The sequence below is a fragment of the Hydractinia symbiolongicarpus genome, chromosome 9 (genome assembly GCF_029227915.1).
Source record: "Hydractinia symbiolongicarpus strain clone_291-10 chromosome 9, HSymV2.1, whole genome shotgun sequence".
Lineage (NCBI taxonomy): Eukaryota > Metazoa > Cnidaria > Hydrozoa > Anthoathecata > Hydractiniidae > Hydractinia > Hydractinia symbiolongicarpus.
Window position 1 is genome coordinate 19,362,124 of NC_079883.1, and position 140,305 is coordinate 19,502,428.

The window sequence follows — 140,305 nt, forward strand, 5'->3', positions numbered from 1 at the left end:
ACTTACACTCCTCGAGCATAACCTCCAGATAGTTCTTATTCCCTTGCCGATAGATACTTGATAGCTTTAAAATGTAGATGCAGTCGCAGGGCTGCTTCAGTGGTACTGGTTGATCATGAAAATCAGCACTTATCTCCCTATTCCATTCCTTTACTTTGGTACTAACATAGCCTTTTTTAACTGGTGGGGTAGTGAATTCACTACCATATATTTTCTCAATCCATGTCAATATGCTTTGGTATTTCTGAAGCCATTCTGGATGCTTCCGTAAGTTAAATGACATTGTAAGTGAGGAACTATCATCATAACGAGATGCTCCATTGCTATATAGCCCCCCTGGTGTTCTGATTAGTAGGGCGGTAATTTTATTATCATTTTTGTAACCTATCACAAATCTAGCATCCTTGCCTTTATTGTTTTGTATTGGATCGCTAAGTACAATGTTTTCGATCTTTATATCAAAGATGTTAAATGCAGCTAGGTTGCTATAAAAAGCCGTTGTTTCAATATCATTTCCATAAAATTTAAACATCCCGTTTATTTATGAAAATTAGACTCTATCTAGGGTTTTTACAAGGACAGCACCCACCATTGTACGTGATAAACACCATGTAATGCTGCCAACACAGCATTTTCCCGCATATAATTAACCTCCGTCCACACCGTTCACATCTATCATATTTATCGAGATCAATTCCCCATTCATCACAATACTCAGTCATACTATTGCGCATGCGTTGATGACGTCATATATTTCTAGTATATATCATTTAATATTATTTTGTGTTGGTTATTGGCATTTAATATTATTTTTGTTGATGACGTCATATGATTTCGTATTTTACTTGTTTTTGGAACGAGGTGGTGGTGTAAGCGGGGTTTTTTAGGGGTAAAGGTGTGAAAGGAGCGAAAACCTGATTATAATCACTCCCTACTACTACTTCAAACAAGTCTGCTGAATTACGTTTTTGACGTGCTCACGTGCTTTACGTGTTTTGCGTGCTCACGTGTTTACGTGCTCTACGTGTTCTACGTTCTTACGCACTTTACGTGCTTACGTGTTTGAGGTACTCCACCACCTGAATCCCAGGGCTATATGGGTCTTGCTGTGAATTAAAAAAACGTGAAACGCGATGAGGACAAATGTAAATCAGAATCTACAGTGTGAAACAAAATCTACATCTCCATTTCATGTACGGAATTGTAGTGGACACAAGTTCATTGTATGTTCGTCTAGACAATCTCTTAATAAAGCGCACTACGCAAAATTTTAGTCGAAAGTTAATTATACGTAGCGTATAGACGTGTTTGAGGAAAATAAATTTTAAGGTTGAGCTATCTATAATATAACATAATAGTACATAAACTGGCTAAATTTATACTTTTTACCTTTATTTAATTATTCAAACATCATATTGTTGATTTTCTTGTTTATTTCAAAGATTTTGTTGGTAAGTGCAATCTTTTTGAGATCATGTATTCTGAGAAGAGTCTATTCATCCTCAGTTTAGATATCGTTTTTTACTTTGCTGAATAAAGTGGTTATGGATAAGAACTCTCACATAACTTACTCTTTTGTTCTATGCTTAGTTCACGATACATACCTGATGATGATATGAAAGCGTTGTTTAACAGCCATCCAAGCAATACTATCGATGCAACATACTTGCAAAAAGTTGCTAAAAAATCATCTCGTAAAAAGAATGATCTTCAAAGCATTTTATCCATACATCCTCCCTTCCACCAACCACAAAATGTGCGACTAATGGAAAAGTCACACAGAAGTGCAAAATGCCATGGTCGATCATGCAAAGCCGTAATAACAATCGGTACAGTATGTTTAAAGGTGGAAAGTTCTTTGACATTTAACAGAAATGGGGCTGTGGAGGAGGACTTCAATTTTTACCCACGGAAGTGCTGCATATCGTCTCTGACAATTTGGTCGAATGTCATCTTTCCAAAAAGCGTTATTGTAGATGTAGGCATTGCGGACAATGACAAAGATGGTGTTGCTAACGATCTTGGTGTTTCAGTCGCTTGACGTTTAAGAAGCCATAACATTTGTTTTTATGAAAATTTTAAATTTTACATTGTATTTATGTCAATTTTGGGTTTGGACGTATTGCTTATCTTTGCATTGTTTGTTTTTGCATGAATAGTGAGAGTAGAGTCAAATTTTGAAAATGTTTCTTCCGACAAAACATGTAGTGACTTTATTTTTAATTATATTCTTACGCATATAAAACTATGCTATGAACTATATTATAAAAAATAGTATTTTCATTATCTACGTCAGTTTCATTGGTTTTGAAAAGCACGTAAAGCACGTGAACACGTAAAGCACGTCGAGCACGTAATTTAGCAGACTCATATCAAACAGACCGGCTACCGCAAGCAATGACAATAGGAAGAGTAAATTATTCCCATACACCCATCCCCTAATATCACTCTTTCTTCTTCCGCAAAATTCGACGACCTCGGATTCGTCTTGACGTCACAAATTCTTTTTTTTTATAAATAACAGGGTCCAAGAGTCCGCACATAGTCGAAGTTGACTGAGTTAACAGCGAATGTACCTCGAGTGGATAAATCTTGATATTCAACGAACGGTCCTGCAATATCTGCTTAGTGGTCGACTATCGTAAATACCATAGTACTTTGGTATAGCACGTCGAAGGAGAGTTAAGCCTCAACGAACACTCCAGAGTGGAGATTAAATTAATAACCCGGGAACTCGGCGCGAAGGAACCTCATTAAACGGTTATAATAAAATTATGCGTTGCTTTAAACCAATTACTAGTTTTAGATACACAGAATTTTGGCATTGGTAAATTCTCCTTAACGCAAACAAAGAAGTGGTCGAAGTCTAAATCCGCCCCTGTCTCGTCCCGATATTTTTGCCTTTTAACGTCCGACGTTACGCTCTTTGTGTCCTTATTATAACTACTCTGGAGAAACCCACAATGCATTGCTTATTTATTAGTCTAAACATAATATGTAGCCTTTCTGTGCGAAAGTTATTTTCCACTTTGATGTTCATTTTACACATTCAATATTTGATTTATGTTAATGATGAATTTTAACGTCACCGTCCCCTTAATGTTCACTTGCATATTACGTGGCGGTGAAGAGATAAACCATCCGGCTTAAAATCGTAAAATCGCTGGTACGAGTCCTTCCTCCAGTTAGCCTGAAATGTGTTCTTGTTATTTTCTAATTCGTACCTCAAACGAAATAACTTTATTTATTATTATCTCTATTTCTTTATCACTTATAGTAGAGTCAGTCTAGAAAGGATTGGAGCGATTGTAACAGAAGCAGCAGCAACAAGGTATAACGCTAAAATGCTAGTAAAATATTTACAGGCCTAGCCCTAATGACAGAGATAGAAATTTCTCAATGCTGTCGTCAACATAACCGTTTTTCGCATTTACAGATTTCCATCTCCCATAATTTTGAAAGAGGTGATCATTTACATTTCTATTGGCTGCTACAGTAGCATCACCTCGTCGGAAGCTATGCATCCCAAACCGTTTCTCTTCAACCGATGTTTTAATGTATTTCAGGATTGCAGATCTAGCTGTTGAATATGAAATTGGTGTATTTTTTCTTTCTGATGCAATATGTTGCAGACGTTTTGGAAAAGTTCATTAGCCGGAATAGAAACTCTTCATCGTCGCTGATGCAGGCCATGTTGATGTACTTTCTTAGAACTTTCACAGGACATAAGTCAGATGATGTTTTGGAAATAAACACCCAGCATCCGTCACGGTTTTCGATTTTTCAATAAAAAGCTTGACATAGGATTCTTTGAAATTAACGTCTGACAGTTAACGTCTGACAGTTTTATAACCTCGTTATATCTAAGAAAGCCAGTAATATTGTCACCTTTCGTTTTATAAATTTCGTGGATCTGATCTACAGTGATAGCTTGTTTCCTCTTTTTCGGATAGGGGCAGATTTGTTTAGCTGCAATATCGTATTCGTAGGATCTGCGTAACTAGAAATATTGTGAAAATATTTTATTGCGTAATAGCTACTTTCGATAGCATTAAAAGATTCACCTGACTGTATTAGGCTGACAAGGAACAAGACGACATGTTCGGATTTCGATGGCATTGGAAGGACTTCCGAAAACGCACCATTTTCTCCATTTATTGAAATAAGATTGGTATTTCTTTATTGCGTTCTCCGCACGAGCATGTAGGAGAACGTCGATTGACTTGAAAAGCAACAATGCCTTCTTTATATCTAAAGAGCGCAACAAAGAGTCTTTAAAATGTCCTTGTTTCAAGATCCGAGAAGTATTGCTCTCAAATCAATAGTCATGGATAAATTCCTTGTAACCATTTCCATTGTGCAGGAGAGGCCAAAATTGTGCGGAAGGCCAATGCGTAAAATAAGCACCCCTCGGATTTCGTTCGAAGATTTAATACTTTGATAAGAAGAGATGCAGGGGGGACGAACAAATTATTTTCGAAACGCCAATCTTGAGAAAAAGCATCTACAGCCTCTGTACCAGGTACGAGATATTTTGAGTTAAAACGGTCAACCTTTTGTTATCAAAGTTAGCGAACCTGTCGATGGTAAACGGTCCCCATTTAGTGTTCAGAAATACGAAAAAATTTGGAGTTATTTCCCAATCATCAGGATCAACGTCCAACGAAATATTGGACTATAAATCAATAAAACTAGTTTTTGTAAATCAGGTTTGCTACTTCCATTTTTACTTACATACATTGCTGCTTTGTTATCTGTTCTCCAAGAAATACAAGTGTTTCTCCTGGAAGATGAATTGATGTGTTGGTCCCTACGTCTTATTGTTGATGATGGAACAATTTTTCTCCGTTTTTGTTGTTTTGACAACGCTCTCTTCTCAGCTGCTCTGATTTTTTTTCTCATCTGCAGAATCACTTGCTATACTATCTGATTCGTATTCCGCTACTGTGCCCCACCCACCTGGTGACTTGTCAGCGATGCGTATGAGTTTGTTTCTTGCTTTGATCTCATCTACAGCGGTTCGAATTTTCTTTGTAGATCTTTTTCTAAAACTATTTTGAACTAACTCCATAATTTCTTCGAGGTTTTCTCAATTCTTGGTTGAATTCAAACTGCTTCTTATTCGCCTTATATTTAAATTCATGCTCTCTCTTTCTCTTCTTTGAGGTTTCTTCAGATACAATGTCTCTTTAAATTGTCTTTTCAAAGTAGAAAGTTTTGCATCAAAGTAAGCCTTCATCCTAGCTGTACCAATTCTATCGACTTGTGATGAGTCGTAAGACGATACACTCGTAAAAAGACTAGGACACGTGATAAAGGCGCGCCAAAGAAACAAAAATCATTTATCCTTTTCGCAACCATTACGCAATCATATCGCACTTGCTTATGAGTCAAGAAAATGCCTAACTCTATTTAACCACGTGACATTGTGCACTGCTGATGGATGTTTGCTACAATTAGAGAAAGAATTACTACTATTTGAAGTTGGCCCATGAAATAGTTGTTGTTTATGTTCGCTGCTGGTTTCTACTAGTTAAATCTTGTACTTTATTGGTAATACTTCTAATTCTAACAACTAAATATTCATGGTTAACACTCACCCCCAAGTGGACAGTAAGAGAAATGTTTTATATCGAGCAAAATCGACATAAGCTCCGGCACCAAGTGGGAAAACAGTATTTATTTAATTAGAGAAAAACGAAGTCGACCCTTGCTTTTCTTATTGTATTTATTTCTTTTAAATAAATAGGTCAACAGAAAACAGGTTAAAATTGCTTTACATATTTTAGAAAACTTTCTTTCGTATCACAGCTTGCCTTCCGACTGAATGTCGAAACGTCGTTTGTTACTTATTTGCATAAGTGTAACTACCGTCATCGCTATTATCTGGTATAATATCCGACACAGCGTCACGATCACTGTCGTCATAATCCTCATTTTTGTTGTCGTCATTAATACTGTGACCGTCATTACTGTCGGCGTTGTTACTCCTGTCCTCATATTTATCGCCCTTGTCAGCTTCCACGGACTCGCCGCCTGATTGAACGTCACTGGTAACATGGTTATAAGAATCTGCCACATAACTACCTCCATCGCTTTCATTTTGGTCAAAACTGTTAGCAAGCACATCCACTGAACTGTCGGCGTTAAGCACACTTTGTAGTATATCACCCTCGACACCAGCTTGTTGTAAGATTTCTTCGTATCGACGTTGTGCTCGGAGTTTTGCGTTTGTTTGTGACTCTCGCTCAAAAAGAAGGGGCCTTTCATCCAATTTGGAGTGAATTTCTTTTAAATATTCTTCATATTCCTTCCTGCGATCGTTGTCGGCTTCTCTGTAAATAACAAAAAAATAAAGAATATCAGCGGGTCGCTATAAATTATCAAGCGTAAAGCGGCCTAAGAGTATTTGGACACATATATTTACAAAAGTCGTCATTATAAACTGACAAGTTATCTCAAAGTTACTTAAGAGTACACACTTAAAACTTTTTAATTTAGCTTCCGTTTCTTTCCTTCGATTTCGACCAGGGTCTTGCGCAAGAGCTTTTCTTGCCACTTTTTTTCTTAACCCACTTTCCTTTTTCTTTTTCTTCTTCTCTTCGATGCTCTGTCGAAGAGATTGCCGGTGCGTCTTTTCTAAAGTTTGTCGTATGCGTTCTTGACGCAACCTCGCTGTTTCTGTCAAACTAAAATTAAAATAAAAAAGAAAAAGAAATAAGAGATGATAAAAGGTTTTTTATCACACGCTATTTTTCTTAATGACTCAGCTGGTCATTACTTCTCTACCGCTCTAAACAATTTTGAACACGCAACTACGAATGTTTGACTGTCATGAGGATCTGATTGTTGGGTGATCATTTTGAGTAGGAACCTTCTAACTGCATACCTGATTCTGATTGCGGGAGACTCGTTTTTTCTAGTTGCACTAGGTGATCTTTCTGATCTCAGATAAAAACAGTCAAATTCGCGTGTTAGATTTTGACTTCTGTTAGGCGTACAGCTTCTATTTCCGCTACCAGAACGTTCCGGTCCTTGTTCAGATGATATGGACGCACGAAATTTTGACCGACGTGTTGGAACCTTTGCAGTGTGTAGATTAAAAGGATCGCAAATCGTCGGCGTGTTGACAGTTTTTCTTTCTTCAAGTTCAGCTTTAAACTTATTTTGCAGAACTTTAAAGTTCGGAATATCATGATGGATGTGAGGTTGGAAACTTTTTTGTTTACGTTTTTGCAGTTCTTTTTTCACACGTTTGGTTTTAGCACTCTCTGGATATAATCGCATATCACCACGGGTTTTCATATTTAGTGGTAAAGAGGAACTTGCTAACATTTCTTCTGCTCTTAGTTTGATTTTTATTTTCCGATATTCCTCTTGTTCTGCTAATCTATCAGCCAAGGTTAAATCAAACAGACCATCCGGAAACGGATTGGCTTTGAACTGTTTGTCCACCTTGTTTTGGTTCTGTTTTTTATACAGATTATTTAATGACTGGCTTTGTTTTATATCTTTTTTAGCTTCCTCTCTTTTGATAAAAGAGAAAGGCTTTTCAGTTGATTTTAAAATCTCCTTACTAAGACCTTGAATATAGCACCTTCTTTCTTTTTGGTGTTCGTTAATTTCTTGGTACAACGGAAGAAATGTTGTAGGAGGTACAGGCGTTGGAACGACCCTCTTCTTCATTTCTTTTTCTTCTGATAACCTTTTTTGTAATAACTCTTCCTCGATTTTCTCGATTCGCTTAGATTTCTTCTTTGCTTTAGCTTCCTCGCGAATTGTCATTTGAAACGGTTCAGGTATAGTAATTGACGGCGACCAGTTCTTTTCTTTTCGCTTAGGTCTCGTATAAGGAATATACTCATCAACAGAAAAGTTTTCCCACATGTTTGCAATAACGTCGTAGGATGAGGACCTTCCACGAAATGATTTCTCCTCATCAGGCACTATATTCACATGACTTTCAGGAACTTTAACTTTAAGCTGTTCATCAAGCTCATCCTCACTGGAAACTGAAGAATTCTCGTTTACTGAAACAGAAATTCGTAAAAAAATAGGACTTTTTATAAGCAACCAGTTTATACGCAACTGCACTAGAATCTGAAGGTTTTTAAGCAATTTAAAACGCGCAAAACATTACATCATAAGAAATCAAAATACGACTTCAACGACCAGCGTCGAAACAAATTTGGTGCATGTTGTCAAATTTCTCTCATGCTAAAGTACCAAAAATGTCATAATGTGTGCTAAATAAATGGCCCTGTTATATCTTTTTCTCATAATAAAGCACTAGTTTGCCTAATTATCTGTTACATGAATGTTTTTGGTATTATAGGAAATGAATAGATGAGGTCTTAAGATTCGAAATATTACGTAACAAGGGAAATAATTGGGTTTCTAGATTTCGGGGTGAGGGGGTGGTGAAAATTGGCGAATTTGTGTGTTACGTATTTATGACCCCTTTGAACAAAAGTACAAATCAACATTCGCTAAGCAGCAGTTAACGAATAACTGTTCTGTCAATATTGGCACTTGTTTGCAACTCAAGTACCTGGATGAGAGTCAAGAGCATATATTCCTTTGCTGAAAAAAAATTAAACACAGTGGTTTGAGTTCGACCTATTCCCAAATGCTTTTTACACATTACTGTAGAAATAGAAAAGTCTGTGAAAAATCCACTGAAACTCCCCATCCCTACTCGAAGTTGCATACCGCGAAGCCACTTCCATTCTCCTATTTATCTTTCAACTTCCCAGGTTAGGTATCCCCACAAAGTTTTAAGACAAATTTACCGCACCGTGAATTTAATATTCTTACTATTATTATTATTATTAAAGCATTATTAATTATTCATGAACATGTTGTCTAGACGTCTATCTGGTTCTAAAGCGTGTATTATTTCTTGCACATTGACCTTTTGAGTAGTCCGTTTTTTTACACGCCATTCTTCAGAGTGTGCAGGGATTGAGCTAATTAAATCGTTTTGTAGCCCCTTTAATAAGTGAACCTTAGCAACGTATATCTTTTGAATCCATTGCTATAATGACATACATATCCGTCATACTATACACTGGATGTTGGAATATGTTATAATATGTCAAACAAAAAACGTTTTTAGTTTTTTGCTTTTCTTCATCTTCGCAGAGCAAGATGGGTAAGGGGAACAACATTGTACTATTATTAAGAATTTGGAGATTACCACAAGCACAGGAGATGTTCGAAAAAGACGTCATTCTTCTGTGCCGGAAAATGAACACGAACCAGTTAGAAAAAGATTCACCATCTGTTTAAGTAAAAGAAGTTACGAGTGGGATCTTTCAGGCGATATGTCGGAATATTTAAAGAAAGTCTTCCTGGAATACATTCAAGAAAAGAATATATGAGAAAACATTTTATATTATAACTCAGTACCAAACATAGCTCTAGGGAGAAAAAATACTGAAAAAAGTTCACGAGATAGTAGTGCATATCATGGGACCTATTTCTCGCTTGTGGTATGCCATGAAAAACTTCACCAAGGAGAGCATCAGTGACCATATCAATTACGAATTTAAGAAGGCGATAGAAAATGTGGTTAACTCAACTGTACAAGCCAGTATTTCAATTACATACCAACGTCGGTTAAGTACTCTGCAACCGCTCATAAAGACGCCAAAACCAAGCAGTTTCTTAAGGATAAAGCTGTTTTCTTTAAAGGAGAGGCAAACTGCGCACGGCACGTCTGCGAAATAAAAGTTCATGATGACAGTGTTGATTTTGAAGACCAGACCGACTGGCTTGGTCTGCTCCATAATAAATGAATCAACATGTTACAGCCATCACAACAAAAAAGTCCTGAAACAAAGACTAAGACTATTTCGATATTGAAAATAGAGTTATAAAAGTAATGTTTTACACACAAAAAAGGTATTATCACATAAAACTTTGCAGAACGACAACACACTAGACTCAACATATAAAGCAGTCTGTTAAAAATATCAGTTTTGTTCAGAGCTTTATAAGTGCTGAATTATTTATAATTTAGTATTTTACACACTTGCTAAGTGGGTGGCTAAATTAAATAACAATGAGGTATATTTTCTCGTTAATGCGATGATCACGGGTCAATACCTACAGAATAATTAAACAAGAAAAAGTTGAACATCAAAATAAAAATCTTAAACAACATGTGACGAACATATTTTTATTATTTTATATTACTGAACTTAATGAACAAATTTGTGAGTAAAAAAATAAAGAAAATAAAGATTCATAAATAATGTTGAAGATTTATTATTAAATTTGGCGCTATCTCATCTTAAAAACTCAACTCAAAACATGAAAAAAATATTGTTGTCAGGCATGACAGATATTCCTTAATTGCAAAGAAGTTTTTCATTCAGTGTAGGAGTGCATGTTGTTTTATACACATGATGACTTCTTATGGCGCACTTGAACTCTGTTTTATTCTGATTTTCCTTTAATCATTTACAAGTACGTCCTTTATTTTTCCAGTTAGGATCTTCATCAAATTTGTCCTTTTTTGACTCAAAAATTATATAATTGATCAAATAAGCAATCCAAAAATGAAGTTATAGCTCAAGAATTAATCAGTCACATGCGGGTAAAACAGACAAAAATCATTTGTCAACAACTACTATAGGGTCATTCCATGCCAACTTAACCAATGCTTTTATGTCGACCCTCACAGATTTTCTTGAAAATTTTACCACAAGTTTATATCAATAAGATATGGAAATTCTGAAATTTTTAACTTCCTACCTCGAGTGGTTCCCAGGATATGACCTTTAGAAATTTTCCCCATTCTGGCCATTTCTTAATATTAACAAAATCCTCTGTTTTCAGCATGCCATAATTTCATGTATGGACACCCAATGTCTTTGAAAGTCTGTAATATCATAGTATTCCATCCATATTTTTTAAAGAAACCAAAACTGATATTAGAAAATTTTTAGAATTCCGCCATTATGGATCAGAAAATGCTTGAAAATGCTTTTAGATGTTTTTTTTAGTATTTTGATGCTCCAGTAACTCAAATATCAAGATGAGATAAGGTCCACACTTGTTTTTTCTTTTAGAACAAACACTTTTCCATCATTTAATCTAAATTGAATCATTTTATTTTGATGGGGTTTCAAAATATGACCTTCCGAAGTACCACCCACACAGAATTTCCTAAATTTTCACAAAATTCCAGGTGAAAAAAAGCAGCGCGGGAAAAATTTTCTGGCTTTGAAAATTTCGGCAGATAATCTTCAAAGTATCCATCAGCACTTAAAAGAAAAGAAATCTTGGGATTCTGAGTGCTTGTATACATAACCTTACATTTAAATATGGTTGATTTTCGAAAAAAATGCATGCAAGTAATTTTTTGAGGATTTTGATGCCTCGTTTACCCAAATATCAAAGTGTGAAAAGGTCTATACTATTTTTTTCTTTTAAAACTAATAATTTTCCATCATTTAATTTAAACTTAATCATTTTATTTTTATGGGGTTTTAAAATATGACCTTCCAAAGTATTGCCTGGACAGAATTTCCAAAATTTTCACAAAATTTGGGAGGAAAAAAAGTACTGCAAGAAATAATTTTCAGTTTGGAAAATTTAATAAGATAATCTTCACAATATTATTATGGACTGGAAAGAAAAAAATCTTGGGACTTTGTATATTTTTATACATATCTGTGTTTTCAAATGTAGTGAATTCTTTTTTTAAAAAAAAATGATTGTGTGCAATAATTTTTTTGTGATTTTTATGCCTCTGCAACCGAAATTGTTATGATGAATAATGTTCATGTTTAATTTTTATCTTTAAACCTATGGTTTACTAGCACTAAATTAAACCACAGCCATTATATATCAATGATGTTTCAAATTATGACCATCCAAAGTAGCAACCACATAAAATCTCTAAAACATGTACATCTGGGTAATAAAATTAAAAATAGCACAACTTTTTAGATTTTGATGGCTATTATTTCAATGAAAATGTTGATAAGCTCTCCACTTACTGAATTTTTGTTAAGTAAACCAAATAGTTTGTTCATTGTAATCATAAAATTTTAAGCATCTTATAATTGATGAGATTTCAAATTATGACCTTTTTAAAATATAGATTAAACAATGAAAGTTTCCTTTGGTAAATCTCTATAAATATTATGATAAAGTTCTAATTGAGTAACTACTTGGCACAATACCTGTCTGAGGATTAAATTGTTCCACTTTCTCTTTCTAATGGACCCTACTGGGAATATAAACTATTTTTGGAAAATTGAAAATCTATTGAAAATCCCCTTAAAATCCCCTCATGAAGTCTATAAATATCATAAAATCCATATATATCATGAGATAGTTCTTATTAAGTAACTAGTTGACACAATACCTGTCTGAGGATTAAATTATTCCATCTTGTGATTCCAATGGACCATCCTGGGAAGACAGGTATTGTGCCAAGTAGTTACTCAATTAGAACTTTATCATAATATTTATTGCGAAAAAATTGAGCTTGGCGAGCGAAGCGAAATTGTGGAGCACGTTTCCTACACGCGAGGTATACCAAGAGAATTATTGAGATTCTCAAAATTTCGATAGAAAAAAAATCATCAGCGTAAAGAAATAGGACTGATATTTTTGCACATAAAGCTAGGGTATTTTTTTTTCTAATAAAACAAATAAGTTTTGACCGAGGGGTTAAAGTATAAGTCTAGTGAAAAATGCAATAAGTACGGCTCGTACCCCCCACCCCCGGATTCTGACCCCCCCCCCCCGTCTTTTGGTCCGGATTATACGTCCGCCGAACTTGAACACACAAAGAGGAATATGCCGTGAACAAGAAACGGTAGTCGGCATTTTAGACACGTATATTTTACAGACCTAAAATATGCCTTATTTCTTTGTATTATAGCTAATTATTGTATAAATAATTACTTAATTATTTTGCAGTTTTGTTTCTAATACTATTATAGTTGTATTTTAATGAAATAGTATTAAAACAGTTTTCTTCTTTGAAAAAATTTATTGCTAGTCCTGTTTCCAATTGACTTTACTTGTGTATTTTAAGCTTTTTTGTTGCTGTGCTTTTTCTGGAGATTTGAGTTGGATTGGAAAGCTCCTGTGTAAGGTACCATTTGCTAAAGAAATATTGAATTAATTTGTACAATTATAAGGCGCCGAGCTGTGTTTTATTTTATTGTTTCTAAGAAGATGCAAGAATACAATATTATCAATTTTAATTCGTTTTATCCAAATCAAGGTAAGGCTTAATCACACGAAAGGTAGCTAGCTAGAGCTCAGTTTTGTATAAAAGAATTGAAAGTAATTTGTAGAATACATATGGAGAAGCTGTATTACTACCTAACTGATAGCCAGATATAGGAAAACCTGTAGCTAGGGCGCAGACAAAACAAATAGCTCTGGGTGCTAGAGTGACCCAACCAACCGTTTTTTATCACAGTTTTTTATTTATTATATAAGTAACCTGTTACAGTAATTAAAAAGAATATCCACTTTTGCTATCAGACCAACAGCAATGTAATTGTCAATAGGAATTAGTTGTCCGTACACCCTCCCTGAGAACAAGGTTTAAAACGACATTAAAACTGTCATTAAACAGAACTCCAAGGATGCCCAAGCCGCACACGTCCTCTAAACGGCGTGGGCATCTTCGAAACTGCTTGTAATTTTAGAACAAGGGTGCTGATAAGCTGCATACGCCGTGTAACGTGCAGGCGTTTTTGGGCAAGTTTAGCGTTTAAAAAAAAAATTGAAGTATTCACCCGAAAAAACCCACATAGACCATAAAATAAAGTATGTGGTAGCAAAGTTCTTAAAAGAACTGTTTTTGATGGTTTTTGATAAAATTTACTTTATAAATAACTTTTAAACTTTATTAACTCCTTTCTCTTAAAGCATATTTTTCCAACTATCGTCCACAAGGTATGTTACAAGGAATTGAATTTTGGAAATGCTCCAGGCAAGTTCAGGAAAGTGCTGGCGGTTTTGGAAGACAACCACTAATTTAATTGGAAAAGTTGCCCGAACTCGCCCTTATATATGTGGCCGTTTGCAGCTTATTGACACCCTCTTTTTTTAGAATATTCTCAGGAATAATAGACCAAGAGAAATTACATCACAGTTTCTTGTCCACCGCCCACATGTGTTTGAGAACAACCCACATAAAAAAGTTTATTATTTTTTAAATTATTTGTGTAAAAATTACCATTTCATTCACGATAAACCATTTGTCAGTCATTTTATTCATCCAACAAAGAATCCTATCCAAGGTGCTTTTCTATTAGTGCCGAATTTAATAATTGACATGATTCAGCATAGTTTTTAAAAGGGTCTGATTGCAAAATATGATTGCCAAAGTTCAGCACTTGTAATATTTGTGTATTTGTGTACTCAGCTTTTAAAACACAGACAAGAGACATTATAATTTCCTCTGGGTGATTACATTAATGTTGGTTGAAAAAAACCTCAATGATGAGAAGCATATGTTTTTGAATGGGACAATAAACTTATTTAATTTCCCTTGGCCTTGCATCAATCAAATCCTGAAAAAATAAACACTTTTAAAATGATTTTGTTAGAATTGGAAACTGAACTTTGCATATAAAATTAGTAAAGTTGCCAAATTGTTTAGTGTTTTCTTTTATACTTTTCCGAATTAGCCTTAATTATTTATGAGATGAAAAACAGTGCTTTCAATTCCATTGACTTAGCCATCCCTTAAAGGCACTGGAAGCTTCACTATATGAAAATGTTTTCTTTTTCTTTTAGATTGTGTACAATGGGAGTGAGTGATATAATCTTCCAATGTGGGTGGTGAAAAGAAGGCAAAACCGTTATTGTTTTTCTGCCCAAATTTGAAGCTATTTAATAAATCTTGATAAAGTTAAAAAACTGTTTTGATTTGTTTGTTTTTGTTTTATTGTCTCCCGTGAGTTTTCGAAATTCGTTCCAGCAGATTCTGTGGCTTCTAGTGCCGGTACTTTTACGTGAAAAAAATACTGTTTTGTTGTAAGGTCATTTACGAAATCGTTAACGTTAGGACCAACTTCTGCGGGTTGTACAACTCGATGTATTACATATCTTTCGGAATACTGCTAAAAGTGTAGTTTTGTATTGCGCTCTTTACTTTTATCATTCTGTGAGAAAAGGCGGTACAAAATTTTAACACGCGTTATTCGTTTTTGTTAGTTTCGCGTAATCTAATTTTCTCGCACATTTTGAAAAGAATATCCCACGCACATCAAATACTCGCGCAGTCTATTCGCAAAAAAAAACTGTTTTTGCGCAACGAATTGTTCTGCAGAGCGTTCATTTTCCTACCTCGTCCCCAGGGTTCTTCTATATGATATTCAATTTTGATGTATTTCGGAAGATGTTAGCGCCAAAGAAACAAGAAGCGCTAGGGACAAAGTATTGGATAGTTTAATTTTGCTTGCAACTTGCGAAATGTTTCGCAACCTTTTTTTTAATTTCTAGTAGAGATTTACCAAAGGAAACTTTCATTGTTTAATCTATATTTTAAAAAGGTCATAATTTGAAATCTCATCAATTATAAGATGCTTAAAATGTTATGATTACAATGAACAAACTATTTGGTTTACTTAACAAAAATTCAGTAAGTGGAGAGCTTATCAACATTTTTCATTGAAATAATAGCCATCAAAATCTAAAATGTTGTGCTATTTTTAATTTTATTACCCAGATGTACATGTTTTAGAGATTTTATGTGGTTGCTACTTTGGATGGTCATAATTTGAAACATCATTGATATACAATGGCTGTGGTTTAATTTAGTGATAGTAAACCATAGGTTTAAAGATAAAAATTAAACATGAACATTATTCATCATAACAATTTCGGTTGCAGAGGCATAAAAATGACAAAAAAATTATTGCACACAATCATTTTTTCATTCACTACATTTAAAAACACAGATATGTATAAAAATATACAAAGTCCCAAGATTTTTTTCTTTCCAGTCCATAATAATATTGTGAAGATTATCTTATTAAATTTTCCAAACTGAAAATTATTTCTTGCAGTACTTTTTTTCCTCCCAAATTTTGTGAAAATTTTGGAAATTCTGTCCAGGCAATACTTTGGAAGGTCATATTTTGAAACCCCATCAAAATAAAATGATTCAATTTAGATTAAATGATGGAAAAGTGCTTGTTCTAAAAGAAAAAACAAGTATGGACCTTATCTCACCTTGATATTTGAGTTACTGGAGCATCAAAATACTAAAAAAAACATCTAAAAGCATTTTCAAGCATTTTCTGATCCATAATGGCGGAATTCTAAAAATTTTCTAATATCAGTTTTGGTTTCTTTAAAAAATATGGATGGAATACTATGATATTACAGACTTTCAGAGATATTGGGTGTCCATACATGAAATTATGGCATGCTGAAAACAGAGGATTTTGTTAATATTAAGAAATGGCCAGAATGGGGAAAATTTCTAAAGGTCAAATCCTGGGAACCACTCGAGGTAGGAAGTTAAAAATTTCAGAATTTCCATATCTTATTGATATAAACTTGTGGTAAAAGTTTCAAGAAAATCTGTGAGGGTCGACATGGAAAGTCCCTTGATTTTCGTTCATTTGGCATGGAATGACCCTATAATGGGTCTATTCAAAAATGCATACGTACTATAAATCGTCAATCTTATACTCCATTTTATGCTTTGCTTTTGACTTACCCCTTTCCCGAACGTACAGATCACCTCTCCCCAAAAATCAACTTAATGAATATTAATTATAACACATTACTTGAATAAAGTTGAAATAACCACGCATTTTTTGCAGAAAAGATACATAAAAAAACTGCAATAATATTTTAAAGCGTAGATATGTAAACCCTTGAACGCAGATAGTCACTTAAAAAAAAAAAAATCTCCAAACATCATATAAAAGCTGCAAACGCAAATACGCACTTCTACTAAACACAAAGAATGAGAATGTCCAAGTGGTCTCGGTGAGTAAGTGCGTTACACCTTGTTGCAGTTTCTATTTTATTAAATTTTTTTGTGTACATTTTCTGAAGTTTAGCCGAACGTTAATACACCTTTACGATAATTCGGGAAAACTAACACTCCATCGCAGCCTATTTTGCGATCGGAGGAGGTAAACATCACACATAAGAGTTTATTAGGAGAAAACACGTTTTTTCGTGATAACTTTTCTTGCCGCGTTTTGTTTTTAATGAAAAGTACACATAAGTTGTATCTTATTATTATTAACGTTTCCTGAAAATTTGAAAGAAATTGATACGACGGAAGTTAAAAAACTGGAGAAAACACGCTTTCGTCTTTAACAAACTCTCATAAAAACACGATTTTTACCTCCTTTTTTCCGATATTGTAAAACGATGGAGAGCCGTAGGAACGCATGTACAATTGAATTATCGTAAAGGTGTATTGCGTGTTTGGAAAAATGCGAGTGCTCCCTCTTTCCCAAATCCAAACTTACACATTCTTTTTGCAGAGCTGAAATTCAGGTGACTACTTTAAAGGACTTTACAGAACTTCACTTAAAGAAAAACAATTAAAATACTGCAGCTACTTACATTACATAGACATATAGCTAGAAGCTACCTCCAGGGTGTAGGCTTTTTCTAGCAGTGTTCAAATGATGAGTCCAGCATGGAAATTGATCTATAGCTGGCTATCAACATTATCAACAAGTGTTTTTCACAGCTATGTAATGCAAGAATGTATAAAGTTCTCATCATTAAAAGATTCTTCATCGCATCAGTGTCAGTTACACCAGTGATACTCACTCACACCTTTCTATGGTCGCCGCCATAACAGTTTGATGTCACAAACCTGGCTTTTAGGTACAGCTTCACAATTAACTTTTCTTAGGTTCTATTCGTTTATTTTGAAGTTTGTTCTACTTCGAAGCTGTACTACTTAAGTAGTTTGTTTACACGAAATCAAGTAGCACAGCACGAAACGCAAGATTTCGCTCAGCAAAAAATCTTTTTTATTCACGCCTGAGAGCCGCCCCTTATGGGGAAGCAATTAACACACGCTTGGGTAAATAAAGTTCTTGGAACATTTTCATTTCGTCGTCGTTACCTTATATGAGACTCGTACGAGTGCCATATTAAAAATAGTGTGAAATCCTCCCTCAATGCTAAGAAGATTGAAATTGCTATTGTTCCTGTTGGCTGTACAGTATATATACAGGCAACAGACGTGAGCTGGAACAAGCCGATCAAGGTTTATGCAGCGGAAAAGTACGAGCAGTGGTTGGCTGACGAAGGAATCCACCTGCTTACTCCTGCAGGGAATCCGAAGCCGCCTCCCCGTTGCACGATTGTAAACTGGATCCTCGAGGCATGGTAAAAAATCAGTCCAAAAACAATAAAAAAATCTTTCATGCGCGTTATTACTGTAGGGTGAGAAGATGAATTAATCCATTGGTTTAAAGAAAATCAACCTTGCAAGGCAGAAAGGGAAATTTTAAAAAGTCACCAATCAATTTTGACTGAAACAGACATCAATCCGTTTAAAATTGATGAAAGTGATGTTGTAAATGCTGCTCCTGAATGAGTAGCGGAGACAACGACGATGAAAATGAAGATGAAAATGTTAAAATTTCATAAAAAATACATTATTATTATTGATATTGTATTTTATCTTTTTTGTTTGTATTTCTATTTTTTATTCATAGAAAATGAGAATGAAGTTTAAAAAATACGCTTTTTAAAAAAAAATTAATAAAAACCACAGAGCTTTCTGAATTTGACACAAAGCTATTTCAAGTTTGCCAAAAGTGAAACTATAAACAGTTTTACGTTCAACTTGCTAGCACAGCAGTACAAAGCAACTCTTGTATCTTACTCTAAGATCAATAGATGTACCTGAAAGTGTAGTCATTGAGTTGATGCTATGATTTTTGTCAAGCCAAAGCCTGCTTTTCTGCCAAACTGCTTTTCTTCTGCAATCAAAAGCATCACAGAGAAAAAAAGTTATTCAGTAATGTTTCTTCTTAGCAACATTGCTCAATCTTCATTCTGCAATCATATATTCTAAACTTCCATTTACTTCTGCAAGTTAGTACAAAACGATTCCTCAGCCTTTTTTCAGTAGACATGTTGAATTGGAAGGAAACTTCGGAATTGCAGCTTGCCAAAGTTAGTCGAACCTATCAACGGATCGGCTACCGTAAAGCAATAACAATCGAAAGAGTAAATTATTTCCACACACCCATCCCCTAATATCAATATTTCTGTTACCGTAAATTTCGACGACTTCGGCGAGATTTGACTTGACGCACAAATACTTTTGTTTTAAGAGAGTTCAAAAATCTACAAGTTGGCAAGATTCTCCTTGACATCACAATTTTTTTGTTTTAAGAGGGTCCAATAGTCCACACTTCGACTGATTTTAGGGTAGAAAACAAAGGAATCGAGAGTAACAAAATCAGCGAAATACGGCAATATGCATTATGACTACTGCGAAAACCATAGTATTTCAGCAAAACACATTGAAGGTGAGTCAAGCCTCAGCGGACACTCTTGAGTGGATATAAAATTATTAACTCGGATCCTGGGCGCAAAGACACCTTATCAAACGCTTATAATAAAATTATGCGTTGCCTTTAGACCAATTACTAATTTTAGATACACAGGATTGACGCAACAGCAAATTCTACTTAGGCAAGTGCTGAAGTGGCCGCCGTTAAAATCAGCCCCTGTCATATCAACATTTAAAAATATTGGGACTTTACCTTTTCAACATCTATTAAGAAAAGATATAATTTATGTAAGATGGTCTCAAAGATGCCCATTTCAGCGTTTCAATAAGGAAGAGGTCTCGAAAGTCTCTGCCATTTGTGTGGCAAGGAAATCTGTACGAGTTCCTGAGTATGTGTTTGGGTCTAAGTCCAGCACCGTTGAATTTTACAAATTAAGAAAATTATAAGTAGGATAAACATAAGGGTCACTGTTTATTTGGATGAAATGGTATTGATGTCGCAGAAAGTAGAATTTCTGAACATGGCACGAGACACTTTCATCTTCCTGTAGCAACACCTAACCTTCGTTATGAACCAGACGAAGTCCCAGATGCAACCGGGGGAACGTAGAGTTTCTCAAATTGTTGTTACATCAAAACAAGGTGGACAACTTGGTTTAAAAATGTCAAACGTTTTTAAATCATCCAAACATAACACTTTCAGAATTGACAAATCTAATAGGGAAATTGTCATTTGCCGCTCAAGCAGTACCTGTAAGACTACAACATCGTTACAGCAGATACGTAAAATCAAGTTAGGCAAAACACACAATTCTGTAATAACTCTGAACAGGGAATCATTACAGGAAATAATCTGGTGCTAGGACAATCTTGCCTTAATTAATGGGACGCATTTGAATGAGCAAACGCCAGATATTTACCTTCGCAAACAATAGACAGGTGAAGTCAACTCATTTTTAGATAAACAATATGGTTGCTTTGACATATTTGCTAAAAATGGTGGGCATATACAATCAGGAAATAGTAAGGTTGGTCAAAGAAATTGGGCAGTTTCTTCCGCTACTGTACATTGACAGATCACAATCACTGCAGAATACATCCCCTAGTTATCTCAATGTAATAGCGGACTTGAGTCAAGGCACCATTCAGACTCAAGCGTGTCGGCAAACCGATCTGACAGGTCGGTAAGGTCGGCACAAGCAAGCCTATTCATAGCCAGCCTGACCATTCTAGCTAATTCACCGACTCCTGACTTAGTTAAAAGAACTATGTAGACATGAATCTCTATTGCCTGGCCCCTTCGTCGTTGGTAACCAGGTCTTACACAAGAAATCCAGCCATGCGGTTCTTAACTAATGCGGAGGTGATTGCCGACGGAGCACGGATGGAGCAAGTCTGCAAAACTGCACTTACAGGCGGAACAGACAGTTTCTTCATTTGACAAAATAATTGGAGACCATAGCATGTCTTAATAAGACAAAACCTGTTTAGTCTAACCCCACCCAATTTAGGGTTCCATCATTAATTGCCAAAATTTCCAAAGGGCTATATTTTAAATGATCCAACCCTGCAGTTAGTATGTCGGATGGGAATTAATTTTTGCGAATCTTCCAATAATTCTTGTGGGAACTAATTTTTGCGAAATTGACAGAAATACACGCAAATTAGTTCCTGCAAAATTACTTTCCTTAAAGAAATCCTGAGGTTACAAGTTGGACTCCCTCAAAAGATTGGTATAAAAATTCTAAATATTATATTCACTTTATGTGACTTCAGATATATTTATTTTTCTTTTCGCTCAACCGCAATTTTAGGTTCAAAATTTTCATACTAGTTTCAGTCTTTTTTACGTGATCCTATTACGTATTTTGTAAGCAATGCTTTAATTATTTCTACTGTTATAGCCAGTACAGAAGCCTTCTTGCAGCAAGGTAAAACAAAATTTTTTTACAATCTTTTTTCCTGATCATAGTTAAAGCCTTTGAAAGCTCTTATCATGGAAGTGCAGAGCAGTTATGAACCGAAAGGTCTGGGGAGAAGGTTAGCATAGTCTAAATTTGAAATTGCGAAAGAACCACAGCGTTGATGTTTGCGCTACATATTGGAAGAATATCATAAGAAAAGCAACTTTAATTAGACAGTAATTTCTGTCTCGTGGAATGCATTGATGCAATCCTTTTCTTTTTTAATTCATATAATCATCCGAACAATTGTTAGATTTTTCTTTTTATGTATAACTGGGAACAAGGTTGGTAATACTCATTTGTGCATCATACCCACCCAAGTCGACATGTTATAGATCGATAAATTTTATAACCTGTTTCTTAAAATAAAATCTTTCTAACATGAAATAAAAAAAATCACGCACACACCTGCTGAATACAAATAACGAAAGAAAAACGATATCTGGGGTTGCATGAACTTTTAACAAATAGTGAATATGTCATTGGGAATTTCTCATGAAAATCTTTCAGGTAAGTCTAACTTGTAAAAGTACCTTGGGATTCATTTGGTATTAAATAAAACAAACTAAAAATAAAACACCTACTATTATATCCAACAGTGTAATCGTTTAGTGTGGGGTTATTTCCTCTTTGAGTTTGAAAATCATATTCATCTTTGAAGCGATTGGAGCTATTTCCCACCTTTAAGTAGGACTGATTGTATAGTCGTTCTAATGTTTTTAAAGTCTTTTTATTTTCTGCTTTAAGCGACTGAAGATGTTGGAGAAACTGATCGTCGTCATTGATTAAATCTTTCAGTGTCTCTGAATTTCGAGAGTCAAAGAGTAGAAAGTTCTCACCAGACTTGTTTTTTACACTTGTGGTAGAAAAAAGTCTGTTTCTCTTTTCTTTGACATGTTGAAATGTAACTGAACGACAGGCTTCATAGGTCTGAATTACTCTCTCTGATTTGATTTTATTATAATTTCTACAAGTTTGGCTCGATTTCTCGTCAATATTTTTATCTGGTAGACTTGCAGCATGGTCATTAAAACCTAATGAATTTCTTTCCACTACTGTTGTTGGTAATTTTGTTTTAGGGTGCCTTGGTGCAATTAGGCAGGAGTTTATAAAACTTGCAGAGAAATGTGCTGACATTATGTATGGTCATCTAAAAAATAGTTGTATATACATATGCAAAAACATTAAATATATATAATATACTTTACAATGCTAACCCAAAATATCTGGATAAACATTCAAAAAATGCAAAGAGAAAAAGTGACAATGTTGATAGTGACACCAGTTTGGCAAAGCCAAACATGGTATGCAAGTCTACTGAAATTGTATCATTAGCAAACTGTATTCTGCTACCAAAGATCACAAATCTACTGAAAGATCCATGAAGGTTAGCAGCATTGGTGGTTTTAGGATAGAACTGGAGGAGAGTGGCCTATCAGAGGCACCTTTACACCTTGTCACAAATAGGAGGTGAGAAAAGTACGATTTCTCGTGAGTGAGTGAGAACCAGCTTGATCCCATTTGATGAATATAAATGTTATGAATTACCTAGCAATGTTTTTTTAAACAAATGGACAATATATATAACACAATAAATGATCATGTTCTGCCCAATCTTAGGACACTGCCCATAATAAATGGCCGGTTTTAAGACTGGCCAGCCAATTTAAGACTGGGCAGGTCGTCAAAAGATTAGATAGATTAGATAGATAGGTTAATAAAACGATAATGAAGTATTTAAGGTAAAATTTATATTTCTATCATATAAATAAATAAAAGTTTTAATAATATGACATACAACACTTTTTTGTAAGCAGAGCAGCAGTTTGGCTCAGTGCAGCTTAGGTTTTTCTGTTTTAAGGGCTCAATTGTAGCTTATCGGTTGCGCATTGATCATCCACTGAGGGAAGTCCATCTTTTAGAACAAGGAAAGTTTCTAAACTAAAACTAATATTCTTGTTTTCCCTGTTGTTGCTTATAAAATAGCATACATAACACAAAATATACAGTGTAGCTAATACTACAAAATTAAAATTGTTGAACATGTACAATAACAGTTAGTATCTTTGAAGGTTGTCTTGAACAACAGTGTCATTTTATTTTTGTCACCATTAACACTTTGGTCTGAGCCTGCTTAAAGATAATGTCTGTCATATTGTGCACGTTGGATAATGCGCTTTCTTTGAAGATATATTCCAAACAACCCTTTAATAAAATTTTAACCAATAAACCAATATATAAAGTAGCTACTGTTTTATTTATAAAAATAAACTTTACAGGTCTGGAACTTTAGAACATGTGTAATGTACACTTAAAGGGAAAGGGACAGTGAAGTTAAAACTAAGCATTCAAAGTATTCAGGCCCTACTTGATTTAAAACTGGCTAAAAATAAGCAAGCATAATCTGCGAAAAAAACCAAAAATCGCAAATGTTTCTACACAAGAAAGTACAACAAAAATCTAAGATACTCACTTTTAATCATCAAATTATTGTCTATTTATATCTCGGGTAAAAACAGCCTTTTGCTTTGCTATTTACTTGTTGTTTTATTGCACACAATGTTTTTTTACTTCTTAAAGGGACTGTCCGGTGAAAAATTATTTTAAAATATTATTTGTAATTTAAAATTATGACATAGAAAATACCTTTCTTTTTTGATATTATTCACTTAATCACATATATAAACAAACCTTTTTATCGTAGATGTTGTTAAAGCATGGCTTCGTCTTGTTGCTGCAAATGCGCGCAAAACGGCCTGGGTTAAAAATTTAATATGCGTAATTATGCATGTGACGTAGAACAGTGGTGAAAAACAGACTATGTAGCGAAAGTGTGTAGCGTTTTCAGTACAAATATGAACCCCCCTAGAAGTTAACTGTTTAAAAACTTATTTAAAAAAACTTTTTTTTCTTGGATAGCGGAGATAGAAGACGAATAGTTATTATATACACTACTTGTACATATTTACAAAAGTCATACACATTTTTTTCGTATAAGAATCTGTTTTTTAAGAAACGTAGTAATAGATTTTTTTGTGCAAATTTAAGAAACGTTAGAAGAAGTATTCATCGGATTGCTTAAAAATTAAAAACGTGTATTAGAAATTTTATATTTACAATTTTATACGTTTATATTTGGTCGATTTTTCAATAATTTCTTCGCGAGGTGGCCTGTCATCGGGAGTAATCTTTAACGACAGTTGGCGTTTCATCCGATTTCTTTCTGAAACTTTTTTTTTACATTCGGCGCGTTTCATTATTTTTTGCAGGATATAGTGTAAGTAGCCATAATCCTTATCAACTTTCACAATTTTGGATACAAATCTTTTGTTCGGTTTGGAATACGCGACTTTGAAAAGTGGTTTCCGAATTCCTTCTTCGTTAACTGAGTGTTTCTAAAGATTATCAGAGCACACAAAATATTGCATATTTAATATCAAAAACATAAAATTTGCAATGTTTTATATACCTGTTCTCTGTTGATGTTGTGGTTGTGATCTAAAATAGCGAGTTGGGTACCAGCGAGCATCTTTTCCATTTTAAAAAAGGTTGACTTTGGCAAGTACCTAATTTTCAGTGAATGAAAAACTTCCAAGAGGGTAGTGTTGATTTGCTCCGTAAGCTTTTCAAGATCTTTTACAAGGCAAGGCTGTGTCACAATTTTAACCAATTTGTTGTGAGCTTCAGAACCCATCACAAGCCACTTTTTTCTTTCTGTCTCTTCCTCATTTAATCTTGGATGGTCGCAAGCTTTGTATGTCTTGTTGTGGGTAAAGGTATGTCTGTTGACAGAGTGGTGAATTATCGACGTAAATCTTTCAACTAACTCTAATTAAATGAGGAATCAGTACAATTTGAATCTGAAAACATATACATTCTTAAAAATTACAAAATAATTTGCCACTTCGGTTAAGCATGAAAATGAAATAAAGTCGAAAGCCATACCGTTATCTGTGTCCGTTTCATTTTCAGTTTGACAAGAAGCATGTACAACAGCTACTTGGGTTTGCGTTTGCGCATCTGCTACAGAACACAACGTTTGTGTACATGTACTTCGTACTGACGTATCTTTATATTGGGTTGCACTCGTTTGTGTTTTTGGTATGGCCTGTATTCCAATTGATAATTTGGATTCAACTTCAAATTCAACTTCATTATCGATTAAACATAATTGCTCAGAATCTTCAACCAAGGCTGACTTCACCAACTAATAACGATCGAACGAAGTAATAAAAAGGAATGGGAACGAAGATGATATACTCGAGAAATGTTAAGAACATTCAAGGCTTTGTCAATACCAATAGCAAAATACGAGGAAATTAATTTTCAAGATTAACATTCTGATAAAAAAAAACGGATTTGCTTACGTCTTTAGATTGACTTCGTTTGGCTCGCGATGTGGAGGATGTACGTTCCTTAGGGGCAGTCTTATGACAACAAATTGTCGGCACAGAATTTTGAATCAACCGGCGTTTGCAAGGACGATCTTTATAAAATAATTCATTCTGAAGTTTCCAGCTTGGGTCAAAGCAGGTTTCTTCAAAATGGTCAGAGCATAGAAATACTTTAGCTGGCAGCTTTGTTCTGTTAATTGCGGCAATCCAGGCTTTGCTAACTTCAGGATTCTTAGGCATTAGAAAGAAGCTTTTATCTTTGTTTGACTTAATGTTGTTTTTACAACCGTACGCCGAACAGTAGGCCATACTAACAGCAAGTTTTTCGACCTTTCTCCGTTCAGAGTTGTTTCACAAAAAGAAACAAAAATGTTATTTAGTTTGCTTTCTAGGGGAAATTGCGTAATGAAGCGGCCTCTTTTACATTTTGATCTTTAAATTTTATCTTCAGCGAAGCGCCTTTAGCGAATAATAACAGAACCTGTGAAATCTGATAAATTATTTATAACACATTTCCGAATATATGCTACACGGCGGTATTAACTGACTTAAAAAATAATAAACGAAAATAAAATAAGTCAATAAGATTTTTTGTTCCGGTCTATCCTTTAACGGGCTAGCGCGTTTTGTTTTGATTTTCTCACCATTGTGCTACGTCAGGGGAAACATGTGTGTTTAGCCTCTCATTCATGCTGAATTATTCAAACAAAATGGCGATCCAAAGGTGATGCTTCACGAGGGAATTGAAAAAAAGAAAACAACTTACATAAGCGTATTAATATATTATGTTTTAAAAGATGCAGATATTCTTTAGTAATAAGTACATATTAGTTGATATAATAAAACTTATTTTTTTACCGGACAGTCCCTTTAATTTTGCACATTTTTTTCTGTTCAAAAGTAAATGTCAAATGCAACATTTGTTGAAATAGAACGATGTTCTTCACAAGTTCATTCTATGCAGTCTTTTAAACGCTGTTTTCATTGTAAAATGTATCCTTTTTTAGACAGTTGTAATTCGAATCTTTGGCTACCTCTGTATGAGAAGCTCTGAAATATCAAAAGCATTTATTTGGACGCCAATTTTTGCGAATGGGCATAGAAATAACGTTATTTGCATCGTCATGAGTTATTTTCAAAACAAAAAGAAATTACAGACAGTTAACAAGTGCAGTAATAACACAACTTCCCCAAGGGCTTAATAGGTTTTATTGAATTAGGAAAGTTGGTTAAACTTTCTCATAAGAGCCAAGAGATCCAAACTTGTCAATGTTCTTATTGTTTTTTTAATTTCCAGCAAATCTTACCCATGTTTTTTTTTTCTATAAAATGTTTCTCATAAAAATCAAGTGTATACCAATTACTCAATGCGTAGAAAATATCACACTTGGTAATTTTCACAAAATCTGAGGCTGGCGGTTGTATTTTTCGAACTGTTATATTTTCAAACTCTTGAAAAATGAGGCATAAAAAGTGTTTTCGACAGACTTCTAGCGGTTTTTAAAAAGACAAGAAAAGACGTCTTTGAGTCATTCTATTCCGAGTTTGTGGCAGTTTTGTGATAAAACCTTCTATTCTACTGGTCTTACAGAGGTCAAATTAAGACGTCTTTAAGACGTTTATTTCAAAAAGATTTTACTGGTCTTACGGAGACGAAATAAACACGTCTTTAAAACGTTTATTTTGAACGAGATTTTACTTGTCTCACAGAGACCAAAAAAAGACGTTTTTGAAACGTCTTTTTTTAGTCGAAAGATGTCTGGACGAGTTAGAGGCGAGAAAATTCGTCTTTAAGACGTCTTTGTGTTCACTGGGTGGCTTAGATGATGGAGAGTCCTAGAGTGTTTAATGCTCATTTTGAGCTATGCAGATCCAATTAGGGCCTGCGCTCCACTAGACAACTCCTGGCAACATCAAACGGCCCACGCAGTGTGCCATCTCCCCAATTTTCCTCACATGGCTTGGGTTAACCCGGGGCTATGGTAACATTCACTCAGCCATGTTGAATTGCCGTCAAGAGGAATCGAACCCCGGCCTCCCAAGTACCAGAGCTATAACCACTAATCTACGGCACCACTATAATAGATTAAACAGGAGACCATGTTAGGAATCAGATAAATCATATTCAACCACATTATTAGTTAGCTAGCTAGCTGGTGACTTCATTGGATGAGAAGTTTAGCCAGCTAACTAATATGGTTGCATAGTTTACATACTATAATTTAATTTTTCAAACTCGTCTCCAGCGCCTTTTGTCTCCTTTTTTTACTGAACGGCGTTCATAAAAAAGAAAAGAGACAAAAAGCGCTGGGGACGAGTTTGGAGGTAGTATACCAAGAGAATTATTGAGATTCTCAAAATTTCGGTAGAAAAAAAAGATAGATAGATAGATAGATGTGCATATTTTACATAGCTAGCCTCACAAGTATCGAGGGATATACCCTGTCTATTATTTCCAGGAGGGGCCATGGCGTAGATGGAGAGTCCTAGAGTATTTAATGCTCATTTTGAGCTACGCAGACCCAATTAGAGCCCGCGCTCTACTAAACAACTCCCGGCAACATCCAACGGCCCACACAGTGTGCCATCCTCCCAATTTCCCTCACATGGCTTGGGTTAACCCGGGGCTATGGTAACATTCACTCGCCCATGTTGAATCGCCGTCAAGAGGAATCGAACCCCGGTCTCCCGCACAGAGTACGAGAGCTATAACCAATCTACGGCGCCATGAAAAAACATATAAAATCAGCGGAAAGAAATAGGACTAATATTTTTGCACATAAAGCTAGGGTATTTTTTTCTAATAAAACAAATAAGTTTGGACCGAGAGATTAAAGTATAAGTCCAGTAAAAAATGCAATAAGTACGGTTCGTACACCCCCCACTCCCGGATTTTGACCCCCCGTCTTTTGATCCAGATTATACGTCCGCCGAACTTGAACACACAGAGAGGAATATGCTATGAACAAGAAACGGTAGTCGGCATATTAGACACGTATATTTTACAAACCTAAAATATGCCTTATTTCTTTGTATTATAGCTAATTATTGTATAAATAATAAATTAATTATTTTGCAATTTCGCTTTTAATACTATTATAGTTGCATTTTAATGAAAAATGATAGTATTGAAACGGCTTTCTTCTTTTGAAATAGCTTATTGTTAGTCCTGTTTCTAATTGACTTTACTTGTGTATTTTAAGCTTTTTTGTTGCTGTGCATTTTCTGGAGATTTGAGTTGCATTGGAAAGCTCCTGTGTAAGCTACCCTTTTCTAAAGAAATGTTGAAGTAATTTGTACAATTATAACGCAACGAGCTGTGTTTTATTTTATTGTTTCTAAGAAGATATAAGAATACAGTATTATGTGGCGCCTTAGATTAGTGGTTATAGCTCTCGTACTCTGTGCTGGAGACCGGGGTTCGATTCCTCTTGACGGCGATTCACCATGGGCGATTGAATGTTACCATAGCCCCGGGTTAACCCAAGCCATGTGAGGGAAATTGGGGAGATGGCACACTGTGTGGGTCGTTGGATGTTGCTGGGAGTTGTCTAGTAGAGCGCGGGTCCTAATTGGGTCTGCGTAGCTCAAAATGAGCATTAAATACTCGAGGACTCTCCATTGAAGCCATGGCACCTCCTGGAAGTAATAGACAGGGTATATTCCTTGATATTTGTGAAGCTAGCCATGTAAAATATGCGCATCTATCAATTTTAATTGGTTTTATCCAAATCAAGGCTTTTAAACACACAAAAGGTAGCTGGCTAGCGCTCTGTTTGTGTAAAAGAATTACTACCTGACTGATAGCCAGACATAGGAAAACGTGACAAAAAAATAGCTCTGGGTGTTAGAGTGAGCCGACCAACCGTTTTTCATCACAGTTTTTTATTTATTATATAATTAACCTGTTACAGTAATTAAAAAATTATTCACTTTTGCTATCAAACCAACAGCAATGTAATTGTCAATGGAAATTAGTTGTCTGTACACCCTCCCTGAGAACAAGGTTCACAACGACATTAAAACTGTCATTTAAACAGAACTCCAAGGATGCCCAAGCCGCACATGTCCTCTAAAAGGCGTGGGCATCTTCGAAACTGCTTGTAATTTTAGAACAAGGGTGCTGATAAGCTGCATCAACGTAAAAAGTTTGGGTGTTTTTGGGCAAGTTTGGCGTAGAAGACAACCGCTAATTAAATTCAAAAAGTTGATCGAACTCGCCCTTATATATGTGGGCGTTTGTGGCTTATTGACACCCTTTTATTTTAGAATATTCTCAGGAATAATAGACCAAGAGAAATTACATCACAGTTTCTTGTCCACCGCCCACGTGTGTTTGAGAACAACCCATATAAAAAAGTTCATTATTTTTTAAATTATTTGTGTAAAAATTACCATTTTATTTACGATAAACCATTTTTCAGTCATTTTATTCATCCAACAAAGAATCCTATCCAAGGTGCTATTCTATAGTGATGAATTTAATAATAAAAATGATTCAGCTAGTTTTTAAAAGGGTCTGATTGCAAAATATGATTGCCAAAGTTCAGCACTTGTATTATTTTTGTATTTGTGTACTCAGCTTATAAAACACAGGCAAGAGACATAATTCCCTCGGGGTGATTACATTGATGTTGGTTGAAAAAAACCTCAATGATGAGAAGCATGTCGTTTTGAATGTGTCTAGGACAATAAACTTATTTAATTTCCCTTGGCCTTGCATCAATCAAATCCTGAAAAAATAAACACTTTCAAAATGATTTTGTTAGAATTTGAAACTGAACTTTGCATATAAAATTAGTAAAGTTGCCAAATTGTTTAATTTTTTCTATTATACTTTTCTGAATTAGCCTTGATTATTTATGAGATGAAAAACAGCGCTTTCAATTCCATTGACTTGGCCATCCCTTAAAGGCACTGGAAACTTCACTATATGAAAATGTTTTCTTTTTCTTTTAGATTGTGTACAATGGGAGTGAGTGATAAAATCTTCCAATGCGTGTGGTGAAACGAAAGCGAAACCGTTATTGTTTTTTTTGCCCAAAATTGAAGCTATTTAATAAATCTTAATAAAGTTAAAAAAACTGTTTTGATTTGTTTGTTTTTCTTTTAAGTGTTTCCCGTGAGTTTTCGAAATTCGTTCCAGCAGATTCTGTGGCTTCCAGTGCCGGTATTTTTACGTGAAAAAATACTGTTTTGTTGTAAGGTCATCTACGAAATGTTTAACGTTACGACCAACTTCTGCGGGTTGTACAACTCGATGTATTACATATCTTTCGGAATACTGCTAAAAGTGTAATTTTGTATTGCGCTCTTTACTTTTATCATTCTGTGGGAAAAGTTTACAATTTATATAGATCCACATAAAGTTGTGCTTCAATTAAAACCAAAAATAGGGACAAGAAACGCTTGTGTCAAGAAGATAATAGTGTTACTGTAGCAGTATGTCATATTATTTTACAAGACACTATTCCGATTTCAAGAAAAAACATGAAAAAGTGAAGAACACAAAGAACACAAAGAAGCCTGTAAGAACAATTATACTGTCGGTAGCGTATAATTATACTGCAACGACTAACTATCATGTTATTGGCTAATTATCAGTTCACCTTGACTGTTCGGTGCAAGCAACAATAATTTTTGTCAGGCTTCGACAACTTTTCCGCAAAGATATAAAAAAAACCAGTGACAAATATCTTTTTACCTGATAGCAGTAGCCTCACAAAGGTTCCTTTGGAAGTTATTTTATCCCCTTTTTTATCAAAAGAACAGGAGTCAGGTATCCAGCCCCTCATGATAAAAAGAAGGTGCCGATAAGCTGCAAACGCCCGCATATAAAAGCGTGAGTTTGGTGGCTTTTTGAATTAAATTATCGGTTGTCCTCTGAAACAGCACGCACTTTCCGAACTCTCCCAACTCACCTGGAGCATTTCTGAAATGCAATTCCTTTCAGGCATCTTTTGGGTTACGCAAGTTTTTTCGAGCCAATACGAATTTTTTTTCTCGGACTCGCCCTAACTTTTTACGGCGTATGCGGCTTATCAGCACTCTTGTTGATAAAATTATGCAAAGTTTAGGATGCCAAGTTGTTCACCTTAGTTATTAATAAATGTTGGTGTTATAACAATTTTCAACTGCCATATTAAAAGAATTATAGTGGATAAAAGTATATAGAGGGTATTAGTAGTGGTACTGTGACGAAAATTTTAAATATTTATTAATATTAAGTGCGTATTTATGGCAACTTTAATGTTAACTAAGCTAATAGTCAGCAAACTTAATTGTTTCTTACTCCTCCAAAAACTTTACATTCCATATATACTGTGAGGTCTGATATGTTCAGCTAAGTTTATTGAAACTTCATTCTCCTAAAAAAGTTACCCAGCTTTTCATTCTAGCCAGCTAGCACACAGGGAAGATGTCTACCCGTTTCGTTATTATTACCACACTTCCCTAATATACTTATTTGCTAATATACTTTTGCCTTTCCATTTAGTATATGTTTATAATAAACTTATTTTGTCTCAACCCAGTGCACTCAGTATATAATCACAAATTGTTTATTGTTTTAGTTTGTCTGTTCAGATTCATATTAGTATTGTAGGTTTGTCATTTCTTAAAACATGTTCAAGAAAAAAAACACGATATATCGGTTCTGGCATAATCAAATTTTTTCAGAAGGTGAAGACAACACTGAATATGCTACTGTTCTTACAAAAATGTTTTATCACACCTCACACATTTACATAAACAAAAATATTTAGTAGGTGTAGTATAGCTCTTTTCTTACGCTATTAAAATGATTCACTTTGACAGAGCGAGATTAGACCTCTATCTACTATTTTGATAATGACAGTGTTAAACTTATAGGGTTATGTTGTCTGGGTTATCCTCAGAAAAATAAAACAAAATCATTTATTAGTTGTAAGGCCATCTATATATAACTATACTGAAAACTAGGCACCAGATAAAGTTATTGTGGTAAATCGATCAAGTATTAAACATATGTTAGGAAGTGCTGCGCAGCTTAACTGGGCAACTAACTGAAGTTAATGCAATAAAGCAACATGTGGCTTAATTGTTCTGGTAACTCAGTAAAAACACACACATTAATATAGAACATTGTATTATGACACAATTTTTTGCATACAACATCCTTTGCATTGCATGGAACACAATTTGTAAATTTGGGGAATGGATTGGGATGCCGGGTAATAAAATAATTGAAGTATGCAGGACAGATCCCATAATAACGACGTAATCACACCAAAATGCTTGCCCAAGTCAAAGAGGGTAATTACCCTAGAGTATGCACGTTATGGTTGCCCTACACAATATTATGTTCTCATGGTCATATATTGTGAATGGTTTCCAAGGCATGACCCAAATCTCTTCATGCATAAATTATATACCGTAATGGGCGTTTATTATTTTTTTTGAGATTTGAGAAGGGGGGGGGGCGTTTAAAAGAGGGGGTGTTTATTCAATTTTTTACACTTCGTCTCCTTTGCAGTTTTTAAGGATACCTATAATATATATCTTCACCACAGAAAATAAAAGATATTTACATGTTTTAGAAACTTCAAAAGCAAAAAGCTAAATGTTCAGCTTTAAACATAAGATTTAGGATAAAAGTAAGTAAGTAAAGTATACTTTTACTATCGCCTCGCATAAACATCTCTTATGAGGGAGAAGTGTCTATTCGAGGGAGCGTCTATTCGAGGGGGGTGTTTATTTAAAAAATGACTGAAAGGAAGGGGCGTCTATTCGAGGGGGGGGGGGCGTTTAATTGTGAGAGTTGGGGGGGGGGGGGGACGGTCGAAGTGTAATACACTCAATCATAGTGCCGTGTTTTTCCTGCGCACGCGGAAATGGAGGTAACTTTTGTGCTTAGTTTGTTTACATTTCTACCCCTATTTCTGCGCGCGCATCAGGCATTACGTAATCACTTAGATGCGTGCGCAAGTAAATATCGGGACTGTGATTCCATGTATTCTTAGGGGAAACAAATGAAGCAGAAATATAAAGGATAAGCAAAGATATGATAAAACTTTGAAAAATCTAAAATTTTCAAGCTCTTAGCTTATATTTTTAACCAATTTCCCTTTTTCAACCTTATTACATTAAGAAAGATATGATCAATAATAAAGAGGTTACTCATTCCGCCGCCATTTTTACTTTCACATCGACTGCACAAACTTTTAAATTTCCCCTCTCTAAAGGACATAATCATTTAATGTTTTTTTTAACGTTTCAGGGCCTTGTTTTTACCACGGTTAACTGTTGATTTAATTTGCATAACCACAGGGGCGGTTTTCCCAGTCTGAGAAAAGCAGCCACGGGGAAAACTACGGAAACCCATTAGTGCCATTTAATTTGCTTCGGAAATATGACCCTAAGGCTTGGTTCTCACCTGGGACTAAGGAGCACTAAAGAGCGATAGAAATTGAGCGCTAAAGAGCACCGAAAAGTGAGCGTCTGTTTTAAAGTGATTCACACTATAAGAGGAAAATCTTAATGTAAGAACTCTTTTGAGCATGAACGTAGAAGAGGAAGGTTTTTTTTGCTGCTGCTTTTGCTACGATTACAAAAATTGAAACACAATTTGAAGAAAAAGATTTTGGATACGTCCAATAATCAGGCTACAAAATGAAAAATGGGAATAAAGCGCAGGAAAATTTCTCACACATTCTAGCCGTTCATCCTCTGCTATGCTTGAAGGTTGGTTACGTTTCGATTTCTCCAACGACATTTTCCTCTGTCTTGAAACACACACAGAAACACACACAGAATATATTCACAATTCACACTCTATTTCATCATTTGGAAATCATGTTCTGTACAAAATACTTCTGCACGAATGTCGGCACCTTTGATCTAAAAAAAAACAATAAAACGATCACTAAAATCTTAGTGCTGTTATCAAAAAATTTTAATAACAGCACTAAGCCTTAGTGCTCGTTAGTGCTCGAAAATCAGCACTAATGAGCGACAATGGGCACTAAGGAGCGTTGAAACTGATTCTGACTTATAAGAAAAACACGAGATATCGCTCGTTAGTGCTCTTTAGTGCTCTTTAGTGCTCCTTATTGCCAGGTGAGAACCAAGCTTAGGTGGAGCAAAGAAATATTTAAAATTTGATATGCCCCACTTATGAAGACATAACACAAGCCACGAAAATTTTAAATTGCTGCCTCAGTTATGAAGTCATAACACAGTCAGCAAGTACACCAACAGGGATAGAGAAATGTATGTTCTGGCGCGGTCGCGCGTACGCGCTCGCGCACGCCACAGTCAACCATAACAAATCCCTGCTCATCCAGTACCATCCAGTACCATGCAGTGCTTATCCATGTAAAATCCCTAGTATTCAGTGCTTAGCCATGCTGACGTCATCAAATCATACAAAAAGGAGTCAAAAAATTTCTAGCGCAATTCCCTAATAGTCTACCGCACATCAAATCATACAAAAATGGGTATGGGGGAATTCCATCTGCAGCATGCTAATAATCAACGCATGCGCAGTAAATCTCAGCAATCCTCGGACCTTGTTGAAATGATATATGAAATGCTGGTGCTCTGTAGAGCTATGCGATAAAGTCAGGTGCCCCATGAGATACAACCCTCCACAGGTGAGTACAAAACATACGATGAAATCTGGCTTTCTTCATGTCAAGGATGGCTGTCCATATGAGCGATGGTGGTGAGTACGTGTACGAGAGCTACTTTTGTGGAGATTCGTGCTGCTTGGATTAGGTGGAAGAGCGAAAGGTGTATGATAGTGAGTATGAAATATCGCTGTGGCTGTTGAAAAGGCGCTACAAAGGAAGGCCTGCCCCGGACTGGAGACGCCTCGGAAGATTTGGGGGTGACTTTACGCAAAAGGAATTTTTGGGGTTGGTTTGAGGTCAAGATTATCCTACAATCTTGTTGTAAGATACTACTATAATAAATGTACGTCAACTGTCAGACAAAATTCGATATCTTTGGAACCGCAGCATTTATGACCTTTATGGCTGGCATTGCTATCTCCCTCCCGCTTAAGGCCTTAGCGATATCGAAAGAATCAGAGAAGGAGAAGGAGAATGGGCGAAGGATTAAGGACCTAGTGGCCCGTCTTTATACTTTAGAATCGGAATCATAAGATAAATGGACCAATGTAAAGACTGTGAACGTATGTTGGATGCGTACGACAGGTGCACCTGTGGTCGGAGTTTCGAAGTAAATGGTAAAATATTGTGTTGGTACTGCTACCATGAATATATCACATATAACGGGGGTGGCTGCGTATGCACAATGAAATGCAATTCTCGAAGTCGTTTGAAATACTATAAAACAAGATGGTACAATTTGAGAATGAGCTTGTCAACCCTAAATTATTCTACTCATTTGCTACTACATTTACAGACATCAACGATATCAACGTGGACTACCTGACAGTGTCGGATGCTATCCCTGCTAACGGGGGCAACGATCAGAGGTTCATAGTAGGCTACCATACACAGGACCTTGTGGTAGCCCTGAGGGTTAACACACCTAAAATCTGGTCCCGGCATGGGGTCACCCGGTACAACGCCAATGCTGTACCGGCGATGAGTCTTGATTTTGAAGAGTACCACGATTGGGTTGCGAAGTATCGTCTAATCTGGTCCAAGATTGAGGAGCTGATTTCTGAGCTTGTGAAAAAGGACCGTTATGTGAACGCTAAACTCAAATACTGTTAGGATGCAATCACGACTAAATTCCATGGTATGCCAGTACCCTACGATGAGCCATGCCAAGCCAGTGCCATCCTGGCTATTTTATCGGTGTATGTGCAAGGTAAAAACTACTACCCCCGGGTACATATCACGTAATGATGGTATAAGAACTTCAGGAAAGAATGGCTGCTAAGTGAGGATTAAAAAACCATATATTTTATAGGCCATACGAGACCTATAAAATATATAAAATTAAGGCTTATACTCAGGTGGGGACTATAGGTACCGCTTACTGAACAGATTAAAGTTTTTTTAAAACGTCTTGCCTCCCTTCTTCCCGGCCCTTGGCAACCAACTGGGCACGCTCCTGTTCGTTGATGGCGTTAACGTAACACGTTGACGTATCTGTTCCTTTAGCAGCATGTACTTGTTATATTCCTGTGTGATCAGGGTGAACTCATAGTCGCTGATGACTCTGTTCTCAATGGCTTTTGAGATAAGATCAATGATAGAATTCAGCTTTGTCTCCGCGAGTAGCCTTATAGTCTCATGCTTTTTGGATTCCGCACCCAGCTTCTTCCTGGCGTTCCGCAGACCGGCCTAACCGATTCCAACGGCGATGGTGATCTCGCCCATGGCAATAGCCAGGGGTACTCCTAGGCCAGAAGCTATGGCTCCTATACCAAGCCCTGACGTGATAACGCTTATACCTAACAGACCATAGTCCGTATACCTCACCCAGGTCTCATGCACTTTAAACCTCTTTGCGAGTCTGTTCCGCTCTTTAATGTCATTCCGCAGGTACTTTTCAATATCCTCAATCTCTTTGAGTCTGTAGACCTGACTTTCGTGGGTAGTATCGTCCTCCGCAGGCGCACTCGGTAAATTTGGGTACAGCTTAGCTATATCGCTTATTTATTCTATCAGCAAATGCACTTTGAGGCCGGTGAACGAAACTTAATTTTCGTGATGATACTTATCCGTAAGCATAAACTCAAGACGATCCGTAGAGCCTTTCAGAGGAAGGTATATCGGGGTATCAAAGCTCCAGGACAGCATATCCCCCCAAGCGTTCAATTCTTTGGTGGGAAGCAAGGCCAGAATTTTAGAATTTTTACCCTCAAGTAGGCAGTTGTCTTCATCCAATTGGAGGCAAACGAGTCACAATCTTTGGTCAGTCCTATGGTATGCCTCGTAGTCACCTTTCATATAGTACTTTTTCGTGGGCTTTTACGTGTAGTAAACTCGTTGTCACTATACAGATTAGGCCATACAGGCCTGATACTGATGGATTTCAGGGCGATTCTACTATCCTGCCCTAGGTAGTTCTTAAATATAGTAGGCTTTTCGATATCAATAATATAGAGTTGCTTTATCCTTTCTTTTAAGAAAGAATGAACATATACTCATATAACCCCAAGGCAAAGTACAAATCCAACAGGGGAGAATGGCCACTTGGTAACAAGAATCTGGAACATCAGGGCCTGTACGTGTCTACAGACTCACACATTGAGGTGGCGTTCCCTGAGTTTACCAAGTATGCCATCAAAATCCCTACCGACCTGCTGAATGACCCTGTTAGGGTGGGTTGGACAGGGCAGGCGTTGGACTACTGGAATATCCAGGTGAATTTTGCCACCCATTGCGCAACTACGGCATTAGACATCTCTGCTAAGCACATGACAGGGTCAGTACCCCTTATCGACTCGATCTTTAAATTCCATGTCTATTACCATATGTGACGTGTCCTGGCAAGAATGAAGGTACCCATGCCGTATGATGATGGGTTCTCGCAGTACAAAAACCCCTATTCCACGCACACGTGTATCGCGAATGCGGTGCGGATGCCGGCGCCTTGTACAAGTTTAAAGCCGTCATGTCATCATTGACAAATGGTTGATGGTGACCGCAAGTTGATGGTAATTGGGCCAAGTTCATTACCCCCACAAGTCAGGGCTTGACGCCGGAGAGCCTAACCAAGCTAAGCGAGAGTATCCAGGTTTACGTGGTCTTGTTACTGGGATCACAGGCTGGGGCTAAGGCATCCCTAATCGGATATGGTGCTGACAACTACACGGCAAGGCAGGTCCTATTGCAGAAATTTGAGGCCATGGTACAACGTCAGGAGAATGTAGGGCATGACATCACCGAATTCCAAAAGGTTTTACAGTATTCCAGTACGTGTATATGCTTCGTGTATATGCCCAGCGTGTGTATGCTCCCTGAATAGGATTTTAAGCTTCTCCAGCAGAGACATATCATCCCCGGCGATTTTCATCAACTCAGCCTTGATATTTTTCAGATGCTTTAAAATCTCACAGGAAAGTAGACCATGTCTACTCAGTGCAACCTTCCTATCCTTTTTCAATTTTTGTTTTGATATCGCTATCATATGAAATAATTTTACCCTTCAATTCTTTAATGTTATTCTGTAAGGTTTCAATTTCGAGTTTTATTCCTTCTATATCAATGTCCTCGACGTCGTCGATGCCAGCAAACGAAGTATCTAAAAAACCCTCTACATCGTATGCAAAATTTTGTATACCCTCTATTGTTTCCATCTAGATCATCTCACCCCCATCCTCTTTACCCTTCTCTTCACCCCTATTCAATACAAGAACATCAACCTCATTTGCGAGGTTCTGGGCCGTTGCCCTACAACCCCTGTTAGGTATTTTATAGTCGGTAAAACCTAGGGCCTTGATACGCGTAGGACCTAAATCCTTTTCTATAGCTGTAATAGCTCTTAGCTCACCGGTCTTAGTTGTAAGTATTATCTCTTTGTAGACCTACTTCCCCTTCTTCATCTGCCTAAAAATAAGCTTTTTGCCCTCGCCTACCCTAAAATAATCATAGATTTCTCATTTGGCGTCCTATTTAAATGCTTGAAAAGCTCGTCATAAAGGACGTCTACATCATCCTCTAAATTCTGTTCCCCCAGCCCCAATACCAATCGCCTACGCGTACCCGACTGCTGTCCTGGCGTCAAAGTCCCGTTGTTCCGGGGAGTTGCTGCGTCGATGGCGTATCTTCCTTATCACCCCTCTCACCCCCATCAAGATCCTCTTCATGCGTAAATATCGGATTATCAGCCATTTTATTAGAACATTTCCTATAAAATAAACATGAGTACATTCGGAACGACCCTAGACGCCTACGCAGAGACGAAGCAGCCTTTTGGTATCAAGGCCCGAAAACAGAGGGTTCAGATAAGCCTTATACCCTCTACAATCAACCAGAACGAAGACCTCTACGTGGATATCTCAAACATGCCCCAAAATGATGTCATATTTCCTGGCAGTCTCAAGCTCTTATTCGACCTGACGTTGACAGGGACCAACACGAAGCGTACCATTGTCAGCAATATTGGCAAAAGTCTGGTGCGGAACCTGCGCATTACCCTGAACGGCAACGAAGTACAGAATATTGGCGACTACAACACCCTGGCGGTGTACCGTGATTTGTGGCTACCCAAGTTCGATTGGGACAACAACCTTATCCTATACGGTATAAACCCCAATGACGCAACGATCAGGACCCTGCAAGTCAAGGCTAGTGATCACGTTGGGATGGATGAAGAGAAGGCCATCGCTGCAGCCTATGGTAACACCTTCTGTATACCCTTGGGTAAAATGTTTAAGTTGGCAAGAGATTTGCCGTTTTATCCGGCAGGCCTCCACGACAGGTTACAATTCTTCCTACATTGTGCGCCGCATTGCGACGTGATCAAGGATGCAGGGACGCCAGTGTCGGAAAGCACGGCAGCCAAGGCAGCCCATATTGTGTACAATATTACCAATATCAAGCTAGGAGTTTCACAAGATCAACCATGAAGGTCTCGCGAGTGCCATGATGTCCCGTTATAGCCGTCTGGCTATGAACGCATACTCCGTAGCAAGGTCGTCACCATGAAGAAGGCAGATACCTTATACAACTTCCATATTGATACCCCCGCGAAAAGCCTCAAAGGTGTGTTGCTATTGTTCATGGACCCCTCGAAAGTGAAAGTCTATGCTGGTGTCAATGAAGTGTTCTATAACCCCAGGATCGACAGGATCAGCGTGACGATGGAGGGGGAGCCCAATGAGCTCTACTCACACGCTATGCTTCCCAAGGGCCACTTTGAGCAGATCGTCAACATTTTTGGTGCCCACGATTCTAACGTAACCATCTGGCATTTCTTCAACGAAAGGTACGCGCTCTTCATCGATCTCAGAGCAAGCCCGGACGGATCCCTCCACGGTAGCGGAAGACCCCTACAACGCCCTAGTGATGGGATAACGTTGCATATGACCAAGAAGGCTGACGGAACCGGGTATTTTGAGTGCTATGTGTACCTTCTGCATGACGCCCAACTGAATATCTTAGATGGCAGGTTTTATAGCGTGGAGTATTGAAAATAAAGAGACATGGCCACTATCGCTGTAATAGTAGTTGGCGCGGCGATAAATGCATTGGCCTTTAGTGGGAACAACTTTCTATTTAGCAAACTGTCAGGGCACGGTCGAGCGGAAAAGACACAACGAAGCCAATGAGAGGTTCAATGCAGCCCAAGCAAAGTGGATACGTGATAGGCAAGATAAGCTCGATTGGTTCGCCAAGCAAAGGGAACTGCAAATGAAAGCTGACAAAAGTCTAAAGGAGCTCGATGATGATATGTATCCGTATTATATAGCTTCAGACAAAAAGGCCCCAAATTGAAAGATTTTGACGTACCCTCCAAAAAACAACAGGATGGGGAATTGACACTCATTTTTGTCTCCTTATCCCTGCTAGGCTTCGTTGCCTCTAAGTATCTGTAAGAACGCGTTTTTAACATGAGAGATAGAGAAATGTTCCTTCTGGCACAGTCGACGTCGACCAAAGGGGAACTTCCCTAAGTCATCTGCCAATCACCAACACAAAATAATATGAAATAATATTAAATGCCAATAACCAACGCATAATAATATATAAATGTAAGATACATGACATCATCTACCAACACATAATGATATGAAATCATATATAAATTAAATACTAACATATAATAATATAAACGAAATCATATGACGTCATGCGCAAAAGCGACTAACGGGAATAACGGGAATGCTGACATCAACAAAAAATAGAATTGAGTAAGGAAAGTCCATTACTCAAGGATCCCTTGCCGAGGTCAGAATAATAAAGATGAATTGGAGGCAAGAAAGATAGAAAAAATTTGTTGAAGAGGATCCCCCAGTGGTAAGGTATATTCCCTACAGGTTCAAAACACGGGAAATGTGCAACGGGATTGTTCAAAATAACCACTGGTTATTCAAGTATATTCCCGACAGGTTCAAAACACGGGAAATGTGCAACGGGATTGTTCAAAATAACCACTGGTTATTCAAGTATATTCCCTACAGGTTCAAAACACGGGAAATGTGCAACGGGATTGTTCAAAATAACCACTGGTTATTCAAGTATATTCCCGACAGGTTCAAAACACGGGAAATGTGCAACGGGATTGTTCAAAGGAACCACTGGTTATTCAAGTATATTCCCGACAGGTTCAAGACGCGGGACATGTGCACTATGGTGGTTGAGGAATATTCCGGGATGCTCAGACATGTTCCTGACAGGTTCAAGACGCAAGACATGTGTAATATGGCGGTTCGAGATAAACCTCATCTACTCGAGTTTGTTCCGGACTGGTTCGTTACCCGGGACATGTGTAGTAGCACTGATCCTCGATTGCTAGATGCTTATCGATCGAGGAAGGAGAAAAAGGCAAGGATTAACTGGCTAGGATACAGCAATTGTATGGTAGTGAGTTCACGACCTCATCAGTGAAGAATGGTAGATACCTGAACACAAAAATTAAAGAATGGGATGGTAAAATAAACACGTATTTCTACAATCTTCAAGTACCTATACGACAACCATGTTCCTGTATCTGTATACTAAAAATATCCAGCATTTATAAGCAAAGCTCCAAGCACTATCCGTAGATCTTGCTTGAGGAGTGCAAATACAAGCCGGTACCTGTAACTCCAAGGACACATCTTTTTGATTCAGATGACGACGAGGAACCAATCGTTGTGGTATAGTTAAACTCGATAGATTTTTGTATACTAATATTGTATACAAAAAAAATATGAATGATTTAAAAAGAGAAGCGAGAGCTAGGCATTCGCGGTTACTCAACTCTCAAGAAGGGTGAAATTATAGCCGCAATTAACAAGATAAAATATAGAGATATTGCAACGCAAACCGATGGTCTATACTGCTAGAAATGTGTCGATATAGCATCAATGAAGATCCTAGAAAAGTACATCAGAGGCCTCGAGGCAAAACAGAAACAAACAATAATTTATGACGGTGATTTTATGATCGATAAAGATACCGGTGAAGTGCTTGGTGTAATTTAATGTTTTATACAAAACATTAAAATTATGAATATTTAGGTGGTGCCTCTAGGTATTTCTTACATATTGTGCAGACTGTAAGTTTTTTAACAACTCAGCCCTCGCCTCGTCGCGACCTTGTGCGAAAAGCTGCTGCCTTTCTTGATTGTTAATCGTCTCCACAATTTTTTTCGTGCGTTGACGAATCTGCTCCTTTAACAGTATATAGCGTTGTTTCTCTTGGTTTATTAGTGAAAATTCATAATTACTTATTACTCCATTCTCAATCGCCCTTGATATAAGATCAACTATTGAATTTAGCTTAGTCTCTGCAAGGAGTCTTATTGAGTCGTGTTTCTTACGTTTATAGTTTAATTTCTTCCCACCCTGTTTTAGGGCTGTCTGTCCTAATCAAACGGCAATGCTGATCCCACCCATCGCGACGGCCAGAGGTACTCCGATCCCGGACAACATACTCTCAATTCCAACACCCGAGGTGATAACACTTATTGCCAATAGCCCGTGATCCATATAATGGATCCAGGTACCATGCATTCCAAACTTTTTAGCGAGTTTTTCATGCTGTTTAATTTCATTTCTTAGATATATTTCTATCTCTTCAATCTTTTTAAGCCTGTATACCTGACTTTCATCAGACTCCTGATTAGGAGCATTCGGCGGCAAACTAGGATATAATTTTGTAATACCTGACATATTTATTCTATGATAATAACCATCGTTAGTCCCACGAACGAAACGTTCTTATCGTGGTGATACTCATCCGTTAACATGAACTCCAGTCTGTCTGTTGAACCTTTCAAAGGAAGGTAAACAGGGTTATTGAAACTCCACGTCAACATGTCTCCCCATGCGTTCTCTTTTGTTGGAAATACGGCTAAAATTTTTGATTTTTTACCATCCAGCAAGCAATCATCTTCATCTAACTGAGGGCAAACAAGCCTCAATCTTTGGTACACGTCAGTTTTGTAGAAAAAATCATAGTCACCTTTCATATAATATTTTTTACTGGGATCGTAGGGTAGACCCAATAGGTCTTGTAGTTGTCTATGAATCACCAATGCATACCCTTCATTAACCCGGAGCCTGCATAGTCCATTTTTCAGGACAAAAAGCTTAATCCTATCCTGTGCCTGACTATTCACAATGGCCGCGATATCTTCAATTTTGTACAAACCGTTCATGATTTCATTCCTTATCTCCCTCCGATCGGGCCCTACCTTACGAATAGTAAAATCATTATTAGAATAGAGATTCAGCCATATAGGCCTGATACTAATGGATTTTAAAGCGATCCTCGTATCCTGCCCTAGGTAGTCCTCAAATATCGTAGGCTTGTCAATATTTGTTATATACAACTGCTTCATCTTTCTTTAAAGAAATATGAATATCTATTCGTATAATCCTACAGCAAAATACAAATCCAACAGAGGAGAGTGGCCTCTCGGTATAACAAACTTGGAGCATCAGGACGTCTACGTGTCTATGACTCAACACATTTCCATGGCCTTCCCACAGTTTACAAAGTACCCCATCAAAGTTCCGACGACCTATCTTAATGATCCTGTAAGTGTAAATTGGGAAGGTCAAGCCTTGAACTATTGGAATATCCAGGTCAATTTTGCTTGCCATTGCGCGACAACGGCATTAGGCATTTTTGCTCAGCACATGAGTGGCTCCGTACCCCTTGTCAATTCAATTTTTAATTCCACGTGTACTATCACATGCGTCGTATTCTCGCGAGGATGAAAGTGCCAATACCATTCAAAGGAGGCATTTCAAGGTATGAGAACCCATACTCGAGCTCAGGCTATGCCCAGGTATGCCGCGAATACGGAGCAAATCCTAATAGCTTCTACAAATTCAAAGCCTTGACTTCATCGTTGACGAGTGGTAGACGGTGGCCTCAGGTTAACGGTGACTGGGCTAAATTCATCATACCAACCTCCCAGGGTTTGACATCGGAGGGCCTGACGAAGCTAAGTGAAAGTATACGCGTTTATGTTGTTCTATTGCTAGGGTCTCAAGCATCCCTTCTAGGATCTGGTGCGGACAACTACACAGCTAGACAGATCCTCCTGCAGAATTTTGAGGCCATGGTCTTACGTGAAGAAAACGTAGGTCAAGACATTACGGAATTTCAAAAGGTATTACAGTACGCACGGACTCCAGTAAATTTCGCCGTAATTCCAAGCGTGTACATGCTTCCTTCAAATATGGACCTCCGCATTGGAAAAATTGTGGGATATAACAATAACATTTTAATCGCGCCTTCTAACATAGGTGTAGGGGTGGAGTAAGACCTGAATACCAAAGCTGTCAACACATCCTTCACTACACCTCCTAGGCAATATATAAAGAAAACCACGCCTAATACCAAGGAAGCCCACAGGCAGCACGAGGAAACTAAAGCTACCATTATCACTGTGGGGATATTGCTAATTATCACCTATATATGGATGAAACATTAAGATTGTCATCTGGTAAGTTAGATGGTTTACCAGAATAATCTACGATCTCTTCCCACTCCTTCTGTTACCTACATAGGCAACGACTATACCCACAGCACCCGCGATGGCTAGGTACAAGTGCCTTGCTACATACTCCACGAGTTTGGCGGCTACTCGGAAGAAAAATGATACGATCGTACCGATGATCCCCGGCAGAGTAGCTCCCGCTTTGCCTGCTAAATACTTTAAAAATTTTCCGAGCCTTTCCAGTTGCTTTTGAACGAATCCTTTGCTACCACCACCTCCTCCCGCACCTCCCGCTGCCCCACCACCTGTGAGCGCTAGGACCAGGGTTGATATCAGTAAGCCCACGGCTGAGACAATGCTGGTAATAGTAATACCCTGTTCTTTGAATAGAATGCTGAGCTTTTCTTTTAATGAGGTATCATCTCCAGCTATTTTCATGAGAGTGTCTTTGATATTTTTCAACTGATTTTGAATTGTGGATGATAGTAAACCATGTTCTTCTATTGCCATCTTTCGATCATTCTTTAACTTTTCACGATCCTTCTTAGCCTTATCGAGATCCTCACCCCAAATATTTTGCTGTTCCTCGGATACGTCGGACCCAGCCTTCTTCGCCTCAAGGCTCTTGATCTTGTCATTTGCATTGAAAAGCTTGCCATCGTAGTAAGTCATCTTACTTTTCACATTATTCAACTCGTCCTTGAGCGTTCTAACATAGAAACGAAGCCCCCTTCTTTCGCGTTCGTCGAAGGCTTCGGTAAAGGAAGTATCCTCTATGAGGCTCTTCGTTTCATCTATTATATTATCGAGCAGCGGCAACATCTCGATGTCTCCGGGGTTGTCCTCGATGGTATCAATATTATTCAAGAGGCTTTAATCCGCTGCTTTACGACCCTTGTGTGGTGTAGTATAGTCGGCAAAACCTAAGGCACGCAATCGTCCCACGCCTAGATCTCTCACTATCGCGGAAGATTTTCTAATTTCACCATTTTGTTTCGTGAGCTCTACACCATCGTAGGTAAGCTTATTACCTTATGTTGTAAAGTTATCATAATGCCTGGCATTCGGTTGCCCTAGCTCCTCATCAAGGGCTTCATAGAGGATATCAACCTTCGATATCAGTAGTTCCCGCCTTACTGTGGTGTCAGTGAGGCCGCCTCTTGAAGGTGTTGCGGTTGTAGTGGGAATATTCTCAGGCCGAAGGATCTCGCTCTCACTACTAAATTCTTCGGATTCATCTTTTATATCTTCCTCTGGCGTAAAATCTGGTTCATATGCTGGGTTTATAGGCATTTTATTTCAATCCCAGAAACATATAATAAATATGTTTGGAAAGATACTTAATCCCAATAAGGAGATCAAAACGATGATGGCGATGAAAGGCAAGAAACAGCGTGGATGGAACCGGTGATATCATTGTTACGTGTACTTGCTAATGGATGCTCAATTATACATCCTAGACGGCAGGTTCCACAGTGTAGAATATTAAGAGATCAAATTTGTTTTTGTAGATCCAAGACCTACAAAATAAACATGGCAAGCATAGCAGTACTCGCAGATGGAGCAATTATAAACGCATTGGCATTTTCAGGCTCAAATTATCTATTCAGCAAACTTAGTGGGCACGGCGAGGCAGAACGTAAGAGGCATGATCTAGCCCTCGAAAAATTACAAGCTGCTCAAGCACAATGGATCCGTGAAAGACAAGCAAAAATAGATTGGTATAATCAGCAACGGGAGCTTAAGCGTCAAGCTGGCGATAGTTTGAAAGAGTTAGACGAAGACATGCGAGATTACTATATCGCGACGATTGAAGAGGCCCCGAAATTGTCAAACTACTATATACCAAGAAAACAGCAACAAGACGGGGAGCTGACGTTCATCGTAGGGTCCTTGGCTCTGCTGGGTTTTGCTGTGTACAAGTATATGTAAGGAATATTTTTGACATGTATAATAAACATGTCAAGATCAAAACATATTGTTACTCCTGAGGAAGCAGGAAAATTAAGCCAGATCTACTACTCTTCAGAACATCTTTGGACCGGGAACAAAGCTATTAAACTACTCTTGGAGCAGAGTGGTCTTTCCAAAAAAAAATTATTCATTGGCTATCTCGTCAACTCCTGTGGCTCCGACATATCAAAGGCCCGAAAAAGATCAACTACCCACATTTCACCATCACGAAACCAAATCAAATGCACCAATTCGACTTGCTTTACATGCCTCATGACAAGCTGTATGGTAATACGTATAAATATATTCTAACAGGTATTGATGTAGCCTTGAGATACAAAGTCGCAAGACCCCTGGGAACCAAGAAAGCCAGTGAGGTCGCTGATATGCTCAAGAATATCTATAAAGCGGGACCTCTCCGATACCCCAAGACCTTCCAATGCGACCAAGGTAGTGAATTCAAATCAGATGTGACGAAGCTGTTAAAATCCAAAGGTGTGGAAATCAAGCGGACAATCACCAAGTATCACCATACTTTCACGGCGTTTGTGGAGTCCTACAACAAGGTGCTCGCGGAGAAACTATTCGAACTCCAAGATGCGCAGGAATTGGCTTCTGAGGAAACTAGTACCACATGGGTGAAGCATCTATATAATATTGTAAAAATTATGAATGATACCAAGACGGCTATGATTGGCATGAAACCTTCGAAGGCCATTAAACTCGATGATGTACCGCTTGCGAAAAGCGAGGAAAATCCCGAGGAAAAGCCTCTACCCGATGATGGCTTATATCTGTATCTGCTAGGCTGGTGAGGAACATGGTGATGCCAAAATACGCGCGACTGATGCCTATTGGAGCAAAAATACGTACAGAATCGACCGTATCGTAACTGGTACGAGGTTGTTATACTATTTGGCAGATGGACCTGATCGAAGTTTTGTGGCGGAAGAATTAATGTTGATTCCAGAGGATTTTTAAATACCTCCGGAGCATGTGAAAGAATGGTAAACTTCTCGATTTTGTGGTTCATAAGAGCTACAAAAAACATATACACATTATGACATATCTATATCGTACATCCCCTCGAATAACTCGCGTGTGGCATCATCGGGTAAACTAAAATGATTTCGCCATGAATTAGCTATACCAAGATTATCATCCTTGAACCTGTTCCATGTATGTACGGCGTTGGGATCGTCACATATTGGATTCCTTTCTACCATACCTAGATATATCTCCTGTAGGGTACGAAGCTGATCGTTTAGAGATCGACGTTGACAGCGAATAATGTAATAAGGGGGTTGGCCCTTTTTTCCACATTCATTAGGATAGTTCTTGTCGATAACACAGAGTACATTATCATAGGGATAACCACTAGAAACATACCGATCACGAAGCTCCGCATTTTCCAAGGTTCGTAGATCTAGATGTTTCTCTCGCTCTTGAAGGTCATCGTTGAGTATTGCCAGGGCTTGACGATGTTCTTCAATTTCATTTTGTAATTTTTCCACACCTCTTTTAGTTAGCCATTTCATGACCTCAATAGCCCTTGGTTTTCGAGATCTATGTACAATCTCTAATGCACCATCCAATGTCACGAAAGCCTCGTCTCCGGTTACTTCCTTGGACAGTGCGTCTAACGCACCATCTGTTATTTCATGACGAGGCGTGGTTTTTACATCTCTGTATGTCGCCTTTATATCAAAAATACCCAGAAATCTTCCCAGATCAGCACGTTTAAACATTGGTTGGCCCTGATTGTTTACCAATATCTCAATGGTAGGCAATGTGTTAAATAAGGTAAGTGACATTTTATTATTTACATTACTCCAACCAGGGTTACAATGAGTAGGACGGTTATGAAAAAATACTTGGTATTCCTTTCCCTTTCTAATACATCCCTTAGCTCTTCATCAAGAGCTTCCAGTTGAGATTCCAGATAGGGTATCCTATCCATCTCCTCATAGCAAGCCCTCAGTTGTTGTTTTATCAATTCATATAACATATTTATTCTAATATACTCCAAGCCCTTGGGTGCTCAAGCCTAATATACAAGCAGGCATGCTTAGACTTTTTGAGTTGAGCCTTGATTTCTTCCCACTCAGTGGATTCGATCATATTCGTTTCCTCATCAATTAATTTAAGGTCCGATCTTTCCGAGGGATACCAGGTAAATAACTGTTTCTTTTGCCTCCTCAGATTTTTGGGAATCGCGGTATGACTCTGAGTCAACAGCCATAACGAATGCTTCCTGTGCCTCCCGCTAATGGCTAATTCCAATAGGGACTGCCGCTTTTTATCCATGGATTCATCCGCGATCATGTCATCAACTATAAATAATGTTTCTTCGCCTGCCAGGAGGTTTGAAAATTTGCTTATCCAATCGAATAAATTATCACCCGGATCAATAAGGAACACATAATCATCCTTCCAAAGCGATGGTCTATCGAGATAAGTGGCATTCCATCGGAGAGTAGGGCAGAGGATAATGATATTTTGAAAATGTTCCTTGTAAGAACCTTCCAAAAGATCGAGAACACGCTGCGTTTTCCCGCATCCTGTAGAGCCTGTAAATATTATTGTGCACGGGTCTTTAACAATGTCTAGAGTCATTTATTTTTCATGTATACCACGTGGTATTTTACCATGTTTTCATCCGCCCACAAGGGTTGCATATTAGTGTAGTGGAGCCTCGCTAATTGTATTTCATCGCTAGAATATTCTCCATTCTCCCTATACTTTAGTGGCACCTTGTGGTCAAACTGCCACTGCCTCCGGTTTCCCCAATTCATTCCACCACTGAATTGAGCCTGGATGTGCTTCATGAAGGTAACGATATCGCAACCGAGATACTCGGTGGAGGCTATCTCTGTATCATGGTTTAAAGCATAGTGAATCCTATTTAGAATGAGGTGATATATATACCCAGGGAAATCACATATGGGACAATTGTTCCCCGTTTTTGATGCAGACATTTGGTTCTACCTCCTCGTCCACAGTCCTTACATGTTGATCTTATCCTACCATGCTCGATGCATATAGATCCACCTCCACAGCCCTTGCAGCGGGATAACCGCCTACCATGTTCGATGCATCTACTGCGTTCTTGCGCTTCCTTCTTTTTATCCAGGCATTTGATACAATATTTCGTCCGTTGCCCATTCCACTTCATCCTGAAATTGTTTAAAGATAAAGAGTGATTACATCTCGAGCATTTGGCCTCTTCCATGTTGTTTTTTTGTGTATACCACCAGGTACACAAAATTTTTCGCTGGACTATTATTCTATTTTGGAGGCATCATGGAACGCTTATACCAGCCTTGTTTTATTGCATAATCGTCAAATAAGATCGCACCAGTCATATATCCAGCGAGCTTAAGCCCATCCTCCAGATCCATTTTTGCGCCTGGTCGAGAAACACCCAATGCTTTATTAGTACCCAGCGCTAGTAGGATAGTATATGATACTAATCTCACGGACTCCCATAAAGAATCTATAACCTCTTTCTGATATTCTTTGCTGCTCATGCTTTATTATAGGGCTCATCGCATGTGAAAAATATCAATATCTGGCTTAGGCTCCTGGTTAACGCTTGGTTGCTGAGACACTGCAGGAAGCTGCTGTGTACTCGCGGGTCTCTTACGGATAAAATATATGACACCTCCAATACATACGATTATTGCAATAAGGCCTCCACCAATATATACACCACTTCCTGACTGTATAGAACTCACTCCAGAAGAGGTTTTGACTGGAGGTTGTACAACACCCTGTTGCTTCAGATCTTCCTTTCTCTTCTTCATCAGTGCGGCCAACTTGTGTTCCTGTGCTACTCTCCCCGGATGCTTTACTGGTTTAGTAATGACCCTTTCTTCTTTCGATTGTTCAGTGCTCATTTCTTTATAAGTCATGAGACTTTTAAAATCACTTCCCTAACCACGAGGGACCTGTGGCAACACATACAAATCTGATGGAAGACAGCAGCTGGTTGTTCCAACCATGATCCACGTACTGGCATAGTGTAATCTCATATTTATCATCGTCACCATTAAACCGGATTGCTATTTTATAGTCTGAATTATCAAAGGAGATAACCTCCGGATTTCACCAAAATTTTGGCACGGTCATGATTTTGAATAATTAGGGAATTTCCCTTACTCATATTCTGTATATTATGAGTATATGCTATTGCGCATGACGTCATATGATTTCATTAATATGATTTTGTGCCAATATTTAATATATCTTACATTTAATATTATTTTGTGTTGGTAGATGACGTCATGTATCTTACCTTTATATATTATTATGCGTTGGTTATTGGCATTTAATATTATTTCATATTATTTTGTGTTGGTGATTGGCAGATGACTTAGGAAAGTTCCCCTTTGGTCGACGTCGACTGTGCCAGAAGGAACATTTCTCTATCTCTCATGTTAAAAACGCGTTCTTACAGATACTTAGAGGCAACGAAGCCTAGCAGGGATAAGGAGACAACAATGAGTGTCAATTCCCCATCCTGTTGTTTTTTGGAGGGTACGTCAAAATCTTTCAATTCAACGGGGCCCTTTTGTCTGAAGCTCTATAATACTGATACATATCATCATCGAGCGCCTTCAGACTTTTGTCAGCTTTCATTTGCAGATCCCTTTTCTTGGCGAACCAATCGAGCTTATCTTGCCTATCACGTATCCACTTTGCTTGGGCTGCATTGAGCCTCTCCTTGGCTTCGTTGTGTCTTTTCCGCTCGGCTTCGCCGTGTCCTGATAGTTTGCTAAATAGAAAGTTGTTCCCACTAAAGGCCAATGCATTTATCGCCGCGCCAACTACTATTACAGCGGTAGTGGCCATGTCTCTTTATTTTCAATACTCCACGCTATAAAACCTGACATCTAAGATATTCGTCTTGCAGAAGGTACACATAGCACTCAAAATCCCCGGTTCCGTCAGCCTTCTTGGTCATATGCAACGTTATCCCATCACTAGGGCGTTGTAGGGGTCTTCCGCTACCGTGGAGGGATCCGTCCGGGCTTGCTCTGAGATCGATGAAGAGCGCGTACCTTTCGTTGAAGAAATGCCAGATGGTTACGTTAGAATCGTGGGCACCAAAAATGTTGACGATCTGCTCAAAGTGGTCCTTGGGAAGCATAGCGTGTGAGTAGAGCTCATTGGGCTCCCCCTCCACCGTCACGCTGATCCTGTCGATCTTGGGGTTATAGAACACTTCATTGACACCAGCATAGGCTTTCACTTTCCCGGGGTCCATGAACAATAGCTACACACCTTTGAGGCTTTTCGCGGGGGTATCAATATGGAAGTTATATGAGGTGTCTCGCGAGACCTTCATGGTTGATCTTGTCAAACTCCTAGCTTGATATTGGTAATATTGTACACAGTATAGGCTGCCTTGGCTGCCGTGCTTTCCGACACTGCCGCCCCTGCATCCTTGATCACGTCGCTTTGCGGCGCACAATGTAGGACGAATTGTAACCTGTCGTGGAGGCCTGCCGGATAAAACGGCAAATCTCTTGCCAACTCAAACATTTTACCCAAGGGTATACAGAAGGTGTTACCATAGGCTACGGCGATGGCTTTTTCTTCATCCATCCCAACGTGATCACTAGCCTTGACTTGCAGGGTCCTGATCGTTGCGTCATTGGGGTTTATACCGTATAGGATAAGGTTGTTGTCCCGATCGAACTTGGGTAGCCACAAATCACGGTACACCGCCAAGGTGTTGTAGTCGCCAATATTCTGTACTTCGTTGCCGTTCAGGGTAGTGCGCAGGTTCCGCACCAGACTTTTGCCAATATTGCTGACAATGGTACGCTTCGTGTTGGTCCCCGTCAACGTCAGGTCGAATAAGAGCTTGAGACTGCCAGGAAATATGACATCATTTTGGGGCATGTTTGAGATATCCACGTAGAGGTCTTCGTTCTGGTTGATTGTAGAGGATATATGGCTTATCTGAACCCTCTGTTTTCGGACCTTGATACCAAAAAGCTGCTTTGTCTCTGCGTAGGCGTCTAGGGTCGTTCCGAATGTACTCATGTTTATTTTATAGGAAATGTTCTAATAAAATGGCTGATAATCCGATATTTACGCATGAAGAGGATCTTGATGGGGGTGAGAGGGGTGATAAGAAAGATACGCCATCGACGCAGCAACTCCCCGGAACATCGGGACTTTGACGCCAGGACAGCAGTCGGGTACGCGTAGACGATTGGTATTGGGGCTGGGGGAACAGAATTTAGAGGATGATGTAGTCCTTTATGACGAGCTTGGCAAGCATTCAAATAGGACGCCAAATGAGAAAACTATGATTATTTTAGGGTAGGCGAGGGCAAAAAGCTTATTTTTAGGCAGATGAAGAAGGGGAAGTAGGTCTACAAAGAGATAATACTTACAACTAAGACCGGTGAGCTAAGAGCTATTACAGCTATAGAAAAGGATTTAGGTCCTACGCGTATCAAGGCCCTAGGTTTTACCGACTATGAAATACCTAACAGGGGTTGTAGGGCAACGGCCCAGAACCTCGCAAATGAGGTTGATGTTCTTGTATTGAATAGGGGTGAAGAGAAGGGTAAAGAGGATGGGGGTGAGATGATCTAGATGGAAACAATAGAGGGTATACAAAATTTTGCATACGATGTAGAGGGTTTTTTAGATACTTCGTTTGCTGGCATCGACGACGTCGAGGACATTGATATAGGAGGAATAAAACTCGAAATTGAAACCTTACAGAATAACATTAAAGAATTGAAGGGTAAAATTATTTCATATGATAGCGATATCAAAACAAAAATTGAAGAAGGATAGGAAGGTTGCACTGAGTAGACATGGTCTACTTTCCTGTGAGATTTTAAAGCATCTGAAAAATATCAAGGCTGAGTTGATGAAAATCGCCGGGGATGATATGTCTCTGCTGGAGAAGCTTAAAATCCTATTCAGGGAGCATACACACGCTGGGCATATACACGAAGCATATACACGTACTGGAATACTGTAAAACCTTTTGGAATTCGGTGATGTCATGCCCTACATTCTCCTGACGTTGTACCATGGCCTCAAATTTCTGCAATAGGACCTGCCTTGCCGTGTAGTTGTCAGCACCATATCCGATTAGGGATGCCTTAGCCCCAGCCTGTGATCCCAGTAACAAGACCACGTAAACCTGGATACTCTCGCTTAGCTTGGTTAGGCTCTCAGGCGTCAAGCCCTGACTTGTGGGGGTAATGAACTTGGCCCAATCACCATCAATTTGCGGTCACCATCAACCATTTGTCAATGATGACATGACGGCTTTAAACTTGTACAAGGCGCCGGCATCCGCACCGTATTCGCGATACACGTGTGCGTGGAATAGGGGTTTTTGTACTGCGAGAACCCATCATCATACGGCATGGGTACCTTCATTCTTGCCAGGACACGTCACATATGGTAATAGACATGGAATTTAAAGATCGAGTCGATAAGGGGTACTGACCCTGTCATGTGCTTAGCAGAGATGTCTAATGCCGTAGTTGCGCAATGGGTGGCAAAATTCACCTGGATATTCCAGTAGTCCAACGCCTGCCCTGTCCAACCCACCCTAACAGGGTCATTCAGCAGGTCGGTAGGGATTTTGATGGCATACTTGGTAAACTCAGGGAACGCCACCTCAATGTGTGAGTCTGTAGACACGTACAGGCCCTGATGTTCCAGATTCTTGTTACCAAGTGGCCATTCTCCCCTGTTGGATTTGTACTTTGCCTTGGGGTTATATGAGTATATGTTCATTCTTTCTTAAAAGAAAGGATAAAGCAACTCCATATTATTGATATCGAAAATTTAAGGACTACCTAGGGCAGGATAGTAGAATTGCCCTGAAATCCATCAGTATCAGGCCTGTATGGCCTAATCTGTATAGTGACAACGAGTTTACTATACGTAAAAGCCCACGAAAAAGTACTATATGAAAGGTGACTACGAGGCATACCATAGGACTGATGTTTACCAAAGATTGGACTCGTTTGCCCCCAATTGGATGAAGACGACTGCCTACTTGAGGGTAAAAATTCTAAAATTCTGGCCTTGCTTCCCACCAAAGAATTGAACGCTTGGGGGGATATGCTGACCTGGAGCTTTGATACCCCGATATACCTTCCTCTGAAAGGCTCTACGGATCGTCTTGAGTTTATGCTTACGGATGAGTATCATCACGAAAATTAAGTTTCGTTCACCGGCCTCAAAGTGCATTTGCTGATAGAATAAATGAGCGATATAGCTAAGCTGTACCCAAATTTACCGAGTGCGCCTGCGGAGGACGATACTACCCACGAAAGTCAGGTCTACAGACTCAAAAAGATTGAGGATATTGAAAAGTACCTGCGGAATGACATTAAAGAGCGGAACAGACTCGCAAAGAGGTTTAAAGTGCATGAGACCTGGGTGAGGTATACGGACTATGGTCTGTTAGGTATAAGCGTTATCACGTCAGGGCTTGGTATAGGAGCCATAGCTTCTGGCCTAGGAGTACCCCTGGCTATTGCCATGGGCGGGATCACCATCGCCGTTGGAATCGGTCAGGCTGGTCTGCGCAACGACAGGAAGAAGCTGGGTGTAGAATCCAAAAAGCATGAGACTATAAGGCTACTTGCGGAGACAAAGCTGAATTCTATCATTGATCTTATCTCAAAAGCCATTGAGAACACAGTCATCAGCGACTATGAGTTCACCCTGATCACACAGGAATATAACAAGTACATGCTGCTAAAGGAACAGATACGTCAACGTGTTACGTTAACGCCATCAACGAACAGGAGCGTGCCCAGTTGGTTGCCAAGGGCCGGGAAGAAGGGAGGCAAGACGTTTTAAAAAAACTTCAATCTGTTCAGTAAGCGGTACCTATAGTCCCCACCTGAGTATAAGCCTTAATTTTATATATTTTATAGGTCTCGTATGGCCTATAAAATATATGGTTTTTTAATCTTCACTTAACAGCCATTCTTTCCTGAAGTCCTTATACCAACATTCCGTGATATGTACCCGGGGGTAGTAGTTTTTACCTTGCACATACACCGATGAAATAGCCAGGATGGCACTGGCTTGGCATGGCTCATCGTAGGGTACTGGCATACCATGGAATTTAGTCGTGATGCATCCTAACAGTATTTGAGTTTAGCGTTCACATAACGGTCCTTTTTCACGGGCTCAGAAATCAGCTCCTCAATCTTGGACCAGATTAGACGATACTTCGCAACCCAATCGTGGTACTCTTCAAAATCAAGACTCATCGCAGGTACAGCATTGGCGTTGTACTGGGTGACCCCATGCCGGGACCAGATTTAGGTGTTTTTACCCTCAGGGCTACCACAAGGTCCTGTGTATGGTAGCCTACTATGAACCTCTGATCGCCCCCGTTAGCAGGGATAGCATCCGACACTGTCAGGTAGTCCACGTTGATATCGTTGATGTCTGTAAATGTAGTAGCAAATGAGTAGAATAATTTAGGGTTGACAAGCTTATTCTCAAATTGTAGCATCCATGATGAGGACATAATATTGTGAAGGGCAACCATAACGTGCATACTCTGGGGTAATTACACTCTTTGCCTTGGGCAAGCATTTTGGTGTGATTACGTTGTTATTATGGGCAGCATGCGTTATCTGTCCTGCATACTTCAATTATTTTATTACCCGGCATCCCAATCCATTCCCCAAATTTACAAATTGTGTTCCATGCAATGCAAATGATGTTGTATGCAAAAAATTGTGTCATAATACAATGTTCTGTATTAATGTGTGTGTTTTTACTGAGTTACCAGGACAATTAAGCCACATGTTGCTTTATTGCATTAACTTCAGTTAGTTGCCCAGTTAAGCTGCGCAGCACTTCCTAATATATGTTTAATACTTGATCGATTTACCACAATAACTTTATCTGGTGCCTAGTTTTCAGTATATATAGCTATATATAGATGGCCTTACAACTAATAAATGATTTTGTTTTATTTTTCTGAGGATAACCCAGACAACATAACCCTATAAGTTTAACACTGTCATTATCAAAATAGTAGATAGAGGTCTAATCTCGCTCTGTCAAAGTGAATCATTTTAATAGCGTAAGAAAAGAGCTATACTACACCTACTAAATATTTTTGTTTATGTAAATGTGTGAGGTGTGATAAAACATTTTTGTAAGAACAGTAGCATATTCAGTGTTGTCTTCACCTTCTGAAAAAATTTGATTATGCCAGAACCGATATATCGTTTTTTTTTTTTTTTCTTGAACATGTTTTAAGAAATGACAAACCTACAATACTAATATGAATCTGAACAGACAAACTAAAACAATAAACAATTTTGATTATATACTGAGTGCACTGGGTTGAGACAAAATAAGTTTATTATAAACATATACTAAATGGAAAGGCAAAAGTATATTAGCATATAAGTATATTAGGGAAGTGTGGTAATAATAACGAAACGGGTAGACATCTTCCCTGTGTGCTAGCTGGCTAGAATGAAAAGCTGGGTAACTTTTTTAGGAGAATGAAGTTTCAATAAACTAGCTGAACATATCAGACCTCACAGTATATATGGAATGTAAAGTTTTTGGAGGAGTAAGAAACAATTAAGTTTGTTGGCTATTAGCTTAGTTAACATTAAAGTTGCCATAAATACGCACTTAATATCAATAAATATTTAAAATTTTCGTCACAGTACCACTACTAATACCCTCTATATACTTTTATCCACTATGATTCTTTTAATATGGCAGTTGAAAATTGTTATAACACCAACATTTATTAATAACTAAGGTGAACAACTTGGCATCCTAAACTTTATCAAAACTAACCTTGTTTTTATGCAATGTTTTGATTTATTGCCACAACGACTGATCAAAAAAGGCGATATTGAAAAAGGCTTATTTGTAATATGCAAACTTAAATGCTATATTTGCGAATCATTCTGTGAAGAAGTGTTAAAATTGAGAACACCATGTTTTCATATTGCTTATATCACTTATCTTTATAATGATTGCCACAACAAAATTATCAATAATCAATGATATTTTCACAAATAACTTATTGTTTCCAATCTAAAGCCATAAGAAGGTTTTGTCACTACAGTCAGCAACTTTTGTTAACTGACTTCATTTTTCTAAGTCAAACCCTGTTGTACATGTGCAACTTCACACAAAATATATTTTAATGCATGACAGTTTTATTACGTCAGAATTTGAAGACAAAGTGTGAAAAAAATAATTTTTGTTGTTGTTCTGTATAATTTAGATTTTCTAAATATGACTGCCCTAACAGCGGAGGATGTCAATGCATGTATTGCTGAGAAAGATCCTGCTACAAAAGATTTTATTTTTCAGCAAACAATGTTGAGAGTAAAGGATCCTAAAAAATCTCTCAAGTTTTATAGTGATGTGCTAGGGATGAGGTAACAGTCTTCCCACAGAAACAACCAAGCTGTGAATATGCACTTATTTCACGTTATTATGCAATAATGTGAAACAAGTGTATGCTGCAAGTGTATAATGCAAGCATACGTATGCTATGCGTGGGAGATGCAGAGATAAATGATATAAGTAAAAATTCTGGTTAGGTTGTCAAGAATGTTGGAAACTTTTAAAGAACTGAAATGCAATGTTGCAAAAGCTCTTCAGACACTATCAAATTGAATATTTTCCCTTTCAGTAAAAAAAATTAAGAAGTAATTTAACTCTAGTTTTGCAACAGGTATTTTTTATACAGCATGAAATTGTGATTTTTCAGGTCATACAGGCAACCAACAGATTTATACCAGAGTATATTTTGCTGATTCTTGTTAACAATATTTATAGTTCTATTTAATAATGACAGGTTTCAAAGAATTGCGCTTTGGAAAGTGGTTTGTAAAAAAATCAATTAAGATATATAAAAATTGTTCATACTTTGACACTTACAATTCACAGCGTGTATTTGCATACCAGAGATGTCGAACATGTGTCATGTGTATTTTGACTTTTTAGGTTGCTTCATAGACTAGACTTTCCTTCGATGAAATTTTCTTTGTATTTTATGGGATATGAAAGCGAGGAGGATGTTCCAAAAACAGACGAAGAAAGGCTAGTCTGGTGCTTTTCAAGAAAAGCCACTTTAGAGATGACACAGTAAGTCTGCACAGATGTTTTTGAGGATTCCATAACCCCTCAAAATTTTCCAATATTTAAAATATGCTGAGTGTGTGCTAAAAAGGGCTTGCCACATCCTTGTTTTTAATTTTAAGGATAAGAAAGGACATAATTGTTTTGTAGTAATTGGGGTTCAGAAGATGATGACACTCAGTATCACAATGGCAACTCTCAACCAAAAGGATTTGGTAAGTGAAGCAATTCTATCCAATATTTAAATGGTTTAAAACGTTTCCATTTGTTTTGATCTTTCCCAAAGAGTAACAAAAATTATAATATGGCTTATGCACTTGTAAATTGATAGATTTGAAAAATCGCCAGACAAAATTACTACAAAATTTTACTTGGAAATCTGACAATATTGTTCTGTCTAATACTTCGGCCAAATTCAGCAAATTAATTACCCGCCAAACTTTTGATAACTGACTTTTTGCGAAATAAATACTTGCCAAATTTAACATAATTTACCGTTCGTCAAATTAAATCCCCGCCAAATTTAAAAAAAATGTTTTTTCCCAAAACAACGAACTTTTTTTATATTCACAAGTTTTAATATAAATACAAATTTAAAGAGGATTGTTTATATATGTTTATATATACGTTTATTCTCATTTTTTAAAACATTTCAAGACATAAAAATTCATTTCTTTGTGTCATTCGCCAAAATAAATCCCAGTCAAAATAAACATTTTTTTGTTTTTGCCAAATTAAATACTCGCCAAATATTCCATTTTGGTCATTCGCCCAAATTAAATACTCGCATAAATTTATCCAATTTATCCAAGGTACTTATGCACCAAAATAACTCCTTTCTTAGAATTTATTCTCTAAATTACAATTTTCTTGTTATATCTTTAATTTATTTAAAGGTCATATTGGTATCGCTGTACCAGATTTAGATGCTGCATGCGAACGATTTGTAAAGATGGGTGTAAAGTTTCAAAAAAAACCTACAGACGGTTAGTAACGAATTTCTGTTTGAAATGTCGTTTAGCTATGTGCGCTGTTTATTTTTTAATATCTGAAATTTAAATCTGTTTGGTCTAACAGCTTAACGAAACAATGGTACACTTTAAGCATAACCTCCAGAATTTGTTTCATGGAATTTGGATTTCCATTTGTGCATGCTCTATATTTTAAAATCGACGGGGAGGCAAGTACTGCCTTCCTTTTTGTCAAGCAATTGGAATTATAGTTTTTATAATACGTCCAGTTCTTTACATTTTATTTTTCAAATAAGTTGACCTAAAGCAAAGGAAATACTTCTATTGAAATTCATACGACAGATAGCTAGGGTCACTAAAGGCTCATTGGACTGCATTTCCCGCTATAGCACTTTTTTCGCACCTTGAGAAAATTGGAAAGGAACGTTTCTTTAAAAATCTAGAAATACGCATGCACATTTAGCGCTGCAAATAGCCTAAAATCTTCTTACATTTTGTTTTTTACTGCGTCTTTTATCACAAAATCGTATAAGATTTGTTTTTTTTAACATTTTCGAAGGATTACTTCTCAATTTAGGGTCAATATTATGGTTCGACGAGGATTAGATTGTTGTTGTGTTTCAATGTAGGTTAATTATTGTTTTGTTCTGTTTCGATGCAGGTTCCATGAGAGGAATTGCGTTTATACTGGACCCTGATAATTACTGGATCGAAATTTTCAATCCAAACAAAGTTTTGGACAAGAAAGAATAAAGGACATTTTGCATGAGTTATATTACCGAGTCTTGAATTCTAAATTTAAACACTTTTTTATACATAAATGAAGTTAAATAAGAATAGTGAAATATCAACAGCCATTCTTGTACCTTGCGTCTTATTTGTCATAATGACCTCAACCAGATACCTTGGTAATTTCAATAAAAAGCATTGTTAAGCAATGACAGTAGAAGAAAAGATATATGCTTAGCTACATGGAAATATTACTAGCTAATTACTAGCAGTTGTAATAAAAAAACAACGCAATTTCTCTTCAAGTAGATCCATTTGCTGTGTAGTAACAACAACACGTGTCGACAAAATTGGTCCAGTGACAGTTGGTCATATTTCACGCGAGATTTCTCGGAGGAGGCGTATTTTCCGGAACATTTGCAGAAACTGAGCCCAGTGTCTCTCTAATTCCTGACGGCGGGTTAGAGATCAAACTACTGTTACATTTTAACCATCCAGTCAAGCGTATCTTAAAGAGGATGAGAGAACTTGTTGGAAAGCAATTATCTCGGCTGGAGGATAATTTTGAGTTAAACTCTAGTGATGATGATGAAAAAAGGGCGAAAACATTCTGGAAAATATCGTAGCCGAAACACAAGATAGTAGATGAAGACCGTTAAAAAGTTAGCGTCAAACAAAAAAAAATGCTATCAGTTGAATAACACGACCAAAATAATTTTATTTTTATTACTGAATAAATTCATGAGTATTAAGAAAAAAAAGATTTGCAAACAGAGCTGAAACCGTTGCACGTTCGATTTGTTGTTGAAAGCTTCCGGTCTGTGTATTTCTCGAATTTAGCGCCATCTTATCACAACAAACTTCATTAAATGTATTAATTCGGGCATATAACTTCACAATAAAAATAAGTACGAGAAGTTTGATTGATGACATTATTTTATTTTCACAGGTATTCCCTTTTGTTACTACAAGATATTATCAACGTAAATTGTTACAATTATCTCACAAGTTTTTTAAATATAATTTTCAACAACTACGCAATGCACAGAGGACGTATAAAACAATACTTAACAAAACATATAGCACATAACGGCAAACCCAAGGGTATATAAAGTATATACCGTTGGTAAGGGTAACGTCCACCGCGCGGAGCACAAATGCACTCCTCCCCTTGTTGACTAAAAATAATATTTATCTTAAAACAATTTTAATGGAACAGATAATTCCTGTACATTAAGCGTGGGACTGTTATCACGAATATACATGACCTCAGCTATTTTTCTCTTTTTAAAGTGGTGAACATTATCTAATAAATACTAAAGTCCTTTTGTTAGCAAGTGAGTGATTCTCAGTGACTGAATGTCTTAGGATGTGAGAGTTCTTATCGCGCTTTTGGTGATCTATCATTCTTTCATTTAGCCTCCTCGCTGTTTCACCAATTCCACCGGACAAGTATATTTGTACACAATACCATGTTTATGTTCATCCTTGGTTCTATTTTTCACAGAAAATAGCGAAGATAACTTTCGACATTGATAAGCAATGCGTGGCTTGACATTGGCAGGTAGAAACTGTTTGAAAGTGTTATTTAGACGCTTTACTAAGCAATTACCATCATCTCCTTTGTATGGTAGAACCATGAAAGGTGTTCTTGGAGGTTCATTGGTGTCTTTATTAAAAACAGTGTCGGCATTTTGAATGTCAAAATTTCGCCGTGTGTTATTAATTACATTAGATACAACTGCTTCTGGGTAACTATTGTTTTTTATAATCACATTTTTTAATTGATTTAGTTCGTATTTCAGATCTTGTGATGAAGAGCATTTATTAAACGCTCTTTAAACCAACTTTCCATAGGCGTGGTGAAAATGAATTCCAGTGCATGTATATGTCAGTGTTTGTGTCTTTTCGATAAATGGATGTTTTAAATGAACCATCATATATATATATATATATATATATATGATATATATATATATATATATATATATATATATATATATATATATATATATATATGATATATATATATATATATATATATATATATATATATATATATATATATATATATATATATATATATATATATATATATATATATATATATATATATATATATATATATATATATATATATATATATATATGTATATATATATATATATGTATAGTATGTGAAGGTGAATCGCGCTTCTAGAGTGCTCGACGGGTAGAGCTATATATTATGTGTGTCGGATTCAATAAAATACACGGTACTTTTGTACGACTTTAAGTTTCATGTTAAACAATCATCAGGTACAAGTTACCAAATATTTTGTTAAATCTATAAGATAAAACAAAACAAGCATTAATACAAAATCATAAACATATCTTAAAATCTTGAACTCTTATATTTATCATTATTATTTATATTTTATATTATTATTTATATTTATCAATTTCGATATTAAGCATTGATTTTGCATAGGACATTCTCCTTTTTTCCTGCAGTTGCATCCGAAAGTTTTATCCGGTGGAAACAAAGTTTGCTTATTATGTTTGCTTATTATTTGATTTACCAGGCAGAGGTCGGTAATAACAAAGATGAAGAGAAAAGGATATACGTAGGCGCCGCGGAAACTACGTTTAAGGAAAGATATCGAAATCACAAACGAGATATAAAATCATCGGGGTACAGAAAAAGTACCGCATTGTCAAGCTACGTTTGGAACTTGAAAGATCAAAACAAAGAGCCAATTATCAGTTGGAAAATTATCAAAACCACGAACGCTAAAGCCAGATTGAATTATTGCAAATTATGTCTAACAGAGAAAATTGTGATTTTGAACTCCCTTGACGACCCGAAATTACTTAACTCAAAAAACGAATTTATCAGTAAATGTCGTCATGACAACAAATACTTGTTAAAGAACGTTAAGAGAATCGGTGTGGGTTAAATATAAGAGTTCAAGATTTTAAGATATGTTTATGATTTTGTATTAATGCTTGTTTTGTTTTATCTTATAGATTTAACAAAATATTTGGTAACTTGTACCTGATGATTGTTTAACATGAAACTTAAAGTCGTACAAAAGTACCGTGTATTTTATTGAATCCGACACACATAATATATATATATATATATATATATATATATATATATATATATATATATATATATATATATATATATATATATATATATATATATATATATATATATATATATATATATATATATATATATATATATATATATATATATATTCCAATGTGGAGAGCAATTGTGAGGGCATATCATATTAACAGGATACCATTACAAAGTTGCAGGATAATCGCGAAATCCCTTTGCCTCGGCAGCCCAGGGACTCGAACCCGGGATCGTCGCATCAGATGCACCGCGGGCTCTTATCCACTGAGCTACGTCGTCGGCAAAAAGGATTCGTGAGAATCCAGACAACTTTGGTATTTCGGCTAACAAGCCTTCGTCAGCGGATACCAGAGCCAGTATTGAGCACTGCAGGAACTCTGGGGCAGCTCGAGCTATATATATTCCAATGTGGAGAGCAATTGTGAGGGCATATCATATTAACAGGATACCATTACAAAGTTGCAGGATAATCGCAAAATCCCTTTGCCTCGGCAGCCCAGGGACTCGAACCCGGGATCGTCGCATCAGATGCACCTCGGGCTCTTATCCAGAACATGTGTAAATGGGCTGTTATGTGGGATAAAGAGATGTTCGAGTATATACTGGACTGGTTTGTCACCCGGGATATATTGAAAAATATAACCCAGGCCGAGTGGCGAAAAGCCTACTATCAAAGGAAGGCTGAAAAGGCCGGAATTAAGGAGGATCTTCTTCCATTAGCCTGGCATCCTGATAGGGTTATCGATTGGTGCTTTTCAGAGGATGAAAAGGTAGGTCTCAAAAAGTTGTAGGGGCAAGCCTGAAAACTACTAATAAAGATGAGTTGGTTTCACAGTATTCCGGATCGGTTCAGACGCAAGACATGTGTGACAGGGCTGTTGAAAAGTATCCCTACCTATTCAAGTATGTCCCCAAAAGATTCAGGACGCGAGACATGCGCGACAATATATGTCCAACATGTAGCTTTGGACCTTGCTAAAAAAACTGTATAAAATGGTACTCTGTTACTGGTGCTCCGTAGAACAGTGCGACATCGTCAGGTGCCTCTTGTAGTAATGCATGTTGCCTGGTTTATGTGGAAGAGCGGAAGTTACATGACAGCGCACATGAAATATCCTTGTGGTTGTTGAGAAGGCGTTATAAAGGAAGGCCTGCACCGGATTGGAGACGCCTCAAAAGATTTGGAGGCGATTTGACACAAAAGGAATTCCTGGCATTAGTTGACAGTTAAATAAAAATGTGTATTAACTGTCAATATATTCTGAAAAGTATGATTTTCATTACCGCCATCGGCCTATCCCTACCACTTGTAACCCTGGCATGTGTACAAGAGGAGAAGGAGGGGTCTAATGAACGGAGAATGAAGGACTTGGAGGATCGTCTTGACTTGGTAATAAATGAATGAGCATTGTGACGATTGTGAAAGGGTACTCGATGCATACAACAAATGTACCTGTGGTCGGAGGTTCGTGGTAGGTGGTAAAATGCTATGCTGGTACTGCTATCACGAATATATTACATATAATGGGGGCGGATATGCATGTACAATGACATGTAATTCTCTGCAGTCATTCAAAATATACAATAAACAAGATGCTGAAATTTGAGAACAAGTTTGTTAAATCCAATATATTATACAATTTTGCTGCTACCTTTACAAACATTGAAGATATTAATGTAGAATACCTAACGGTATCGGATGCCATGCTTGCCAATGGAGGTAAGGACAAACGATACGTGGTGGGATATCATACACAGGACCTTGTGGTGGCCTTGAGGGTAAAGACGCCTAAACTCTGGTCCCCGGATGGATTGAATAAGTATAACGCCAATACGTCACCGGCAATATGCCTGGATTTTGATTGGATTGCTAAATATCGTCAAATATGGTCAAAAGTCGAGGAGTTGATATCCGAGCAATTAACGACAGAGCCTGTAAAAAAGGATAGTTATGTGAATGCTAAGCTTCAATATTACAAGGACGTAATTACCACCAAATTCTATGGTATTCCGGTACCCTATGATGAGCCCTGCCAAGCCAGCGCTATTCTAGCCTTTTCGTCTGTATACGTACAAGGTAAAAACCACTACCCCCAGACACACATCACAGAATGTCGGTTTGAAGACTTTAAAAAGGAATGGTTGCAGCATGACCTAAAAAAATAATATATTTAGGGCTCATACTCAGGCGGGGATTTTAAGTACCGCTTACATTCTGTGCAGGTCGAACGTTTTTTAAAACTTCATCCTGCATCTCTTTTCTCCCCTCATCCCTGCCCCTGGCAACCAACTGGGACGCTCTTGCTCGTTGATGGCATTCACAATCCGATTAAACCGTTGCCCCATCTGTTTTTTTAGCAGCATATACCTTTCCTTTTCACGGCTAATCAAGCTATACTCGTAGTCGCTGATCACGTCGTTTTCCATTGCCTTTCTGATCAGGTCAACGATATTGTTCAACTTGCTTTCCGCAAGCAACCTTATCCCTTCATGGTTGTTACTCTTAACCCCAAGCCTTTTTGAGGCATTTCTAAGGCCTGCCTGGCCTATTCCGGCCGCAATAGTGATCCCCCCCATGGCAATAGCCAATGGTACTCTTAGGCCCGAGGCTATAGCGCCACCCCGGACGTAATCACACTCACGCTAAGCAGACCATGGGCACAGAATCGTACCCAGATCCCATGCATTTTAAGTTTCTTTGCAAGCTTGTCCCGCTCCTTTTTTTTTATTTCGCAGGTATTTTTCAATATCATCGGTTTTTTTGAGTCTGTAGACTTGGCTCTCCTCCTGCATATCAGAGCCTTGCGCGGGTGCACTCGGTAAACTCGGATAGAGTTTACTTATATCAGTCATTTATTCTATGAGAATGCACATTGTGAAGCCGGTGAACGTCACGTTTTTCTCATGGTGTTATACGTCTGTTAACATGAACTCCAGACGATCGGTTGAACCCTTCAGTGGGAGGTATACAGGGGTATCAAAGGTCCAGGTCAGCATATCTCCCCAAGCGTTCAATTCCTTGGTGGAAAGCAAGGCTAAAATTTTAGACTTTTTGCCATCTAACAGACAATAATCCTCATCCAACTGGGGGCAAACGCCCTTCATATAATACTTCTTACTAGGATCATAGGGTAGGCCTAGGAGCTCCTGTAATTGTCGATTCATCACCACTGAGTACCCATCGCCGACACAGAACCTGCAGTAGCCACTTTTTAATACGAAAAGCTTGATCTTGTCCTCTGCCTGACTATTCACAACAGTCGCAATATCTTCTATCCTGTATAAACCGTTGATGATCTCAATCCGAGTCACCCTCTGGTCAGGTCCCACCTTCCGTATGGTAAACTCTGTATTGCTATATAAGTTCAACCATCCAGGCCTAATGGATATAGATTTCAGGGCTATACGTGTGTCCTGCCCCAGGTAGTCTTCGAATATAGTGGGCTTATAGATATCTGTAATGTACAGTTGTTTCATTCCCTTTTGTTTTAAGAAATGAACATATACCAATACAACCATTCTGCAAAGTATAAAAGTAACAGGTGAGAATGGCTACTTGGTGTTACAAATTTGGAGCACCAGGACCTCTACTCTCATATTTCTGTGGTCTTTCCCGAATTCACGAAGTATGCCATCAGGGTCCCGACGACCTACCCTGATGACCATATTAATGTGAATTGGAAGGGTCAGGCATTGGAATACTGGAATATCCAGGTGAATTTCGCCACCCATTGTGCGACGACGGCCCTAGGCATCTGCAGCAAGCACATGACAGGCTCCGTACCCCTTATAAACGCAATTTTTATGTTTTATGTCTACTATCATATGCGTCGTATTCTGGCAAGGATGAAGGTACCCATGCCGTATGACATGGGTTCTCTCAATATAAAAACCCATACTCGAGCTCTGGATACGCCCAGGTATGCCGCAAATACGGTGCAGATCCTAATGGACTCTACAAAAACAAGGCTGTCATGTCATCATTGACAGATGTTAGATGGTGGCCCCAGGTTGACGGCGACTGGGCCAAGTTTATTATGCCCACAAGTCAGGGGCTTACATCAGAGGGTCGGACCAAGCTGAGCGACACTATCATGGCTTATGTGGTCTTGTTACTGGGGTCCCAGGCAAGGGCCAAAGCATCCCTGATTGGATCCAAAGCCGACAATTATACGGCAAGGAAAATTCTACTACAGAAATTTGAGGCTATGGTCCAAAGGCAAGAGAATGTAAGCCATGACATTGCGGAGTTCCAAAAGGTGTTGCAATATGCCAGGACTCCGGTGAACTTCGCTGTAATGCATCACGTGTCTCTGATATGAACCTGCGTATGGGGAGGATTGTGGGATATAACAACAACATCCTCCTAGGCCCTGCAAGTGCAATGATTAGTATCAGACTTGACTTGAATAACAAGCCCATTGAGCGGCATGTCATACCCACAGGCATACCCTGCCCCCAAAGCATACCACACCACCCATGCATACCATACCTCGAAGGCATACAGCACCTATTACGCATCCTATACATACTCCCGATCATACCATTCAGGCATCCATACCTCCCAGGCCTACAACAAGGCAGTAAATTGTGGGACAGAAGGGTGGGGGTGGCACCCCCATACGTTTTAGGGGGTCAAATCAGCATGAGGATACCAAGACCACCGTACTTATAACAGGAGTCAGGATCATCCTGGCATATATTTGGTTGAAAAAATAAGGCTTATTTAACGTATAGCACCACAAATCCAACGGTGGCAGCGGCTGCCATGTACAGATGCTTAGCAGCATATGTAACGATAGTTGACACCACTCTCAGAAGGAACGAGACTACCGTACCGATGACTCCAGGCAATGTGGCACCTGCTTTACCCGCCAAATGTTTGAGAAAAGCCTTTCAAGTTGTTTTTGTACGAACCCTTTTTCACCACCTGCTGCGGCACTTCCTCCTACAGCACCACTGGTGCTTCCCCCTGTAACAGAGAGTACGATGGTGGAAATTAGTAGACCTACAGCAGAGACCACACTTGCAATGGTAAGGCCTTGCTCCTTGAAGAGTATCTTCAATTTTTCAAGGAGAGTTGTATCATCCCCAGAGATCTTCAACAGCGTGTCCTTAATATGTCTCAGTTGGCTGTAAATATCACGGTTAAGCTCCTTCACTTTCTCCTGCAAAACACCACTTTCATCCTTCATCCTCTTAATACTCCTCTCAAGCTTTTCAATGGCTTCATTCGAGCCTTCATGGATCTGACCATCGGCACCTGATTACTTATCCTTTTGATACTGTCCTACGAACTTCTAATACTTACATTATATGAGGTTATTTTGTTTTCTATACTTTTAATATTCCCCTGGTAGGTTTGGAGTTCAAGATCAAGTCCTGTTTATTCGCGTTCAGTGAATTTGCCCGAGAATGAAGTATCCTCCGTAAGGGTTTCCGCATAGATGAATGGCGTTTCCTCCGTAAGGGTCTCAACATCATGCATAATTCTCCTGATATTATTGATAGTTTTCATCTGAATTATCTCACTAGGGTCCTCCTCAAACTCATTAACAATATTATTAACATCCATTGCAAGCTTCCGGACTATCTCCATCTTGTTGGGCGTGGTGACAAACGTTCTAAAACCAAAGTCACGTATGGGGTCTGCTTCCAAATTACTTATAATAGACCCGGGACTTCGTAGGCCACCACACCTAATATTATATATTTTTTCGGTACATGCTGCAGGACACCCAGATTAATATTTTGGATGGTAGGCTGGATCGTGTCGAATATTAAATAAATGGCCACAATAGCTGTGATCGTGGCTGGGGCGGCCTTAAACGCCCTTGCATTCAGCGGGACTAACTTCCTGTTTTCTAAACTTCCTGGGCATGGGGAGGCCGAGAGGAAAAGACATGACCTTGCGGTTGAAAAGCTCAATACGGCCCAGGCCCAACCTCGTCCCCAGGACCTCTTTTCGCTTTTTTGATATCGGGGATATCAAAAAAGCGAAAAGAGGTCCTGGGGACGAGGTTGGCCCAGGCCCAATGGATACGAGACAGACAGAAAAAATTAGACTGGTTTGCGACAGAAAGAGAGAAGCAACTTAGGCGGGAAAAAGTTTGAGGGAGCTGGACAATGATATATACCAATACTATATTACCTCTGATAGAAAGGCCCCGCAATTGAAGGACTTCTACACCCCTTCAAAAACCCAACAAGATGGGAAACTCACGTTCATCCTTGGCTCCCTATCCCTGCTAGGCTTTATAGCCTACGAGAATATATAACAACGTGCGTTTTTTCTGACATATAATAAACATGTCAGAAAAATCACCACATGTCATTACCGAGAAGGAAGCAGAAAAGCTTGGCAATATATACTATACCCCGGAACATTTGTGGGTCGGTCGGAAAGCCGTCAAATTACTTGCGAAGGAGAGTGGCCTCTCCAAAAAGCAAATCCTGAAAAATTTCAATTTATGATTTTAAGCAAAAAAGTGAGGCAGCCGATAACATTACAGATAGATCAAATTTCCATCAAAGAGACAAATAGTGTGGTGTTTTTAGGAATTACTATTGACAATAAGTTACTATTTAATGACCATATTCAAAAAATATGTTCTACGGCTAACTATAAACTCCATGATCTCCGTAGATTAAGACAATATTTAACACTGAATGAGGCTAAAGTCTTAGCCTCTGCATTCATCAAAAGTCAATTCAGTTATGCTCCGATAATCTGGATGTTTTGTAGAAAAACATCTTATAAAAAAATTGATAAAATTCATCGTAGGACACTAAAAGTCGTTTACAACATTGACTTATCATATGGTGATTTACTTGCAACATTTAATAAAATATCTATCCACTAGCTACATTTACGAACACTAGCGATTGAAATTTTTAAGTCAATAATGCACCTGAACCCTGAGTTTATGTGGTCATACTTTAATCTAGACTCGAAACCCTTAAACTATGAACTTAGAACAGGACGAACGTTAGCTCTCCCTCCTCCCAAAACGACCTATTTTGGTACAAACTCTGTTTTATATAGAGGTTGTTGGCTATGGAATAAACTGCCGCAAAATGTAAAATTATGCCAAACGGTCGAAGAATTTAAAAAGCAACTTGTGTCACAAGGAATTATCCATTGTAGTTGCCTGTAATTCATTGGCTTGCCTGTTATATATACAAGTATATTCTGACAGGCATCGATGTAGTTTCAAGATACAAATTAGCAAGACCCCTGCGCACAAAGAAAGCTAGCGAAGTCGCCGATATGATCAAAGATATCTACAAAGCGGGACCTTTACACTACCTTAAAACCTTCCAATGTGATAATGGCTCCAAGTTTAAGTCGGATGTGACTAAGCTCCTGGAAGGCAAGGGGTTAAAATTAGACGGGCACCTACCACCTACCATGTACCAACATACGTTCACGGCCTTTGTGGAAAGTTACAACAAGGTACTCGCGAAAAGACTTTTTAAGCCCCAAGATGCCCAGAAGCTAGTGCCCAATGAGACTAGTACCACCTAGGTCAAACATTTGTAAACCATCGTGAAGGGTCTAAACAATACCAAAACTGCTATGATTGGTATGAAGCCTAATAAGGCGATCAAGCTGTATGAGGTATTGCTCACAAAAAGTGAGGAATATCTTGAAGAGAAACCCCTGCCTGAGGATGGATTGTATTTGTATCTGCTAAAACCTGGGGAAGAGCACGATGATGCGAAACGACGTGCAATTGATGCTTTCTGGAGTAGGAAAATGTATAGGTTGGATCGTATAGTAGCAGGTAGTCGCGTGCTATATTATTTGAAGGATGGTCCCGAAAGGAGCTTTGTGTCGGAGGAGTTGATGCTTATTCCCGAGAACGTTGAAGTGCCTCCGGAACATGTTAAAGAGTGGTAAATAGTATCTTCAGGAGTACCTCAAAGGGTTCGTCCTCAAACTCTTTACCCGGATCCCTTATATACAACAAGGGTGGCTCGGTATAGAATGGGTATCCATAAACAATGCCTTTGATGACATCGGGCTCAATATTCAAATCAATATCAATCAATCGCCTATCTGGTATAGGAAAATTGAGGATATTGCTTATTACTGTGATACCAGCCAAATCCGACAACTTCAATGCCTTATCTTTGATAACCTCGTATCAGAGTGCCCCATACTTATTCTCCTAAACCGAAACGATATGAAGCCCTAGGCGTTCAATATCATCCTCGAGATCATCATCGATTTCGCTTCTTGCAAATGTTGCCCATGCTTTTTCGCCTGATGCTACCCTGTGTAAAAGATCTTCGTCGGTGGGGTATTCAAAACCTTCATAGTATACCTGAAATGTTCCAGGCAGGTAGGGCAATAACCAGTTACTGATCCTTTATACAGCAATGCAGCACAGGTACCCGAATATCATAACCCCTTACTTGCTTTTTTTTGTACATAGGCTTCCATCTTTTTGATATTTCACTACCTTTTTCTCGAAGCCAAACCGATCAATGGAGGGGGGATGCCTACAATTTTCACTACCCCGCAAGAGTAGTGAAAATTGTGTCTGAATGAATGTGGACAGATCTTTCCACCTCCTGAATACCACCTACTCCGCAAGTTCCAAGAGGCGTTTATGAGTATAATGTTCTCCAAGCCTAAAATGTCTGACTTTCTCCGGGTTGCAGCAGACACATCCACGTTCCCTAAGCCAATTATAGTGAACAATAGAATTGGAGGTTTCGGCCAATATTATAATCTCACCCTTGGGGTAATCAACAAGTTTATTGCGTATTTTTTGTGCTACATACCCCTGTTGCCTACAGATCGCAACGTATGGGCAGGGATCATCGTTATTCTTTTGGATTATTACCATAGAGTAATCCTTGCCAGGATCTTCGAGGTGGGGCACAGCACACTGCTTCAGCTCCTCAATCTCTTCCCCCAATACCATAAGTTGGCTATCTCTGTCCTCAATTTCATCATTTAGGAAAACTAGGGCATTATCCTTCTCAATAATGGTTCTCTCCAATTTTTCCACCCCTTTCCCGGCTTGCCATTTTGTCAAGGATACGGCCTTAGGCTCTCTCGATCTGATGGTAATTTCGAGCGCCCCGTCCAACGTGACAAATAAATCATTTCTCCTCTCGATATTGTCATATTGCGATTAAGACCGCACTGCCTAGCATTCGAAATACACAGGAATCTCTCTAGATCAGCACGTTTGAAGAGGGGCTGATTTGGCTTATCGAACAAGGTCTCAATGGCTCCCACAGGTATTGCATTGAATAGGGCGAGTTGTGAAGACATTTTCTATACACCAATTCCTTGCTTGAGGATTTCAACATGGTCATTTTAATACCCTCAAGGGTATTAAAATTATTAGTGCCCGTTTAAGACCTAGTCCCCCCCGTTAATTTCGGGAAACAAATCGCAATAAATCTTATTAATGACGTGAAAAATGGAGAAGTTGGGGGCATATATCGTATAAAGGTGCATCCCAGGGCCTGCTGGATATGTTTTTGTCTCCTTACCTCGTAGCCTATATCCCTATCAGCATGTCCAAATTCACCACCTTCAATAGCCAATCTGTACCTCGAGAAGTACAGGTCGATCATATATCCATCAATATGATACTACATCACCATATCTTCACCGTCAAAAGCGGTGCGGATGTTACAAAGGGTGCTTTCCTCCTTGGATAAAAGCTTTATTTTAAGGACATCCAAGTTTTTGGATCGAACCAGGATTTCCGTGACAGCCTCGGCGGAAATAAATATATCATGCCTCTTTTTGCCTCTTCCTACATACCCGGGTGCGTGTAGTCGCGAATGACCCCCAGCATACCCTCTATTTCCGCCCTTGATATTGTCATATGGCGATCAAGGCTATACTGCCTAACATTTGCAATACCCAAAAACCTAGCAAGATCGGTTCTTTTGAACCATGGGGCCTCACAATTGTCGTATATAATTTCTACGTGCGGGGCAAGCACCGTAACACGCTTTTGAGATGACATCTTTTTTGTCATCTCAAAAAGTAGATGGTTTGTATGGTCATTCGATGATGCTCCAAGTCCTGGGGTGCTCCAATCTTACAAAAAGGCACGCATGTGGATTTTTTCAGCTTTTTTTTTCAGCTCAACTTTGATCTCCTTCCAGTCCGAGATGAGATTTGTTTCCTCGTTTATCATTTTCATATCACTCTTCTCATTAGAGTACCAAAAAACAGGGCTTTCTTCTGTCTTCTCAGATTCTTGGGCAAGGCGGTATATGATTGGGTTAGAAGCCAAAGACTATGCCTACGATGCCTTCCTGAAATAGCCAATTCAAGCAAAGGCTGCCTTTTTTATCAAGGCTCTCGTCAGATATCATATCATCAACCACGAAAAGACTCTCCTCACCCGCCAATAATAAGGATAATTTCGCTATCCATTCGAAAAGTTGGTCCTTGGAGTTTATCAGGAACACATAGCTATCCTTCCAAAGTGAGGCCCTCTCCAAATAGGTGGCATTCCACCTTAGGGTAGGGCAAAGTATCACTATATTGTGATAGTGTCCCTTGTATTCATTTTCCAACAGGTCTAGGACGAGTTGTGTTTTTCTTCAAGACGTCGGACCTGTAAAGATCGCTGTATGCAGATCTCTCACGACATCCATTTACTAATAGTTGCTCCACTTCCTGTCGTGAACTTTTGGGTACAGTGCACCACAGCCCGAACATATCAATACACCCCCATGTTTGTTTTCCAATAATCCCCGACAGGTAGGGCAGAGCTTAGTCCCTCGAGCCTTGTATTCGAGGGGTGGTGACGGTGCCCTTAATTTGACCTGTAGGCACCGCAGGGCATTGTAGTACCTTTCAACACGCCTTGCCTTCTCCGAGCTATCCACGATGAGTGTATGTAAAGAGATCATACAAAATCATGTAGTTTTCATCCTGTTGAACACCCCGAATTTCCCTATCAATAGCAATGGAGTCAAACTTATATTCAACTTCCCTGATATCTCTATTTGCTACAGCCCGCCTTTTTGGCTTTATCAAGGCAGGGAATGCAGGTTTTTTTCAGCTGCCATTTACCCTTGATTTTAAACCTGTGTGGCGGTAATATTTGCTTACATACGCGGCAACATCTTATATCCATTTTATTGTTTGCAGTGACTATTCCGATACATATTCCGATACAGCATCTGATCCCCGGACGTTATAGCATACTGTGCCCGTCGTAATGCATTGGTGACCTCGGTAAGCGTTGGACGATTAAAATTTTCATCGTATCTGAATCGTACCTTATTATTTACATGCCTCTCATAATTTTCCCAGGTATACCCCTCATTAAATTGTGCTTGAATATGATCCTGTAGGATGATTATTAACTCATGTAGGGGTTGCATATAAATGCAGCGTTTCGCATTGCCTTTTGATACCCTCCCAAGATCAAGGCAGGGAATGCAGGTTTTTGTCAGCTGCCCTTCACCCTTTGCCTTGAACTGGTCCAGGGGAAGGGATTTTAGGCATTTAAAACACTGCTTGGCCTCCTCTTCCATATTGATTTCTATTTGTCGGAGACAAATAGAACTTTACTAAGCGCTCTATTTCGGAGCTATTAACGATTTTTTGTACCACCCTTGCTTGATCGCGTATTCGTCGAACAGTATCGCTGCACTCGTGTACCCGGCTAGTTTCAAGTCGTCCTCCATGTTCATCTTAGCACCCGGCCTAAAAACCCCTTAGGCCTTCTTCTCACCCATAGCTATGAGAATAGTATAGGATACCAGCCTGACAGACTCCCACAGGGCATCAATAATCATGGGTTCTTTTGGTCCCATGTTTTTATCATGTTTGCTTGTTGCCATTTATTATATTATTGCATTTTGAAAAAATCGATATTTTATTGGGGGTCCGGATTAGCCACCGGCTTGTTGGGTTCCCCATTTTTGCCTCTGCTAAACATATACCAAACCCCTAATCCTACAGCAATCACGGCTAAAGCTCCAACTCCATAGATGTGGACACTGCTCGTCGACTTGCTTGAACTGGTCTCAGAAGAGACTTTGACTTCAAGTTCTACAGTACCCTCTTGTTGCTTCATTTCTTCCTTCCTCTTCTTCATAAGTGCTGCCAACTTGTGTCCCTGTGCAACTCTTCCCGGATGCTTTGGAGGCTTTGTAATGACTCTCTCTTCTTGTTTTTGTTCTTCTTCACTCATTTTATTATAGTGTGGTCTTCTCCACCGTATCCACCTCCTTCTCCGTGTTCTCTTTATTTTTTCCCATATGTTTGCTGTATGGCCTGCTACAAGTAGTGGGGCTAAACATCGCCCAATAGTGCAGTATACGAGGATCCCTAGGTCGGTCATGCTATCCTGGATAATAGGATCTTCCTCAATATCTCTCCTTAGCTCCTCAACACTGTCTATATCTACAAAATTCCCTATCATGCTCGCATATAGGCTTACAACATGGGTTGACAGTGCTTTTTCGGTCTTTTCTCCCTTTGCCTGAAGTTCCCGCTATACATACTCTGTATGTACCTTGTCGATACCCCCGTCAGGGGCCTTGTCGACAAAACCTTCTGTGCATTTTTTGGGTAGGAGATGCCCTTTGCCCTTGCGTAGGGCCTCACTCAAAGCCTGGCCTTTATCGATGGTTTTCTCAATATTTTCATATTCTCCGGAGGCATTGTCAAAGACTTGTGCAATATCGGACGACATCTTTATTATTCGCCAATATCAAAAAAGGCATTATATAACATCTATATAGAGGACGTTCACCGCAATGTCGGGGTTATTCGCCTCAAATTTGTAGATTGACTTAATAACGGTTGAGTACTCTATACCATCCCAATTATAAAGGTCTACGTAGGGTTTAATCTGAGAAACTCTATTTGGGTTCTTCCCTATCTCCTCATGATGGAGTGATGCTATAATGGCCCATTTGAAACACTCCTCGTCCTCATTCAGTGGATTAATGACGGCCTTTTTGGATGCTACCCATTTGCGTAGAGAGATGTACGATGAGCCTCTTGTTGGTCTCAATTTGTGAAAGTCTACGTCGAGGTATAGTATTTGAGATATTGTAAAGCCACTTTGGGGTAACGCTGGATTTTCAACATGTGTTTAACTTGGGCAAACATCCTATCCAGCACGTCATCTACGTCCTTACCCTGAAATCACCTCGATGTACTCCTCATTACCATTAGCCCCCTCTATATTTGTTGGTTTTTTCCACATTATCCATAGCGACAGCTGTACCTTTGCCGACCCCATATATTCTACCTGTTCCTCAACTAAAGTTCGCACATTGGGTCGCACCATCCCGATATATCCGTCAACGTCGGCACCTCTTATACCAGGAATTCGGAAACTCCTGAAGGTGAAGCCTATGCTCCCAAGGTGTATAGTCTTGCCCTGGTTGTTCATATATATAGTCTACCTTGGCCTCTTTTTCTACTTCGTCATGAAGTGTAGGCCTTGTGTTGGCTGCCCTGTTATATAGATTCATAATTGTGCGTTTGATGGTCGCATATGTACCCTTAACCCCATCTTTTATGGGTTTGGGGACAACGTCCACAAGCCAATTATAAAAACCCTTAATTCCATCCCTTACAACAGAACGATTCTTCACCATCTCCTGTCTCTCAAAGACGTCCATGTCAGATGGAGGCAATACCCAGTTATGCCACTCCTTGATTTTATCCCCATCTCCTGTTTCTCGAAGATATCCATATCCCCCGGTACTATAAGCTTAGCCAGTTGTTTAGGTGGCCTCCAAGCATACTGTGGTACATCCCCCGTTGGTTTAACTGGAAGCCTTTTAGGTGGCCTTGGGGTGTGTTGTGGTACATCCTTCAATAAGGCAATTAATTCAGCTTTACGTAGTCTATATTACCCTTTAAGTCCACGACCTTTTGCAATATCACGTAATTGTTTGACAGTTTTTGATTCCATTCTCTTTATTATATAGAATTTTTTGTTTTTCAGAAGATTTCATTCTTCTCGACTAACAGTTGTTTCCCTTGGGGAATTTCCCATGTCTTTAATGCGCATGTGTTGATTTTTGATGAGTATTAGTATCATTAGGGAAATTCCCTTATATGCGTAGAATATTATGCTAAATTGTGCTATAAATGAGGGGGTCTTTTTATCTACTTTTGATGACGTCATCTGTAGTGAATACTAGGTCTTATGTAGATTAATATGGCATGGTATCGGATGGTGCCGGATTAATAGGGACTGTGCTGTGACTTGCTGTGACGTCACTGTTGTACGCGCATGCGATTGTGCCAGAAGAAACATTTCCCTATCTCTACTTGAACACTGGATTGTAATTAGTCGCGACGATTTTGATGGGATAAAAGTTTCCTATTCTTTACGTACTTTGAGTACGACATATCCCCCCAATTTAGTCTTAAGTCAGCATGTCGAACAGCATTTAGCCAATCACCAACTTTGACTATAACCACGATGTCAGTGCAACAACAAAATAACTCAGTAGACTGTGGTGTATTTTCCATTGCTTTTGCCGTCGATTTGGCGCATGGATTAAAACCAGAAGCGAGCAAGTACGACGTGTCGAAAATGCGCGATCATTTGCTAGTGTGTCTTCAATTGAAAGAATTTTCTCCGTTTCCAAAAGAAGAAACGAAAAGAGTAAAGATGTGCAGGGCTAAGGTTCTAAATATAAATATTTTTTGTGCTTGTCGATAAATGTACGAAGAAAATGAGAAAAACAATTTTATGGCTCCATTGTTCCAACTGCGAAGAATGTTTCTATGAGAAAAAAGATTTTATAGAGACAACGAACGTTGGACATGCCCGGTTTGTTAATAGAATATATTTTGTGTGTTGTATGATATAAAGAGGTCTTTTAAAAACAAAACCTTTCGTGATAGCACGCTAAGTAATGTACTTTGTGATGTACGAAGAAGAATAGCACTCCTTCGGAGTTGTTTTATTTCCTACAGAATAAATTATATTTCATATTTTGTGACCACAATACCGATACGAACTAGCCACCACCTATGCAAACAGAGTGGCCATTATGAGACAAGTAAGGGCAACCATTTAAATGCGCTCACACCGATACATTACGTCATTTATGCATGGTCTGAAAGTTGAATGTTAAGTATATGCCTTAAAAGCAAGATTTAGAGATGGTGGGCAAAAAAAGACAACGTTATAGAAACTATTTTGTCGATGAAAGTAAAATTGTCAAAATATTACTGACGTAAAGTCTATTTATTAATCTGGCTTAGCTTGATTGTTCAATTACCGTGGCTGATTACAACGTTTTGTTTTCATTTAATATAGGCGCACAGTATAAAGACGCGGCCGCGTAAAATTATGCGCGGCCGCGTGTTTTTAGGAGCGGCCGCGTGTTTTACCGCCACTTTTACCGCCAGTTTCTAAATCTGGTCTGCAGAATGTCAAAGTTAAAACAGGTGCTAAAATACGCGGCCGCGCTTTTTGCCGCTGATTTTGCCGCTAATTTTAAGGTAAAACAGGCGGTAAATGACGCGACCGGGCAGTTTTCCTTGAGATGTGATTCGATGTGGTCCTGAGAGTTACCACCGTTCAATGGCAAAAACGTGTTTACTCGTAGTGCAAGATGGATGCTATGCCAGTCGGTGTCGATGTGTCATTGGAAGATTTAGTGGCGTATTATCATAGCCTACGACCTAAGTTGAAGTATTTGGAAATATGTATGGTGATTAACAAACGTCATCACAAGTCATTATCTATGAGAAAGTTTCAATCAATATGCAAAAGATTGGGCTTACGTCGAACTAGCAATGTTTCTCGCAGTATCCTGGTAGATATTATTAAGAATGAGTTGCAAGTGTCATCTTCAGGTTTCGGTTACCGGCAAATGACAGAATTGATAGCATTGAAGTTTGACGTGATTGTTGCTAAGGAGACTGTGCGAACTATATTGAAGGAGGTGGATCCGTCAGGAGTAGAAAAAAGGCTTGGAAAAGTGATTACACGACGTATATATGATACCAAAGGTCCTTGTGACATATATCATATAGATGGAAATGACAAATTAAAAAGATGGGGATTGGCAATACACGGTGGTATTGATGGTTTCAGCCGTAAATTACTATGGTTGGTTGTTTCAACAACAAATAATGATCCACTTGTAATCGGAAATTTGTTTTTGCAATGCGTGAAGAGATACCGTGTATGTCCGCGTATACTGAGAATGGACCAAGGGACGGAAAACATTTATTGTGCGGATTTACAAGAATTTTTCACTGGTAACAGCGATAGTTTTAAGTACGGTCGTTCAACTGGAAACCAGAGAATAGAAGCATTTCGGTCTCGCCTCAAGTTGTACAAACTTAATTGGTGGATAAATTATTTCAAACATCTCACATCAACACTCGTATATGACCCCGAATTACCAACCCATAGAGAAGCCTTATTTCTTTGTTATATTCCCGTTTTACAGAGAGAATTTAATGATTTTGTCATCACAGGTCGTCCAGACCTATTGTTTCATATTCCGTCAGCAAGTGGCTATTCAAATCAAGGGATGCTTGTGGATAGCACTGAAATATCTGTCGCTGAAAATGTCATGGGAATTGATCATCATCCAGTTTTCAAAAATAAAGATTTGCATGATTTATTGATTTGTTATATGGGGATACATCACTTGCAAGCACCCATGGACGCACAACAATCATTGGAAACATATGTGCAATTACTTGGATTCTTAAGGAATGACGGGTTTATAGTTTAACAAGCTAAACAAAAAGAAACATTTATATACTAAGTCTCTTTGATGAAACATAACATATCCAAACAAAATATCACATATAAATCATGAGAATAACAATCAATAAATTTTCCAATATCATAAAAGAGGCGAAATTCGCTCGTTTTCACTGGGAGCACTTTAACAAATTCAAAAAAATTTCAATGAAACGTATATGAAGAACTGAGATCTCTTGGGGGTTATAAGGTTACACTAAAAAGTCCTAAAGAATCCTAAAGAGTCCTAAAAAAAGTGATTACCAAAAAACTTGATAACAAAATTTTCATTTAAAAAAAACTAAAAACATTTTTTCAATAATATATGATACAAAACATGAATATTTTAAACAACACCAAATCCAGTCCCTCCGAATTTAGCAGCAATCTTGAGATTATGCTCAACTTTTTTTGTTGGTAGAGTGGCATTAAGTCCACATGTAGAAATTTTTGGAAAGTTGAAATCACAGTTAAAAAAAATATCAATGTTTTTATCCAAACCCTTTCTGGGAATTTTATCCATTCCAGTGAATAAAAACAGTATGTCTTTAAGAGATATCTCATCATAGTTTCCAATAGCAACATCAGCTAAAAACAGCTCACAGTCACAAATGGCATTGGAAATATCACGGTGTAAATTAGAACCAATTTCTTCAACGTTGTGAAAGCATAGAATAACAAGAAGCTTATCAAGAGTTAAGATCTTTTCATCTGGCAATAAAAAAGCTTTCATAGTGTGACAATTGGATTGTAACATAAATTCTGGACATATACTTTTTAGTCCTTCTCCAAATTGTGATATTGCAGCACGATTTTTCATCACTAAATAACTGATTGAAAAAACTTGCTTGTTCTGTTCGATATCAGGTACAGGAACAATGTTCAAATCAAGTAGATCTTCATTCTCGCCACTCTCAATTTTATCCAATTTATACTTGAATTCTGCATCATTTATTGGTGTTATTTTATCAGGATATGGCAAATCATACAATGCATTGAAAATGAGCTCAGAGAAATATTCGGAACCTCTTCCAACATGTATAATAGATGCACCTGTTAACTGCCCAAGCTTGTAATATACTTTTTTTAATACACCATCTGGCATTAATTTGAAACAAATTCCTTTGTCATCTCCGAAAAATACCCCAGGGATAGTAGTAAACCGTCTCATTGACAATGAGTAAAATTCGCGCAGCGGTCCACCTGCATCAGCACAGGGTTCACCTGCAAATCTGATAGCTATTTTTTCAGACGAAAGATCAAAATTTTGACGTAATAATACAGGCCAAAAACGCTGTGAATCTCGTTGTATGATGATATGCTTTGTGTTTATTTTTGGTAAATTGGTGAAGTAGCTTTCACAGTTTTGCATAAATGCGATAGAATCAGTTTCTGTTTCTTCAAACTGTGGAGTAGCATTATCAAAATTATCTGTCTCATAATTTTCCATAAAACGATTCACTTCATCATCACCAAATGCTGAACTGTCCTCTGTTGATTCTAGTTGAAGAGACAATGAGGGTGAGCCAATTGAATGTCTATATCTCACTGGTTTTTGTGTGTTTCTTGAAAAATGTCTCAATCTCAAATCACGAAGAGTAGAATTTTCTATGTTTACATCTATGTCAGTTTTGGCAGTATTTGTCACAGCATCTGGATCGGGTGATGCTAAAAAAGTATCCTCTGTCATAATGTTGTCTGTTTGATCTGTTAGCAAAGTTGCTGTGTAACTTTCATTTTGCTCACAGCGTAGACAGCTACCAATATACGTACAAGAACAAACACTGCATATACTTCTGTCAACAAAATTCGATCCTGGTAAGCTGGGTGGCACAGTAATTGTTGAGGTACCTTCTGCCCATGGAGATGATATTACTGTTTCTTTTGGTCCAATAATTTCTGTATCTAATTCAAACATGCTTGAATATGACTTATTGCACAACTTTGAAAACTCCAACTTTGCAAATGATTTAGGATAGTATAAATATACTTGTATTCCTTTTTAATTGCTATGGTTCTGAAGCAACAACACGAAAGCAAACAACAACAATGACAGATAATGTTAGAAGTATATTTCTCTTGTTTCATGTCATAACTACACTTGAGTTTGGGGAAAGGGGGGCCCAAACCAGATGCGTGTGTTTCCATCCTTACCCTTAGTAAGACGTATCTCGTGGAAACGTCTGCGTATCTCGTGGAAACGCTAACTCAGCAACTTGCTTGGAAATTGCCTATATCTGAGCGACTCACTTGGAAATCGCCTACACCTCAGCAACTCGCTTGGAAATTGCCTACATCTGAGCGACTCACTTGGAAATCGCCTACACCTCAGCAACTCGCTTGGAAATTGCCTACCTCTCCGCGACTCACTTGGAAATCGCCTACACCTCAGCAACTCGCTTGGAAATTGCCTACATCTCCGCGACTCACTTGGAAATCGCCTACACCTCAGCAACTCGCTTGGAAATTGCCTACTACCTGCTATGGCGTATCTTGTGGAAACGCACCTCATTTGTTAGGGAAACAAACGCATCTTCATCCCATTTGGCTGACGAAGGAAGCCCGACATCCCCACCAGCGCGGGTCAACAGTGCTTCTCCCTCTGGACAAAAAACTTGGCAATCGCAAGTAGCCAAATTTGGATCACCAAGAAAACCTTGAGGCAAGAGCACTGGTGTAAGCGAGCGCGCGTCTTTGATGCCAATTGATCCCTCCATCTTGCGTTGTAGATCGTTGCGTGTTGTAGTTCGTAGTATCGTTGCGTGTTATAGTTCGTTGTAGAAGACCCTTTGGGGCTACATCAATTGGTATCGTATGCACTTGTCATGTGTCGGATGATGGTCCGGTTATCGAGTTAACATAAGGGTTGTGGTTGATTGTAAAATTAGTTAATATGGTGACAGTTGTGGACATTGATGCCAGTACATGAAGTGATTGATGTACATAAAAGAAAAAGAAAAAATATATAATAACAGGGTGGGTGGGTGGGCAAACCAAACTATTAGCAAAATGTGATGATGGAAACTAGTTGACTTTAGCTGCTCCCAATTTATAGGTAGGCAAGGCAATCTTAGGGGCCTGGATCTACAACAGTATTGGTTAGTTACCTTGAGGGCCCCTAGTGTTCATGCCTTGTGACCACCCTTTTCACTAGTCTACCATTCTAGATTTGAAATAACATTGAGTTTCTAAAGTATATCCTTCAATGATGCTAGTAGCCATCTTTGTTGACACTTGAATACTGAATGCAATCAAAGCCAAGCCTCTCAACAAGGTATAAGTACTTACTTCAGGAACCGCAATTAACATGTGGTGAACTGTTGGTCCACCACCATTTAATTGCTATGGTTTTGAAGCAACAACACGAAAGCAAACAACAACAATGACAGATAATGTTAGAAGTATATTTCTCTTGTTTCATGTCATAACTACACTTGAGTTTGGGGAAAGGGGGGGGGGGATGTCAGGTTTGGTATCAGGGGGGCCCAAACCAGATGCGTGTGTTTCCATCCTTACCCTTAGTAAGACGTATCTCGTGGAAACGTCTGCGTATCTCGTGGAAACGCTAACTCAGCAACTCGCTTGGAAATTGCCTATATCTGAGCGACTCACTTGGAAATCGCCTACACCTCAGCAACTCGCTTGGAAATTGCCTACCTTTCCGCGACTCACTTGGAAATCGCCTACACCTCAGCAACTCGCTTGGAAATTGCCTACATCTCCGCGACTCACTTGGAAATCGCCTACACCTCAGCAACTCGCTTGGAAATTGCCTACTACCTGCTATGGCGTATCTCGTGGAAACGCACCTCATTTGTTAGGGAAACAAACGCATCTTCATCCCATTTGGCTGACGAAGGAAGCCCGACATCCCCAATTTACCCCAAACTGGATTTTTTACAGGAGACAATTTTGCAATCCATCATGTTATTAGCTAACTTTCAAAATCTGATAATACACAACTTTAAATTGACAAATAATAACTACAATTGCTGTCAATAATACAAAATCAATGAATAAGGATTGTACTTTAATTTAGAGTTATAGCAGTAATAGCACTATCAATTGTTAGTGGCAAGAATAAACTGAGGATAATTTGGCGGAATCGGGTGAGGATGCTAGGCTGAAGAGAAGATATTGTCTCAAGCTCACGTGCGTGTTCCCAATAAATTCGCTATTCTCCTAGTAGTGTTCGCTCTTCTCCACTACATCCGGAGCTCTTCTCCTAGTAGTGTTTTCTGGCTTAACTAATCTCTCAATCACATCCGGAGCTCTTCTCCTGTGATTCCATTTCCTCTATCATACCTCACAAGAACCTACTCTTTATGAGCTCTAGCTTCTTTTGCATTTCACACCTGTTATTAACCTCTTGGTGCACCACCTCTGACTGTCAGCGCCGCATCCCTCTGCTGTTATTTCCCCAGTCATCTGTCCTGCTCGCGTGGTGCACCGTCGTTCATCTCCTCGCACCTGTACTTAATTCACCATACTCTTCCAGGGGTACACGCACATCTCTACACTTTGTGGCTGCCCAGGGCAGCCCAGCACCCCCAATTCCCCAAATGAAAATTCATTATCTATCAGGCAATATTTTTGACGAGAACTACGACGAGATAATTCAACATGCCATAACAGGCTTAACAAATAGACATGAAAAAAAAAAACTACATGCAAGTGCCTATAAATTAGCCTTTTACAATTCGGGTAATAAAATCTCCATTTGATAAAACGAACAATGGGCCAGCCTTAGCCCTTTCCTAAATGGAGCTGTTTTGGATGCCTTGATGTTAAATGTAAATAGCAGTTCTGAAAATAGAAGCCTGACCTTATTTATTAATCACTCTAGGGCAAATGTATAATGGCTAATATGGAAGATTTCTTCATAAAAAACATCAGAAACTTTTTTCATGTGGATTACTTTTACATTAACAAAATTAAAAATTTGAAGATAAACTTTTGGGATTTTGTCATTCATTAGTTTTCAAATTTCTCCCTGGAAATTTTAAAAGTTTTAACGAATAGCGGCGATAGAAATGCTTTTTTAGATCGTGTTTTAAAGTTTAAAATCGAAAAGAGGCGATAGAATTTATTAAACGAAAAGCGGCATTTAATAGTTGTGAACAATGCTTCTCGAATGTTTCTTAGATGAAACGCGCTGGAATTTTTTTTTTTTTTAAGTAATTAAATCAACAATACATTCCCGCGCAATGTATTATAAAACTTCGCGAAAGATTTTTATTATTTGCTCCAATATTTCTTCACTAGCGCATTGTTTTTTAACACGCAAATATAAACTCGCAAAACGCTCAAGGGATTTAATTATAACAAAAGACAAACGACTGCCGTCCTCCACGCAAAGGTGTGATATTAGCGTGTACGCGGTAGATTACATTCAGACTGTACTGTACTTAATCACTCTACAATGACACTTATTTAAATGCCTAATATAAAGGGAATACAATCGGAAGCATAACCGTATTTATATGCCCAACCATTCTAAATTAAGGGCACTGACAATAAAAGCATTTCCAGATTTCCAAATTGCACAAAAGATATAGCCTGATCGAACAATTTTGAGTAGCATTCAAAATACAGCTATGTGAAATGTTTATAAAATTGATCCTAAAGACTGGACACATATTGCAAAAAAAAAAAATTAAAAAATCCAACTTAAAGTGAGGTAGGATCGCCTAAGTAGAAATTGCCAATGAGAAGATCATGTGGATCTAAACTAGTAATCGGTTGAAAGCAACGCATAATTTTTTTTTTGGCGTTTAAAAAGGTTCCTTGCGCCAAGGAGTCGAGTTAAAATTTATCTAAACTACTCAGGAGTGTTTCCCGAGGCTCAACTCTCTGGTTTCACGGTAGTTTAACTACATTTTGCCGCTTTTTGCCAATTGTTGCGCGATTCCTTGTTTTCTGCCGTAAAATAGTCGACTTCGGCGGCAGCCGAAGTGTGGCCTTTTGACCCTCTTAAACAAACAAATAATTTTGACGACAAGAAGAATCGCGCCGAAGTGGGACTTTTGGACTCCTGTAAAACAAAGAATATGTGACGTCAAGAAGAATCCCGCCGAAGTCGTCGAAATTTACAGTAAAGAAAGATTGAAATTAATTTACTCTACCTATTGTTATTGCCTCCCGGTAGCCGGTCGGTTAGATAGGGTAGGATTCAACATGTCTAAAGGCTAAGAAAGTTTTGTATTGACTTGCAGCAAGTAAATGGAAGGCTTGAATATATGATTGCGGAATGAAATTGAGCAATGTTGCTAAGAAGAAACATGACTGGAAAACATTTATGCTCTTTGTTGCCTGGGATTGCAGAAGAAAGCAGTTTGGCAAAATAAACAGACTTTTTTGAGTTAACAAAATTATAGCATTAACTTTATAATGAAAACGTTTTCAGGTACATCTGTTTACTTTTAATTGCATTGATTCTTGAGCTTTCTATTGCTGTGCTAGCAAGTTTGAGCATGAAACTGTTTATAGTTTCACTTTCAACAACTCTAAAAAGGCCTGTCTCAAACTCAAAGTTCTTGTGTTGTCTTGGGGTACCCACAAGTAACAAGACATTTGATAACAGTACAATAAATCGAATAGCTGCATAACAACTTGTATGTTTGCTTTGTAGATTCAAAGCTCCTGGCAATAAACACTTTTTAAACGATTTCTTAAAATGCCACAAGGCCACAGACGAGAACACTAGTCGTGACTAGTTTTGGGAGAATGACTTCGACAAGACTTGATGATGATTGGTTTAAAAGCTCTAATCTTATATCGAGATAATTCCTGGGAACGATGTTAATTATAAAAATTAGGAAAAAAGCATGGTTTTAATTAATGGGTGAAATGACGAAAGTTTTTCACATTTCACTAAAGAAGTTATGCTGACGGGCATGGAAAATGTTTGTGGTTCTACCAACATAACGAAATGACTTAGCATATATACATATACAGCGCTATCCTGATTGACACAAAATGTGTAAATGTAGTAACGATATCTGTTTTTAAATGATTTGTTTTGTTAAAAATTTTAAGTAGTTAGTGTTTATCGCATAACAGCTAGGTATTTCCAAGTTTGATTCAACATTTTAGAGTCTTAGCCAATAAGGGCTACATATTTTTGACTGAATGTTGTGCTAAATCAGTGGTCATTCACTTGTTGTGGTAGGTTGTGTTGTTTTTGATTAGCTATTGCTGCGTAAAAACCAAATTTTATATAGCGGCCTTTACTTGTGCAAAATCATGATATAATTTTTCTATTTTTATTTTATTTATCTGTTGTTGTTTATGGTGTACTATGATCTAATAATACAAATAAAGCCTATTTACAATGCAGTTTGTGTTGTTGTTGTTGCTTATTTCTCTATATTTCTCCTTTTCCATGTGATTAAATGTTTCAAATAGATTAAATATCAAAATTTTTATTAGTAATAGATACCGTTTTGCATGTCTTTTACAGAATATAGTTTCTCCAAATTTATAGCCTTAATATTGCCCCCAAAGCAATTATATTCACCAATAACTCACGAAAACAAGCCTGCAAATATTATTTTGGATGTGGAAAAAAGAAGTTTTTCTGGCTAGCTAAGTATAGTCTATTATAAGATTAAAAAGGGAAAACACGAGGCCAAATTTTCACGCAGATACAATTTACTATATACAGGTTGGAGCAGGATCGTATCATGATCGTCTATTGCGGTGAATGACCATAAACAACACTATACATAACATAACAAGTTATCATAATGGCAACCTGGCTACAAGGTTGGCATTACTTGTATAAAAGCCATAATGGCTCTAGGGTGGTTAAAAAGTGACAGTTTCTGGGCTCCTAACATGATATAATATATAAAATGAAACAAACCGACCTGGCTACATGCAATATCTGTCCTGAAGAAATATCTGAAGGTTTCTCCTGATACCAGAGGTACATGATCCAAAATTTGCTACAGTCATTGGTTGTCATTGGATGCACTGCCATTATAGTAATTGAAGCCAAAAGATGGAGTTGATGATATTAGTAGGTTGCAGTGATAGATGCTTCCTGAAAACGTGGAGCTAGCTTAAAATTATTTCAGTTAAGCAAGTTAGCAAAATGTGATGATCAAACCAAACTATTAGCAAAATGTGATGATGGAAACTAGTTGACTTTAGCTGCTCCCAATTTATAGGTAGGCAAGGCAATCTTAGGGGCCTGGATCTACAACAGTATTGGTTAGTTACCTTGAGGGCCCCTAGTGTTCATGCCTTGTGACCACCCTTTTCACTAGTCTACCATTCTAGATTTGAAATAACATTGAGTTTCTAAAGTATATCCTTCAATGATGCTAGTAGCCATCTTTGTTGACACTTGAATACTAAATGCAATCAAAGCCAAGCCTCTCAACAAGGTATAAGTACTTACTACAGGAACCGCAATTAACATGTGGTGAACTGTTGGTCCACCACCATTTTTTGTCTCTACAACTCAAACCATATGTTTCTATATCAATGAAATCTTGCTCCAGAGAGTTACCATTATAATTACCAACAAATGTTTGATCTTTCTGTGGTATATCATAGTGTTTACGTATTTCGTCATGTAGCTCAGGGTATTTTGTAGATCGATTAAATAGTGTCAAATAACTCTGGTTGTTTTCCATTGTATATTTTGATAACTTATCTTTACACTTCAATCCAACATTAACTTTGTAGGTTTCCCTTACAGTTATCGGACGGTTATGAATATCATATTTCCCAGAGTGGGCTCTTTTCAATATTTTTCTTAGTTCATCTGCCTTTTCATGATAGGACTTCTCTTCAACCACAGGGAGTGCAAATATCAGCCGATATGATAATATATCTCCATACGCCAACCCTAGCTCCACAAGCTTTTGTTGTTCAACTTGAGGAGCCACATTATCGTCAATTTTGTTCAGGATGAACGAATTCAACAAATACTCTATACCTCTGGACTCAAGGAAAGTTTTCACCTAAACAAAACATATAGCTATTATCAAAACTGACTTGTGTGATGTGAAAGATTTCCTTAGGTCAGTGTGTTTCTTTGCCTACTATCTTCGTAGATTTGCAATAAATAAAGCGAAATAAGCTAGCTAATTGCTTGTTTACCTTTTCAAAGGTTCTGTTCTGCCCGGATACTAAACGCTGCCCTGATTAAGTACGGCAGCTTGTCCCGGTTAAGAACAGGGCAGAAAATACATAATCAGGGCAACATAATCAGGACGGGCGGGGGCTTATTACTCAAAAAACATTATTTGGTACTTATAAAAGGAACATAATCAGGGCAGGCTGGTTTATATACAACAGTCTCATACTATTTCGCACTTATTATAGAACGCACATAATCGGGGAAGACCGGCTTATGTATGACAGCCAAATATTATTCGAGACTTATAGAACAAATATAATCGGGGTCGACCGCTTTTATATCATTCGTCATCACTTCTGACAAGCAAATAGCCCTGCTGGCAAAGTTTTTGTTGTTTTCAAATGAAACGAAATTTCGTGGCAAGCAAATACTAAACTTTGGGATTCGCAAGTTTAATAACTTTTCACCAAACCTAATTCCTGCAAAAAGAATAATTTAGGTTCCGTGAAATTTAGTTACTTCAAAGTACTATATGTTGAAATGTATTTACTACAAGAGTAGTTTATACTAAGAATTACGTTGAGACTTTTTTCTTTCGCCATGTCTAGTTTTTAGGGGTGTTCTATCTTTCAGAGAATGTTTAATTCATAAAAATTCGAAGAAAATGCCAATCACAGCCTGCCTGGCCAGGCCATTTATATCAGCGTTCATAATCCGGACACCACGACATAACCAGTGCAAAAAAACATAATCGGACCATGCGTACATAATCCGGTTGTCCCTGTTGTAAACAGGCCGTTTTCGCAATCTGGGCAGAACAGTTCCAGCTGCAGCTGCCATTTTCTATGAGTTCTGAGAAGTAACTTTCTAAAATTCCGTTCTAGTGTTCCAGGGCTCTAATTTGCAGACCAGAACACTGCGCCCTTGGCCACATGCCGTTGTTTTTCGAAAATCTTCTGCGAGAAGAAAAGCGCGGCCGCGTCATTTACCGCCTGTTTTACTTTAAAATTAACGGCAGAATCAGTGGCAAAAAGCGCGGCCGCGTATTTTAGTACCTGTTTTAGCTGCCACATTCTGCAGACCAGATTTGAAAACTGGCGGTAAAACTCGCGGTGAAACACGCGGCCGCTGCTATAAAGACGCGGCCGCGCTTTTTAAAACGCGGCCGCACATAATTTCACGCGGCCGCGTCTTTTACAGTGCGCCTATTTTAAATGAAAACAAAACGTTGTAATCAGCCACGGTATTCAATATTGGCGAAATGTCTTTAATTTAAATAATGTTTTGAAAGTTTCTTTTCATTAAAATTCATGAGCTCTAACTAGCTGGCTGGGCTGTGACATCCTGAGACAGCTTTACTTCACATATTTATAAAGGACATATTAAATGGCTATTATTTTTCAGGTGGGTGATTTTGTTAAGAACACATTAGAAATTATAGGAGAAGATCTGGGAACTCTAGTTGCACACAAATTTTTCTAGTATGCACAAAAAATTTTCCTATTTTTAAAATCAAAACTAACAATGACAGGTTGTAGTGCTAAGTTTATGGGTTATTGTTGGATCCAGGTTAACATGCTTGTCACTTTCTAATCATTTTCAATTAAAATGACCAACATTTAAATTTAGCATCAAAATTTATGGAATCTTTCATTTTTCAAGTTTATACTCTAAGTAAACTGCCCCTCTAAATACTGGAGCGGATTCACACATTGGCGAACTCAGCACTCGCCTAAGGAGAAATTTAGCCTCCCCGCGCTTTCTAGAATCGTTACAATTAGGTTCCGTTTTCACTTCGCTTTTTTATATTATTTTGTAGCAGTATCTCCTTCACGGTGCTTTGCCGAGTCTGTAAGATTTTTCCTAGTGCTACGGTACCGATTTAATATTTTGTCCTATTCCATACTTCAGGCCTGTTCCAAGTGATTCCATAGGCTACCGTAAAATTTGGTAAAGTCGGCGAGAAGTACATCTTATGGCATTCCAAAGTCACATTAATACAGTTATCTTAAGATAACAAATGTTATCTTAAGATAACTCTATTAATGTGACTTTGGAATGCGTGCATATTCACATTAATGTCCTGATTGTAAGATAACTCGAGTAATCTTAAGATAACATATTAATGTGATAATTATATCTTTACTTTGTAGTTATCTTGAGATTAGAGATGTTATTAATACAATTTGACGATATTTTTGCTAACTTAAGATAACTCGTGTTATCTTACAATCAGAACATTAATGTGAATATGCACGCATTCCAAAGTCACATTAATAGAGTTATCTTAAGATAACATTTGTTATCTTAAGATAACTGTATTAATGTGACTTTGGAGTGCCATAACATCTCGCCGACTGTGAAGTGCTTTTCGCCGACTTTGGGTAAATTTACGGCAGTTTTCTATAGGCCGACAGAAATTCCACCTTACAAGGACAATTGTTTATTTTAATCGCTGACCGTTGCATTTGACAATCTCGGCAAGGTAGGCTGAGGTTTCCCTATTTTAATCCTAAATCCCATTGCTAAAGCCGTGATGAATGGCATCACGGCTTTAGCAATGAACAAAGTCTGCTGCAAGAAACAATAAAATCAACGATGTTAAAATTTTGCACGCGAAAAAGAAGAAACATTGCTGGAAATTTATTCCCTGTGTCGCCTGTTCATTGCAGAAGACTTTACAAAAATAATAGCATTAACTCGATGACTACGCTTTAAGGCACATCTGTTTACTTTTAATTCCATTGATCTTAGAGCTGTTTATAGTTTCACTTTCAACAAATTTGAAAAAGCTTTGTGTCAAATTCAAAAGAACTTTATGTTGTCTTGGGTTTCTTTTTTATTTAAGTAACAAGACATTTTATAACATCACAATAAATCGAATAGCTATCCAGCTGGTTTGTTTTGTAGCTGGTGAAGGTGTAATGTATATAACAATTTGTTGACTTCAGCTGGTTATTTTTTGTATCTGGTAAAGGTGTAATGTATATAACAATTTGTTGACTTCAGCTGGGTTTTTTTTGTAGCTGGTAAAGGTGTAATGTATATAACAATTTGTTGACTTCGTAACAACTTTGTATGTTTACTTTGTAGATTCAAGGCTTCTGGCAGTAGACACTTTTGAAACGATTTTTTAACATGCCACGGGGCCAAGGAAGAGAACACTAGTTTTGGGAGGAAAACTTTGAGAAGACTTTATGATGTTTTGGTGTAAAATATCAAGCCTCATATCGAAATAATTCCTGGAAATGGTGCTAATTATATACAATTCGAATAAGAAAAAGGCATGGCTTTATTTAATGAATGAAATGACAAAAGTTTTTCACATTTTCACTAAAGAAGTTGTCTTGCTGATAGAGTTGAAAAATGTTTGTGATTCTACCAACATGGGGAACATGACTTAGTATATATACTTATTACAACCCTATCCAGATGGACACAAAAACGTGTAATAATGTAGTTATGATGTCTGTTTTTGAATGATTTTGTTTTGGTAAAAATTTAAAGTATTTATAGTAATTATTGCATAACACATAACAGGTATTTTCAAGTTTGTTTCAACATTTTAAAAGTCTGAGCTAGAAATAGTTACCAAAAAATAAACAGTGTTTTTCTTGTTACTAGGCTAATAGGGCTAAATATTTTTTGACTGAATGTTGTGCTAAATCAGTGTTCATTCTTTCGTTTTTGTAGGTTATTGTATTGTAAGGTTGTTTTTAATTAGCTATATAATCTTGCCATTTTTATTTTATTGTATTTATATGTTGTTGTTACTATGATCTAAAATTACAAATAAAGCCTAATTACGTATGCATTTTTGTGATGTTGTTTTTTGCTTATTTTTCTTTCAGGCCTCCTTTTCATGTTATTGAATGTTTTGAATTGATTAAATATAAAAAATTTTTATTAGTAATATATACTGTTTTGCATTACCGAATTATAAGAATTTTATGTCTTTTTTACTTAATTTAGTTTCCAAAAATTTATAGCCTTTCAGAGCTATTATATTCACCCATAGCTTGCAAAAAAAATTTCTGGATGTGGAAGAAGGAAGAAGTTTTGCTGGCTAGCTAATTTTAGCCTTAATTCTTCTGAAAACATTATTTGGCTTTCATTTAAGAATTTTATGATTGTTTTTTTCAAATAACATGTATGAAATAGACTTGTAAAGGTGTCCTGTCTGCTGCATTTTGGAGTGCTGAAATAGGTAAATTAGCTAAAGCTTTGCACAAGACCCCCCTTAGGGGGCTTACAGCGCTTCCCAAGACCCCCATCTGATTTTAACACGCGCAATTTTTGCGTAGCTTTGGCTCGCTTCGCAAATCCGCCTGAGGAGAAAAAAAATCCTCTTTCCGTCCCTAAATTAGTAGCAAAACATTAAATGTTTTATAATGAAATGACTACTGATTTAATGCAATGACTACACAAATCAACTGCAGTGAAAATAGTTCGCTGCAGTTGAACTCCTTATAAAATTTTAAATATAACAAATGTGTAAGTCATTTTCTCCAAAAGTTTTTTGTTTTCTCTTTTAAAATGACCATAACCGAGACCTGAGAATAAAAACTCCATTTCTACCAGTTTAAATTGTAAACTTTTGTCATGTTGTTCATAATTATATATAAACTGCCACCAAGACAAGAAACCCTTTTTTGCAGATTAATATTTAGAGATTTTGCAAGATCTTATTTCGTAAAAAAGACAACATTTGATATCATTAAACGATATAAATAATGGATTAAGTTGAAGCTGGTTTATTATATACGTGCAGGGTATTAATATCAAAAATGCCATTTGCATTTGACCACGATGTGTGAAAATATGCCGGTGGAGCATAATCAATCACTGGCTTAAAATAGAAATAGGACCTTTTGATGTTAAATTTTCTCAGTACTGTACATTGGCCTTAAAAGAATTAATTGGTTCAAAAACCTTACTTGTTTGTTCAATTTGGTCCAGATTTAGAAGTTTTGTTACAAAACCTTTATCGGCCTCATTTAAATCGCTCAAATTCTGCAACCTAGAAAGTATAGCCAATACAAAATCGGAAAATCGGAAAATCGTCAGGCGAAAAAATGCAGACCTTCAAATTATGGTTAAAAACTTTTGTACTGTATATGTGTTCTAAACCTAAACTACATATATATATATATATATATATATATATATATATATATATATATATATATATATATATATATATATATATATATATATATATATATATATATATATATATATATATATATATATATATATATATATATATATATATATATATATATATATATATATATATATATATATATATATATATATATATATATATATATATATATATATATATATATATATATATATTAATTTTATTTTTAAAAGATCTACCTAAAAAAAAAGTTAGGAATGGACTGGCACACGGCTTACCGTCTGCATTTTTTTTGCCTGCCGATTTGCGTAGGATTTAAAGAGAACACAGTCAGCTTGTCATCAAAATATTAATAAAAATAGACTCAAACATTGACTAACAACATTGAGTTTGTACTCAAGTGGGGTAATAACTTAAACAGCATCGATATATATGGCTACTAGCTATCAGTTAGATATTCACGGTAAAATGGTATCTTTTTTTAACATACTTCTGAAACGAGCCTCTCTAAAGTCGATGCTACCTTAAACGTATTAATTTTCGCGCGTATTAAATTTCGCGAATCGCGAATTTTTTTGAAAATAGATTTTTCGCGAGTATTAAATTTCGCAAATCGACAAATTTAACCTATTTCGCGTGTACTTAATGTCGCGATTTTTTATTTTTTAACGACGATAAAACACAAAGAATTGAAGCAGATGTGTAATTTCATGGAAATATTCTTAATATTTTTTTTAGGTATATGATTAAATCACTAAAATACATTAACTTTTTAAATGACATGTTCATGTGAACGTATGTTAATACTTTAAAGAAACATATACATGGTCGTTCAGCATATATATTTTTATGGTAATATTTCGACCTCCGTATTGGAGGTCTTCATCAGAATATACTAAATTTTTTAACGGTTGTCATTACATTGACATCAAATCGACGTCACTGCAACGACTTCCGTTTAAGGTACGCGAACATTGGCTTCCAGAATTTCGTCGTCACATACTGACCATCGTCTAGATTAAGGCCATGTTCACTACGCGGTGACGTGTCCTGGAACTGTATTTCCAATGCTTCGCGTACCTTACGATCAAATTTATTAAATTCTTGTTTTAGCATTTTCGCAGTGTCCCAATCATAACCAACATTACAAGAACTAGAGTGAAATGAAACTTCTGACGCGCTCCACTTTTCTTTAATAATGGTGTCTTTGTGTTGTTCGAAGCGGGTACCAATTCTCAACTTCGTCTCCCTGACATATTTTTTGCCGCATTTGCGATGTCAATATTGTCTGAAGATAAGCAGAGCTTTTAATGACAGTTTTATAGCCGGCTTTGCGAAATGACTTACGTAATTTTGGACTTAATCCTGGTACCCAGGGCAATGATACTACCCTTAAACCTTGTTGCTGCTGTCCGTATGTGCTGTCTTGCTTTTCGTTTCGTTTTTGTCGATAACAACTTTCGATTTTTGTTAGTTCTACTTTATTATACCCATTTTCCGTAAAACACTTAATTAGAAATTAAATTTCCTCTTCCAGATGTTGTCCTTTGCAGATGGTATAGGCTCTGTTAAGAAAACCTATAAAGATACCCTTCAAGATTTTAGGGTCGTGCCCAGAGTGCGGTTTCACATGTACATTGGTAATAGCGTTTTTTCTGTGGATCTTGAATTTGTAGCATCTATCACAATTTTGAATGTTTAGGTCTAAGAACTGGAGTGATTTTGTCATGTCTTGAATTTCCATCGTGTATTTTATGTTGTCATTTTGTTCGTTCAAAATGTTTTGAAACGATTTGGCTTCTTTAAGATTTATAAACCTGGCATGGCTGTCGTCAACATATCTTTTAAACGATTTCAGTGCAACAGGTGGATTACGTTGGAGGGCAACACTAATTGCATTTCTTTCGTGATATTGAAGAAATGCCTCTGCAACAACAACCATAAGAGCTAGGCCAATTGGACCCGAGTTTTGAAGAAGGTAGATTTTATCTTCCCATATAAAGTAACACTTAGACAGGCATAATTCAATTAGTAAACGTATATCCTCCAGAGTCAATTTCGTTCTCATACGTTTTTCATCATCAGCAGCTAGAATTTCTATAATTACATATATTGCTTCTTTCACCGGTACTGATGGATAAAGATTTACAACGTCATACGAAACTTGTACTTCGTCTGGCGTGATCGTCCAACCTTTTGAAGTTTCGACAACGGAGGTCGAAATATTACCATAAAAATATATATGCTGAACGACCATGTATATGTTTCTTTAAAGCACTAAAATACATCTCAACATGACTATCTTCAGTGTAGTGAGCCAGGCCATCTGCTAACTAATCTTTATTGTTTGTGCTCGCTTCACCAATATCATATTCTTCTTCATTACGAACCAATGGGTAAAGCTCATGACAAGGATCAAGGATCAAGAGCTTCGAGCTACCCATTTTAATTCCATCAGTGATACCAGCCCTTTCCCAGCTTTTCAAAATAACTTCTTTTCATACTAACATCATTTTTAAACTAACAGGTGAGCAAAAAGTACGAAATATGTGCATACAGGCGAAAATCTGAGGACCGACGAACTCGTGGATTTTCCGGCTTAACGGCTAGCAATAATGAAGAAACGAAACGTGTTACTGTCCTGGACAACTATCATTAAGCACTCATCTTGTGTTAGTACACATTGGATACAACACAATATTCCATTCACAGAAGTGAAACATAATTCTTTCGTTGCAATATAAAGTTGAATTGGAAGCAAAGTGAATGTGGAATTGCTTTCAAGATTCTTGTATTAAAAAAATAAGAATTCTTATCGAAATAAATAATTCAGCTTTTCGTTTTTTGTCGCATTACTTTAAGAGTTAACTATTTGCACGGTAGGTTTTGTTTTGATAATTTGAATATGATCTTTTCCTTCTAAACTGCTAAAAAATTATGTTTTTCGTAAATTTTAGGCCTCCTCAAAACTGTTTTGGGCTGGATATTTGGCAATTTTAATTTGCAAAAGGTTGCCTTGAAACTTCAAGTTTATTCTTTTAACTCTTTCTACCTTAGGAAAGAAAATTTTACGAGTCATTTTTGAATATTTTGCGTGGATTTAATTTCGCGAATTGGCTACCTGTCGATTTTTTGCGAGGATTTATTTTCTTAATCTTTTTATGTTAGGATTTATCTTGATTTTTTCGTGCTTTGTTCTTCAGTAGTAAGTGAGTCACGGAACTCTTATCCAAAATTTCCTATGTTCCAAATATTAAACGTAAAACTCTACAAGGAGGCGAAAGAGGAGACTATCATGGGTTCTTTTCTCTCACGAACTGAAACAATCAAATAAGAACTATATAAGAGGTATGCTGAAGAAATTGCTTTTATGTGTTCGTGACAATCGTTTATATTTTTTTTTTGTCTTCATTTATGTTTTTTGCTGAATTCTTAGGATAAATTTTCGCGGTGATTAAATTTCGCGGTTTAGCTCATCCGCGAAATATTAGCATTTCGCAGGAACTTATTTTTGCGGATGAGAGATGATCTAATTTTTTGCGGGGTCATAAAAGCAATTTTTGAAGAAAGTAAAATAAGTTGTCTTAAGGGTTTGGGCCAAATGGCACTATCTCATCAACCCTCGTTACACCGGTCAATTCTACACCGACCGAGACAAAATGTAGTTTTGCATTTTAGTTCAAAGCTCTTTCGACACAACTGTAACGTCAGGTAGAATAAGCACAACTAGATAAAAAACGAAAACGAATGAAATTTAAATTGAATTCAAAAAAAGTTGATTCTTCATCCGTTACATCTACTACTACTAATTCACTTCGTGGGGTGTGAGGAACTTTCAATTGTTCAACCGTAAGGCTGGAAAGAGAACTCAAATTCGGTTGATCATCTGCAATAGAAGCTGGGAGCAAAGGATTGATATCCCTGAAAGGGTCAACTTTTCAAAGGGACATATTTTCGCGGATCCGCGAAATGTGCGAAATTTCATCCCCGCGAAAATTTATCCCATTAAAGTATATTGTTCGAGCCATGATATTTAGTTTATGCATTTATATATGTTGTTTTAAAATACAATATTTAGTTTTGCTTACGTTCAACCAAAAATAAATTTTAATAAACTCACATGGCCTTTTTTATGTATCGCGAAGACCCGTTTTCCGACATCAGAAACGTGTTAATTTGTTATTTTAGGCTTTTTCCAATCGTCAAAATGCATCATTTAACTGGAGGCAGACTTCAGGTTACTCAGCTTCCAAAACATCTTCGAAAAACTAAAAGTTTGGTCAGCATCCGGACAACACGAAGCGCTGATAGCTATGTGGTACATGATGACAAATTTCAGAAAGATAAAATCGTTATTAATGTTGGTGGGGCCTTATACGAAACTTTGGAGTCTACGTTGAATAAGTATCCAGAAACACTGTTGGGATCAAATGAGAAACGTTCTCTTTTAATAGATAAACACAAAAATGAAATATTCTTAAACAGAAATCGGTCTGCATTTGAAGCCATATTGTTCTATTACCAATCAAGTGGGAATCTTGTGCGACCGGCTTTTCTACCAATGATCGATTTTGTTAATGAATGCGCGTTTTATGATATTTCTGAAGACGCGATTAAAAAGATGAAGACAAGGGAATGTTATCTTCATAAAAGACGAAAAATTCTTCCGCCTAGAGAAAAATACAACAGGATGAAGGAGTCCTGCTGGACTTTCTTTGATCATCCCTTATTGTTCAAAAACATTTCAGCGATATGCTACTTTGTGTTTTCGTTCATGTTAATATTAGTCTCGATTGCCCTGTTTTGTACCGAGACTGAATTCATCCTGGCCTACGAAGGAAAAGATTTGGAAAAAATCTTAAATATCGGATACATCTTGGAATTGTCTCTAAATATATTTTTTACAGTAGAACTTTTAGTGCGCTGGTATGTCTATCCACTGCCTCGTGCATTTCTTTCAAAAGCTTTAAATTTTGTCGAGTTTTTATCCGTCTTTACGTATCTGATTTTGTACGGCTGTCCAACACATTTCGTTAGAACATTGCTTTTACAGATCACAAGAATGTTGCGTGTGTTGAGACTGGCCAGAGCAGCCCGTGTATCGCGACCGATAAAGGTCGCCACGTCGGTATTTCACACGTCGATTAACGACGTCAGTGCCGTATGTTTTGTCAGTCTTATTTTGTGTATATTGTCAGGCAGTGTCATGTATTATATTGAGATGACAGTACCGAACACAAAATTTACAAGCATACCAGAGTCGATGTGGTGGGCTATGCAAAGCTTATTGTGCCTTGGTTATGGAGATATTGTTCCCGAAACCATGTTTGGAAAAGCTGTTGGTTCAATGGTCGTGTTTTTAGGCGTCGTAACAGTTACTGTTTTGTTATTATCACTCGGCGGCCGGTTGTTTGACATGTATTCTAAAGAGGTGCACGAAAGAGGATTTTTGCCAGAAGAAGAAAAAGTTGATTACGAAATACATTACAAGGATATTGATTAGATTTTTTTTGTTGTAAAATATATAATTTCATATATTTCAAAATATATGAAATTAAGATCTAAAAACCTGTTCCCTTGATAAAACTTTGTATTTCATGATCATTGCAATGAATGTGTCAAAACTAACGTGCACTTATAACACCCTCATTTTCCTAGCACAACTCTATTAACCAACTTGTTCACGATACTTACTTAACAAGTTGAAATTAACAAGACAAGAAGGACCGTTTGCCTATTTATCCCCAGCAGTGAAATGTTTCGGGGTGAAAAAGAAGCAATGAACAGGATAGTTATTTCTGAAAACATATACCCCCCCCCCCTTAATCTTTGTGCATGGAAAAGCAGTTTATTTTTTATCTAATTTTTTCACGACACCAGAGGTGAACCTAGAGGCAAAAATAAACATTCTTGAATAGTCAAAACTATTAAAAAATCAATCCTAGACAATTATATTCGATGTATCTATTTTGTCAAACACATTTTAATAACAAGAAAACCAGTTGGTTTGAGCACACAATCCAATCTCATAGATCAACCAAAATATGGTCATGATAATCTGTCGATGCAAGAAAAAGAACATGTACAGCAATATGAAATAAACTTCATAAGATAAACAATTATTAATACACTATAATAAATATATACAACATTTTTTCTCATTATAACTCTGTTATAATGAGAAATAAATGAGCAGCAAAAACTTCTGTTCCTCCCATGCATTCTTGCATTGGGCATTATGGCATAAATTTTCAAAATTTGTGCGGTGAAAGGTACATATTATAAAATATCAAATACCTTATAAAAAAACAGAAGTTATTTTTCTAAATTTATAATTGTAAAGGTCACACCATTTCAACATCACTGTATAAGAACTACTCAAACATTATTTTAATGGATCTATAGGTATATACCATTCGCGTATGTTAGCACAAGAAGAAAATATAAACAACAGATCACTAGATTAAAGAAATCCAGTTAAAAGTTAAAAAGTCGATTTTATTACTATGATAAAAAAAATGTATAAATAAGGATTTTACACTACATGGTCCTGCTTAAGGATTTTACACTACATGGTCCTGCTTAAGGATTTTACACTACATGGTCCTGCTTTTACAAAATTTTTACCGGTCAGATTGTCACGTGGTATTATTTTTTAGTTGAGAGAAAACACACACGTTTCACGGACAAACTCTCACAAAACAAACTTTGATTAAACAAGTATCTGAATTAAAGTAAAGCTAAACTAGCAACAACTCACCTAAAACTACACAATATGACAGGTTTGAAGTTAGAAAACAAAGAATCTGTAAAAAATTAAGCCCCTATTTATGAAAAGGTGACTGGGTGAACGGTGTGTTTTCCCTCAAATCATATTGACTACCCTGAAAAATACGGACCTGTAAATGGATTAAAAGTATCACGTGACATTTTCCGCCCAGGAAAAAAAAAGAAGATGTAAACCAAAACTTGTTTATAGCTATATACAATTTACAAATATAGCTATATATACACATGTATGGTTCCATTACTTCATAATTTAGCTAAATAAATCAGCAGGATTCTCTGGTGTCATTTCAACTTCACATTATATTTCCAAATGCATCAAGAGACAATCAATATCATCGCAACATTTTTCTTCGCGTATATATATAAACAAACGGTCTGCTGAAGGATTACCCAATGTTTTTTTGTAAAAATCCAGTGAAATGCACATCACGCACGGAAATCAAAGGGATGCCAAAACAATAGCAATTTGAATAGAATTTTATTGCGCACTAAGATGAGTTCTATCTCTGTCTCTATTTCTACCTCTATGAAAAACAAGGTTTTGTAAACATTTTTGGTACGGGGGAATGTAATACGCTTCATGCAACATAGCAGATTGTGGCAACTAAAAAAACACAAACTTCACTATAAGCTATAAAGCAGCTAGCTAGCTAAATAAACTCTTAGGAAAAAATATTGCAGTCTGCAAAAATAATTTTAAAATGTTTGCCATGCAACGACACCAACCAAGAATGTCAATGGAGGATCTGGGACTTTAATGTTGCCCACACACACCTTTTTGATTGCAGTACGGAAACTGCTAACTAAGCAGATTATGCTAATTAGGCGATTCTCTAATTTAAGTGTAAGACGAAGCAACATTTAGGCTATATAAAACATTTTTTAAATTTCAGTTCACGCTCTTTTGATACACAAGCACAAAATCTATCATTTTACCTTCCTAAATATAAGGTTAGCTCTGTGTAGTAGCTACGTACATAATTTAGAAAAGGCATGGGAAAAATTAGTTCTTTTTCACTTATTTAAGCAATTTTCTGTAGGTGATTCAAGCCACGCACGCTTTAAATATGGTGGAAAACAAATGATATAATTTGTCAAATTAGGATTCCATGATTTTGAATTTGTTAGCTTAATTAGGCATACGTCATCCAAATTAGGCTAGATTATTTTGCTAATTAGCCTATAGCTAGCTAGCTATGCTAATAGGAGCAGTATGTTGCTACCTAACTATAGGCTTATAACTAGCTATCTCCTGCTGTAGCTAGCTACGGCTAGCTAGCCCATTATAGCTAATTAGCTAGCTACAGCAGAGCAAGTAGGCTAGCGGTATAGTTCACAAACACTAATTAGGCTAGTTAACTACTAATCAAAAAATACAAAAACATTTTACTCTTTTCGCTAACAAAATATATGTCAACAATATTTATTTGGTAACTAGAGCTCTACCAAAAACTTTCTTCAAGTTTTTTGTCGATATTCGAACAAAATCTGGCCTCACAGTAAACGAAGTCAATGCACATAAAAAAGTTTTGGACAGTTAGTTCAGGGGGAAAAATATGCTAAGAACTTCACATATGAATGCATAAGAGCTGGCTCCGCGTAGAGAATTCACTAATGTGTTCCTTTTTTACCCGGAGACGAAGAAAGGCTAAACCAATTGTGTGAATTATGTTTTTAATCTGAAGTTACTTACGTCTACTTTAATCTGTAGAAGACGCTTAAGTAATTTATGTTTTTCAGAATAGGAGATATGTTAAATTGAATTGTATATGCACGCCTGACAAGACCCTATATCCAAACAAACCTCTTGAGCTAAATGTATGTTATTTATTAGATTGTATGTTTTAATTTGCAAGTCATTGCTTCGTAGAAGGAGCGATTTTAAGAACGGTAGAAAACAACCTGCAATTCAGTGTACGTAATATTTAATCAAATAAAAGTGACAAGTTCATTCTTGAGATGAAAAAATTGAACCTGACCTTTTTTTTCGTGTTAGCAATGGTTTATACTTATTTATGGAACATTTTTGGAAGTATTTGACAGTAAATAATTTAAGCGAAGTGGATATTTGTCCGGAAATATACGGACGGGTACTTTTTTAGTTATTCGTCCGCACTTTTTTAAATCTACAGACGAATACTTTTTAGTTATTCGTCCGCACTTTTTTAAACCTACGGACGAATACTTTTTTAGTTATTCGTCCACACTTTTTTAAATCTACGAATGAATACTTTTTTAGTTATTCGTCCGCACTTTTTTAAATCTATTGACGAATACTTTTTTAGTTATTCGTCCGCACTTTTTTAAATCTATTGATGAATACTTTTTTAGTTATTCGTCCGCACTTTTTTAAATCTATTGAGGAATACTTTTTTAGTTATTCGTCCGCACTTTTTTAAATCTACGGACGAATACTTTTTTAGTTATTCGTCCGCACTTTTTTAAATCTACGGAGGAATACTTTTTTAGTTATACGTTCGCACTTTTTTAAACCTACGGACGAATACTTTTTTAGTTATTCGTCCGCACTTTTTTAAATCTATTGACGAATACTTTTTTAGTTATTCGTCCGCACTTTTTTAAATCTACGGACGAATACTTTTTTAGTTATTCGTCCGCACTTTTTTAAATCTATTGACGAATACTTTTTTAGTTATTCGTTCGCACTTTTTCAACTTTTAACTCTGCGCGTCAGAAAAAAACAACAGTTTTAATTTGTCCGCACTGTTTGGAGTAAATCTAAAAGATGACAAGATATTTGCATTTTTTTTATTTCCTGAAGTATTTTACAATAGCTGCAAAACCAATGCTTCGTTTTAGGAGGCTTCTTAACCAAGACACACGACTAATGATACCACTTTAAACATTTGTCACAATGAATAGAGTTTTCTTCATTCGTAGAAAAAACATTTGAAGCACCCATTACAAGAATAGTTCACCGATTTTCAAAACGTCCGAATAATGTTTTCCACTGATCTCCAGGTTAGCGCAGTAAAATACTTTTTGATAATATTGAAATTAAAATCGTCCGCTAATGCTGGATGATATTGTTTTCAGATTGGGTGTCCCTACTCTCCAGTGGATGATTCGAAGTATCGTATGTAGGCTTCATCAGACGCACAGGCCTTGTTTCTTATACCACTTTCTGCTCGGGTAGTGAGATTGATCCATGATAGAATCAACTGGCGTCAGCAGCCGGTCAATATAAAGGGTCTGTTTATAACGAAAGGGTAACCTCTATGCAATTCTTTTTCGATTTGTTTGTTAACCATGCTTAACAGATCTGGTAAGTGATCGATAACAAACCACGTGCGATGATTAGCGAGGTGAATAAATAAAGGGAAAAAATGTGCTGTCTCGTTGCTAAAGAAGACTAAGTCGCGTGATTTTATGGGTAAATATAATTGGTAGGTGAAAGGTACCTGTAATGGTGAGATTTCAATAACGAAACGAAAGGGTTGTAAGGGTTGTAAAGGTGAGATTTTAATTGGTTAAGAGCACCACTACGCCTCGGGTAAGTGACGTAATGTACAGTTTGTGAGTAGCGAATATAAAACAGAGGCAGAGGGGCGCGATTAGGGGTAATCTGGATGAATAGAAAACTAGGCTAACGACCGAGCTAGCGTGTATGCACAGCGCAAACAGTCGTTTCCGTCTTCCACCATAAACAAATATAACGGTTGTTTAGTCTGTGTGTTGCATCTACCATTACCAGCTCGGGATAAGATGAAAATGCATCTAAAAGACATTTGCAAAGGTTTAAGAACTGCGAAATATATTTTTGTTGAATGAACCATAAAAGTTTTATAACTCACGTTTCATATTACCGTCTTGATAAAATATTCCAAGCAAGTTTTTTTGTTGGTCGGTGTGTATCTCAACCACAACAGCTGAAATGTTGGAAGTAATCAAGAAAACATTAGGTCGTGTCACGTGTCACAATTAGCAGGCGCTTTATATGATATGGTGTCTGCTCCAATTTATTTATAAGGCTTTCTAGGTCGTTTCGTAGTGATTGTTTTTTTCTACCGCTGCCTAAAAATTTGAAAGATCTCGCAACGTACATTTCTTTCCGGTTCCTTTCTCAATTTTCTGTTGAAGAAACCTTTTGTTACATTTTAACTTCAACAAATTTCCAACTTCATTTCTTTTTCCTCACTTGCTTCCGTGCATTTAGCAGGAATTTGTACCTTTCCTAAAGATTAGATTAAGTTTATTCTATAATTATTTGTTGAAAAGAATACTGTGAACTAGATTGCTACACTGTACACTTTCATGACAATGTTCTTCACTCACTTCTTTTACGTATAAATGTTTATAAATCATTAAACGTATAAACCATCCTTAGAAATGCAGATTTTAATAAACATGCCCATCCTTGACGAAATGTGCTAAATGAGATTTACATTTTTTAAAGTTTAATTCAATTTCTTTAGTTTGATTTGTGATCTTCCGGCTTTTTTTTACTTTTTTCGATTCTGTCACTATGAGCATCGTGCTCTTATTAAAAAACCATCGTGTACGCGCTTTTTTATAAGAATATACTCTATGAGAATATCGAGGCTGAAAAATGGATCAAAAATTAGGAATATCCTAAGAACATGTCCAGGCTCTACTTTTTACTCTAGATATGAAAATTTGTTTCTTATTACATATCAAGTAAACTGAATTTCTTTGTCCGTCCAAAAGCAACAACGTAGTGTGTCCGGTACACGTAAAATTTACTCTAGAAAATTATAGCAATGTTATTATGTCAAGGCTGATTATATGTTTTTTTGTGTAGCCATGCTAAGAATATTATTAAGAATATATGAGGGTGATTAAAAAAAATTAAGAAATTGAGGCTGAAACGAAAAACACTATTCTTACAAAAAAATGTGTATTTCATTTTACGTCTTGTCATGTTTCAAGGCATCTTTTCAAAATAAGACCCACTAAAAATTTTCGCTTGCGAACCTAGGGGACCCTGTCCCACCCTTTCTATATTCTTCAATAAGTTGCACTAGCGCTTAAATCTACCATTGTTTTTCCAAGCGACGCGCATTGTTTTTCCGACATTTAAAAAATCCGACATACCCGTCGCGAAAAAACTCCGATCTGGCGGCGAAATACACGTCAGTCGGCTTATCACGATATATTTAACGTATTTTGCTTTCCGCACTATAAGGAGTTATCGAGGCATATTGAAAATAACGCTAAATGACGACCCAAACCCCTGTTTTGCGGAAAAAAGATGTCGTCTTAATAAAGGCCTAATCTGAGAGTCGGAAAATGGTTAATCATTGTCAGCCATTTTTTTAAGATTTTTTTCTGCAACACCTTTTTCTTGTGAAACAATATTATTTTACATCGACTCAGCACAGGCAGCAATATGTGACTGGGTCCTTTGTAGTGCGGAAAGGTAAAGTGCTATTCTGGGGTCACGGTATAAGTGACCTGATATATTTTATATGGCTAGCCTTACAAATCCTGTCTATTATTTGCAGGAAAGGCCATAGCTTAGATAGAGAGTCCTAGAGTATTTAATGCTATGCAGATCCTATTAGTGTCCCGCTCTACCAGACAACTCTCTGTAGCATCCAAAAGCCCACATAGTGTGTCATCTCCCCAATTTCTCTCACATGGCTTGGGTTAACCCGGGGCTATGGTAGCATTCAATCACCAATATTGAATTGCCGCTAAGAGGAATCGAACCCTGTTCTCCTGCACAAAGTGCCAGAGTTATAACCACCAAGCTATGGCGCTATTGAAAACGGCTAACTATTCTGTTACTGGCTAATTATCAGTTCTCCTTGTGCCTAATTTGCTTGAAAATCTTTCTTGAAATCACCCAAAGTATCACAAAATATTCTTCTAAGATTTCTTAGAAATTACTTGATTTTTAAAAATCTCACGAAAAGGACCATCGATTTTTCAAATCCACAAATTTATTGTGTGTGTACCCTTTTATGTTTCAACTTGTTGAATTCAATTTGTCAATTTGTCAAACAAAACAATGACCAATCAGTTTCCTCAAAAGGAAAACTTGCAACTAATCCGACGCCCCGAAAGAAATTCAAATTTGAGAATTTGAATCAAAAAAGAATAATAAACAATAAGTTAAATTTAATAAATCGATTTTAACAAAATAAATCCTGTATTGTCCACAGGTTTCAAAATCATGCATCGCCTGCTTAATATGTTACTTGTTTAACAAAGATCTCAAAAGCTGGCCTGATTAAATTTATATACATATTTATATATATAATATACCTGTGCATCACATCCCATGGATTTGTATCTTTGTTTTAAATTCTCTTTTTAAATCAAAGAGGCAAAGAGAGGTTAAAGAGACAATATTTAAACAACCTGGTTTTAATGCAGTTTATGGTAAAATTGCATTCTTGTTTCTTATTTTTAAAAGGTACTTTCTTTTTCAGATTAGCTGTTATCAAACCATGCACCATCAGCATTATCTAAAAATTTTCAACAAGAGAGTAAATTTTGAAGGCCTAAATATGCATTTATTGCTGAATTAATAAACAATGAACTACTTCATCATTCAAATTGAGCTCGTTCAGAAGTTATTACATTCGAATCGTCAAGTTTCTACATAGCAAGACTTGTTTTCTGGAATTTCCAGAATTTTCCTGATCACTTTTAAAAATATTCAGTTAAAGTTTTAACTGTTATTTTAGAATACTTTATGTGGCTATGTAAAATTTTTATTTTTCATTTATTGAGTTGTATTTTACCTTTGCAGGTTAGTTGAGAATTGTGGTACTCGTGATTGGTATTATTTTAAAACCAACTAGTCTAAAGATTAAAGAAACTTTTAAAACTAGCTATTTATATAAAAAGCCCTTATTTTACTTGGAAAATTAGGAAAATAAATAAGAAATTTTTGGAACTAAAAACATGAAATTTCAGCCTACAAATAAGAAACTTTTAGAACCAGGCCCTTTGCCAAGTTTCTTATAAAAAAAAAAAAACGTATAGTGTATTAATAATTGTTTATCTTATGAAGTCTATTTCATATTTCTGTACATGTTCTTTTTCTTGCATCGACAGATTTTCATTACCATATTTTGGTTGATCTATTAGTCATAGAAACCCAAACTGCCAGCAATTTACATCGCGGTGCTTGACCCTTTCAAGGAACCGAGAAAAGATTGGATTGTGTGTTCAAAACGACATGTTTTCTTGTTGTTGTTTAGTCAAAAAAATTAATGTATTTTCAGGTTTTGGGGGGAAATTGGATTATTTCAGACTTAGAAGAATAGAAAAAATAGATTTTAAGATATACAAAGATTTTTAATGCCAATACAAGAAGAAATATTAAAAACCTAGAAAAAAAAAATGAAAGTACGTTTTTATTTTGAAATGCCAACAAACTCAACACATGCTGATAAAAAATATACCTATCTATAGTACACCATGTTTAACATCTAAAAAAATCAGTTATATTCTCTTGTCTCTTGTTGTTCGTTATCTTTTTTCTAGTTTAGTTTTTATTGAATACAATGTTTTTCTTTCATGTTCATCGATTAGGCTTAAATTTATCAATTTATCCATCATCGGCAATGCTTCGACATCGCTTCTTCTTTGATTTCTATCTCTTTGGCATCATATTTTTCGTCGCTTATCAAAACAATGCTGGTTTCCTCCTCGCCTTCGTTTGCATTTTTAATATAATAGTCGACACATTCTTGGACTGATCTTATTTTCCGGTCAACCATGTCGAAATTTATTGCTGGTGATGCGCTGCATATCGATACGTCAAAATCATTGTATTCTTCCGCTGTTATGTCATCTTTAAAATCATTTGTCAGCTCCCCGAAAAGCGCGGTGAATTCTTCGTCGATTTTTTTCTCTTCACTTTTAATGGTTTTCTCTGAAATACTACATTTACCAAAACAGTTCTGAATAGTCCCGATCGTAACTTCTTTCCAAGAATCTGCGACCCATTAGATAGCTTAAAAGGATGTCAAATTCTTTCACGATCTCGGGTGCCAATAAACTATCTTTAGTACGCGTAATGACGTGACGCATGAGCTTTTTTCGGTATTTAGTCTTAAAGCTTTAAATAAGTCCAGCATTCAAGAACTGCAATCTTGATGTGGTATTTATTGGAAGAAATAAAACTTTTATGTTACTGTATTTACCAATCAGTGAGGGTGGGTGAACTGTCGTGTTATCTAAGAATAAAATGACTTTTCTATCTTCACGAACCATCTGGCGGTTTAGGTTTTTAAGAACCTTCTTTATTATTATTTTAACCTGTATCTATAATTTGGGATCCTTTAGGATATCAGCTGCCCTAGCAAGAAGAAATGGTCGTGGTTTCTTGCTTTGCAATATTACTATTAGCTTTCCCACTTTTTCTTAATCCGCACTAACAAAAAATGCAACAGTGATTCTTTGTTTGGATTTCTTTCCACCTTTAGCTTTCTTTCCTTTTAAAGCCAACCCTTTGGTTGATTAAGTTTTGAAAAAGCATCCACTTTCATCCGTGTTTCAGATGTCTTTCAGTTCGTAGCCTTAACATAACTCCTTTAATCTTTCCATCCAAGATTTAACAGTTGTTTCCGATACATCAAGAGATTCTCCACAGGTCTGGTCATTCCCTTATCCCGTGTGTCAGCTTTCATTGATCAAGCCGTCCTTCTGATGCCTTGAAGGACTCCAATTCAGGCATGTTAAGGGGTTCGCCTTGATGTTATTTGGGCTCCGCTCACATAAATACCAGATTGTTCACATTTTTTATACCAAAATAAAAGAATGTCATTATTGGCTTGAATTTAATGGCTTTCTTTGTTCACATATTTATACCCCTTTCCTTGAAGTTTTTATAGTCTTCTCTTCACTTTTTTACATTCTTTACGATATTGGCAACTTGTGTCTTTCCAATTTTGAATTTGTCAGCAATTACTCTGCAACTAAAGTTTCGCTTCCTAACTTTATCCAAAATATTTATCTTCTCATCTGATGTAAGACATTATTTATCTAGTTTTCTTCTCCCTTTTCCGAACTGATCGACGCCATACTGAAATGTTTACCTTTTACAGAACAAAGCAAACCTAAATTCAAAATATCTCCAACCCACAAGATTAACAGTTACTGCATTACACTGTAACCTTTTAGTGAGCTTTGCGACGAAGTGAATTGTGAAAATCGAATTTTCGCGAAATAAAAGCATTCGAATGTCAAATTTGAAGACAGATATTTTGTTTTGTCTTGTTAGGTTTTGTTTTCGTACATCATGTCATCTTTGTCGGCTGTAAAATAACAAACATGATCCCAGGTGACATGTAAAGATTGATTCCCATCATTATCGACAAGACCTTGAAATCTACAATTTTTCTTCATTTACGAGAGGCTACCATGTCTACGTGGATATTTGGAGTGCATTAATTGGAGAAACTTTGAAATCCAGCAGAGAATCGACAAATGAAAAAGATGAAAATGCTGTTAAATTACAAACATGGATTTTCTAGAAAAGAAAGTTATTGTAGAGAACATCCCAAATACATTTTAAAAGCTTCATCCATGTTCTTAACCCTACCTCATACCTTCTTACCTTAAGTTGTTGGTAAAAAAATTAACCGTGGAGGAGGATATGAACTGGAAATCACAGTTAATTATCGTTTTATGGGGCCTGCAAAAGCATTAAGTGACTGTTGAAAAAGATAGAGGAAGCAGAAAACGAACTGAATGATTGTATTAATGTTTAAAGTAATAAAGTGAACAAAAAAAGTTGATAAAACGAGAATTCTTTACCTTGACCAATAAAACCAATAAAAACTTTCAAAAATTTCTCGAGGCGGCCGCAATTAAAAAAGAAAAAATCGCCAAAAAAGCCTTTTGGTGAAAAAAAAATGCGTCCGTTGATTGGAGTGTCCGCTCATTGCTTGTCCGCTAAAGTTTTCTATGAAACTTGGACTCATCCGCTTTTTAGAGTGATCGTTAATTAGAGAAACAACTGTATTTCCCATATCACTATTTCCTGTATCCTTGCGCACCTGTTAGTATAGAGTAATAAACTTTATTTGGACGGGGGTTATTGCTATAATAATATGTGTGATTATAATGGCATTTTTGATAACAAAGCCCCTGGTTTTTAATTTGGCTCACGAGTATTAATTCTTTGCTTATAGTTGAACAGAATTAAAAGGAATTAAAAATCTTGCGATTGACGACGAACGTTGAAAAGTTGAAGATGTTTAAAAGGGAGGTGAAGAAATAAAATCTTGCGTAAACTTCCGTATTTGCCGTAGGTTCGAAGCCCACCTGGGTCAAAAAAAATGAGAAAAAGAAATTGTCACTTTCAACTACCCGACTACTGCGGCAGTAATTAAAAGTATTTATTTTCAAATTTTCGCGCGCAGAAATTTTCGCGATTTTGGCCCCTTTTCGCAAAAATTTAGAAATTTAACCTGAAATTCGCGAAAGTTATTTTCGCAAAAAATCAACTTTTTTTAAAAATCGCGAAATTTTTTTCCAAGTTTTAAAAGCCAAAAACTGTTATATGGCGAGGACTCCGAGGACAAGGGTAGAAATAATAGAATCAAAATAAAAAAAATTAATCAGCCCGGAAAATGGCTCTAAAACTTTAACTCTAAACATGGCTTCAAAGCCTGACTCAATATGGGAAATCAGCTACAAATCGAAAAACGGAAGGGCTTGAATATCTTCGTATCGGAATTTCAAATTTTAAGACAAAAAACGAAACCGGGATCGTCGCATCAGATGCACCGCGGGCTCTAATCCACTGAGCCACGTCGTCGGCAAAAGGATTCGTGAGAATCCAGACAACTTTGGTATTTCGGCTAACAAGCCTTCGTCAGCGGATACCAGAGCCAGTATTGCACGGGTTTGCCCGTCGCAGCTAAGCTACCATTTTGCGTGACAGACAGAGACAGACGTATACGGGCATTATAATATAGATTATAATATAGATACAACATACTGCACGAGAGATAAAAATAAAAAAAATCGTAAAAATACTTATAGTGGACCCAGACTAGATCCACTTTAAAACGATTTAACATCAAACTTTTCTTAAAGTGGACCCAAAACCAAAAGTTTTTTTTGGAAAAATTCTACCAGAAGTAGAATTCGTGAAATTTCGAGATTTTTATCCTCGCAAAAGTTTTTGCCCTAAAGTAAGCAAGATTCGATACCTGCATGAATTGCAGTTCTTAACAGCGATGAGCAGTTTCAAAATTACTGAAGTGCAGTAGTAAACATTGAACGCCATCTTTGCTTGCTCAAAAAAGATTATGACCGTCAACGTCTGTGTTATGCGAGCAAGTTTACGTATATCATACGTCTATTAACAGACAACAATTAATTTCGTAACAAAACGCAGAATTACATTCAAGTTTTATTCACGTTTATAATACATATTCCTAATACATATTCTTTTGAACGGGACAAACCGTGTTTGTCCGCTCTCGCATACTTCCAAACGAACAACTCAATATTTCATGCAATACAATTAAAAATATTATCAACCAAAGAATGGTAACAAACATTTATTTTTTCTGCGGTGAAAAGAAAACCAAAATGAGGTTGTAATTCTTTAACTGGTATGCGTAATAATTTTCAAAACTCTAAAAAAACATACCTGGCAACCAAAATATTGATAATTTGACCACACATTGCGCGCTTGATAAGTGAAAGTCTGCAGAAGTAGACCTTTTATAAGTAGAAGTCTGCAGAAGTAGACCTTTTATAAGTAGAAGTCTGCAGAAGTACACCTTTTATAAGTAGAAGTCTGCATAATTGGAGCTTTTATAAAATGGAAGTCTGCAGAAGTGGAGCTTTTATAAAATGGAAGTCTGCATAATTGGAGCTTTCATAAAATGGAAGTCTGCAGAAGTGGAGCTTTTATAAAATAGAAGTCTGCAGAAGTGGAGCTTTTATAAAACGGAAGCATTTTTCCGGCACTTTGGGTTTGATATATAAACCTCACTTTTTTAGTCGAATAAGTGGAATCCTCGATTAGTGGACTTTTAGATAAGCAGAACTACCACATAAGTAGAACTTTCCGCAACAACCATCGTTTGAATTATTTTTACGTGTGCTGGCAAAACAAAAGAGGTTCAACGCTGCGCAATAAAAATTTCGGGAGTGAAAGGAAAGGAATAATTCAAATATTTTGAATCAAAGACACGTCTTCTTTTTATGTCTCTTAACTTTAAATGAGATTTTTTGAAAATTTATCGAATCAGACTATTTTATCCCTTAAAATTAATTTTAGGAAGATCCCTGGTTTATCTATCAACATTTTTGTTACAACAGATACGAGCGAATACACACTACGATGGAGAAAATGTAGCGGGAGCAAGTACGAAAAGAAGAACTGTAAACATTCATTAGTGAAAAAAGATATGTTTAACACACGTGTCCTTAGTTTCCAAAATTTTCAAATTTACTAATATTTTGCGAGTTAGGAGTTAAAGTACCTATAATCTCATGTTAAGAAAAACTGTTTTTTATAAATAAAAAAGGACGTACATTGTCTTGCAAGTCTTGAAGTTGAAGGCTTTACTTTTAACATTGAAATATCGTGAATCCTATTTCTTTTATTTTTCTCACTTTCTTTTTTTATTATTCGTAAATGGCCCGTTTCCCTCAAAATCCGTCAAATGAAATATCTCCTTCGTTCCCATTGGGGGTTCCACTCATCAGGCGCATACGGTATTTTGAGGGTTCCACTTATCAGGCGCATATTGTATTTTGGGGGTTCCACTTATCAGGCGCATACTGTATTTTGGGGGTTCCACTTATCAGGCGCATACTGTATTTTGGGAGTTCCACTTATCAGGCACATGCTGTATTTTGGCAAACTTTCTTTTACTTTTACAAATTACTTAATGCGAATTTACGCATTGCCACATTTGAGACTACAACTGTTTTAAGATGTCCTAAGTGCAACTAAAGGGATATCTCCACTTATGTACTACAAATGTTGTGAACTATCACTTCGAGAATATTTTTCACAAGTTGGACTTATTTGCGGGTTCATGGGTAGGAACATCCGGCAATAAGGCTTCAATAGCTTCGCATGAAGAGGTTTTAACTTCTTCACTTTGTTCTGTTTCTTCTTGATCAGAGATTTTATATTTATTACCAATACTTTGTTTCAATTTCTCACCTTGAGTCGAATCACCTAAGCTTGAAGGGCTTTTCCACGGTACATTCTCCTTAGTAGGCGATGTTTCTATGGCGACACTAGCATCTGAGGCAGCTACTATAGATTCTTCAATCTCATCAGGCACTTTGGAAGCATCATTATCACTTACCTCAACACTCTCGTGCTCTTCCGATTCATTTAAATCTGAAATTTTCTCCACAAAAGCATTCTCCTGTGCATCAACATCTAAGAGTTCTTCTTTTTCTTTCTCAGGGGTATCGGATGTATCGCAGTTCTGTAACTTGTCTTTTTCACTGGGATCGCTGGGTGAAGCATCGGTTGCTGTAGAAGGTATCGATAAAACTTTCACGGCAGGTTCGGCTTCAGGGGAAATAGTTTCTGCACCCAAATATGTTTTGTCTGACGTAAGGTTTTCATTAGTCTTTGACTCGTCATCCTCACTGTGATTACGCGGGGGAGGTATTTCATTGACGAATAACTCGTTCTTCATTGCTGCTGATTTTTTTCCTGTTGGGGATGTTTCCGCTGCAACATAAGCATCAGAAGTAGGTAATTTTTTTTCTTCACCCTTTCTTTTATTGAAAGTTTCAGGAGCAGCACCATCTTTTGCTGCCATCTCTGGAGTCGATGTTTTCATCGCACAGACTGCATTCGATGAAGCAACAGTGTCAGATTTCGAATTTTTTTCTTTCGACATAGAATCTTTAGAAGTATCGTCCAGTTGTTTTTGCAACTTATAATCTTCATTCGAATTTTTTTTCTTGTTTTCGAGTTTCGGTGTCGTTTCCGTCGGGATAAAAGACAAGGCAGTAGGGTTTAAATTTGCTTTTTTAGGAGAAAATACGGGTGCGAGAGGATTAAATGCGAATGGTTTTTCGATTTCTTTTCCGCTTGTTGGTTGGTTGCTTCCAATTGTTGTATCGTCACTTTTTAGCAGAGTAGTAGCGTTTCTGTTACTATTCTCCATTGTTGTATCGTCACTTTTTAGCGGACTGGAAGCGTTTCTTTTACTCTCTCTCATTGTTGTATCGTCACTTTTTACCGGACTGGAAGCGTTTCTGTTGCTTTTCTCCACTGTTGCATCGTCACTTTTTACCGGACTGAAAGCGTTTCTTTTACTTTTCTCCATTGTTGCATCGTCACTTTTTACCGGACTGGAAGCGTTTCTGTTGCTTTTCTCCATTGTTGCATCGTCACTTTTTACCGGACTGGAAGCGTTTCTTTTACTTTTCTCCATTGTTGTATCGTCACTTTTTACCGAACTGGAAGCGTTTCTTTTACTCTCTCTCATTGTTGTATCGTCACTTTTTAGCGGACTGGAAGCGTTTCTTTTACTCTCTCTCATTGTTGTATCGTCACTTTTTACCGGACTGGAAGCGTTTCTGTTGCTTTTCTCCATTGTTGCATCGTCACTTTTTACCGGACTGAAAGCGTTTCTTTTAATCTCTCTCATTGTTGTATCGTCACTTTTTACCGGACTGGAAGCGTTTCTTTTACTCTCTCTCATTGTTGTATCGTCACTTTTTACCGGACTGGAAGCGTTTTTGTTGCTTTTCTCCATTGTTGCATCGTCACTTTTTACCGGACTGGAAGCGTTTCTTTTACTTTTCTCCATTGTTGTATCGTCACTTTTTACCGGACTGGAAGCGTTTCTTTTACTTTTCTCCATTGTTGTATCGTCACTTTTTACCGGGCTGGAAGCGTTTCTTTTACTCTCTCTCATTGTTGTATCGTCACTTTTTACCGGACTGGAAGCGTTTCTTTTACTCTCTCTCATTGTTGTATCGTCACTTTTTGGTTTGCAGAAACCTTGAGCAGCGCTGTCTTTTGCAACGCCAGATTTCTTAGGTATGCTATCCTTCTGTTGTGTACTGTCACTTCCAAACAGGTTTTGGAGAGTGGTATCTTTGTTTTCGCAGGGCGTATTGACTTCTTTTTCTTTTAACTTTTTTTCATCGGGATTTAAGTTAGAAATTTCCATCTGCGCATCTTCGAATACACCTAGAAAATTCTTTTTACTAAAATTTGATGTTGTATTTACTCTTATTCACATGTAATAATAACTCCTCTGTAGATTTAGTTACTTCATATTTAATGCTCGTGTCAACGCGCTCAAATTTCCACGCATTTTTTTCTGCACACCTTCCAACCCTTAAGAAACTTTTAGTGAGGGTTTACTATGTTGTAATAAAAAGCTTTGTGTGCACACGCGTGTTAAAAGTGATTTTTTGATTCGAGGTTGTTGTTTAGGTCACAAACTAGCAAAAAAAAATAAAAAAACTGAAATATGCATCTAGTTATCTAAGTCAGTGTCCAGTTCTTTTTCACTACTTCCGCATTTCTCGTAATTCGAACAGTTGAAACATTTACACAAATCCATGCCCACAAATTTGTTTTTGAAGCATCTTTTCATACTTCGTACTGCAATCTTCACGACAACACTCAACTCAATAAATCCTAGTGGAGCAGAAAGATTATCTGTCATTATTGAACCCAGCGAATTAATTAAAACAGATAATAAAAGTGCTTCATACATAACCATGAAGTTGTACAAAAGTAATGCTTGCTGAGAAAAAATATTTACTGAATATTGGCTTCTAATTCAGTAATAAGAGTTTATTCAGATGTTCAGAATTACTTTGATCATTTGATAAACTGCTACAAAGTTCATCCTTTTTGGTACGAACGTATTCAAGGAATTAGTGGGTGATTTTCTAAAGCAATTTTTAAGTACAATCTGTTCAATGACAAGTAAAGTATCATATGAACTTCCATGCATCGTTTTATGTGCTTTTTGTCAATAATTTGTCCTAACGTAGTTGGAATGAACATTCAGATTCGGTGAGAGTCCACTTCCACAGATGTATTGTCCCATTGTCTTCAAGGATGCAAAAGCAATATGAAGTTCACCAAGTCTGAAAACGTAATTATTGTATACATCATTTTTCATCCTCAGTTGCATGCACTTAGCATATAATTGTAAATCTAATGTCACAATAGTCTTATTATTACTACGGCTCGAAAAATTTATTCCTTAAAAAATCTAGAAAGCAGTATACAAGTTTCCCCAATCTCTTGGATGACCTGGGTATAATGGGAGGATTTGACAGATAGTTTCTGTATCATGTTTCGTTAACAGAGTTGAAAGCAGCCCATGTTAGTAATGAAAAGATTACCGCAGCATCACTTATTTGGAATAGTGCCCAAATGCGGTGTTTTTGAATTCCCACTTTTATATCAATCAAGAATGTAGGTTGTTCAAAGTTGGAAAATTTTTCATTCAATGGTTTTGACATGACAGAACGTTCTGGTGTTACGATTGTTTTATTGCAATTTAAATCCTTTTCCACTGCTGTGAGTTATTTCTAAGAGTTACAAAAATTCTCTGTGTTTTTCTGAAATACTATCGGATCAGTACCATGAACCTTCTTCTTTCCATCAGATGATCCATTTTTGAAATCGATGTTGTCAATGCACATGGATGGGTTGTCCAGCTTTTATGTTTCGAGGCAAATATATCCCGTTATCTTCAGCTTTTGTCAATACTTGATTTACAATATCATTCCCTATTTTCATAACTTCATTATAAGGGATAGTCAGTCCGAGGTCTGTCTCCTTATGTAAATGTAATGCTAAATCAACTGAAAATGGTGTCTCTTCGATTTGTCTGAATTCTTTACATGTTATGTTAGAGATCTGTCCGTTAGTTTTTGTTGATTTCATAATAATTTGTGATATTTTATCAACTTTGTTGTCAATTGTTTGCTTCTTTTTTAACTTAGCATTTTTAACATTGTGAACATAAGTGCATTTTTCCTTCTCAGCTGTGAAGACCATGCAAGTGAGGAGATTTGACCACCTAAGAAAAGAGTCGTGCGAATATCGTGAAAATATTCATTGAACACGTGAAACAAAAAAAGAAAAGGAAGGAAAAAACTATCACTTTTCTTTCTGTCAAATGATGCATTCACTAAATATTTATTTAAATTTCTTTTCTTTGCAAATACATTCACTCTCCATTTCTACTATTTACTTAATTTACTTTCTAACTATATGTATACCCTGTTTGAAATAAACTATAAATTTACTACAACCACATAAAACACACAAAGCAAGAAGCGAACAGTCGCAAAGTCGAATATTACACAATATATACGAAATCGAAAAATGGAATGTTGTTGATGAAATATAACTGTCTGATGTTATATCTGTGAAACTAAACAATTAAATAAAGTCTTGGAATGAATCAATTCAATTTTATAATGGTTTCAAAAGTAGTAGGTACAAAATGTCTCATAAAATTGGTTTCCTGTTTCCCAGAACAAAAAACTCATGAAATTCACAGCTTGGTCTGTAAATTATTGGTCTGTGAATTATCCCTTGCAGTGATTTAAACGATAAATCTTTTGTAACTGCAACGGCTTCTCTAACGAACTGACGTTTTTTGCAACTGACGTCCGAAAAGTAAAAATGGAGAAGTTTTTCGCAAAATTTTTGACGAACTTGTAGTTTTAAGAGCTCAAACATGTTTCAAAAGAAGAAGATTGTCACGCTGCTTCTTCTGGTGTATTTTTTGTCGTGCAGATTGGAAAAGTCGACCGACAGATCAAGATTTGCTCCTACGAAAAACAACTACAAGCGAAGATTCTGCTCGCCAATCCTTCTGTACGCAAACCACTGTGCTACATTTCAGCTTAACATATCAGGTACTGATATTCTTTTGTCCGGCGATGTCGAATCGAATCCTGACCGTCCTCGTGTTCCCTATGTCCGAAAACGGTTCGCAAAAACAGCAAACTCGTCAGCTGCTGTCGATGCCAACAGAAGACTCATCTCCGTTGTGCCGATCCTAAAAGAAAATCTACAATAACCGACTGGATGTGTCCATACTGCTTGCCTTCCATCCTACCATTTTGCAACATCCGAGACCTATCCCACATCGAGCAAGAAGTTGCTCAACAACAGCTCCGAGACCTTCAACTCGAACAACTTAACCAAAACGAAAACTTGTTTAGTACCGCTCATCTCAACACTCAGTCAATGGTGTCTACATTCGACGAATTTGTGCTTTATGTACACAAGTACGATTTTGACGCGATAACCCTCACCGAAACCTGGCTAAAAGACAACCCTTTTCTACTCGAGTACGTAAAGATCGAAGGTTACAAAATGTACTACCATAATCGAGATAACAAGCGTGGTAGTGGTGTAGGTGTTTATATCAAGGACAATATAAAGCATAAATTGCTGGGAAAAACAAACACTCGAAGCTACTCCTTTGTGTCGCCTACCAGCCGAATTTCACACACCAAGAAAAAGCAGAATGGCTCGACAACTTCGACCGCATCATTGGAAACGCTACTCTCGACAGGTCAGGAAATGTGGTGATAACAGGTGACTTCAGTATTAGCTTTTGCAGAACTCTCAAATTAAAGGCTCTTACCTTGAAACCCTTCGATCGTTCGACCTCACTCAGCATGTCAACTCTCTATCACGAAAAGGATTATCCCTAATCGATCACATCTCGACCAACTCCTCTTGCAAAGTAAAATTCTGTGAAGTCCTTCCAACACCAGAAATCTGCAACCACGATGCTGTATTCGCTTGCATCAATACTCGTGTAGCCAGATTTGAACCACGGTACAAGATCATTCGTGACATGAGAAATATTGACCTGTCGGCGTATGTTACTGACACCGCAACCATCCCTTTCAATGTCTTTATGCAACTGATTGTACCGATGACAGCCTAAGCACACTCAACCATCTGCTCTTTGAGTGCATCGAACGTTACGCACCGTTGAAGAGAATCAATGTCAACCGTCCTCCGGCATCCTGGATGAAAGACTTAAAAATCACCAACCTACAACAAACTTGTCACGAAAAGCGTACTTTAGCCCACCAGACTCAGTTAAATGCCAACTGGAATGAATTTCGAACCCTCCGAACTAAACGCACACTACGTATCTACGGCAACCAGAATCCGACATCAAAGAAGAAATTCAACTTCTTTTGCAACCTCCCTGTAGCACTCATCAAACCCATTGCTGGCCACATCGCATCTCCACTTACTCACATCATCAACACAGGGATAGCTGAAAACACCTTTCATCAGCTGTGGAAAATCGGCAAAGTAACACCAATTCCAAAAATAGAACAGTCCATTACTCCATACCAATTTAGACCTGTCACCGTTTTACCGATCTTATCAAAGCTTTTCGAACGTTTAATGGCAAGACATATCGTTGATTATATCGAACAGAACCATATATACCACCAAACGATGTCCGGTTTCCGCAAGCGTCACTCGACTGAAACACTCTTAATGAAGATTCGAGGCGACATCGTTGGCGCGATGAACAAAGGCGAGGTCACGCTAGCAGCATTGCTGGACTATTCAAAAGCCTTTAACACTGTCGATTACAAAACCCTGTTGATTAAATTACGAAGGATAGGCTTTTCCAACAATGCTGCTATGCTGATGTTATCGTACCTCAGTGACCACCGCCAATTCGTTGAGATAGACGACAAACAATCTGACTACGGGTGTAATTGGGGTACCTCAAGTTTCATTTCTTGGTCCTGTACTATTTAACCTTTATACGTTCGACCTACAAGACAATGTCAAGGGTGGGACCACAAACCAATATGCAGACTATACAAGTATCTATGAACATTGTAAGACTATAAACATACAACCTACAATCAACAACTTGACTCAACGATTAGACCAGCTGAAGCAATGGTCGACCGCAAATAATCTTGCGTTCAATAACAGAAAAACGAAAATCATGCTTTTGTCAACCCCGAAAATGGCAAAACTTCACGACCTCATGAACCCCAACCATTCAACATTCCATGTCCACCACTCGGACCAACTGATCGAACGCGTTACCATTTACAGACTTCTTGGCATCCAGTTCGATCAAAATATAACCTGGGAAACTCATATCAATAAACTCTCTCAGTCAGTTTATGCGAAACTATACGTTCTTTGCTATCTTCGTGGCATAGCAACATTTCGTTTGCGGAAGCAACTGGCAGAAGCCCTTTTAAGTTCGAAATTCGCTATTGCTGTTCATTGTTTTAGAACCTGCCACTATTCCAACTGAAAAAACTTGATAAACTATTATGCAAAATTGCGTCTTTTGTAACGCTGAGATATTCCACGCTCGAGGATGTAATACAACTTGGTTGGCTACAGCAACAAATACACTTTGAATTTTTAAAACTTGCCCACAAATCGATTCAGCAGGATAAGTTTCCATCGTATTTGAAAGGTTTCAAGTTGAGAATTGCTGGACGTGGAACTCGTAATGTTGACGAAGTTAGTATGAAATCAATGTGTCGGAGAAATTGTTTCTTGGCAAGGCAAGTCGCCTTCTAAATGATCTTCCTAAAGCTATCAGGGAAGAACCTGATCACAAAAAATTTTGTACTTTTTTGAAAAAATATTTATTAGACCATAGTCTTGCGATTTTTATTATGCAACATACCTAGTTTTTTTTTTTTTTTTTTTTTTTTAATCGACAATTTCTCAATATCCTAACTTAACATCTATTGACCGATTGATAACCAATCCATTACATCCAATACTTGATGCTTTGATTGATTCCTTCTGCTCTACTTTTATTTCTTAAGCCCGTCGATTAATAAATATATTTAATGTATGTATATTTTTATATTATATATTTTAGTGCATTATTTTCATTTTCATATGTTCTGGTCTTAATTCTCCGTCAGAATCTATTAAATCGATGTCTTTCAATCCTTTACCACTTTGACCCCTGCTAATCTTGTCTACAGTTTACAGTGTTTTTTTTATAGAATAACTTATTTCTTTATTTAATTATTATTATTATTTTAATAGGACGAATAGCCATTGTAAAATATGGAAGTGCCTGAAAGACAGTTAATAATAAAAATTAAAAAAAATTCAATTAAAACAGAAAGATACCAAGGCGACGTAACAAAATTCAGCCAAAACAGAGCACAAATGACCAAGTTATAGTCATTTTTATGCTGGGTCAGTAAATTCATGGCCTGTATTTTATACAAACTTTAAATGCTAATATCTCACCAACAATACATTTTAAAGTTTTTAAAATTTTTATTACTTTCCTTGATGTCCTTTTTTTATTCATATATAATATGACATATAATTTCGAAATCATTTTTTCGCTGCACATAAAAGCGATGACGTCACCTAAATTGGTCCCGCAGGACTAAAATTTTTGGCAACAATTTTTTGTTGTTGCTTATTTCTGACCGTAAGAACAACTTCAGATCAAAAAATCACATTTAACATGCATGTGCACACGAAGGACACAGCTGCCCTCGCTATTTTGCTATTGTATTTTCTAGTTTTTCCAATACTTTTATGGAAAAAACCCACAACTCTTTAAAACGCTCGTCCGCGAAATTAATTTCCAGTAAATTCAGAAATTGTTACCCTCTTATTTTAAGGTATTTTGGGTTTGTATTGCACTAAAAAAAGCTAAAGCAAAAAAGCAGGTAAAATGGGTTAGTCAGTAAAAAGGTTAGTCGGCAAAAAAGCATAGTGGCTCAAGGCCAAATTTTAACACATTTACCGATTTCTTTACGAATAAAAGGTAAATCAATAAATAAAAACGCCCACCTTCTGTAGGTTGCTTAGCACATGGAAAGTAGCAATCTTTCATCAACTCGTGATAAATTAGGTAATCTTTCTCCATGAATGTGCAAAATATAATTTTATCCACCTGAATAAAATCATAAGAAGTAAATCAGCATTAAAAGTAGAAAAACATCCTAATGCAATTACGAACAACAATCTGCTAGCTAAACACGACGCTTGGCTATGTACTACGGCAAGTTTGGACTTTGAAATAGTAAATTGAGAGAAACAATACTTTGAATACTTCGTGTTCTGTTTTTGCAAGTGATTAGGAAAACAGACAACTAGAGAAACGTCAAAGAACGTGCAAACCTTTCCAGGGTGTTTTTCAAGCCATTCTCGCACGGTTTGCAGTGCAACGTGTGCTGCCTCTCTGTTTGGATATCCTTAAATGGAAAAGCATGTTTTTGAAAAATATTTAAACTTTAAGAAAATGTATACAAATAAAAATAGAGCAAACTTTGAAATAATTGTAAGTTGGTACTAACATACCATAAATTCCAGTCGCAATACACGGAAATGCCTATATAGAGAAGAAGAGTGGCTGTGAAACAATGAAATGAATCATTTTATCATTTAATTTCTTGTGCAATGCTGTCACCCAACCGCCCCCGCCCTAAAAAAAGAAAGAGAAGAAGAAGAAGAAGAAGAAGAAGAAGAAGAAGAAGAAGAAGAAGAAGAAGAAGAAGAAGAAGAAGAAGAAGAAGAAGAAGAAGAAGAAGAAGAAGAAGAAGAAGAAGAAGAAGAAGAAGAAGAAGAAGAAGAAGAAGAAGAAGAAGAAGAAGAAGAAGAAGAAGAAGAAGAAGAAGAAGAAGAAGAAGAAGAAGAAGAAGAAGAAGAAGAAGAAGAAGAAGAAGAAGAAGAAGAAGAAGAAGAAGAAGAAGAAGAAGAAGAAGAAGAAGAAGAAGAAGAAGAAGAAGAAGAAGAAGAAGAAGAAGAAGAAGAAGAAGAAGAAGAAGAAGAAGAAGAAGAAGAAGAAGAAGAAGAAGAAGAAGAAGAAGAAGAAGAAGAAGAAGAAGAAGAAGAAGAAGAAGAAGAAGAAGAAGAAGAAGAAGAAGAAGAAGAAGAAGAAGAAGAAGAAGAAGAAGAAGAAGAAGAAGAAGAAGAAGAAGAAGAAGAAGAAGAAGAAGAAGAAGAAGAAGAAAAAAGAAATTTCAAGTTATTTCAACTCACGATCGACTTCATTTCATATTCTAGCATAAACTGCAGACAGGTTTCGTAACATCCTTTCAACTTTTGTTCGTTTTTCACCATCGGACCAACTGTATGCAAGACATCTAAATTATAAGAAATGTTGATTAATTTACCATTTTTGGAATCAGTGAGATTTAAAAGAACCACCATTTCTCCTGTACACAGTTGGCACTTTTACCTCTCTGTAAAATAGTCACTCCTGTTAAAAGTCAAACAACAGGCTGCCCTGGTTACCGTAAAAATTTCCTAAAACAGTCAATCTTAATCAACCAGCAGAACTTCAGCTTTTCACCCAGTCCTTAGTTTTAACCCCAATATCTGTCACAAATAAAGTTATATTAAGCGAGTGGAAAATATAAGTAAAACGATAAAATTAAGATCTAACAACATTGGCAGAATTACGTGAATGGTTCTCAATCCTTAGCGACAGAAAAATGTTGTGGTGCTTCATGATATTTATACAGAGGTCACATCTAAACGGTTGTTACAAAAGGTTTCACTATATCTTTGCCACCGTGCTAAGAAAACTAAAGGACAAACAAATACTTACATTTAGCTGGTAGTTTGTGCCCTAAAATTAAATTTTTAATTTTGAAATGACCAAAAATTTAAATATGACCAACACTATTGCTGTCCTGAGAACTTACGACAGCAGTAAAACATGCAAGCATGCAGAAAACAATTTGTCTCCATTTGATAACTTCAAAGTCCCCTCAGTAATCTAAGGTTACTGAGGAGACTCTGTAACAGAAGCTGAGAAGACTTACAAAAGATTTCTTGCCACTGGCAACTGGTAAGTTAGACTAATCAAAACTTTTTTTGAAAAGCAACATACCTGATGTGATTTTTGTAGCTCCTGTTTGACAGCCATTTAAAGAACGACATTCTTCAACCAGTGTTGGTCCCGCTGCACGATGGATGCAACCGTCAACTTGAGAAAGAAAAAATGAACATGTAGTTTACATGGTAAAGCTAAGATATGAATGCTTATCCAGTTTTATATCAAACCACCGAGAATTGTTTTGTCACGTAAGACATTATATGGAATTTTTAAAGGATTGACGTGTTGCCAAAACATAACATTTCACTACTTAGTTATGATTGTAATAAAGTTTTTGATGAAATTCTTCACGGTAACAACTCATTAGAATTTCAGCTGTTTTTTTAAAAACATCTTCAGAAACAAAGAAAAAAAAATTACAATGTTTAAGATTCTTGCCTCTCGAAAATCTCCCATTTTTCACAAGCTAAATATTATCTGTTCTAAAATATTTTTAGACAATAAAACTTAAAATTTATTCCAGAGAAAACAACAACCAGTGAAAAATTGCACAAAAAACTAAGCAACAGCTTTCGTAAACAAAACTAATGAGAACAAGTTGTTAATCCACTTACCACCTCCTCCTCCTAGCAAGGTTTGGTTAGCTGTGAAAAATAATGTAATATATATTAAATGTTTTTTCCAAAGCAACAACACAAGTAATATGCAATTAGTTATTATGAGATGAGCCATTAAAGAAATTTTTGTGTCCATTAAAATTAAGTATCAGTCTGTATAATAATAAGTTTAAACAAATTGGAGCTACGTCACCAACAAGTTGTGGTAAGGCTTTTATTATATGTTTTCTTAACATTTGAGTAAAAAATAAATGTGAAAAACTGACGAATATGATAATGCTTTTAATATAGGCTATTCCAGAGCGAAGAATAAAATATTTTCACCAATTTTATAGTCACAGTGCTGTGATTTAATTTAAAGTTAGTGACTTCCAGCCACATGAGATATTGAAGGCATGAACAGTGTAATCGCAAAAATAATGCTTTAAAGAACCTAAAATTTCATTTGTATCTACTCAGAAATAAAACTAAATAACAAATGTCCTGCTAAAAAAATTATTATAGAGTTGTCAGTCTCTGTAGCAACAATTTTTTAGCAAATTACCAACACTTACCTGCGTTTACAATAGCATCTATTTCCAATCTTGTGATGTCACCTTGCCATATGCAGACCTTGTTGTTTAGTTCTGGCATAACTTTGTATAAATGTTTGACATCATCTAAAATTTTCAGAAAAAAAAATTTATTTTCTTTACCTTAATATAGAATTAAAAATGTTTGCAGGTTTTAGACAGCATCTGAAAAAAAAGATTTTTTCTGAGTTTCCCGAAGTTTTCACTATAAAAATTTGCTATTCTGCTGATTCTGACCATTGCATCCTAAACTAATGATGTATACACTGAAGAATTACACAGTATACGAAAACATGAAAATACCAGGAAAAAAAACATGCTGAAAATTACTAAAGTATAACGGATAGAACTTTTCTGAACAGATTAATAAGCCCCTTACTACAAAGACTACTATAAAAAAAAATTTAAAAGTTTCTTGGGTTAATTATTCCGAGTTTCTCCTTTTTTCCGATTTTTTCATTGGTTTCCTATATTTTCCATGAAAAAAACAGATGTTAAATTTATTGGAAAATAAATTCTAGGATTCTATTGACACAAACATATAGTCACTTCCACAAAAATATCTTACTATAATTCAAATAATAATACACCTCATAAAATATTGTGTTATCATTTATATATTTTTCATGCACATAAAAAATAAAAATGAACCGTGAGTCTCGAATTTTTTTATAAAAACAATAAAAAACCATTTGCGACACACCAGTCTCAAAAAGGATTCACAATTCTTAGTTCTATCTTCATATCATACGCTGTCAGTGTCTCATTGTCTTCTTACAATGAATGAATTGCCCTATTTTCACTCTGTTAATTTTCACTAATGGTATGTTAAATAATATTTTGTGGGTGTTGACAAAATCTGTGAAGAGCAAAATTCTAGTAATATACGTCTAGACATACTTCTAAGACATTACCTTTATCTGTTTTGCATTTTTTCATTTTGTGTGTAGCAGTAGCACATAACAACGGCCATTTTATTAAGTCGTGTGATTCAGGGGTTACATATGTGTCACCACACTTATAAAATGTTCGCTTTTTTTCAAGGAGCATATTTAAAAACATGCTCCCGTTCTTATCTTTCCAAGGGTCTCCTACAATAACAAAATTAACACATTATTTACATATCAGTGTTAAAAACAAATTAAAAATTAAAACAATTTCATAACACAACAATTGACATGGTTGACATGGTCAGCAACACCTTACTATGTGTTACTGCAAAAACAAGACAAAACTTGTGTCATGTCAGAACATATCTTTACAAAATATACAAAGCAGACAAATGAAGGTAAAATGGCATTATAGGGGATTGCGCAGATAAGTGCTGACATAGTCAGTCAAGGAGGATCATTAAAAGAATGACATATTTGAAAAGGCACGCATTATATTTAATCAACACAAAATTTTATATATATATATACCTCTGCTTTCTGACTTTGATTTGTATGGTTCACTCTTGGCTTTTTTACAAATTTTACCAAGTACAGGAACCATTATGTAGCACCTAAATTTATACGACTTTATTAAAGATAACATTCATTGACATAGAATATTTCCCTAAATAGAACAAAAATAAAAATAAAAAGACTAGCAAAAGACAGAGATTTAGCATTATCAAGTCATTGACAACCTTCCAAATTCACATCAACACCCAGCAATGTGAGTGCCAATACAATTCTAACAATTTCAAATTTTAAGTCTGCATTATTTTTTGTTTTATTGTCACCATGCACATCATCATCTTGGTGTCTTGTATTATTGTATTATGATATAACTTGTAAAGATACAACATCATTCGCATGGAAGGCAATTTGTAAATTTGGGGAATAGATCTAGATGCTGAGTAAGAAAAGTCAATTGATGCGAGGGAGGAAAGATAACGTGTCCTGCCAGTCATCATAACATGATAATCAAACCAAAATGCTTGCTTAAGGCAAAGAGTAATTACCACAGAGTGTGCATAATTTGGTTGCCATTCACAATAGGATGTCCTTGTGGGATCATTATTGTGACTGGTTTCCAAAATCTCTTTATGTATGAATTCTCATTATCTCTATATATTCATGAGATTCACTTTCAATTCTAATTCATTTACTTATTTACTACCTATTTACTTATTTACTTATATATTTATCTCATGCAAGGATGTTTTATTTCTCTTTCCCAGGTATACTTTGATTTTACTATAAACAGATAATCACATGAAGCATATTTGTAACAACAAACATGTATTGTGACATAATCATGACCTTAAGGTGGTATGCTAGCTAAGTCACAGATTAGTGTGGGTATGGTGTAGAAAAGGTCTCTTGGAGAGTAGCAGCTTATTTGAGCAAACAATATACACACAGAGACACTCATAATAAATTTAGACTATTTTACTTAAGAAAGCAAACAACCATTAAAATATAAACATGTCATTATTACCCTGCGTAGTTTTCACATTGTAACACAGACTGTGCACATAAGCACAGGACCATGTGTATTAAATTACAGCTTATGCAAATTACACCCCTTCTTTAATTCTATGTGGATCAATTTCACACAACTTGGGCATGTCATTGAGGTTGGCCATGTTAGAACACCACTGTGTTATAGCACTTTATTTGAAAGATGAATAAATCCCTGGTAACAGATCACCTTCATATCATCCTAATAGCTGATTCTAGGATGCTGCAAGACACTGCTGCAATTCTGAAACTATATGTGTTTTAAGATCAATATAATTTTTAAATATATTTTTTATAAATGCGAAGACTGGTTTCACAAAGTCCCCATTTAGAGAGAACAAAGCAAGGGCCAAGGTAAGTACTTCAGTATGCAAGGTATATATTGTGAGAATGCTTTATATAGCTTTGAGGTTCCACTCAAGTTCCTACTTTGTTTCTCCAATAACCTATCCAAGCATTGCACCGTAGATTAGTGGTTATAGCTCTCATACTCTGTGCAGGAGACGAGGGTTCGATTCCTCTTGACGGCAATTCAACATGGGCGAGTGAATATTACCATAGTTCCGGGTTAACCCAAGCCATGTGAGGGAAATTGGGCAGATGGCTTACTGTGTGGACCGTTGGATGTTGCCGGGAGTTGTCTAGTAGAGCGCGGGCCCTAATTGGGTTTGCGTAGCTCAAAATGAGCATTAAATACTCTAGGACTCTCCATCTAAGCCATGGCCCCTCCTGTAAATAATAGACAGGGTATATCCCTCGATATTTGTAAGGCTAGTCATGTAAAATATGCACATCTATCTATCTAAGCTTGATTCCTAATTTTCACTTAATTTAAAAAATATGTAGCTAAGCACAGTGAATGAATGGAATATCAATGCACTAACTAACAGTTGATTTTCATAGTGTGAATTCACGATACGAAAAGTTCGATCTCTCCTTAACTGCATTTTATACAAAATTATGCTTGTATGATTGTGAGTTTGAAAAAGAAGTTATAGGACTTAGCTTTATTTTGTTTCTTATATACTTACAAACAATGTGGCTGACAATGACTGAAATTAAGAAAAAAGAAGGAACCACACAAGGCCAATTTAACTGACATGCAGGAATATTTGAGTAGGTGTGCGATGATTCGCACATGTAAATCAAGTAACGCATGCAATGTAAAACGTGCAAAGAATGTTACGCCTGCGATACGGGCTCCAAGGTTATTTTTGTTGCGCATTTATTTTGCGGTAGAAAAGTGGGGGACGTTTTAAATCGTGAACCCCAAACACAATGATCGAGCGTCTACTGGTATAGCAACTCTCTCAATCTTAACTTCCTTTCCTACATGTCCGAAATAGTATGCATGACTATACTGTCATTTTTACAAGCAAATATGGGCCAAAAATATGCTTTGTTTTCAAATTAAAAAAAATCTTTATCCACGTGGCTTAAATAAAACTTCAAAATTCATTTAGAAAGTTCAGCTGCACTTTAACAAAATTTTTACAGAAAAAAATTTATAACGCCCGTCGGTTTCGTGTTTACAGGCATAAAGAAAAAATCCATTAAATTCGGACATGCTATGGTTTCCAATTATTTTGTCAAATGAAGAAACTGTCTACAATTAAATCCATGATAAAATGTCTATTCCACCTGTAAGTGCAATTTTGCAGACTTGCTTCATCTGTGCTCCGTCGGCGTTCACCTCCGCATTAGTTAAGAGCCGCATGGCTGAATTTCTTGTGTAAGACCTGGTTACCAACGACGAAGGGGCCAGGCGAAAGAGATTTATGTCTAAGTAGTTCTTTTAACTAAGTCAGGAGTCGGTGAATTAGCTAGGATGGCGAGGTTGGCTATGATTAGGCTTGTTTGTGGATTAAAAGAACCAGGACTATTTAATAATTTCTGAAGTCAAAAAGTGTCCACCAAGACGAAAATCTATCGGAAGTTTTGTCTGACGACTCTCCAAAAATTATTTCGAGGGCTGTCATTGCACGCTACAAAATGGATTTTATAGGTTGATTTTGAAAACTCAATATTTATTTTTCAGGCGTCCGATTAATCACACGTCTGAAACGATTTAGGCATGTGCCAAGGCGTGCACGTGCAATCGGACGCCTCTCCTGAAAAAGACTGTAGCCTATATGAGAAAAACCCTAATCAAACTTTCTGACATCAAAATTTCATGACATGAAAGTGACATGCCTGACATAGGACAAATTAAAACCTAATTTTACATATATATATTTATAAACAATGTGTGACGATTGCAGAACAAAATTTGTATTAATTATTCTTACAAAGCCATAGCAAAAAATGGCCTGAACAAACAAAAAAGAACATGATCAAATGTTTAATGTGCATTTCCTTCCTTTTGAAGAAACATCTCTTGTCATCATGGATCTTTGCCTAATATAAATAGAATACCTGAAAAAAAAAATCTGACCATATTTGTACCTACAATCACTCTGCAGCAAGGGCTCTGCCAAATAAAATGATTTCCTGATTTCCAAACAGTCATTCAAAACACTTAGACCAAGAGTAGCCTGGTCAAACAGTTTCAAGGTATATATCCACTCGTTTAATAAACTTACAATAACAGCAACTTACAAGCAATGCTTATAAAAATTAACCTGGAATTTGCACACATATTGTAAAAAGCAGATTTCAATTTTAAAGTGAGGTAGTATGAGATGTATCACCTATTTCTATGATGGTTGCAAAAAATAACCATTAACAAAGACTAAATGTAGAAAAAAACATTTGCAGTTTCTTAATTGTGTTTATTTCATTTTGGCTAATCTTCTTAAATTGTTTTATAATTCTCAGCAACCATTTTGAATTAGAACATTTTATGGGAAAAAAACCCTTTATGGTTTAGGACTGATCTTACCTAAGGCATAAATAAACCACTACTAATTGACTACTAATTGACATAAAGCTGTTTGACATATATATTTCAACTTTGCAACCACACAATTTAAGTTATAAAACACTAACTAATGCACTTGAGTGACTTTACACTGTAAATATTTACATTGCAACAAAAACCTGCACAGAAAAATTGGTTTCACTTTGTCACTGATAGTCTATTGTTAGAGTGTTTGCTTCCAGTGCGGGAGGTCTAAGGTTTAAACCCTGTCTGAGTCATGCCAGAGATTATAAAAGGGTGAATCTATCCTTTTTGCTTAGCATTCAGCATGAGAATAAGATTGATATCTTTTGGCATTTGTCTAGTTGAGTGATTGTTGTGCATACAGAATGGGGAAGATTTCAAATGATGGTATGGGTACTCGATAAATCAGGTTATAATTTATACTTAATACTTATAGAATTTTTATCTTCGATTTAGAAAGGCTATAGCTAGCTATGCATGTGGAGGTGGACAGTTGCTATGCATTTATGGATTTTTGATTGTTTATAATCTAGCTAGCTCATTGAAAAGGCAAAAAAACAAACTATTTACCCAGTATGTAAATAGGTTTTTTCCAAATTAAAGATAATAATATAAATAACCCTGTTGGAGGTAGAAATTACACTTTGGGGTATCGTAGAGCAGCTATATTACATTATAATAGGGTATCATCTCTGCGTAATCTGGCTAGCTTAAGGCTAGCAGCCCTTTTTCATGAAGATAAATAAACAGAAATGGAAATCATTACCAATGACAATCTTTAAAAATTGTCACCAGAGGACGACACCAGAGGAAAATAAAATAAAATAGAATGGAAATTAAAAAAAACACGAAAAGGTTAGCGTCCAGGAAAGTTTAAAACATTTCTTTTCCTTCGACTTTCTTAATAAACTTGCATATTTAGGTAGGGCAGTTAAACACAAAAAAGAAACTAATAGCTACTAGCTGAAAATGGAGATAGAGACTTTCGTTTTAGTTTTTGCGTCGCCTGTTTGTCCCGCCTCACATTTTATTTCGGAATTGATAAATAATACTGTCCCGATTTATTTGATCTTTCCGATTTGTCTGATTTATAAAGCACGCGCAGAAGGAGAGCGTGTTTTGTGTGAATAATATAGAGTTTGATGTTTTTTGTTTAAATTTGTTGAATATTTAACAATCTTAAATAAAAAAAATCATATTTCAATGAATTGCGCGACGAATGTTCATCTTTAGCAGATGTGAAGGAATTTTAAAAAGCGAAAGATGCCTTAATATAAAAATTCAATAGCTCACAAAACTCTTTACCAGCTGAATGGAGATTGAAAGTTTCTACTAAAGACAAAAAACCTACCGCAGGGGAGAAAAGGTAAATCCATAAAGAGGAAGTTGTTAAAGGAAAGGCGAGCAAAAAATTATATCATGGCGGCCAGAAAATAAATTTTCAGCGAGAGAAAAGACATTTTTAAAGAATTCACATGGCTGTATGGGGTGAACATAAGTAGGATTTGGATGTACTTACCAGTAAACATAAAAAAAAACAATGACTTAAAATAACCAAGTATACTTTACGTACTATAGTAGTAACAGCATTTTACAACTTTCGTTTGAACTTTTAGAAACTTAAGAAATATTTTTCATGACCAAAAACAATTTTTTTTTTATGTTTTGAATCCGTTTTCCACAATACGACCAGCTTCAAACGACAAAGTTTGTTGTGATGAGATGGCGCCAAATTTGATAAATATACAGACCGGAAACATTAAACAAAAATCGAACGCAGAATGGTGTTTTCATTTTTAGTTACGAATCTTTATCTTATTTTTTTACTCACAAATTTGTTTAGAAGCTAGCTAAGTAGTACAAAATAATAAAAATTGCTCGTCACATGTTTTTAAACATTTTTTGCTGTTTTAATCTTCAAATTTTTCTTGTTTAATTATTTTGTGTGTATTGATCCATGACCATTAACTTTTTTTGAATGTAGCAACTTGTTTGGCAAATGTGTAAAAATACTCAATTTAGGTGAAAATTCACTGTTTTTACGTGAAAAAAATATCAAATTTTTACTACTCTATGAATATTTTCAATATCAAAACATTTTAAGCCTTTAGTCATTTTATCATCATAGCTATTACATGTAAAATTAAAGAATAGGAAGGACTTTTTTATGAAGCAGAACAAGCCAGTAGATCTGGTCTGATCTTCAAAATTAACACTGGCGTTATAAACTATTTTTCAGCAGCCGTGCCAACGCAGTTCGTCTCTCCTTTAACAAAGTTGATACGGTGCGAGATTTTATAAACTCTGAAAATGTTGATCAACATTTATTAACTTTTTATAAATGTTGATCAACATTGTTGATGAGTTTTGTATGTTGCTACGATTTCCTATAGACATCAACATTTCTGGCAACATTTTTCAGTATTTTCGAATCATTTAATTGCTAATTCGAATGTTCTAGCACGAATTCGAACGTTCTTGTTCGAGTGTACACACGACTTGCATGAAAATAAGATCAAAACATTAAGATATATTCATTTTACAAATGGCGGAAGTCACTGCTTCAGTTCTTTGAATCCATTTTCTGGTAGGGCCTTGCTTTCTTTTTCATCGTCATCTATTACCAATGCCAGCAATAAACATGCTTTAAACACGTCAAAGATCAAAATTTCTCTTACATCCTATTTCAGCTTTAGTTCTCTGCACGTTTATGATATAAGTAAGGAAATACAACCTTTTTAAGTACTCAATCACGATATCCTCATTTGACCAATGATTGGCAGAGTGGGTAACATCAAGTGACTCGGAGAATTTTACATTTGGATGGCATCGGTCAGTCAACTCTCCATAAATAAGCTGCATAGGTAAAAAAATTCCCGACATTGATATGAAAAATGTCTCTTGTCATCAATATTTGAAATTAGTACAAATTCAGCTGCTTTCTCAATGTAAGTGGTTTTGTTTGAAGCAGTGAATTCTACTGGATTTTAATCAAGGTTTAAAATCATTTCTTCAGAAATGTTATTTTCGAACACGATTTGCGCGGGGTTTTTTTTTTTTAGTTTTCGTTCAACGCTGGATTCAATTCTATTTTCGCTGTAGTCCCACGTCTTTTGATCCACACGATTGATTTTAGGACATTCCTTTCTTATTTGATAGACAGTACAATACCATCGCCGTTTCTTACCATCTTTTCAGAACACCGAGCGCTCAATACACCGTTTCCGACGGCTATGACGATTTTCCTGCTAACACTTGCATCACGTATGCGAAAGCCACAAAGGATGGAATTTTTTTCAGTGAGTATATCAGTCCTTAGAAGCGACGGTCATCCGTCGCGACGTGCGGTTAAAAATTCGCAAAAAGTTTTCAATCTCTCTTTTGAAATATGAATTCGGGGGCCATTTTTGAAGTCCATTTTCGTGCTTCTAAAGTACTGAATTTCCAGGCTTGATAGGCAACGTCCTTTTTGATCTTCTCTGGCATAACCCGGCGTGTCCTCTTTTGTTGTTCTTTTTCATTAAATTTGGTTGTGGTGACGATGATGATGATGATGATGATGATGATGATGATGATGATGATGGTGAAGATGATGATAAAGAATAACCTAATTTTCGGGGTTAAATTAGCTATTTCGCAAGCTCAAAAGGTTAATGCGTACAAAGTTATTACGCATATGCAGTTCACACTATCCCGTTATGAAAAATTCGACACGTTTCTTTTTATATAAGAACCAGTAAAAAAATTTGACCTACTGCAACTGGCTGTTCTTGTTGTCCCAACCTTTTCACCCTGATTTGCTCTTTTTTAAAACAACTTTAGAATGCAGTTCTTATTTTGTTCTTATACTTTTTCTTGAATTTTTTTGGAATTTAGCTATGTGCTTATATGAAAAATAGTGTTTTTGGAGTCGGAAAAATCACCACAAGCAGTCGTTAGCTTGAGACTTATTTTATGGAAAAATTCAGACTGCGTTTGTGAAAACAATATTTTCAGCCTAAAACTATTATTCTTTTGTTCTTATGTTTTAGTAAAACCTGAGACTCGTATACTTACAAAATTGTATTTTATCATGAAATCCTACGCGTTTCATTAAATAAGCGCGCACTTTGTATGAAATCCTGCGCGTTTTATTAAATAAGCGTGTATTTTGCATGAAATCCTGCGCGTTTCATTAAATAAGCGTGTATTTTGCAAAGGAACGTGTTTGTGGAGATGTTATTACAGTCGATCTCTTTGAATTGCGTGCATTTAGCTTTTTAGAGTCGTGTCAAAGAATTGCCAAATTAAATCCTTTCGGGAAATTTTTTGTTTTGTTCTCTTAATTTAAACTCAGTAGTGCAGGCGGTTGTTTACCACAAGATAGGTTGACGTCTGTCTTTTGTCGTTCTTACAGGGTCCAAAAAGAAGCAATCGATGGCTCAGTCAGGTGTTACTAGGCGCTGCGTGGCAATCATCGTTGACGAAGATCAACTAGAAGACTATTCGGATTTTAAATTGGAAATCGAGGAAGTTTCAAACGGTGTTATTGAAATCGAGGACTTACAAGATGTTCAAGAGGCGGAGGGTGTCAACTTCGACGATAAATTGCTTCGTTTTCTCAATCTACGAGACGCCATTTTGATGTTTTGCTCCGATAAAATGACGGACTGCATAAACGCGAAAAGAGAAATTCAAGTAAATTTTGATGGAACGGTGATTACTCTCAACGGGGGAGTTTTGCATCAAAATCTACTGAAAGATAATCTGCGAAATAAAGTTGTGTTAGTTTCAATGAATTCAAATTACAGTGTACCCAGCATTTTGAGTGAGGTTCAAAGAAGCGTAAAAGGAAAGGGAGTTTCGAAAGCATTTGCCAATCAAGTTATCTTCGCTGTCAGGGGAATTCAATGAAAGCGCGGTGCCAGAATAAAAGGGTCTTCTTCAAACATTATGTGTTGTACAACAATATTACAAAATATTCGTTTTAATACGTACATGCGTTGACGATGATTTACTTTCCTGTTAGTGTTATTTTACTGCTTGAGTACTTGTAGTCTACCCTTCAGTGTGATGATAAAGAACTGATTAATAGTCGATTCGTAAAAAAGAAAAATGAATTTCTATCGCTGCCGTGGCGGCTTTTTGCAATTTTATAGAGTACCGTAAATACTCGATTAGGCCCTCTCCTTCCAATACGCACCCACCTTAAAAATTAAATAATTCCCATGATGGTTAATCGTGCATTTACGATATAGCAAAATTACCGTATTTCAACCTGGTATTTATAACAAACAGCCTTGTATTCAAAAGTGTCCTTATCAAGTAAACATACTTTTCTCCAACCAATGCTTAATTAACCCTATTCGGTCCGGAGTTTTTTCGAACACATTATGACCGTCAAAATGGTGGAATACACCAACGCGTGATTACTTGATGACTGTTATCGCTTTGCATAATGCACACAGAGCATTATGTAGAGTAGCATTCAATTTAACTTTAGAGGAGTTTGAAAAGCGCAAGTTAGATGACAGCAGTCAAAATATCCTTATTAAAGTAAAGTACCACAAAACAAGAAGTACGCATGGCCCAGCGGCTGTCCAAAAAGCAAGATTACTGGAATTATTTGTTAAATACCTAAGGTCACAGGTACCTCGACAGGCAAATCAGGTGTTTGTTTCTTGGAATGGAAAACCGTGGGAATCTGGCAGTGTCAGTTAACAAATACACCCCATTTGGACACGCTCTGGAGTTTACGATGGTTTTGAAATGCCGAAAGGGAACATAAACACTACGATAATACGCAAATCTATCACAACTCGCGTCCATGATCAGCAACCAGATAACGCACAACCTGTAGCTGATTTGCTTGCACATTCATTGTCCACAGCTAAGAAAGTGTATCGCCTTAGAGAGCGCGAAAAGCAAGCAGTCGCAGGAATAAACGTTATAAATTCTGTCTTTGCAAGACCAAAACCAGAATCAACACCATCCAAACCAAACAAGTGGAGAAAAGACGACGAGGCAAGAGTGGTATGCTCCGACGGGAGTTGTTTTATTTGTCAGCCGATACGACGACAACAACTTCGTGTAGTATACTGAGCAAACTTGTGCAAACGTTGTGCACTGGCGCGTGTGATTACAAACAAAAGGCATGCCATTTCTACAATACATGTTTTCGTTTGGTGCTGCGTTTAGAATACATAAATACTTCAACGATCAGGGAAAAATTGCCATTAATAGACATCTCTAAATCTGAGAAACAAATTTACGACAAAATTCGTTCCTATTTCATTTACAATGCAGGTATTCACTGCAAAGTTGCAGATACAAGTGGCAACGTTGAAGATCAAGTAAAAGTAAAAGAAAATGCCAGCTGCTTTTGAGCTTTGTCCTCCCATCGATCCATCATTTTATCAGCAGCGTCTATCGCTACTGACGTAATACCACCAACAACATCGTCTAATCTTTCTATTGAATTCTATTCTATTGAAAGCAATGAAATCAAAAGTCGCTGTTTTGACATCATAAAAGGTGGTCCAATTTCTGTTGAACGCATACTGGAAAAATTGAGTGAATCAGAAATTGGTAGAGAAATTCTGCAAAAATATAAAATGATGCAAGTCCAGACCAGGCTAAAATACGAACGATGAATGTACAGAATGAAAAAAACGGTAAAAACATTTAAGTCATGGGAAACGATATATTTTTCTTTTTTTCTTTGTTTTTGTTTTTTGACCACATAGTTTCTGTGACCGCTACGCAAATTATGTATCTGTTTTTGATGGCAGGAGAAAACGTTAAAAAATAGTATGTCTAACAATAACCTAAAGTTTTAAGGGCTGTATTGAAATTAGTTTAGTATTTTTATTAATAAAAAGATAACGATTGCTATCTATAGATTCATCTAGGGGAGATTTTCTACGCGTAAATTAAGGCTGTATCTTTCCTATACATGTCCGCGCAAATGCAAGTTTAATTAATTTCTGTTTAAATTTGTTCTGTGCTTTCTGCATCTCCATTAATGGTTTTCCGAGAATCCTTTTCAAGTTTTCGCAATAACGGCTTAAAGTTGTCAATGTAACAAATCTCCCCTATATCGAAAATGGGGCCTAAATAAGGCCAAAAGACAAAACAGCTGCATACATCAAAAAGATATAAATCTTGACATTAATAGTTATCTCAACATAGACTGAAATTACGCTTCAGTGTTTAGTAACGCTAAAAATGAATCATACGAAGGCGAGTTCAGTCTGGTTCCAAATAGTTCTGGTTATGTTCATAATTCATTTTTAGAAGATTTAAGGACATCTTGTGATGTATTTCAGTTATTCATGTTGCAGGGCATATGGAGAACTGTATAAATTGCCAGGTCCGGCAGTAAAAACTACTTCCTATTACAGCAACAAAAATTGGTAGGCTAAAGCCATTCTAAACGGTGCAACAAAAGCCAAGATATGGGTTAGGGGAAATCACGAAGTCAAGTGTAATTTTAATAAACGGTATAACTACCGTTAATTTCTAATTCGCTTTGCTTAAACGAAATTAACCTTATTTATTTTCCCGTAGCCAGACTTGACAGAATAAAAACAAGTTGTTTGAGAAGAGGAGTCGTAGGAGTCGTCTTAGCTAGCTTAAAAGGTCGTCACATAATTTACCCTACAATATAGCGCGCCTGAGGGGACAAAATTAAAAAAAAAAATTAAAAAAAATCTTTTTTCTAAGAAAAAAACGTTTTTTGATATTATAATATATAAAAATTACGAAAACATTTTTCACACAACAAACAATTTTTTTTTCTTTATAGTTGAAAAAAAATTCTGTTTTTCAATGTTTTTTTCTTTTTCAATGGCACCTGTCAATAAAACAATCAATCAAAATTTCGACAAGTATAACTGTTCGGCATTATATTCGAAAT

At 36.9% G+C, this 140,305-nt stretch overlaps 8 protein-coding genes across 11 annotated transcripts; 3 read left to right on the forward strand and 5 right to left on the reverse strand.

Annotated features, from left to right (window-relative positions):
- Positions 1–5,710: 5,710 nt before the first annotated feature.
- LOC130656119 (protein FAM161A-like) lies at positions 5,711–24,088 on the reverse strand. 2 transcript variants are annotated; one of them, XM_057458938.1, is made up of 5 exons: positions 23,936–24,088; positions 22,047–22,612; positions 6,890–8,030; positions 6,483–6,689; positions 5,711–6,335 (listed from the first exon to the last, which is right to left on the reverse strand). In XM_057458938.1, the coding sequence occupies exons 2-5, from the start codon at positions 22,597–22,599 to the stop codon at positions 5,846–5,848; spliced, it is 2,391 nt and encodes a 796-aa protein (XP_057314921.1). In that variant the 5' UTR covers positions 22,600–22,612; positions 23,936–24,088; the 3' UTR covers positions 5,711–5,845. The 2 variants fall into 2 exon arrangements, with proteins under 2 accessions (XP_057314921.1, XP_057314920.1); XM_057458937.1 differs by lacking the exon at positions 23,936–24,088 and having other exon boundaries at positions 22,047–22,646.
- On the reverse strand, positions 23,199–25,303 carry LOC130656122 (uncharacterized). Its single transcript, XM_057458940.1, has 3 exons — positions 24,932–25,303; positions 24,154–24,857; positions 23,199–23,667 (listed from the first exon to the last, which is right to left on the reverse strand). Exons 1-2 carry the CDS (start codon positions 25,154–25,156, stop codon positions 24,576–24,578), a joined length of 507 nt encoding a protein of 168 aa, XP_057314923.1. The 5' UTR covers positions 25,157–25,303; the 3' UTR covers positions 23,199–23,667; positions 24,154–24,575.
- LOC130656120 (THAP domain-containing protein 10-like) lies at positions 25,295–26,327 on the reverse strand. The gene is made up of 2 exons (XM_057458939.1): positions 25,830–26,327; positions 25,295–25,669 (listed from the first exon to the last, which is right to left on the reverse strand). Exons 1-2 carry the CDS (start codon positions 26,163–26,165, stop codon positions 25,307–25,309), a joined length of 699 nt encoding a protein of 232 aa, XP_057314922.1. The 5' UTR covers positions 26,166–26,327; the 3' UTR covers positions 25,295–25,306.
- An 11,750-nt stretch (positions 26,328–38,077) lies between these two features.
- Positions 38,078–61,349, forward strand: LOC130656726 (lactoylglutathione lyase-like). The gene is made up of 6 exons (XM_057459640.1): positions 38,078–38,089; positions 58,649–58,807; positions 59,379–59,519; positions 59,664–59,728; positions 60,410–60,499; positions 61,146–61,349. Exons 2-6 carry the CDS (start codon positions 58,662–58,664, stop codon positions 61,235–61,237), a joined length of 534 nt encoding a protein of 177 aa, XP_057315623.1. The 5' UTR covers positions 38,078–38,089; positions 58,649–58,661; the 3' UTR covers positions 61,238–61,349.
- Positions 61,350–96,264: 34,915 nt separating this feature from the next.
- LOC130657810 (uncharacterized) lies at positions 96,265–97,769 on the reverse strand. Its single transcript, XM_057460806.1, has 4 exons — positions 97,716–97,769; positions 96,916–97,570; positions 96,555–96,804; positions 96,265–96,478 (listed from the first exon to the last, which is right to left on the reverse strand). Exons 1-4 carry the CDS (start codon positions 97,767–97,769, stop codon positions 96,265–96,267), a joined length of 1,173 nt encoding a protein of 390 aa, XP_057316789.1.
- A 1,157-nt stretch (positions 97,770–98,926) lies between these two features.
- LOC130657811 (potassium voltage-gated channel subfamily A member 2-like) lies at positions 98,927–100,828 on the forward strand. The gene is made up of 2 exons (XM_057460807.1): positions 98,927–99,036; positions 99,514–100,828. The coding sequence occupies exons 1-2, from the start codon at positions 98,927–98,929 to the stop codon at positions 100,826–100,828; spliced, it is 1,425 nt and encodes a 474-aa protein (XP_057316790.1).
- A 12,638-nt stretch (positions 100,829–113,466) lies between these two features.
- LOC130657650 (uncharacterized) lies at positions 113,467–128,723 on the reverse strand. 2 transcript variants are annotated; one of them, XR_008985190.1, is made up of 12 exons: positions 128,496–128,723; positions 127,989–128,165; positions 127,057–127,161; positions 126,500–126,529; positions 125,940–126,035; positions 125,655–125,675; positions 125,084–125,187; positions 124,403–124,433; positions 124,223–124,296; positions 123,893–123,995; positions 113,825–117,256; positions 113,467–113,793 (listed from the first exon to the last, which is right to left on the reverse strand). XR_008985190.1 is itself a non-coding variant. In XM_057460655.1 (11 exons), the coding sequence occupies exons 1-11, from the start codon at positions 128,608–128,610 to the stop codon at positions 115,098–115,100; spliced, it is 3,015 nt and encodes a 1,004-aa protein (XP_057316638.1). In that variant the 5' UTR covers positions 128,611–128,723; the 3' UTR covers positions 113,467–115,097. The 2 variants fall into 2 exon arrangements, 1 of the variants encoding a protein (XP_057316638.1); XM_057460655.1 differs by having other exon boundaries at positions 113,467–117,256.
- Positions 128,724–133,555: 4,832 nt separating this feature from the next.
- LOC130657652 (uncharacterized) lies at positions 133,556–139,858 on the forward strand. Of its 2 annotated transcripts, none has more exons than XM_057460657.1 (2): positions 133,556–133,774; positions 136,805–139,858. In XM_057460657.1, the coding sequence occupies exon 2, from the start codon at positions 138,157–138,159 to the stop codon at positions 138,487–138,489; it is 333 nt and encodes a 110-aa protein (XP_057316640.1). In that variant the 5' UTR covers positions 133,556–133,774; positions 136,805–138,156; the 3' UTR covers positions 138,490–139,858. The 2 variants fall into 2 exon arrangements, with proteins under 2 accessions (XP_057316640.1, XP_057316639.1); XM_057460656.1 differs by having other exon boundaries at positions 133,588–133,774; positions 136,805–137,384.
- The last annotated feature ends 447 nt before the right edge of the window (positions 139,859–140,305 follow it).

Bases quoted from the DNA above. Each gene is read 5' to 3' on its own strand.
- LOC130656119 (XM_057458938.1), bottom strand. From the start codon at position 22,599: ATGTCAGCACATTTCTCTGCAAGTTTTATAAACTCCTGCCTAATTGCA. The intron at 6,690-6,889 runs GTATGCAGTTAG...TTTTAATTTTAG, and splicing joins TCTCCCGCAATCAGAATCAG to TTTGACAGAAACAGCGAGGT. The intron at 6,336-6,482 runs GTGTGTACTCTT...TGTTATTTACAG, and splicing joins GCTAAATTAAAAAGTTTTAA to AGAAGCCGACAACGATCGCA.
- LOC130656122 (XM_057458940.1), bottom strand. From the start codon at position 25,156: ATGGGTTCTGAAGCTCACAACAAATTGGTTAAAATTGTGACACAGCCT. The intron at 24,858-24,931 runs GTATATAAAACA...GATAATCTTTAG, and splicing joins ACAACATCAACAGAGAACAG to AAACACTCAGTTAACGAAGA.
- LOC130656120 (XM_057458939.1), bottom strand. From the start codon at position 26,165: ATGGCCTACTGTTCGGCGTACGGTTGTAAAAACAACATTAAGTCAAAC. The intron at 25,670-25,829 runs GTAAGCAAATCC...GATCGTTATTAG, and splicing joins AACGAAGTCAATCTAAAGAC to TTGGTGAAGTCAGCCTTGGT.
- LOC130656726 (XM_057459640.1), top strand. From the start codon at position 58,662: ATGACTGCCCTAACAGCGGAGGATGTCAATGCATGTATTGCTGAGAAA. The intron at 59,729-60,409 runs GTAAGTGAAGCA...ATTTATTTAAAG, and splicing joins CTCTCAACCAAAAGGATTTG to GTCATATTGGTATCGCTGTA. The intron at 60,500-61,145 runs GTTAGTAACGAA...GTTTCGATGCAG, and splicing joins TCAAAAAAAACCTACAGACG to GTTCCATGAGAGGAATTGCG.
- LOC130657810 (XM_057460806.1), bottom strand. From the start codon at position 97,769: ATGGGTAGCTCGAAGCTCTTGATCCTTGATCCTTGTCATGAGCTTTAC. The intron at 97,571-97,715 runs GTTCGTAATGAA...ATGGTCGTTCAG, and splicing joins GTCATGAGCTTTACCCATTG to CATATATATTTTTATGGTAA. The intron at 96,479-96,554 runs GTACCCGCTTCG...ATTTCACTCTAG, and splicing joins GGAGACGAAGTTGAGAATTG to TTCTTGTAATGTTGGTTATG.
- LOC130657811 (XM_057460807.1), top strand. From the start codon at position 98,927: ATGGCACTATCTCATCAACCCTCGTTACACCGGTCAATTCTACACCGA. The intron at 99,037-99,513 runs GTAGAATAAGCA...TTGTTATTTTAG, and splicing joins CGACACAACTGTAACGTCAG to GCTTTTTCCAATCGTCAAAA.
- LOC130657650 (XM_057460655.1), bottom strand. From the start codon at position 128,610: ATGTTATCTTTAATAAAGTCGTATAAATTTAGGTGCTACATAATGGTT. The intron at 125,188-125,654 runs GTAAGTATTTGT...CTTATAATTTAG, and splicing joins GCACAAACTACCAGCTAAAT to ATGTCTTGCATACAGTTGGT. The intron at 124,434-125,083 runs GTGAGTTGAAAT...TTCTCTATATAG, and splicing joins AATATGAAATGAAGTCGATC to GCATTTCCGTGTATTGCGAC.
- LOC130657652 (XM_057460656.1), top strand. From the start codon at position 136,825: ATGGCTCAGTCAGGTGTTACTAGGCGCTGCGTGGCAATCATCGTTGAC.